This window comes from Pongo abelii, chromosome 20 (assembly GCF_028885655.2).
Source record: "Pongo abelii isolate AG06213 chromosome 20, NHGRI_mPonAbe1-v2.0_pri, whole genome shotgun sequence".
Classification (NCBI taxonomy): domain Eukaryota; kingdom Metazoa; phylum Chordata; class Mammalia; order Primates; family Hominidae; genus Pongo; species Pongo abelii.
This window is the reverse complement of record NC_072005.2, coordinates 57,896,122-58,039,796: the sequence shown is the minus strand read 5'-3', so window position 1 is coordinate 58,039,796 and position 143,675 is coordinate 57,896,122. Positions and strand designations below refer to the sequence as shown.

Here is a 143,675-nt window from a genome sequence, read left to right as displayed (position 1 = left end):
GCCCGGCTAGTTTTTTGTATTTTTAGTAGAGATGGGGTTTCACCATGTTGGCCAGGCTGTCTCAAACTCCTCGGCCTCCCAAAGTGCTGGGATTACAGGTGTGAGCCACCGTGCCCAGCCAAGCTACAGCAATTTTCTATGATCATGAAAACCTGAGACTCTTCCCACCCTGGGTTATTTAGCCTCTTTAAGAATGATAGCAATTATCTAGCACTTGTTTACATCTAATACTCATGATAACACTGTGAGGCAGCCATCATCATCCCTTTTTTACTAGGGAGAATCCATGGCCCAGGGACTCCTGTAGTTTTTTCAGCATCATGCCTAGCCAATCAGTGGAGACAGCAAGATTTGTAAACCAGACCGAACAAAGCCACTACCTTTGCACGCTCAGGTGCTGCCATTGAAAGGCGTTCTCCCAAAATTACCCAAAATTACCAGGATAGGGTCCTGCCCTCATATAATAAATTTTTTCTCCTATTTCTTTTACTCATTTCCTCCTTTTTTCCTGTCATTACCAGTCACTTTCACTGAGGTCTTCCCAGGGACATTGTTTAGTGTAGCTCAGGGTTTCTCAACCTTGACACCAATGGCATTTAGGGCTGGTTAATTCTTTGTTGTGGGGGACTGTTCTGTACACAGTAGTATGTTTAGCGGCACCCCTGGCCTCTATCCACAGACGCCAGTAGCAACTCCCCATTCAGGAGTGACAACCAAAAGACATTGTCAAAGATCCCCTGGGAGGCAAAATACCTCCCCACCCCCTCCCCCTGCCAGTTGAGTATCACTGTGACGGTGTAAAGAGTACCAGGCTCTGGAGTCAGTTAGATCTCTACTCTAATCTTATCTCTGACACCTCAACAGTGTAAATTCTTGATCAGTGACATCTCTTTGAGCCCCCATTTTCCCCTCTGCAGAACTGAAATGGTTTTTTGATGAAGACTGATTTTCAGGGGAGGATTAAATAGAATAGACATGAATGGGAGGCTGAGGCGGGGGAATCGCTTGAACCCGGGAGGCGGAGGTTGCAGTGAGCTGAGATTGCACCACGGCACTCCAGCTTGGCAACAGAGCGAGACTCCGTCTCAAAAAAAAAAGAATAGACATGGAAATCATCTAGCATAGGTGGGTAAATCTGTAACAAATTAGAACTCTTAGCCCTCACCAGTCTGTGTGCTGTGTTGTGGGGTACAATCACAAACCCTGCACTATGAAGCTCAGGGTCAGGACAAGAACGATGCTTATAGCAATGGTAGCTTCTACTTATGAACATTATCCACACACCAAGAGCTTCTCCCTTAACCCTCACAACTCCTCTCATAGGCTCTGCAGATGGGATGTGTTAATATGTGTAAGCACTGAACACACCCTGAGACATGGTGAATATTGATTAATGTTAGTTTTAATTCGTATAACCATTGTACAGATGAAAAAGTTAAGACTTAGATTGAGGTGGGATGTGGTGAGGGGTAAAAGACAATTTTTTATACCAAAAAAAATTGAAAATTGTATTTCTACTAGATCATTCTATCACATAATCACACCCCCTCTCTTTCAAGAGAAACCTCCTTTGAACCATATTTCTTTCCAGCTTCAACCCTATCTAGCCAAATGACCTCTCTGTAAGGGGAATTTCCAGCCAAACATCCAAAGAGAATGTCTCTAATTCCTCCTTTTCCTTCCTCGCCTCAGCTGTTCTCCCTAATCCGCTCCACATTGACTTCTGTCCTTAGCACTCCACCTAATGCATTTTCCCAAGGATGCTTATGACCCCCCAGGCTGCCAACTCCAGTGAGTCCTTCTCAGTTTTTAAGATCTGATATCCCAATGACACAGGACCCATTGGATCACTTTCTACCTTTTCAAACACGTTTTTCCTATGCCATGAGATATATCCAAGAGATATGTACACACAATATACTCTTGGTCGTCTCTACAGCTCAATTCTCTTCCTCTTTTTAGTCCAATTTACGGTGTTTTCTATTCTAAATTTGACTCTAAATGTTGGGGTATCTCACATTCTATAAATGGTATCATCCAGTCTCTGGGATTAAACCATTATGCTGTCTTTTCATCTAAATTATCAGCCGTGGCCTCTCCCTGGCACTCAAGTCTGATAAAACCTCTCCCCATGGGAGTCCCATAGACTCCAAACCTCACACAGTTTTACCAAACTGTTGATGTTCTCTGCCTCCCAAACCTGCCACTCTTCCAATATTCTGCATCTATTTGGAGATTAAATATTCAGTTGTTAAAGCTCCAGATCTAGAACTCACCTTTTATTTCTCTTTTCCTCACCACCCAACGCCATCCATGTCTTATTCATTCTATCTACAGAACATACTGAATGCACAGCCAGAACCATTGCCATCTCCACGACCGGTGTCCATGGCCCTGTCAGCCTTGGATATTTGCACAAGCCTTGCAAATAGCTTTTTCCTGGTCCTGCTGCCCCCTCCCCTAAGATCCATTCTCCAGACAGAAACCAAATGAGCTTTAAAAAGGTCCAATAAGATGGTGATGTTATTCTCAATACCTTCCGATGGCTTCCAGACTTCTAAGTTACCCTTATCTTAGGTTCCCTTATCCACGGCCACATGTGCCCTGTGCATCCCTCAGACCTCATCTCTGCACTCTCGTCAGACACACTGGGCTTCACCCCTGGGCTCTAATTCCTTGAACTTGCAGCTCATTATCATCTCAGGGCTTCTGCTTTCTCTATTCCTTCTGCCTACCGTGCTCTTCATCTTGAGCTTCCTGCACCTGGCTCATTCTGAATATTCATATTTCAGGTCAAATATTATTTCAGAGAGATCCCACCTGACCCACTCTGCAAAGCAGAATGCCCAGGTACAGCCTATCTCACCAGATACTTTTCTCCTTTATTTGTTTGTTCATTTATCTTCTCTCTTAAATATCCTCCACGCTAGTACGTAAGCTCCACAGGACTATCAAGATCCTTCAATGCTACATCTCTACAATGCTACATGTCCAGTAGAAATATAATGTGTTAACTTTAGCTACATATGGGACTTAAATTTTTTTTTGTAGCCACTGTTTTTAAAAAAGTAAAACAACTTTGGGGAAATTATTTTAGTAATAAATTTTATTTAATTACATATATGATAAAGAATTGGCCAGTCACATTGACTCACGCCTATAATCCCAGCACTTTGGGAGGCTGAGGCGGGCGGATCACAAGGTCAGGAGTTGAAGACCAGCCTGGCCAACATATTGAAAACCCGTCTCTACTAAAAATACAAAAAATTAGCCGGGCGTGGTGGCAGGTACCTGTAATCCCAGCTACTCGGGAGGCTGAGGCAGGAGAATCGCTTGAACCTGGGAGGCAGAGGTTGCAGTGGGCTGAGAGTGTGCCACTGCACTCCAGCCTGGGCGACAGTGCAAGACTCCATCAAAAAAAAAAAAAATGTTACCGGAACATGTAACCAAATTAAACATTGTTAATGAAATAGTTAACATTGTTTTCATACTAACGAAGTGGGTTCTTCACTGGACTACACTTCTGCAGAGTTAGAAGGGCTCTGTCATATAGCAGGCATTTCAAAAATAACTTAAATTTTCAGACCCCAACTTACCACCAGCTGAGATCCTTTTCCTGTGCCCAGTTCCTGGATTCCTGTGGAGCAACTCAGGCTCTAAGTACTTGTCAAAAGATGAAGTTATATGTTTAGCTTTAAGATCCTAATTGGCTTTGGTTATAAAGATGGAATCAGACAGCCTTTCATGCTATAAAATAAAATGAATGTTTTGATAGTTAGAGCCAAGGAAGTTGGTTTTACAGGGATAGGAGGGCTAAAGAAAGCAGAAACAGAGAACAAAAACCTGATTAGTCATTTGGACGTTGCATTTTTTTGTGCAGCAGGAATAGAGAGACAGCAATAAGGAACAACTGATTGATTGAAGTCAAGTTACCACAGATTGCTTTTTTTTTTTTTTTTTTGTAAAGATGAAAGCAGAGAGAACTTCATTTTCATGCCCACTGAAACTGGTCTGTTTTAGGAATTTGTCCATTTTCTCTCTCTCCTGATTTCTGAAAAGTTCAGATAAATTAGTTTTGGTTTGGTGATGTGGAGTTTTAGTACGACTGACTCCATTTGGTTTGCTTTGTTGAACCTAGTACAATAGGTCAGTCCAAACCACTTACTTCCTGTTTTTATAGAACAGGCTTCAGCAGAGACTTAGTTGAAGAACCTGGGGACAATGGAGCTGGAATCAACCCTGACACAAACTCAGGGTTTCTTACCATTCCCAGAAGACACCTTGGAGATGTTCTCAGATGATTTATCTTAGAAACTTATGTGTCTGAATGTTCCTTCATCTCTAGCCTTCTGTGGGAGACTGGAGTTCATCCTTCCAAATATCAAAGGCCAAGAAATCTGAGATCCAGGCCCTTTCTTTTCAGAGATTCAGGAAAATGAAAGAAACAATTACCAAGGTGAGAAGAATGAGAGGAAAACAATAAAAAACAAGATGCATGGTGAAACAAAAACTCGATTCTCTACTTTCACAATCCTTCTGACCAAATGTAGTTTTTCTCCACACCAAGAAATTCTCCAATTCTCTGGGGACACCACCTGGGCCATCTGCAATTAAAAATTCAGTTATGATGCTGTCTACCTGGATTTAGCATCAGATCCCAAAAGTTAAAGGGCTCACTCCCACAAACTGTTCTCAGATCAGATCAGACATCTGTTGCAATTCCCAGGTGGCTACTTGTACTTCTGACTGACAGGCTATAAGTTGTGTGTTCCAATGACACCCATAAATTGCTAGAATGGCACACAGAACTCAGGAAAGCACTTTGTTTACATTTGTTGCTTTATATAAGGAATATACCTCAGGAATAGTCCATTGGAAAGAGGCATATGACAGGTATGTGGCAGGGAAGGGGTTGGGTGGTGCATGGAGCTTCCATGCTCTCTTCAGGCAGCTACTCTCCCAGCACTCCTGAGTGTTCACCAGTGTGGAAGCTCATCAAATTTCATTGTTCAAGAGTTTTTATGGAACTCAATCTCCAGTCCCTGCCTCCCCTTCCTGGAGATCAGTAGGTGGGGCTGACACCTCCAACCCTCTAATCCCTTGGTCTTTCTGGTGATCAGTCCCATCCTAAGGCCATGATCTCCTTAGCATAAACTCAGCTGTGATCAAAAGGGGCTGTTTATGAATAACAAATAATACTCCTATCACTCAGGACATTCCAAGGGTTTTAAGAGCCCTGTGCCAGAAATCTGTGACAAAATCAAATATGCTTTGAGGTGTTTCATACCTCAGAGTTATAGAAAGAAGCAGTAACTAGGAGCATGGAGAGACGTAAAGAAGGTGAATGAGAGACACTTTTCACTCCACATCATTGCCGAGATTAACCCCCTAACCTTCTGCTCCTAGGGAGATGCTCTATGGACTACTGATGTGAGGAGATGGGCTCTTTCTTTTAAACACCATCAGAATGTTGTTCTCAAGCCCAAGGAATAGAACCATGAAAAACAGTGGAGAGCCACAAAGCAGGAGTCAACTATTTTCTATTTTCTCTCTGATTCACTGGATGTTTTCAGTGATAAGGGAGAGTAAACCAATGAAGAACATAAGCCATGGAGAAATTTATTATTAAAAAAAGTTTTGGAAGGGGATAGATCTGGAGTCTGAACAAAAATTGAGTTTAATGTCACCCTTCCACTCCATCATCATATTGGTTTTCTTCTAGGGCCTTCTTGAAAGTGACCACAGAATGGCTGCCACTGTTGTGGACATCACATCAACAGGCCTTCCTGAGCCAGAATCATGAGACAGGCAGAAAATGTGACTCACTCACATGCCTCTTTCATTTTATCACAGAGGGAAACCTTGTCCAGAGTCTCTTTAGGACCTCTCCTTGTCTTTCATTGCCAGAGCATGCCATCTCTAGACCAATAAATGGCCAAGAAATAACAAAAATACCAATGCATAAAAATAAAGGTCAGGGACAGTGGCTCACACCCGTAATCCCAGCATTTTGGGAGGCCGAGGCAGGAGGATTGCTTGAGCTCAGGAGTTCAAGACCAGCCTGGGCAACATAGTGAGACTCCATCTCTAAAAAAAAATATTAGCTGGGTGTGGTGGTGTGGACCTGTAGTTCCAGCTACTCAGGAGGTGAAGTGGGAGGACTGCTTTGTCAGGGAGGTTGAGGCTGCAGTGAGCCATGATGATGCCACTGCCCTCGAGCCTGGGCAATGAGCAATACCTTATCTCAAAAAAAAAAAAAAAAAAAAAAAAGACAAGTTGCTCATATTGGCTTAGGCCAATCATGATTGATTTCCTAGGACAGTGGCACATTGCTACCTGCCACCTGATTAAAATGGAATTTACTTATCAGTATAATAAAGGGTGGTGGGCATTGCATGAGGCCTCTGAAGAGGTGCTCCCTTGCTGGTTCCTGCAGACATAGAGCTTAAACAGACATGTGCTGTACCCTGGAGATGCCGACTACCCAGGTAAAGACGTGACAGAGTCACTCTACTGTGACTAAGCATAGTCTTATGCACCCTTTGTGCACAATGGTGTCCTCTGCCATTTCCCTAAGCAGTCACAGTAGAGTGGGGGTATATAGTGACAGACAGATGCCTGGTTCATTATGAGATTTCCCAAAAGGAACAACTAACTGAGACTGACAGGGTCCAGGGTCACTTCCAAGTGCAATGCAGGTAACATCTGGGATGAATCTTAAAGACTCAGATAAAGAAGAAAAAAAAATACATTCCAGGCAGAGGAGAGTGAAAGCACACAGGAAAGGGTCAAAAAATAGCAGGTTACCTGTGGTTATTGGAGCATAGATGGTGAGGCAGACAGCAATAAACACTGAGTGTTAGGAAGTGGCAGAAGCCATCTGTTGGAGGGTCTTGAATGCTATAAGAAGGACTTGGAATTTCTTCATAATAACATGAATAACCATTTAAGCAGGACAGTGACTTGTCAGGTGTGTGCTTCTGAAAAATGTTGTTCTGTAGTCCTGCAAAGGGATGACTTTGAGAATGTTTCTAATTGGAGACAGAGATATTAGAATGGAGAATGTTGCCAGAAATCAGGGTAAGGTTCTTGAAGAGCTACCCAGGGCAGGAATAGTGTGATCAAGAAGAGGCATAGCTTAGAGACAGATTGTCCAGGCTGAGTAGACCAGCCTTGGAGACTGGATGGCTATGGGGAATGGGGAAGAATGAGTGCTCTTTAAAAATTCCACATTCCTAAAGTTACTATTGCTGCATCTGCTACAGTCTGAATGTTTGTTTCTCCCCTCGCCAGATTTGTATGGGAAATCCTAACCCCCCAGGTTATGGTATTAAAAGGTGGGACCATAGGGAGGAGATTAGAGCGTGATGGTTGCACCCTCATAAATAGGATTAGTGCCTTTATAAGAAAGCCTTGAGGGAGCTTGTCTGTCTTCCACCATGTGAGGACATATGGAAGGCGCTGTCTATGAGTAATGGGCCCTCATCGGACATGGAATCTGTTGGCGCCCTAACCTTGGTTTTTCTTTTTTTATTATTTCCTTTTTTTTTTTTTTTTTTTTTTTGAGAGAGAGAGTCTTGCTTTGTCACCCAGGCTGGAGTGCAGCGGTGCAATCTCATCTCACTGCAACCTCCGCCTCCTGAGTTCAAGCGATTCTCGTGCCTCAGCCTCTCAAGTAGCTGGGATAACAGGAATGTGCCACCATGCCCGGGTAATTTTTTTTTTTTTCTGGTAAAGATGGGATTTTGCCATGTTGCCCAGGCTGTTCTCAAACTCCTGGCCTCAAGCAGTCCCAAAGTGCTGAGATTATGGTGGCATGAGCCACTGTGCCCAGCCTTAATGTTGGTTTTTCTATCCTCCAGTACTGTGAGTAGTAAATTTATGTTGATCATAACTTACCCTAATAGATTTTGTTATAGCAGCTCAAATGGGCTAAAAGACTAATTTGTACCAAGAAGTAGAGGTATTATAATTAGAAATACCTAAAAATGTGGAAATGGCTTTGGAACTGGGTAATGTGAGAGGCTGGAAGAGTTTGTATGTGAGTGCTAGAAAAAACTCTACGTTTCCATGAATGTAACGTTGAGGGTGATTCTGCTACAGGCTCAGAAGAAGATTGCAATAATGATCAGAGTATTGGTAGAAATGTAGAGGTAGATCATTCTGATGAGATAGCAGAGGAAAACGAGAAATATTATTGGAAACTGTAGGAAAGGACAGCCTCGTTATAAAGTGGCAAAGAACTTGGCTGAATTGTGTCTGTGTCCTTGTGCTTTGTGGAAGGTAGAACTTCTGAGTGATGGAATAAGATGTTTGGTGGAAGATACATCTAAGCAAAGCATTGAGGGTGTGGCATGGCTTCTCTTGATTGCTTATAGTAAAATGCAGGAAAATAGTTACATAAAAAATGGCAATTATAGGCCAGGCACGGTGGCTCACTCCTGAAATCCCAGCACTTTGGGAGGCCGAGGCAGGTGGATCATGAGGTCAGGAGATCGAGACCAGCCTGGCCAACATAGTGAAACTCTGTCTCTACTAAAAATACAAAGATGAGCCGGGTGTGGTGGCGAACACCTGTAATCCCAGCTACTCAGAGGCTGAGGCAAGAGAATTGCTTGAACCTGGGAGGCATAGGTTGCAGTGGGCCGAGATCGCGCCACTGCGCACCCCAGCCTGGGCGATAGAGTGAGACTGCATCTCAAAAAAAAAAAAAAAAAAAAAAAATGGCAATTATAATCAAAAAGGAAGTAGAACCTAAAGATTTGGAAAATTCTCAGCCTGTAAAAAGTGCAAAAGTATGTTCAGGGGAGAACAGCAATGGTGTGGGTAAGTGAACATTTGATACGGAGATTAGTATGGATAGAAGCCAGATAGTATTCATCAAGACAATGGAAGAATGACTCTGAAGGCATCTCACAGATCTTCACATCTTCCCTGCCCATCACAGGCACAGGATGCAAACAATTTAAAGGTTTTGGCAGCAAACAATTTCAAGATTGTATTCCCCATATTCCAGTATAGCACTCCTTGGCCTTCCAAGCTTTGGCTCAAGCACGCCAGACTATGGCTCAGGCCACTTCTCTGGATGGCACAGGCTGTAAGCCAAGGCTACATCTGTGTGGTATCATCTCCACCAGGGCACAGAGTGCATGAGCTGCGGGGTCGTGGCTGCCTCCCCTTAGATTTTGAAGGAAGGCGCTACCTGGAGTCACAGGCATGCAACTCAGGGACAGGGCTGTCTCCAGGGCGGAGACCCAGAGAGGGTCTCCAGAGACTCTCTGTCTCTCCACAGAGTCCCTCCCCCAATATGATGGCATTAAGAGAATGCCCAGTACAGCAGTGGGGATGGGGCCACCACAGATTGCCTCCGCTAGGGCAATGTCCAGTAGAACCCTGGGGGTGAGGCTGCCCCTGAGACCTCAGAACTGTGTAGCCACCTGTGTGCAATACTACCCTTGGGGAGCTGCAGCACCTGACGTCAACCCCTGAGAGCTGCTGCATCAGCTACACCCAGCAAAGCCACGATGGTGGTTCTGCCCAGAGCTGTGGTGGCCCAACCCCAGCTCCAATGTGTCCAAAAAGCAGAACATGGAGTCAAAGAACATTATACTGAGGCCTTAAAATGTATTTGCCACTTTGTTTTGGACTTCCTCAGGATCTGGTTCCCCTTTCTTCCTTCCTATTTCTCCTTTTTGATATGGGAATGTCAATCCTAGACTGTCCCACCACTGTATTTTTGAAAGCACGTAATTGTCTAATTTAACAGGCTTACAGCTGAAGAGGAATTAGCCTCAGGATGAATCATGTCTGATTGAGACGATCCTTAGATGATTTTTGCCCCATTGGAGTGAAAGTTCATTTTAAGACTCTTATTCTGTTTACTTGCCTCTAGGCATTTTTGTTAATCATGGGCCATTTCATAGCAAGAAAGAAAACCTACTTATGTTTTGTTTTTTTGTTGGTTTTTTTTTTTTTTAGATGGAGTCTTAATCTGTCAACCAGGTTGGAATACAGTGGCATGATCTCAGCTCACTGCAACCTCCACTTCCCAGGTTCAAGTGATTCTCCTGCTTCAGCCTCCTGAGTACCTGGGATTATAGGCATGCGCCACCACACTTGGCTCATTTTTGTACCTTTAGTACAGATGGGGTTTCGCTGTGTTGACCAGGCTGGTCTGGAACTCCTGATCTCAGGTGATCCGTCCACCTCGACCTCCCAAAGTGCTGGGATTACAGGTGTGAGCCACCATACCCAGCCGCTTATGTTTTAATAACGAGAGTTTATGAGAAACATGCAGAGGCATCCAGGAGCCCAGTTTTAGGAAGAACAATCGGACTTCAAAAGACTTGCAAATGTGTTTGGCAATTAGTCTCTGTGGGGTCATTTGTCTTTTTTTTCTCTTGACATCTGGGTCCTTCTCCTTTACGCATAATGGTGTCCTCTGCCATTTCCCTTATTTTAATTCCCCCCTCCCAACCATCACACACACACACAGAGTATCTTGGTTTCCTTGTGCCTCTTAGACACATCTATACTTCTTACCCTTCCTTCCTTGAGAATCTTCTAAAATGCTTCTGGTTATTATGACCCAAAAATAAATTTTTATAAAATAAATCTGAACATATCTCGCCTCAGATCTAAAATCTTCAGTATTTTTTCATTTCATCCCTATCTTCCTGGCATGAGATGCTGTATTATGAGATCAGGAGCTATGGCAGCTATCTTGGGGCCGTGAGGTGGCAATTTCCAGGAAAAAAAAAACGCCAAAATAGTGATGAAAAAGTGAAAAGATCAAAATAAACTTTTTAAATGATATAATTCAGACAGAAAGTAACTGAGTACTACTCACTTACAAAATTCTTGGAAAGCAAATAAACCATAAATGTTGTCTTTGGTTTAAGCCATTGTTAGGTATAATTTTAAATTATAAACTACTTAAAATTGTAAACAGCCTTAATGACACAAAGCCTTGGGAATAATGCTTTTAGGAGGACTACCTTATTTCTGTCTCTGCTTCCCATTTCTCTCCATACCACTCTGACACCCTTGGATAGAACCTAATATTTCAGAAAGCCCACCACCTCTTTGCACTAGAAACCTACAAATGAGCTTCCACTGGAGCCAAAAATTATGGGGTTAATCTTGGCAACCTGCCTGGGTGTGGGTGCTCTGTCCTGTCAACTTCTCTGCTTCCTTTCAGTCTCCCTGTGGTTTTGGTCTCCATCCTTCTCATCTTCATTCTGCCTTTCATTGCTTCCCTCTAATTCTTCTGTTACCGGAAGGGTGTCCTGAACCAGACCCCAAGGGAGGGTTCTTGATCTCACACAAGGAAGAATTCAGCGTGACTCCATAGAATAAAGTGAAAACAAGTTTATTAAGAAAGTAAGGAAATAAAGTATGGCTATTCCATAGACAAAGTAGCCCTGAATGCTGCTAGTTGGCCATTTTTATGGTTATTTCTTTATGATACGCTAACAAGGGGTGGATTATTCCTGCCTCCTCTTTTTAGACCATATAGGGTAACTTCCTGATGTTGCCATGGCATCTGTAACCTGTCATGGCGCTGGTGGGGGTGTAGCAGTGAGGACGACCAGAGGTCACTCTCGTGGCCATCTTGGTTTTGGTGGCTTTTGGCCGGCTTCTTTACTGCAACCTGTTTTATCAGCAAGGTCTTTATGACCTGTATTTTGTGCTGAACTCCTATCTCATCCTGTGACTTAGAATGCCTTCACCGTCTGGGAATGCCACCCGGTAGGTCTCAGCCTCATTTTACCCAGCCACTATTCAACATGGAGTTGCTCTGCTTCCAATGCCTCTGACATCATTACAGTACTTGCTCCTCTCTTTACCTTGACCCTTGGAGAGAAAAGGGTCCTGGACACCCAGATTCCTTGGCCCTATATGTTGAGAGGGTTGAACCTCTGCATCCCACAAAGACTGAGGTTGAGAAACACAGTCAGGTACTTTAGTTTCTAAATGGGCCCACCCTAATCCACAAGTGCTATCAAAACAAGTAGTATATTGGTGTGTTCTTGGGGCCATTAAAAATCAGAAGGAGCTCTGGTTTCTGTTTCCTGTTGCCCAACTGGTTTCAGTTCTCTTACTCCTCCTCCTGTCCCTTGGGCTAACTTCTGCTGTGAAAATTACATGACAGTGACTCTCTCCAGGAGATCAGGACCTAGAACTTCCCAGAGCAAGGACCCAGCTGGTGGGAAATAAAATTCAGATGAAGAACATATCTCTGGGGATGGGGAGCTTGTTAAGGGCATACTTAATAGATCCTTTGGAGTACAATAGACTCTTTGGAGTGAGTAGAAGAATGTGAAGTTGAAGAACAGTTTCTTTTCTTTTCTTTTCTTTTTTACTTTAAGTTCTGGGGTACATGTGCAGAACGTGCAGGTTTGTTTCATAGGTATACATGTGCCATTGTGGTTTGCTGCACCCATCAACCTGTCATCTGCATTAGGTATTCCTCCTAATGTTATCCCTCCCCTAGCCCCCCAGCCCCCGACAGGCCCCAGTGCATGATATTCCCCTCCCTATATCCATGTGTTCTCATTGTTCAACTCCCACTTAGGAGTGAGAACATGTAAGAGATTCTAGGCAGGGCGCAGTCGCTCATGCCTGTAATCCCAGAACTTTAGGAGGCCGAGGCAGGTGGATCACGAGGTCAGGATATCGAGACCATCCTGGCTAACATGGTGAAACCCTGTCTCTACTAAAAATACAAAAAATTAGCCTGGCGTGGTGGTGGGTGCCTGTAGTCCCAGCTACTCAGGAGGCTGAGGCAGGAGAATGGCGTGAACCCGGGGAGGGTGGAGCTTGCAGTGAGCTGAGGTTGTGCCACAACACTTCAGCCTGGGTGACAGAGCGAGACTCCATCTCAAAAAATTAAAATAAAATAAAACAAAATAATAAAAAAAGAGATTCTAGAGAGTATCAGAGTGCCAATAGAAATGATAGAATATAGAGAAAGTATTGATACTGCAGGAGACACAGGGAGTAAGTAAAGAAGGGAAGTTCTTAAGTTAACAAGGGTGTGAGTTTTGCAGGACCAGTAGAGGAACACTTGGGAAGGAACACTTGTTTCTCAACATTGAAATGAAGGCAGAGAATAGTGGTGCAGGAACCGGCAGGAGGGAAATCTAGTAGAGTAGGAGGCAGAGGTGTCAGCTTGAGAGCATGAGTGGGTGTCAGTGAGGAGTTTCACAACTTTGAAAAGAAAAACAGAAGGGCCCCAATGATTACTTATGGGAATGGGAAAATGAGTGTAATGTGGAAGCAGTCAACTTTCAGAGCAGTGATGAGTCTCCACATGAAGAGAGAGGTCCTCCATGGTGCATGGGACCCTTCACTAGAATTCAGCTCCACCTTCTCAGAACTGCAGACTTAAGGCTGGTCCCCTCCCCTCTCAAAGCCCTAGTGTCCTCTCCAGTCCCACAATGAGGATGAGGTAGAGTCAACACTGAGCTTGTCGAGATCAGAGGCGAGAACGATGAGAGTGTGATCCAGTGATTGCCACAAAGAAGGGGTTCAAAAAAGCGGTATCTGCTGTGTTTATTGTTCATTGTAAATCACGGGTTTTCTCCCTCAAACCATGGTGGAGTCATCATGGCTCAGCTTTTTCTCGCTGGCAGGAATCCTCCTGTCATTGCAGAATCCCCCTTATCAATTGCGTTTTTTAAAAAACCCTCAACCTGGTGGCTCACGCCTGTAATCCCAGCACTTTGGGAGGCCAAGGAGGGCAGATCACCTGAGGTTGGGAGTTCGAGACCAGCCTGACCAGCATGGAGAAACACCGTCTCTACAAAAAATACAAAAAAATTAGCCGGGTGTGGTGATGGGTGCCTGTAATCCCAGCTACTTGGGAGGCTGAGGCAGGAGAATCACTTGAACTTGGGAGGTGGAGGTTGCGGTGAGCTAAGATTGCGCCATTGTACTCCAGCCTGGGCAACAAGAGCAAAACTCCATCTCAAAATAAATAAATAAATAAATAAAAACAAGCAAAAAACCCTCAATCTAAGTTTTACCTCCTTTATAAAAACTAACCCAAAATGGATTACACATTTAAATATTAAATGCAAAACTACTAACTTTTTAGAAGAAAACATAGAAGAGGCTGGGTGCGGTGGCTCACGCCTGTAATCCCAGCACTTTGGGAGGCGGAGGCAGGCGGATCGTGAGGTGAGGAGATCGAGACCATCCTGGCTAACATGGTGAAACCCCGTCTCTACTAAAAATACAAAAAATTAGCTTGGCGTGGTGGCGGGTGCCTATAGTCCCAGCTATTCAGGAGGCTGAGACAGGAGAATGGTGTGAACCCGGGAGGCGGAGCTTGCAGTGAGCTGAGATTGCGCCACTGCACTCCAGCCTGGGCGACAGAGCGAGACTCCATCTAAAAAAAAAAAAAAAAAACCATAGAAGAAATAATGAAGACTTAAGGCTAAGCAGAGAGTTCATAGACATGACACCAAAAGCACAATCCATAGAAGAAAAAAGTATAAATTGGATTTAATTAAAATGGAAAATGTTTACTCTTTTGAAAGTTGCTATTTGGCTTCAGAGTCAATATAAAAATTTAAAAAACATATCAAATCATGACATTACCCTGCTCTTCATTCTCCAGTGGTTTCCAAATTTCTAACTCATGCTTACCAAGCTCTATCAGAACTGGCACAGACATCATTTGGTGGAAATCTACTCTCCCTTTCACAGAATAGCAGTTGAATGCAGAGGCTGTTTCAATAGATGAAGAGACAGAGAGTGGGAGATGCAAAGGCACTCAGAGCAGTGATTATAAAGATTGAGGGAAAAGGGTAATTTTGTGATTGACAGAAGGCAGCAATGAAGGTTATCAAGAGAATAAGTACAGTTTCATGGACTAGAATGGAGAGTGACTGAGAGGCTACTTTATCTTAGAGGCTCAGAAAACAATATCTTGAGGAGGTTACATGTGAGCTGAAATCAGAATTCCATGAACTGCTAATGTGAAGTGTAACCACCCAATGGGTTCGCCTTGCCTGCTGCCTAGACAGAGTCAATTTATCAAGGCGGGGAGATTGCAATAGAGAAAGAGTAAGTCACGCAGAGCCAGCTATGCAGGAGACTGGAGTTTCATTATTACTCAAATCAGCCTCCCCAACCATTCAGAGAGCAGAGTTTTTAAGAAGAACTTGGTGGGTGGGGGGAAGCCGGGGAGCCAAGAGTGTTGATTGGTTGGGTCAGAGATGAAATCACAGGGAATTGAAGCTGTCTTCTTGCAGTGAGTCAGTTCCTGGGTGGAGGCCACAAGATCAGATGAGCTAGTTTATCCGTCTGGGTGGTGCCAGCTGATCCATCAAGTGTAGGGTCTGCAAAATATCTCAAACACTGATCTTAGGAGCAGTTTAGGGAGGGTCAGAATCTTGTAGTCTCCAGCTGCATGACTCCTAAACCAAAATTTCTAATCTTGTGGCTAATGTTAGTCCTACAAGGCATCTAGTCCCCAGGCAAGAAGGAGGTCTGCTTTGGGAAAGGGCTGTTATCATCTTTGTTTTAAACTACAGCCTACACCCAGAAATGAACAAGGACAGCTCGGAGGTTAGAAGCAAGATGGAGTTGATTAAATTAGATCTCTTTCACTGTCTCAGTCATAGTTTTGCAAAAGTGGTTTCAGAAGTTCCAGGGAAGAAATATTCCAGGCAGAGGAGTGGTTAGTACAAAGACTGTGAGACAAGAGTAAGCATGGTGTGTTTGAGAAATAAAAATATTACTAGTGTAGTTACATCATAATAAGTGAGAAGAAACATGACATAAGAGAATACGCAAGAACCAGATAATATGAGGCTTTCCTAGAGAAAGGCTTTAAATGTTTGTTTTGTTAGTGCAATAGAAAGCTATTATAGGGTGTTAATCAGGGGAGGAGCATGATGATGCTTACACTGTGAAAAAGGTTTGTAAAGATGGATTGCTACAAAGCAAGAGTGGAAGCAGAAAGAAGAATTAGGAGACTATTACACTCATCCAGATGGAGGTGGATTGGAGTCATGTGATAGCAGTGCATAGAAAAGAAACACACAGATTTGGTCGAAGTTTCTGACATAGAGTCAATGTGATTTGGTAATGGATGACAGTAAAAGAATCAGGAATAACTCATATTTGGTACTTAAGATATTAGGTAGAGGGTGGTGACTTTTTCTAAAATTAGAAATGATTTGGAAAACATGGCAATCAGTTTTTTGGGAAGAATCAAATTGATAGTTCTGTTTTGGTCATGCCACATAAAATACTTCAGTTAGATTTTCAAGTGGAGATGCAGAGGAGGGAGGTAGATACCAGTCAAGACTTCTTTTGAGAAGACGTTGTGGATTAGATGGAGATTTGGGAGGGGTCATCAATGGACAGGTGGGATTTCAAGTTATAGGAACACATTACCTAGGATGACTGCATTGACACAAACAGATGAGGGGGTCTAGAATTGAGCCCTCGGGTACACCAATATTTAAAAGTCAGAAAAGGGCCAATCAAGGAAACTGAGAAAGAGAAGTCACTGAGGTGGCAGGAAAACCAAACACGTGTGATGTCACCAGGAACATTATGTATTTAAAGATGAAAGGACTGGTCAACTGAGTCATATACGCTTAGGAGCATAAGATTCCACTGATACCTGAGAGATGGTAGATTTCCCCCCATTGGATTCTTAGCCAAGCACCAAATGTCTGAACCTGCAGTGCGGTAAAATGGCAACAAATGTCGCTGTTGTCCGTAATTAGAGTAGTCCCGGTGCAGTAATCAGGAAAGGAACCCATATAGACTGGGTTGTTGTGAAAATGTGAAATGAGGAAGTAGAGAACTGAAGTAGAAGTGGCCCTTGTATTTGCTGTCAAGGAGAACAGAGATTAGTTGTAACGTTCAGAAGGAGGTGTGTGCTACAAAGAGTTTTTTTTTTTTCAGTTAGATTAGAGAACATATTATATATATAATATATAATATATAATATATTATTACATAATATATAATATATTATTATATATAATATATAATATATAATATATTATTATATATAATATATAATATATTATATAATATATAATATATAATATATTATTATATAATATATAATATATAATATATTATATATTATTATATAATATATAATATATTATATATAATATAATATATATAATGCAATATATAATATATTATATAATATATAATATATTATATTATATAATATATTATATAATATATTATGTATATGGAAGATAGGTGTATATATATATACATACATATATGTATATATATACACATATATACGTCAGTATATATATACGTATATATACATCAGTATATATATATACTTATATATACATCAGTACATATATACACGTATATATATACTGATGGCAATAAAAAAAACTTAATGATACAGTAGAGAGAGAGAGAAAAAGAGAGACCACCTCTATCTCTTCCTCTCAATACCTACTCATTTATATTAATATTTTATCATTCCTCTGTTTTTTCTCAGAATATGTGATTTTTAATAGAAAGTACAGAAGTGATAAAAGTAATATGACAGTTTTTAAATAGAGCAGAATATAAAGCCTTATTTCAATGAGAAATTAAGTAGACATTATTGGTGTTTCAAAACACAGTTCATAATTACAGAGTTTCCATAGATAAATAAAAACAATTAGTGTAAGTACCTGGGATGTCAGATGATAAAGAATCAAATGAGGAATTTTAAAGCAATAATAATTATGTTCAGTTTTTTACAGAGCAGTAGACCTTTTTTTCCCCCCTCTCTGGGGGGAAAACATGGAAAACATATTATATATTAGTCAGGGTTCTATCAGGTAAATAGAACTTATATATATATATATGAGATTTATTGGTTTATGAGACTTTGGAAGTTGGCTCAGTAAGTCTGAAATACACAGGGCAGACAATCAGGAAGGGAAGGCTGGAAACTCCCAGGTTGGAGTTGATGCTTCAGTCCACAGAGAGTTTCTTCTTCTTCATGGAAACCTTGGTTCTGCTCTTAAAACCTCTCAACTTTTTGTTTCAGGCTCATTCAGATTATAAAGGTTAGTCTGCTTTACTTAAAGTCAACTGGTTATAAATGTTCATCATATCTGAAAAGAAATTCACTGCAACATCTATAATAATTTTTGATGAGGAGGACACTATAGCCTAGCCTCATTGACACACAAAGCTAACCCTCACAGTCCATTCTTGTCATCTGGTCACCCATACACGTTTCCTTAAATCATGTTTATTTTCCAAAGAAAGGGAAGAACAAAGTCCCCCTTCCTCCTAACATGTTACACCTATCTTCCTTATAACCAAAAATGCACTGACTCTTTCTCCAGGAGAAGAGGATGCAGAGTCCTTGGGTGATGTTTCTTCTTCTTCTTCTCCTTCTCCTTCCTCTTCCTCTTCCCCTTCCCCTCCTCTTCCTCCTCCTCTCCTTCTCCTCCTCCTCCTCCTCCTCCTCCTCCTCCTCTTCCTCTTCCTCTTCTTCTTCTTTTTCTTTGCCCAGGCTGCAGTGCAGTGGTGCATTCTCACCTCACTGCAACCTCCACATCCTGAGTTCAAGGGATTGTCCTGCCTCTGCCTCCCAAGTAGCTGGGATTATAGGTGCACACCACCACACCAGGCTACTTTTTGTATTTTTAGTGGAGACAGGGTTTTATCACACTGGCCAGGCTGGTCTCAAACTACTGACCTCAAGTGACCTACCCACCTTGGCCTCCCAAAGTGCTGGGATTACAGGTGTGAACCACCACACCCAGCCTTCTCTCTGCTTTTTGATCTTCTCTAACATAAACACCATGATTTAAAATTACCTATTATTAATACATTTTATGTTAGGTGATAATGAGATAAAAGAGGAAAGAAAACAACAATTTCTGATACACACAAATTTATTCATGACAAAATAAGAAATATTCATTAAAATTATAGTCTTCACTTCTGTAACTGGTTCTGTGATCATGGTGGTATTTGTAACTACCATCTTTCACTCCTCAGTCCATATTCCATTTTCCCTCAACTAATACCTCAGTTGGTCATCATCTGTGCCTAGTGGGGAAACCCAGATCTTCATTCCTGAAAGATCTGGGGCATTAGCAGTCCTGCTTGATATAATTGTAGTTTTACATGGACTTTAATGACAGAACAAGGTGGTACTAAGAGATGCCCTGATGGGTCTCTCGTATTCCAGACATGCTCTTCATTATCTCTATTTAATATGGTAGCATACCAATTTCCTTCTTAGTAGCAAGGATCAATCACCTCATCCACACAGTAACTCCCTTCTTTGCCTGCTGATTCAGAGCAAGAGGAGCCCAAAGTAGTGATGGGCAGTGGTACCCTCCAGTTCAGTAGAAACATTGTTGTGTCCCTGGGTGGATAAATTTCTTCCTTTGGAACCAAGACCTCTGAGCCAACACAACATAAGGTCGTGAGGATGGGAAGCAGAAATTTTTCTAGTGGATCACTAAGGGTAATAATGAGTGGTACAATTCTCATTTCTACCCCTTCATTCCTGGATCCTTGGATTCTAGTTATGGGAGAGAGAGCACCATATACTGAGTGCTGATTTAGAGTAATATAGCTTACTAAAGGATATTGCTCCAGGCCTGCAAGGTATTGCCTGCTAGCTGGTACTTGGGTAAGTCTTCAAAAGGTCATCCTACCATTCCTCCAAGCCGGCTACTCAAAATGGACAATATGGTAGGACCAGTGAGTTCCAGAGTGTGGACCCATTGCCACAGTTTATTTGCTGTGAATTTAATCCTGCAATCAAACCATGCTGTATGGAATGCCATGATGATGGACAAGGCATTCTGTAAGTCCACAGATGATAGTTTTGGCAGAAGCATTATGTACAGAGAAAGCACATTCATGTTCAGAGTTAACATCTATCCCGATAAAAACAAGGCTCTGCTTCTCCCACGAGGGAAGTGGTCCAATGTGTTCAACCTGCCATTGGGGAGCTGGGAGATTACCCAGGGAATGGTGCCATATCAGGGACTCAGTGTCCATCTCTGCTGTGGGCAGATTGGGCACTCAGCAGTGAGTGTAACCAGATTGGCCTTGGCAAGTGAAAGTCTATGTTGCTGATCCCAGGAACAGCTTCCATTCCTGCCACTGAAACTGTAGAAGCAGGAAACGTGTTAGAATGATCAAGGGTAGAAACTAGATTTCTCTGAATGTATCTACTTCTTCTTATGGTTTTTTGACTGTAACAAGAACGGGATAGGAGGTGCCAACTGGGAAGAAATTGTACTTGATGTACAACAGCATAACCTATATAAACTTTTAAAATCTTTCCCTTCCCTAAAACTGGGCTTGAAATTACATTCCTATTCCCATAGTCTAGATACCCATCGTGAGTCGTAAAATGTTTACTGTGATTTGACTATCTAGAATGATCTCTAGAGACAGTGGCAGACTATATTTTCCACTGATATCTTTGTTACTTATTTATCTCATCCCACATGATGTCTGTACAGGTAATTCACACTCCTCTCACTCCTCCCATGGATGGGTGAGGGTTTTTTCCCCCTTCTCTTCAATCTGGACTAGGACTTGTGACTGCCCTGACCAATGGAGTATGGCAGAAGTAATGCTATATCCCTTCCAAGTGTAGTTCATAAAAAGAATGAAACTTCCATTTAACACTTTCCCCCTTAGATCACTCATCCTGGGAGATACCATCAGCCATGTTATGGGAATGCTCCAGCAGTTCTGTGGTGAGGAAACAACTTTCCAGCAACAACTCATTATCTATGGGATTATGTCACCTGGAAGTGAATTTTCTAGCCTCAGTCAAGCCTTCAGATGACTGCAGCCTCAGCTCACATCTGACTACAAACTCATGAGAGATTTTGATCCAGCAACACTCAAGCCAGAAACTCCCAAATTCCTGACCCAGAGAAATTGTAACAGATAATAAATTAGATTACTGTTGTTTTAAGCCACTGTTTTGAGAGTGATTTGCTCTGCAGCAATAGATAACTAACACAGGGACAACTTGATATAATATTAGCTCAACTGTGACTTAGAATAGGTGAAACATTATGAATTGCCAGGAGTTTTATCAACCAGCAAGCTTCCCAACTCTGTGTGGGTCTCACAAAATCTCAATCATTAGTAGTTAATTCTTTGACTCTATCTTCCAAACTTTATGCCTAGATTGCCATTTCAACTGGAAGAGAACACACTGGGCAAGAGGAACCATTGAGCACCTACTTCCCTACAAATTGGGACAGGAAGTTAGTGTTAGGACCTGAGGGAGTGAGAGTAAAAGATATAGTTTTTGGAGGTGATATTGGCTGTTTTTGTATCAGAGGTTGTCCTTCCTCTTTCACTGTGTTTCTCAGTAACTGTTATGTGCTTTGCGTATACATATAAAAATCAGATCCAGATTTAGTTGCTTTGTGATTTGTGGTAAGAATTGAGGTGTAAAGGACATGAGGACTTTTTCTGATGAATTATTAATTCTGTTCACTGTTGCTGAGAACCTCTTCTTTCAGAAGAACAGAGTATTGACAGCTTAGCTTGCCCACACCTGTGATTTCAAGACCACAGCCTCACTCTCCAAATTTGCTTTCTTAACTAGGACTTCTCCCCATGTTTCCCTCCCAATGGCTGTGTTACCACCGCATATAAAAAAGACCATTTGTTCTATGGTGTGGACCATAAAGATATATCCGTGTTTCCAAGAGGTAATATTAGTTCTAATTCTCATGGTCTAATATTAGTTCTTATTATGTCCTCTAGTTAAGAAAGTATTTATTCAACCGCTAGAAAGCAGGGGAATCATTGCTGGGCGCAGTGGCTCACACCTGTAATCCCAGCCCTTTGGGAGGCTGAGGCAGCCTTGACCATAGAGCAAGACCCTGACTCAAAAACAAAACAAAACAAAACAGGGGAATCTGATTGCACATTACAATTTACCAGGGAATACATAAAGGGAACAAAGTTAATCTGTGATGAAATACAGATTACTGCACTCTACTCCAAACTTTATAAATCAAGATGCTTTGATGTTGCAGTGACCTAACCCATATTAAAACAAACAAACAAACAAACAAGCACCTCCCCAATTGATTCTGATGAAACAGCATCAGTGGAGGTCAACATTTGGGAAGCAGTTAACTAGATGGTGTTTGGAGCTGGAGAAAGCATGAGATGGAAAGATAGAATGGAATCACAGTTGAACAGTTGCCAGCATCCTAAGATCATGAAGCATTTACGTGGATTTTCTTTCGTCTAATGGCACTGGTAACTCATAGTGGGATGAGATACAGGAGAGATCTCTAGCCTCCACCGTCTCTGGAATGTACATTTTGGAATGAAGGGGACTTCCTGCATTGAAAGAAGAAAGTTACTTGTACAGATGTGCTTAGAAATGTATTCTGGGCGAGCTAGCCCACAAATAATCAAGCTTTCCAAGAGTTATCTCCCAATGTGGTCACAGAACTGAGTGAAGCAAGACTTGCATTTCCTTGTGATCTCTTTTAACTGCCACAAGATGGAGCTCGATGTGTAATGAATTCGTTTTCATGAGCCCAGGAGACCAGAGCCAGTCATGCCGGGGATGGCTTCCTCCTGCTGCTTTTGACCTTGAGTCCTCCCTGTCCTAGCAAGTATGAATTTAGAGAATTGCAGCACCTATATGAAAGGTGTCCTGCTTCAAGCAGCCTAATTTCAGGAGCTATGAAGCTTTACTGGTATAAAGAAAAGGGGACCCGAATTCGGTTGACTTATTTTTCATTTTTTCCTTTTTTTTTTTTTTTTTTTTTTTGAGACAAGGTCTCGCTGTGTCACCCAGGCTGTAGTGCAGTGGCACACTCAGCTCGCTGCAGCCTTCGCCTCCCGGGCTCAAGCGATCCTCCCACCTCAGCCCCAGTCCTTCAGCTGGGACTACAGGCACGCACCACCATGCCCAGGTAATTTTTGTATTTTCAGTAGAGACAAGGTCTCACTATGTTTCCCAGGCTGGTCTCGAACTCCTTGGCTCAAGCAGTTCGCCCACCTCGGCCTCCCAAAGTGGTAGGATTACAGGCATGAGCCGCTACATCCAGCTGACTTATTTCTCTTAGCTTTTAAAATGTGGACTATAACAACCGCCCCTGCCCCCACCACACACACACAATGAGAAAAAGATAAACGTGAAGATTAATATATTTGTGTAAAACAAAATGCTCATGTACTCCAACTCATGTCAAGAAATAGATCACTATTCGTTTTTCAGAAAAGTTGTCTTCCTAAGATGTGGCAATGGGCTTTATAGCTCTGATAGTAGATAAGAGCAGACAAATCAACTAAATTACAAACTATCTTTTTTAGTATTACTTTTTTTAATTTTTAATTTTTTGGGGTACATAGTACATAGTAGTTGTATATATTTATGGGGCACATGAGACACTTTGATATCAGGCATGCAATGTGTAATAATCATATCATGGAAAATGGAGTATCCATTCCCTCAAATATTCATCCTTTGGATTATAAAGAATCCAGTTATACTCTTTTAGTTTTTTAAAAATATACAATTAAATTATTATTGACTGTATTCACTCTATTGTGCCATTGAATAGTAGGTCTCATTCATTCTTTCTATTCTTTTTGTACCCATTAACCATCCCCACTTCTCCCCTGAGCCCTGCTACCCTTCCCAATTTCTGGTAACTATCCTTCTATTCTCTATCTCCATGAGTTCAATTGTTTTGATTTTTAGCTCCCACAAATAAGTGAGAACATGCAGTTTGTCTTTCTGTGCCTGATCCATTTCACTTAACATAATGACCTCCAGTTCCATCCATGTTGTTGCAAATAACAGAGTCTCATTATTTTTCATGGCAGAATAGTACTCCATTATGTATATGAACCATATTTTTTTTATTCATTCATCTGTTGATAGACGTGTAGGTTACAAACTATTTTAATTTTTTTCTACAGACAAAGCCACAGTCATGCAAAGGAATGTGTGTGTGCACAGGTATTCATTGTAGCACTTTTTTTTTGTAATGAGCAAAAGATCAAAAGCAATTTTAATGTTCATTCATATGTGACTGGTCAGATGAAATTTTGTTACATTCATCCAATAAAATACAATGTAAAAATTAAAAAGAATGAGGAACTTTGAGAATATAGAGACAGAAGGAACCTTTCTAACTCATGATAAATCCATAATCACCTGAATAACCAAATCCATTTAAAGACATTATAAGAAAACAAAACTACAGACCAATAACTCTCATGAACATAGATGCAAAAATTCTCAAAAACATATTAGCAAATCAAACCCAAAAATGTCTAAACTATTATAATCTAAGTATAAAGCATACTGTAAAAATTATTCATGCCAGGTGTGCAAGTCTAGTTCAAATTTCATAAATTAATTAATGTAATCAATTACATCAACAGATTAATGAAAAAAACCACAGTTATATCAGTAGAGGAAGAAAAAGTACTTGACAAAATTCAACATCCATTCATAATTTTAAAAAATGCTCAGTAACCCGGGAATAAAGAGGAACTTCCTCAATTTGATAAACAATGCCTACAAAAAATCCTACAGCTAACATTATACTTAACCGTGGGAAACTTGAAGCTTTCCCACTAAGGCCAGGAACAAGGCAAGGTCGTCTTCACTCATATTGGTTTTCAGCATTGCTGAAGTCTTAGCTAATTCAATTAGAAACAAATTGAAAAGGTGTGCATATTGGAAAGGAATAAAAAAACTTTTGTTCAGAACTGACATGATCATCTATGCAGAAAATCCAAAAGAATGGACAACAAACACTCTGCAAGTAATAAGTTACTATAGCAGGGTTGCAGGGTACAAAAAAAATCAATCACTTTCCTAGATACCAACAGTGAGCAAATGGAATTTGAAATTAAAAACACAATACTATTTACATTATGTCCCTCAGAAATGAAACACTGAGTACAAATCTAACAAAATATGTACAAGATCTATATAAGAAAACTATAACACTCTGATGAAAGAAATTATAGAAGAACTGAAGAAATTGAGAGATATTCCATGTACTGGGCTAGGAAGATTCAAGATTGTCAAGATGTCAATTTTCCTCAATTTGATCTTTGGATTCGGTACAATCCCAGTCAAAATTCCAGCAGTTTATTTTGTGGATATAACAAACTGATTCTAAAGTTTACATGGAGAGGGAAAAGACTCAGTATAGCCAACATAATATTGAACAAGAAGAGCAAAGTTGGAGGACTGGCACCATCTGATTTCAAGACATACTGTAAAGCTACAGTAATCAAGACAGTGTACTACAGGCAAAAGGACAGACAAATAGATCAATGGAACTGAATAAGAGAGCCAGAAATAGACTCACATTAATATTGTCAAGTGATCTTTATCAAAGGAGCAAAGGCAATTCAATGGAGAAAGGATAGTTTTTGCAACAAATGGTTCTGGAATGACTAGATATCCATGTGCAGAAAAGTAAATTTAGAAACAGACCTTACGTGCTTTGCTAAAATTAACTTAAAATGGATCACAGACCTAAATGTAAAAGACAAAACTATAAAACACCTAGAAGATAACATAGGAGAAAATCTAGATGACATTTGGTTTGATAATGACTTTGTAATTACAAAACAAAAGGCATAATCCGTGAAAGAAAGAATCAAGAAGGCAATTCTTACTAAAATTGAAAATTTCTGGCTGGGCATGGTGGCTCACACCTGTAATCCCAGCACTTTGGGAGGCTGAGGTGGGAGGATCGCTTGAGCCCAGGAATTTGAGACCAGCCTGGGCAACAAAGTGAGACAAACCCATCTCTACAGAAAATACATGATTAACTGGGCATAGTGGTGCATACCTGTAGTCCTAGCTTCTTGGGAGGATGAAGTGGGGGGATCACTTGATTCCATGAGGTTGAGGCTGCTGTGAGCTGTGATGGTGCCACTGCACTCCAGTGTGGGTGACAGAGTGAGACTCTGTCTGAAAAAAAAAAAAAAAAAAAAAATCTAAAAAAAAAACTGCTCTGTGGGAGAATGTTGCGAAAGACATATCAGATAAAGGACTGTTATCCAAAATATGCAAAGAACTCCTAAAAATCAGCAACAAGGACACGGAAATCCCATTTTAAAAATGGGCCAAGCTCTTAACAGGCACCTCAAGAAAGAAGATATACAGATGCCAGGTTAACATATGAGAGGGTGATCCACATCATATATCATCAGGGAAATGCAAGTTAAAACAATGAGATACCACCCTACACCTATTAGAAATGGCCAAAATCCAGAACACTGACAAAACCAAATGCTGGCAAAGACATGGAACATCCTCATTCATTATTGGTGGGAATGCAAAATGATACAGCCACCTTGGAAGAGAGTTTGGCAGTTTCCCATGCAACTAAACATATGCTTACCATACAATCCAGCAATCATGTTCTTCAGTATTTATCCAAACAAGTTATAAACTTCTGTCCACACAAAAACCTGCACATGGATGTTTATAACAGCTTTATTTATAATTGCCCAATTAGGAAGCAACCAAGATGTTTTTCAGTAGGTGAATGGATAAATAAATGATGGTACATCCAGACAGTGGACATTATTAAATGCTAAAAGGCAATGAGCTATCAGTCTATGAAAAGACATAGAGGAAACTTTAAATGCATCCTACTAAATGAGAGATGCCAATCGTAAAAGGCTACATACTTCATGATTTCTACTATATGACATCCTGGAACAGGAAAAAACTATAAAGACAATGAAAATATCAGTGGTTTCCAGGGGATAGGGAGGAGGGAGGCGTGAATAGGCAGAGCACAGAGGATTTTTAGGGCAATGAAACGAGTCTGTATGATACTGTAATGGTGAATACAGGTCATTATACTTTTGTCCAAACCCACTGTATTAGTCTGTTTTCATACTGCTATAAAGAACTCCCTGAGACTGGGTAATTTAGAAAGGAAAGAGGTTTAATTGACTCACAGTTCAGCATGGCTGGGGAGGCCTTACAATCATGGCAGAAGGGGAAGGGGAAACAGGCCACCTTCTTCACAAGACAGCAGGAAGAAGTGCCCAGTGAAGGGGGAAGAGCCGCTTATGAAACCATCAAGATCTCATGAGAACTCACTCACTACAATTACCTCCACCTGGTGCCTCCCTTGACACGTGGGGATTACGGGGATTACAATTCAAGATGAGATCTGGGTGGGGACACAAAGCCTAACCATATCACCCGCTGAAAGTAAAACACCAAGAATGAACCCTAAAGTAAACTGTGGGCTTTGGATTAATGATGTATCTATGTAGGTCTATCAACTGTAAGAAATATATTACTCTGGTCGGGGATGTTGATAATGAGAGGGGTTGTGCATGTGTAGGGGCAGTGGGTTTATGGGAAATCTCTGAATTTTCTTCCCAATTTGCTGTGAATCTAAAATTGCCCTAAAAAATGAACTCTAGGCCACGTACAGTGGCTCATGCCTATAATCCCAGCACTTTAGGAGGGCAAGGCAGGAGGATTGCTTGAGCTCAGGAGTTCAAGACCAGCCTGGACAACTTGGTGAAACCCTGTCTTTACAAAAAATACAAAAATTAGCTGGGCATGGTGGCACAAGCCTGCAGTTTCAGCTACTCAAGAGGCTGAGGTGGGAGAACCATCTAAGCCTGGGAAGTCAAGGCTGCAATGAGCCGTGATTAGTGCCACTGCACTCCAGCCTGGGTGACAGAGTGAAACCCTGTCTCAATCAATCAATCAACACTCTGTTAATAAAATAATGAGGCAGCCCCTTATGTACTAATGTGATAGTATTTTTGTCTTACTGCCTAGAATTTACCCACACCTAGCTGGGAAGGATGACTGAAAAAAGGATTATTTTAGCTGAATGAATTGCTGCCCACATTTGTTAATAAAGTAGGGGGAAGAATATTGGGTAGGCAGCTGGCAGTCTCCAGGGGAGCTTACGCCTTTGGGTACTCAACAGTCTCTACACTCTTCTCCCCAAACAGAAAAAGTGGTCCTGTTCTTCCCGTGGGCACTATCCCGAGAGTTTTATTTTGGACTTCCGGATTCAAGCAAGTCTAGAAATGTTTATTGGTGGTGAATGTCCCATAGACACCAAGAATCCTGTTTCTGAAGACCCCAATACACAAGGGTGCAGCTGGAACTGAGAATCCACAATGGCAACTTCCAATGAAGAAAAGAAAAATGGGGAGGATGCAGCAGGCACTGTTCCACTGCAATTAACCAAGGCCAATGGGAAGGAAAGTAAGACTCCTCTGTCCTGGCAGTGGAGGAAGGCTGTTAATTAGCCAGTCTAGAAGCCCTGGTTTTCCTGTTTCAAGGTCATATGCTGTTCTTGGCTCCAGGTTTTTCCTTCTTGCATTTTCTCTTTGTTCCTTATTTTCTATGGCCACAACTTAGTTGGGCATTAAAGGGTATACTTTTCTTAGGAACTGGAAAGCATTTATAGGAGTCAAGAATGCAAATGAACTAAGTAAACTTCTCTGTTTTGGAAATGTTGGAAATGCAAATAACTTTAGGGGAAACAGGAGGGAAAGGGAGAAGCGGTGGAGTGAGTGAGGACGCTGATAACAGGACTGCCTCATATTCGTGTAGAGTTCTGTCTTTTGCCAGTGCATCCGGAAAGTATGTTCTGCACCGAAGGACCATTTCTGAGTGGTTATTTCCTGAAAGCAAAGTAAAGGGCTGAGTACCTTTGTGGGTTGATTTATTTCAAAACAAAGGTGTGAGGCAACAGTTAGCCATGGTACTTTCCTTAAAGCAGAAGTTCAAAACCAGAAACTGATGAAAAAGTAAGCCACATGAGAATCTCTAAATATTGTGTGCTTGAGGATGGGTGTTTATTGGACATGGTCTAGTTCATGTAATGAGGGTTGGAGATAATTTTGATTTGACATTAAAACTTCTCACTTGACACCTAGGTGATACTATTGTTTATTGATTCATTTATTCAATGAGTATTTAATGAATGTCTATTACATATCAGACAGTGTTTTACACATAGAGGATGGGGTTCAATCAGTGAACCATACAGACCAAAATCCCTGACTTCAGAGAGCTTACATTTTCATTGTTTAAAAGAAACCATATCTCCAAAGGCTGTGCTCTAGAATAATAACAACAACAAGAAGAACAAAAATCAGAAATAAATAAATAAATAAATAAAAGAAAGCATTTCAAGTTTCATACTTTTTTTTTTTCAGACAAAGTCTCACTCTTGTCCCCCAGGTTGGAGTGCAATGGCGCAGTCTTGGCTCACTGCAACCTCCACCTCCCGGGTTCAAGCAATTCTCCTGCCTCAGCTTCCCAAGTAGCTGGGATTACAGGTTCGCACCACCATGCCCAGCTAATTTTTGTATTTTAAGTAGAGATGGGGTTTTACCATGTTGGCCAGGCTGGTCTCGAACTCCTGACCTCAGGTGATCCACCCGTCTTGGCCTCCCAAAGTGCTTGGATTACAGGCATGAGCCACTGCACCCAGCCAAGTTTCATACTCTTTTATAACTTTTAAACAGTTATTATACTCTTTCATGCCGATGAGTTTGACAGTTTGAATTCAATGGCCAAATTCCTAGAAATTCAGTTTACCAAAACTGACAGGAAAAAACAAAAAAACAAAAAACAGAAGAGTCTAATGACTGTTAAAGAAAACAAACCTGTTATTAAAAATCTTCCCAGAAAGAAAACACAAGACCAAGTTGGCTTCACTGGTGAATTTTTCTGAATATTTAATAAAGATATAACAGCAGAAAAAAGAATCAGGGGAATTACTTCTCAATTCCTTTTCAGAGACCATTACAAGTTTGATGTAAAACTTAGCAAGGATACTAGAAAAAGTGAAATAACAGAGCCATTTTTATATAAACATAAACACAGGAATTCTAACCAACTCTTGTGAGATATAAATATTTAAAGTACATCAGGACTAAGTGTGGTTTATTCCAGGAATTCAAGAGTAGTTTAACAGTCAGAACTTAATGAACATTATTTATAATGATTTACATAAAAGAAGAAGAATAATATAACCATCTTAATACATGTAGAAAATGCATTTGATAAAATGCAAAGTCCATTCATGATGTAAGAAAAAGAAACAGAAAACTCTTAGCAAACTAAAAATAGAAGAAAACTTCCATAGTCTGATTTTTTTTAATAGCTATAAAAAACCTACAGCAAACATTTTACTTTATACTTTAAAGTCTTCCCCTTATTATGCGCTACCTCATCTAAGTCTTACAAATCCCCACCAGTCTTTCTCTTCTTGTATTTCCCAACTCCACTTACCCCAGGGTATAGGCAGAAGTCAAAAAACAAAAAATAACACTAATATTATAGTAGCCTGACTGTCTATTTCTTAGCCCCAAATCAGGGACACAAAAGCATTTTTCCTGAATAAATATTTGAGCTGCGCATCCTTGAATGCCTCAATATGACTCAAGGGTAGATGAAGCTGGAACTGGCATTAGGGTAGAATGAACAGAACTCAAAATATCCCTGACCCCATCCTCACATTGCCCGTAACTCAGTCTCTGCGGGAGGTGAAGCAGAGTTGGCAGCCGTGTCATTAGTTGGGGCTGAGTCCTCAGACAGGGCCCTCTCCAGACTGGTGGGCAGGGAGTGGATCAGTCTCTCTCGAAGTCCTGGCCCACAAAGACGTAAAGCATGGGGTTGAGGCAGCTGTTGAAGAAGGCCAGGGAGCTCGTTGGGTTAACCAGGATGTCAATGATTTTGTACTTGCCATCGAACAACATCTCTTTGAGCCAGACGGTGCTCAGAAGGGCAACCAGTTGAAAGGGGAACCAACAGATGAAGAAAGAAGCCACCACAGCAGTGAGGACCCGTAAGGGACGGCTGGATTTAATCATGCCCTTTTTGTGGATCTTGGCTGCAATGAGCCCATAGCAGATGGCAACAATGGACATCGGCATGCTAAAGCCAATGACAAACCGGATAATCCCTCTGGCTGTCAGCATGGTAATGGCCACCTTCTTCCTCTCCTCAGGGGTGTCACCCCAGGATGCAAAGCTGAAAGTACAGTATGTGTCCCCATTTGGAATAGTCACTGTAGTCAAAAAGAGGAAAACTGGCAAGGTAAGGACTAGGGCAAGAATCCAAGGTCCGATGATCACCTTCATGGCCAGACTCACAGTGCGGTGGTTCTGGGCCCAGACTGGATGCAGGACACAAATACAGCGGTCCAGTGCAATGAAACCAATCAAGAAAACACTTCCAAAGAGGTTGATGTCCACCACGATGTGAATTAACTTACACAGGAACCAGCCAAAAGGCCATTTTTCTCCCATGGCCATGGAGACAATGAGGAATGGTAACGTGGCCGTGAAAGAAAAGTCAGCCAGGGCCAGGTTCAGGTAACAGATGGTGGTGACTGTGCGTGTCATCTGGAATCCAGCCACCCAGATCACAAGCCCATTGCCCAGGACCCCGAGGACAAAGGTGACCCCAAGCACCACCAATGGGAGGATCCGCAGAATAGTGTAGCCAGCAGACTCATAGGGCACTTCTTCATATTCATTCAGAGGAGTGGAGAAGTTGGTTTCCATCTTGCCAGCACCTGAAACATTCCAACAATGGCCATTTCTCAGCTGTGGAACCATCTTACAGCATCTGTATTTATAGCTTACATCAACTTCCACTAAAGCTCCCACTCCTACCAGGAGACCCTCTCTATCTACTCAGCCTTGTTAACAATGGTGCTATAGAATTGGCATTCTCTTGGATGCTCCTTTGGGAAGGGATAGTCCTCCATATTCCCATCATTATCAACATGTATTTCACTTATCGGGCTAATCACTTCACCAAGAGGATTACAAGGCTCTGTCCACCAGCAAAAATACTGAACTTATGTTGTATGGATAATGGAAAATTGAGCATAGGCAGCCTCAGCATTGTGAGGAAGGCACAAGACTCAGAATCAGAAGGCTCACATCTGTGTCTCCCATCACTCAATGCAAACATGCTGGCAAGCTCTGCAACCTCTTTCAGCCCCAGGTTCTTCCAGTCTCCCAACTCCTGTCCCTCGAACTGTGAGAACCCTTGACCTATTGCTTGGCTAGTACTCAAGATAAAGTTTGAGGGTTTGGCTTGAGGTTATTGTGAAGAGAATTTTGAGCAGTCACTGGTAACATGTAGTAGTAGTATGTTATATCCTGAGGATTCTGCACTAGAGGAAGTCAGCAAAGAGACTTCCATCTCTGCTTTCTACCCTCTGCTTTTCCCTGTCCCTGCTTGATGTGGAGCTCTTCTCTGTTTGGAATGCAAATAATCAATGCCAATTTGTATAGCTTTGGTGTCTGTGGGATAAAGACTATGAGAATAATAAGTCGTATTAATACTTGTGAAGTTCTTATTAGAGACTATGCGTTGTGTTAATTACTACATATGGGATCCGGTTTGGCCTATGTAATAGCTGTGTAATATTCATTACTTCTAGTTTTCATTAGAATAAATTAAAGCTCAGGGTAATTGTGAAATGTGTTGAAGGTCACTTAGGTAGTAGATAATAGATTAAGGACTTCAGTTTGGCTTGGTCTGACCTCTAAACCCTTACACTTGACAGATATTGCTGGTTGCCCACCCAGCAACTGTTCCCCATTCTTCTCTGCTCAAAAAACCACAATTGTGTTTAGTTACTCACCCTGCAGAGAAGGTGTCTTTTCTCCATGTTGGGAGTAGATCTTGACTAGTCTAATTAGCACTAACTAGAATTCCTTTTACTTTGCAAGGGATTGCTTTAGTAGTGGACACGTGACTAAATTGTGGACAATAACATTGTAAGAATATAACCCTTGAGCGCACTGTCCGCCAGCCGAAGCAGGGGCGAGGCATTGCCTCACTCGGGAAGCGCAAGGGGTCAGGGAGTTCCCTTTCCAGGGGTGACAGACGGCACCTGGAAAATCGGGCCACTCCCACCCGAATACTGTGCTTTTCCGACGGGCTTAGGAACCGGTGCCCCAGGAGAGTATAGCCCGCACCTGGCTCAGAGGGTCCTACGCCCACGGAGTCTCGCTGATTGCTAGCACAGCAGTCTGAGATCAAACAGCAAGTCGGCAGCGAGGCTGGGGGAGGGGCGCCCGCCATTGCCCAGGCTCGCTTAGGTAAACAAAGCAGCCTGGAAGCTTGAACTGGGTGGAGCCCACCACAGCTCAAGGAGGCCTGCCTGCCTCTGTAGGCTCCACCTCTGGGGGCAGGGCACAGACAAACAAAAAGACAGCAGTAACCTTTGCAGACTTAAATGTCCCTGTCTGACAGCTGTGAGGAGAGCAGTGGTTCTCCCAGCACGCAGCTGGAGATCTGAGAACCGGCTGACTGCCTCCTCAAGTGGGTTCCTGACCCCTGACCCCCGAGCAGCCTAACTGGGAGGCACCCCCCAGCAGGGGCAGACTGACACCTCACACGGCCGGCCAGGTACTCCAACAGACCTGCAGCTGAGGGTTCTGTCTGTTAGAAGGAAAACTAACAGAAAGGACATCCACACCAAAAACCCATCTGTACATCACCATCATCAAAGACCAAAAGTAGATAAAACCACAAAGATGGGGAAAAAACAGAGCAGAAAAACTGGAAACTCTAAAAACCAGAGTACCTCTCCTCCTCCAAAGGAACGCAGTTCCTCACCAGCAACGGAACAAAGCTGGACGGAGAATGACTTTGACGAGCTGAGAGAAGAAGGCTTCAGACGATCAAATTACTCCGAGCTACGGGAGGATATTCAAACCAAAGGCAAAGAAGTTGAAAACTTTGAAAAAAATTTAGAAGAATGTATAACTAGAATAACCAATACAGAGAAGTGCTTAAAGGAGCTGATGGAGCTGAAAACCAAGGCTCGAGAACTACGTGAAGAATGCAGAAGCCTCAGGAGCCGATGCGATCAAATGGAAGAAAGGGTATCAGCCCTGGAAGACGAAATGAATGAAATGAAGCGAGAAGGGAAGTTTAGAGAAAAAAGAATAAAAAGAAACGAGCAAAGCCTCCAAGAAATGTGGGACTATGTGAAAAGACCAAATCTACGTCTGATTGGTGTACCTGAAAGTGACGGGGAGAATGGAAACAAGTTGGAAAACACTCTGCAGGATATTATCCAGGAGAATTTCCCCAATCTAGCAAGGCAGGCCAACATTCAGATTCAGGAAATACAGAGAACGCCACAAAGATACTCCTCAAGAAGAGCAACTCCAAGACACATAATTGTCAGATTCACCAAAGTTGAAATGAAGGAAAAAATGTTAAGGGCAGCCAGAGAGAAAGGTCGGGTTACCATCAAAGGGAAGCCCATCAGACTAACAGCGGATCTCTCGGCAGAAACCCTACAAGCCAGAAGAGAGTGGGGGCCAATATTCAACATTCTTAAAGAAAAGAATTTTCAACCCAGAATTTCATATCCTGCCAAACTAAGCTTCATAAGTGAAGGAGAAATAAAATACTTTACAGACAAGCAAATGCTGAGAGATTTTGTCACCACCAGGCCTGCCCTAAAAGAGCTCCTGAAGGAAGCGCTAAACATGGAAAGGCACAACCGGTACCAGCCACTGCAAAATCATACCGAAATGTAAAGACCATCGAGACTAGGAAGAGACTGCATCAACTAATGAGAAAAATATCCAGCTAACATCATAATGACAGGATCAGATTCACACATAACAATATTAACTTTAAATGTAAATGGACTAAATGCTCCAATTAAAAGACACAGACTGGCAAATTGGATAAAGACTCAAGACCCATCAGTGTGCTGTATTCAGGAAACCCATCTCACGTGCAGAGACACACATAGGCTCAAAATAAAAGGATGGAGGAAGATCTACCAAGCAAATGGAAAACAAAAAAAGGCAGGGGTTGCAATCCTAGTCTCTGATAAAACAGACTTTAAACCAACAAAGATCAAAAGAGACAAAGAAGGCCATTACATAATGGTAAAGGGATTAATTCAACAAGAAGAGCTAACTATCCTAAATATATATGCACCCAATACAGGAGCACCCAGATTCATAAAGCAAGTCCTGAGTGACATACAAAGAGACTTAGACTCCCACACATTAATAATGGGAGACTTTAACACCCCACTGTCAACATTAGACAGATCAACGAGACAGAAAGTCAACAAGGATACCCAGGAATTGAACTCAGCTCTGCACCAAGCGGACCTAATAGACATCTACAGAACTCTCCACCCCAAATCAACAGAATATACATTTTTTTCAGCACCACACCACACCTATTCCAAAATTGACCATATACTTGGAAGTAAAGCTCTCCTCAATAAATGTAAAAGAACAGAAATTGTAACAAACTGTCTCTCAGATCACAGTGCAATCAAGCTAGAACTCAGGATTAAGAATCTCACTCAAAACCGCTCAACTACGTGGAAACTGAACAACCTGCTCCTGAATGACTACTGGGTACATAACGAAATGAAGGCAGAAATAAAGATGTTCTTTGAAACCAACGAGAACCAAGACACAACATACCAGAATCTCTGGGATGCATTCAAAGCAGTGTGTAGAGGGAAATTTATAGCACTAAATGCCCGCAAGAGAAAGCAGGAAAGATCCAAAATTGACACCCTAACATCACAATTAAAAGAACTAGAAAAGCAAGAGCAAACACATTCAAAAGCTAGCAGAAGGCAAGAAATAACTAAAATCAGAGCAGAACTGAAGGAAATAGAGACACAAAAAACCCTTCAAAAAATAAATGAATCCAGGAGCTGGTTTTTTGAAAGGATCAACAAAATTGATAGACCGCTAGCAAGATTAATAAAGAAAAAAAGAGAGAAGAATCAAATAGATGCAATAAAAAATGATAAAGGGGATATCACCACCGATCCCACAGAAATACAAACTACCATCAGAGAATATTACAAACACCTCTACGCAAATAAACTAGAAAATCTAGAAGAAATGGATAAATTCCTCAACACATACACCCTCCCAAGACTAAACCAGGAAGAAGTTGAATCTCTGAATAGACCAATAACAGGAGCTGAAATTGTGGCAATAATCAATAGCTTACCAACCAAAAAAAGTCCAGGACCAGATGGGTTCACAGCCGAATTCTACCAGAGGTACAAGGAGGAGCTGGTACCATTCCTTCTGAAACTATTCCAATCAATAGAAAAAGAGGGAATCCTCCCTAACTCATTTTATGAGGCCAGCATCATCCTGATACCAAAGCCTGGCAGAGACACAACAAAAAAAGAGAATTTTAGACCAATATCCTTGATGAACATTGATGCAAAAATCCTCAATAAGATACTGGCAAACAGAATCCAGCAGCACATCAAAAAGCTTATCCACCATGATCAAGTGGGCTTCATCCCTGGGATGCAAGGCTGGTTCAATATACGCAAATCAATAAATGTAATCCAGCATATAAACAGAACCAAAGACAAAAACCACATGATTATCTCAATAGATGCAGAAAAGGCCTTTGACAAAATTCAACAACCCTTCATGCTAAAAACTCTCAATAAATTAGGAATTGATGGGACGTATCTCAAAATAATAAGAGCTATTTATGACAAACCCACAGCCAATATCGTACTGAATGGGCAAAAACTGGAAGCATTCCCTTTGAAAACTGGCACAAGACAGGGATGCCCTCTCTCGCCACTTCTATTCAACATAGTGTTGGAAGTTCTGGCCAGGGCAATTAGGCAGGAGAAGGAAATCAAGGGTATTCAGTTAGGAAAAGAGGAAGTCAAATTGTCCTTGTTTGCAGATGACATGATAGTATATCTAGAAAACCCCATTGTCTCAGCCCAAAATCTCCTTAAGCTGATAAGCAACTTCAGCAAAGTCTCAGGATACAAAATCAATGTGCAAAAATCACAAGCATTCTTATACATCAATAACAGACAAACAGAGAGCCAAATCATGAGTGAACTCCCATTCACAATTGCTTCAAAGAGAATAAAATACCTAGGAATCCAACTTACAAGGGATGTGAAAGACCTCTTCAAGGAGAACTACAAACCACTGCTCAAGGAAATAAAAGAGGATACAAACAAATGGAAGAACATTCCATGCTCATGGGTAGGAAGAATCAATATCATGAAAATGGCCATCCTTCCCAAGGTAATTTACAGATTCAATGCCATCCCCATCAAGCTACCAATGACTTTCTTCACAGAATTGGAAAAAACTACTTTAAAGTTCATATGGAACCAAAAAAGAGCCCGCATCGCCAAGTCAATCCTAAGCCAAAAGAACAAAGCTGGAGGCATCACACTACCTGACTTCAAACTATACTACAAGGCTACAGTAACCAAAACAGCATGGTACTGGTACCAAAACAGAGATATAGATCAATGGAACAGAACAGAGCCGTCAGAAATAATGCCACATATCTACAAGTATCTGATCTTTGACAAACCTGACAAAAACAAGAAATGGGGAAAGGATTCCCTATTTAATAAATGGTGTTGGGAAAACTGGCTAGCCATATGTAGAAAGCTGAAACTGGATCCCTTCCTTACACCTTATACAAAAATCAATTCAATATGGATTAAAGACTTAAATGTTAGACCTAAAACCATAAAAACCCTAGAAGAAAACCTAGGCATTACCATTCAGGACATAGGCATGGGCAAGGACTTCATGTCTAAAACACCAAAAGCAATGGCAACAAAAGCCAAACTTGACAAATGGGATCTAATTAAACTAAAGAGCTTCTGCACAGCAAAGGAAACTACCATCAGAGTGAACAGGCAACCTACAAAATGGGAGAAAATTTTCGCAACCTACTCATCTGACAAAGGGCTAATATCCAGAATCTACAATGAACTCCAACAAATTTACAAGAAAAAAACAAACAACCCCATCAAAAAGTGGGCGAAGGACATGAACAGACACTTCTCAAAAGAAGACATTTATGCAGCCAAAAACCACATGAAAAAATGCTCACCATCACTGGCCATCAGAGAAATGCAAATCAAAACCACAATGAGATACCATCTCACACCAGTTAGAATGGCAATCATTAAAAAGTCAGGAAACAACAGGTGCTGGAGAGGATGTGGAGAAATAGGAACACTTTTACACTGTTGGTGGGACTGTAAACTAGTTCAACCCTTGTGGAAGTCAGTGTGGCGATTCCTCAGGGATCTAGAACTAGAAATTCCATTTGACCCAGCCATCCCATTACTGGGTATATACCCAAAGGACTATAAATCATGCTGCTATAAAGACACATGCACACGTATGTTTATTGCGGCATTATTCACAATAGCAAAGACTTGGAACCAACCCAAATGTCCAACAATGATAGACTGGATTAAGAAAATGTGGCACATATACACCATGGAATACTATGCAGCCATAAAAAATGATGAGTTCACGTCCTTTGTAGGGACATGGATGAAATTGGAAATCATCATTCTCAGTAAACTATCGCAAGAACAAAAAACCAAACACCGCATATTCTCACTCATAGGTGGGAATTGAACAATGAGAACACATGGACACAGGAAGGGGAACATCACACTTCGGGGACTGTTGTGGGGTGGGGGGAGGGGGGAGGGATAGCATTGGGAGATATACCTAATGCTAGATGACAAGTTGGTGGGTGCAGCGCACCAGCATGGCACATGTATACATATGTAACTTACCTGCACATTGCGCACATGTACCATAAAACCTAAAGTATAATAATGATAATAATAATAATAATAAAAGAAAAAAAAAAGAAAAAAAAAAATAGCAGGGAAGCAAAAAAAAAAAAAAAAAAGAATATAACCCTCAGAGCTTCTCAGATCAAGTTTTTTTGTTTGTTTGTTTTTTTCTTTTAAGAACAAAAACCCAAAACATGTAGTCCCTGCCTCTGGTCCGGGTCACATCTGTAATGTTTGTATCCAATTCAACACAAAATCCCATGTCACTTGAGCACATTTTCTTATGCTGTGGTCTGTGGACTTTATCAGAAACATCCAGGCTGCCTGTTAAAATTGTATTCATTATCCTTAGCAAACTAATGCAGGAACAGAAAACCAAATACCGCATGTTCTCATTTACAAATGGGAGGTAAATGATGAGAACACATGGACACAAAGAGGGGAACACTGGGGCCTACCGGAAGGTGGAGGGTGGGGGGAGGGACAGGATCAGGAAAAATAAGTAGTGGGTATTAGGCTTAATACCTCAGTGATGAAATAATCTGTACAAGAAAACACCAGGATACAAGTTTACCTATATAACAAACCTGCGCATATACCCCTGAACTTATAATAAAAATGAAAAACAATTATATCCATAAATCTCATTCTAGAATCTGTTTGTGTAAAAGCCAGGATCATTTGTTATGGCCATGAGAATTTGAGAATCATCTCAGACTGGGCTATTCAGCGTCTTTAAGAGAAATAGCAATTCCCTAGCGCTTGTTCACATCTAATGCTCATAATAACATTGGGAAACAGCCATCACATCTGGGGGAATTCATGGCCCGGGGACTTCTGTAGTTTTTTCAACATCATACCCAGCCAGTCAGTGGAGGCAGCAAGATATGGAAACCAAAATGAACAACTCCAGAGCCACTGCCTTTGCATACGGAAGTCCTGCCTTTGAAAGGGATTCCCCCAAGATTACTAGGATAGGGCTATGCCCCAGTCTGATGATTTTTAGCCTTCTTCCTTTTCCTTATTTCCTCCTTTTCTTCCTGCTATCACCAGTGAGTTTCACTGAGGTATTCCATGGGACATTATTTAATGTAGCTCAGGGTTTCTCAACCTTGGCACCATCGACATCTGGGTCTGGGTAATTCTTTGTTGTGGCAGATTGTTCTGGACACAGTAGGATGTTTAGCAGCACCCCTGGCCTCTATCCACAGATACCAGTAGCAACTCCTTCTCCAGAAATGACAATCAACAGGTTCCATAAACATTGTCAAAGGTCCCCTCGGAGGCAAAGTCACCCCTAATTGAGAGTCACTGTTATAAAGAATACTGGGCTCAGCTGGAAACGGTGGCTCACGCCTGTAATCCCAACACTTTGGGAGGCCAAGGGGGGTAGATTGCCTGAGGTCAGGAGTTCCAGACCACCCTGGGCAATACGGTGAAGCCCCGTCTCTACCGAAAATACAAAAAATTAGCCGGGCCTGGTGGCACACGCTTGCAGTCCCAGCTACTCGGGAGGCTGAGGCAGGAGAATCACTTGAACCCGGGAGGTGGAGGTTGCAGTGAGCCGTGCCACTGCACTCCAGCCTGGGGGACAGAGCAAGACTCTGTCTAAAAAAATAAAAATATATACTGGGCTCTGAAGTCAGCTAGATCTCTCTTCTAATCTCATCTGTGATGTCTCCTCACTATGAGTTTTTAGTCAGTGATATCTCTTTGAGCCTCAGTTTTCTGCTCTGCAGAACGAGGACAATTTTATGGTGAAGTCTAACTTTCAGATGAGGATTAAGTGAGAACAGACATGGAAATCTTTTAGGCTAGACTGAGTACATCTATGACAATGGGAACTCTTGGCCCTCACCAGGCTGTGTGCTCTGTCATGGGGTTCAATCCATTAGGAAGTTCAAGGTGAGGACAAGAACGATGCTCACAGCAATAGTTGTTTCTACTTATGAACATTACCCACATGCCAAGAGCTTCTCCTTTAACCCTAACGATGCCTCTCACAGGATCTGTGGATGGGCTGTGTTAATATGTGTAAGCACTGAGCGCTCCTGAGACACAGTGAATATTGATTAATCTTAGTGATATCAGGTTGGTGCAAAAGTAACTGCCTTTTTTGCCATTGAAAATAATAGCAAAAACCACAAGTACTTTTGCAGCAACCTGATAATTAGTATAACCATTGTACAGACGAGGAAGTTAAGACTTAGATGGGCTACGTTAATTGTTCAACGTTCCCAGGTAGAAAGAGTAGAGACAGAATTGGAGCTCAGCCAGATTGATTACAACAGAATTGTGCTGTTAACCCTTTTCCACCCCATAGTTCCTCAACAGACTCAGATTTTCTCTATCCACCCTCCAAACATTCTACAAGGCACTTAGAAGACATGATCTATCCATAATCTCAAATTCATTTTAAAATATTGATACAGGCTGGGTGTGGTGGCTCACGCCTGTAATCCTAACACTTTGGGAGGCCAAGACAGGTGGATCACTTGAGGCCAGGAATTCGAAACCAGCCTGGCCAACATGGTGAAACCCTGTTTCTACTAAAAATACAAAAATTAGCTGGGCATGGTGGCGGGTGCCTGTAATCCCAGTTACTTGGGAGGCTGAGGCAGGAGAATCACTTGAGTTTGGGAGGCAGAGGTTGCAGTGAGCCAAGATCGTGCCACAGCACTCCAGCCTGGGTGAAAGAGCGAGACTCTGTCTCAAAAAAAAAAAAAAAAAAAAAATGTTGATACAACAAGGAAGGATGATTGTGCAATGACAGGTGAGGATTAACAAAACAAAAATTGCAATTTTGGGTCCACCCTAGTTGTAATGTAAGGAGGAGAACTGCGAACCACAGATGATACCTGTACTGATTATGAGGGCTGCTGTTTGGTGAGTCCTTAATATGTGCCAGTCACTATATATTTTATCATCTCTGATTACAATATCCTTGCTTTGGGACAAGTGCTATTCTTGCGTAACGGGTAGGAAAGTACGGCTCAGAGAGCGGAAGTGACTTTCACAATTATTGAGGGTTGCAATTGAATTTATGACCACAGATTTCAAATCAAAACTCAGCAGTTCCCCATTAGGTTACTCTACTTCTCCAGTGCACTTGCTATCCCACACCTTAATTATTTCAGTCCTGCTTTCTCCAAAAATTACCTCATTTACTCTGTTTTTCCCACTCTCAGCAGATGCCCTTGACTGACATTATAATGAGAAAATGGTAATAACTAGATGTGAAATTTTCAGCCGTTCCTCCCCTGACCCTCAGTCTACCTGCCCCTGTCACTGTGAATAAAGACTTCTTGTTCTTTCCAATAATTTCGCTTCCTACGTTGGCCCAGGATGGCTCTCATCTTCCCACAAACTCTCCCCCTGCATTTGTCCTTCCATTTTCTGCCAAAAACAAACCCTCAAGATTTTATTTCTACTAGATCATTCTCACTATTACATAAACATTGCATAAATCATATCCCCGCCCTTTAAAAAGAAACCATCCTTGGCCAGGTGCGGTGGCTCACGTCTGTAATCCCAACATTTAGGGAAGCTGAGGCAAGTGGATCACTTGAGGCCAGGAGTTTGAGACCAGACTGGCCAACATGGTGAAACCCCATCTCTGCTAAAAATACAAAAATTAGCTGGACGTGATGGCGCGCGCTTGCAATCCCAGCTACTTGGGAAGCTGAGGCAGGAAGATCTCTTGAACCCTGGAAGGCGGAGGTTGCAGTGAGCTGAGATCACACCACTGCACTCCAGCCTGGGCGACAGTGACTCCAACTCAAAAACAAACAAACAACAACAAAACTAAACAAAAACAAAATAAAAACCACCCCAAAAAACAAAACAAAAATCAACCAAAAAGATCCTTGGCCTATATTCCTTTCTGGTGTTAACCCTATTTCTCCTAAGAGAATTCTTTCCATGAAAAGATTTTGCAACCAGATTTTGGAAGGAGTTTTCTGTGTTTGCTCCCTTTGATTCCCTGCCTCACTTTTTCTCCTGAATCCAGTCTGTATTGACTCCAGTCCTTAGCACTGACCTGGTGCATTTTCCTGACCATGCTTATGACCTCAAGGCTGTAAATGCAGTGGGCGCAAATCCATATTGGTTCTTATCTCAATATCTTCGTGATATAGGACCCATTGGATCTCTTCTTCCCATTGGATCGCTTCCTTCTCCTTAAATCACGTTTTTCCTGTGCCATGAGATGATAAATGTACACACAACACACTTTCACTTGCCTTTAAAGCTCAATTGGCCACCTCTTTTCAGTCCCCTTTGCTAGTATTTTCTGCTCTAAATTTGACTCTAAATTTAGGAGTGTCCCGCAGCTTTTACTTGTTCCCCACCTCTCTTATCTCTATATAGTCTTTCTATAGGTGATATTATCCAGTCTCAGGGCTTAAAATATCATGCTCTCTTTTCATCTAAACTATCAGCCTTGGCCTCTCTCTGGTGCTCCAGTCTGATATAACCTCTCCCCACGGGAGTCCCATAGACACTCCAAACCTAATGTGGCTCAACCAAACAGTTGATTATCTCATCCTCCCAAACCTGCCACTATTCCAATATTTTGTGTCTATTTGAGTTTAAACATTCAGTTGTTAAAGCTTCCAAACTAGAACTTATCTTTCATTTCCCTTTCTCTCACCACAATCTCATCCAAGTCCTATTAATTCTATCTACAGAATCTGCTGAATGCACAGCCAGAGCCATCTCTATCTCCACAACCCGTGTCCATGGTCCTGTCAGGCAGGAATGTTTGCACCAACTTTGCAAATAGGTTGTTCCTGGTCCTGCTTTCCCCTGCCCTACAATCTAATTTCCAGAAGGAAACCAAATGAGCTTTTAAAAAGTTCAGTAAGGGCCAGGGGCAGTGGCTCACACCCGTAATCCCAGCACTTTGGGAGGCCGAGGCAGGTGGGTCACCAGAGGTCAGGAGTTGGAGACCAACCCGGCCAACATGAAGAAACACCATCTCTACTAAAAATACAAAATTAGCTGGGCGTGGTGGCACGTGCCTGTAATTCCAGCTGCTCGGGAGGCTGACGCAGGAGAATCGCTTGAACCAGGGAGGCGGAAGTTGCAGTGAGCTGAGATCATGCCATTGCACTCCAGCCTGGGCAACAAGAGCAAAACTCTGTCTCAAAAACAAAAACAAACAAACAAACAAAAAAAGTCCAATAAGGACCGGGAGTGGCTCATGCCTGTAATCCCAGCACTTTGGGAGGCCGAGGTGGGTGGATCACCTGAGGTCAGGAGTTCGAGACCAACCTGCCCAACATGATGAAACCCCGTCTCTACTAAAAAAACACAAAAATTAGCTGGGCGTGATGGTGGGCGCCTGTAATCCCAGCTACTCAGGAGGCTGAGGCAGGAGAATCGCTTGACCCTGAGAGGCAGAGTTTGCAGAGAGCCAAGACTGTGCCACTGCACTTCAGCCTGGGTGACAGAGCAAGATTCCGTCTCAAAAAAAAAAAAAAAAAAGGTCCAATAAAATGGTGATGTTATTTTCAACACCTTCTAATGGCTTCCAAACTTCTAACTTATCCTTATCTTAAGTTCCCTCAAGTATCCCTGGACCTGCCCTGTGCATTCCTCAGACCTCATCTCTGCACTTTCGTGGGACACACTGTGCTCCACCCACAGCGGGCTCTGATTCCTTGAACATGCAGCTCATTGTCATCTCAGGGCTTCTGCCTTCTCTGTTCCTTCTGCCTACCATGCTCTTCCTCTTAAGCTCCTCACACCTGGTTCCTTCGCATGTTTATTTATTTATCTTTGAGGTAGAGTTTCACTCTTCTCGCCCAGGCTGGAGTGCAATGGCATGATCTCGGCTCACTGAAACCTCAGCCTCCTGGGTTCAAGCAATTCTCCTGCCTCAGCCTCCTGAGTAGCTGGGATTACAGGCTCCCACCACTACGCCTGGCTATTTTGTTGTTGTTGTTGTTTGTATTTTTAGTAGAGACGAGGTAATGCAAGCCCTAAATGCCAGCCACACACGTGACTTACAACTTTCTAGTAGCCATGTTAAAAAAGTAAAATCATTGGGGGAAATTAATTATAATAATATGTTTCATTTAACCCCGCAAATAAAAAAAAATCACTGGAACACGTAACCAAAATAAAAGTTATTAATGAGATAAGTTGTATTATTTTGATCATACTAATGATTAAACTACACTAAGTATATTTTACACTTAAGCACATTTCAGATCAAGATAGAAACATAAGTGCTCAAAAGCCGCCTGTGGCAAGTGGATACTCCATTACAGCACTGCTCTAGAATTTAGGAGGTGTTTGTCAGAAAGCAGGAGTTCCAACGATAAATTTTAAATTGTCAGTCCCCAACTTACCAGCAGCTAAGCTCCTTTTCCTGTGTGCTTCTTGGCTTCCTGTGGAGCAACACGGGCTCTAAGGGCTTTTGCAGAGACTGTTGAATGATGGGGGAGGGACAATGGAGCTGGAGCCAATTCCCTAACCGAAACTCAGAATTTCTTATAATTTTCAGAAGACACCTTGGGTATGTTGCCAGCGGACTCTTCTTAGAAACCAATGTGTCTGAATGTTCCTTCACCTCTAGCCTTCTGTGAGAGACTGGAGTTCATGCTTCCAAATGTCAAGGGTCAAGGAATCTGAATGTCCAGTCCTTCCTTCTTCAGAGTTTCATGAAAATGAAAGAAACAATTACTGAAGTGAGAAGAGTTTCAGCCATGCAATAATGCCCAAATATGATGATTCAGTCAAACTCAATTCTCGACTTATGCAGTCCTTCTGGCATCAAATGTGTGGGTCTTTTCCATATCAAGCAATTCTCCAATTCTCTGGGGACACCACTGGGTATCTCACAATTCAATTCAGCTCCAACGCTGTCTACCTGGAGTTAGTGTCAGATCTCACAAGTTAAAGGGCTCACTCTCCCAAGACTGTCCTGACTTCAGACACCAATCCAAGTCTCAGGTGGCCACCTGTACTTCTGACTGACTGGCTATAAATCGGGGGTGGGGGGATGTTTATAACCCTAACCCCTTCCTCTGTTTTGATAATTTGTTAGAATGGCTCACAGAACTTAAGAAGGCACATTACTGGCCGGGCGCTGTGGCTCACATCTGTAATCCTAGCACTCTGGGAGGCCGAGGTGGTTGGAACACTTGAGGTCAGGAGTTCAAAACCATCCTGGCCAACATGGTGAAACCCCGCCTCTACTAAAAATACAAAAAAAATTAGCTGGGCTTGGTGGTGGGCACCTGTAATCCCAACTACTTGGTAGGCTGAGGCGGCAGAATCGCTTGAACCCAGGAGGCCGAGGTTACAGTGAGCCGAGATTGTGCCACTAAACTCCAGCCTGGGCAACAGAGCGAGACTCCATCTGAAAAAAAAAGAAAAGGAAAGAAGAAGGCACATTACCTACATTTACTCGTTTGTTCTCAATGGAGTTCACATATCAAGAAATAAAAGGTGGTAGGTATTGTATAGGTGCACGTCTCTAAAGAGGTGCTTCCTTGCTAGCTGCTGGAGACATAGAGATCAATCAGACATGGGCTCTGCAGACCACCTGAATAGAGAGGTGAGAATGCAGTGCTTAGTTACAATAGGGTGGGGGCATGTAGTGATAGACAGATGCCTGGCTCCTTGTGGGTTCCCCTAAAAGGAATGACTAACTCAGATTCACAGATCTAGAGTCAATATCCGGAGGAGGGAACATGTAGGCTGAGTCTTAAAGACTCAGATAAAGGAGAAAAAATAATGCATTCTAGTCAGAGGGGAGTAAAAACAGCCAGGAAAGGGGTCACAAAAAAGCAGGTTACTTTTGGTTACTGGAGCATAGATGATGAGGCAGAGAGCAATAAGCATTAAGTATGTAGAGGGTGGTAGAGGCAATTTCTTGGATGGTCTTGAATGCTATAAAAAGAAGTTGGAATTTCTCCTTAAGAACACGAAAAGCTATTTAAGCAGGAGAGTGACTTGTCAGGTGTGTGCTTCCAAAAAACATTGTTCTAGAGTCCTCCTACAAAGGGATGACTCTGAGAATGTTCCCAGTTGGAGGCAGAGATCTTAAAGGGTAAGAAGATGCCAGAGATCAAGGTGAACTTGTCGAATAGTTGCCTGTGCTGGAGTAGTGTGCTAGAAAGGAGGTGTAGTTTAGGGAGAGATTTCCAGGCTTGGTAGACTGGGCTTGGAGACCAAATGGCTCTGGAGAATGAGGAAGCATGAAGGGTCTTTATGAAGCCCACATTCATAATTCATGATTGCTATATAACCACCTAAATCATAGCATGTAGAACAACCATTTCATTATGTTTGTGGATTATGTGGGTTGGGAATTAGGATAAGGCACAGAGGAGATGCTTGTCTCTGCCACCCAAAACTCAAAGGTTTGGGGGTGACTAGAAGACTGGGTACTGGAGTCATCTAGAGCTCCTTCATTCACATGTCAGATGCCTGGATTGGAATGACTCAAATGCTGAACTAGGCTGGTATTGCACCAAGTGCCTACGGGCAGCCTTTCCAGCATGGTGGTCTCAGAGGAATCAGAGTCCCAGGACAATGGCTGCCTTCCTCCAGAACGTGTGTCCCAGGAGAACCAGAAGATGCTTCCTAGCCTTTTTTGACCTAGCCTTGAAAGCTATATGGAGTCATTTCTAACACATTCTTTGGTCAGAGTAATCCCAACTCTACCCAGGTTCCAGGGGAGAGGGGATAGAATATGCCTGCCTTCCTCTCAGAGGAAGGAGATCCAAGAATATTGTGGCCATTTTCTTCAGAACCGTTGCACCAAGGTAACTGCTTGGATTTGGGGGCTGTCATTGAGATGAGAGTCAATGAAAAGAAGCAGAGTGTTTAGTTTGTTAGAGCTGCCATAACAAAATACCATTGACTGGGTGGCTACAACAATAGAAATATATTTCTCACAGTTTTATCAGCTGGAAGTTTAAGATCAAGGTGTCGGCAGGGTTGATTCCTTCTGAGTCCTCTCTCCTTGGCTTGCAGATACCTCCTCCTCCTCATGTTTTCACATAGTTTTCCCTCTATGCCTGTCTGTGTCTGGATCTCCTCTTTTCATAAGGATATCAGTCATATTGAGTTGAGGCACACCCTACTGACCTCAGTTTCAGCTAATTACCTCTTTAAAGGTTGTATCCCCAAATACAGTCACATTCTGACATGCTGGGGTGTATTGGTCAGTTCTCATGCTGCTAATAATGACATACCCAAGACTGGGTAATTTATAAAGGGAAGAGGTTTAATGGACTCACAGTTCCACATGGCTGGGGAGGCCTCGCAATTATGGCGGAAGGCGAAGGAAGAATAAAGGGACATCTTACCTGGCAGCAGGCAAAAGAGAATGAGAACCAAGTGAAAGGGGAATCCCTTTATAAAATTGTCAGATCTCGTGAGACATATTCACTACCATGAGAACATTATGGGGGAAACCGCCCCCATGAAACAACTATCTCCCACCTGGTTCCTCCCACAACACGTGGAAATTATGGGAGCTACAATTCAAGATGAGATCAGGGTTGGGACACAGCCAAACCACATCATGGGGTGAGGGCTTCAACCTAAGAATTTGAAGGGGAATGTGACACAATTTAGTCCTTAACAGAGTTGTGGGAGAAGGTGAGGAGAGCAAAGGCTGCAGATGAGTTTGAAAGGAAACAGGAACCCAAAATGATGTGTCTGGACATCAAGGGCAGGTCTGAGCTAGAGACAGGGGTCTGGTGAATGTTAGCTGAGGTGTGGTTCAAGTTTTAAGCATGGATGGGTTCACCGCAGAGAATGTGAAACAGCAGATAGGTTTATGTAATTACTAAGATATTGATAATACTTATTGCACTGGAAATCATGCCAAGTGCTTTGTATCACTGATCTTATTTGTTCTGCTCCAGAAAACACCTCTGTAAGTATCATTGCTCTCAATTCACAGGTGAAGTGACTGGGACCCAGTGCAGTTAAATTAGGGGTCAAATCTAGCCCACCACTTGTTTTTGTATGGCCCGAGAGCCAAAAATGGCTTTAATATTTCTTACCGGCTAAAGAAAACCAAAAGAAGGGTATTTTGTGCCATGTAAAACTTATATGAAGTCTAATTGTCGTGTTTTAAATAAAGTTTTATTGACACAGTCATGCTTCTCATTTACAACTTCGCTTGTGGCTGTTTTCAGGCTACAACAGCAGAGTCAAGGACTTGTGATGGAGACTCTATGGCCTGCCAAATGAACTATATTGACCATCTGGCCCTTCATAGGAAATGTTTGTGGCCCAGTGCAGTGGTTCCATCCTGTAATCCCAGCACTTTGGGAGGCCAAGGCAGGTGATTGTTTGAGGTCAGGAGTTCAAGACCAGCCTGGTCAACATGGCAAAACCACATCTCTACTTAAAAAATACAAAAATTAGCCCGGTGTGGTGGTGGGCACCTGTAATCCCAGCTACTGGAGACACTGAGGCAGGGGAATCACTTGAACCTAGGAGGCAAAACTGCAGTAAGCCAAGATCACACCACTGTACTCCAGCCTGGGTGACACAGTGAGACTCTGTCTCAAAAAAAAAAAAAGTTGGGGGAAATGTTTGAGACCCCTGGATTAGCTGGCTTGTCCGGAGCTAGTGAACAGTAGTCCTGGGATTCTAGTCCAGGCAATCTGGCTTCACCTCAGTCCAGTGCTTTACTGGGAGGCTGTGCTGCTCGCAGAGGCCATTTCTGGTGTTTCAGTTACCAGAAGAGTCAGGGACTTTTGCAGCATAGGCAGGAATACCCCCATTCCGGTCAACCCTAAGACATCTTCCCTTTTAGCCTTACGCAAACACAGAAGTGGAAGTCCATTTTAAGACTTTCCCTTTTTTCTTCACCATAGTCACTTTGGAACACACACTTGGCTCTATTTTTGCCCAACCTAGTGTGCTAATCACGTGCCATTTGGTAGCAAGGAAGAAAACCTACTTATGTTTTAGAAAAGAGGGCTCATGGGAAACAGGTAGGGGTATCCCAGGACCCCCGTTTTAAGAAGAACAGTCAGAGTTCAAAAGACCTACAAATTTTTCTGGCAATTACTCTCTGTGGAGTCCCTTGTCTCTTGTTTTCTCTTGACATTTGGGCCCTTCTCCTCTGTGCATAATGATGTCCTCTGCCATTCCCTTTATTTTAATCCCGTTACACAGTGTTGGCTTCCATGTGACTCCTAGGCACGTCTTCATTTGTTACCCTTCGTACCTTGGGAACCTTCTAAAATGCATCTGTTGTTATGATCCCAAGAAAATGTTTATAAAATACACAAATGTTTATAAAGTACAAATGAACATATCACCCTTCTGATTAAAGATCTTCCGTGATTCTCCGTCTAATCCGCATCCTCCCGGTGTGGGATGCTGGAGTGTAGCAGTCCCCAACCTTTTTGGCACCAGGGACCAGTTTCATAAAAAACAATTTCTCCATGGGGTGGTGGGGTAGATGGTTTCAGGATGATTTAAGCACATTGCATTTATTGTAGACTTTATCTCTATTATTATTATTACATTGTAATATACAATGAAATAATTATACAACTCACAATGATGTAGAATCCGTGGGAGCCCTGAGCTTGCTTTCCTGCAACTAGACGGTCGCATCTGGGAGTGATGGGAGACAGTGACAGCTCATCAGGCATTAGATTCTCATAAGGAGCACACAACCCAGATCCCTGGCATGCACAGTTCACAGTAGGGTTCACACTGTTATGAGAATCTAATGCCGCCACTAATCTGACAGGAGGCAGAGCTCAGGTAGTAATGCCAGCAATGGGGAGTGGCTGTAAATACAGATGAAGCTTCTCTTGCTCGCCTGCCAGTCACCCGCTGTGCAGCCCACTTCCTAACAGGCCACAGACCAGTATCGGTCTGTGTATTGGTCTATGGCCCAGAGGTTGGGGACCCCTGCTGTAGTGTGAAGTCAGGAGCTATGGTAGCTTTCTTGGAGCCATGAAGTGGCAATCCCCAGGAAAAAAAAGTCACCATATTAGGGATAATAAAGAGAAAAGATTAAAACGAATGTAGTTCTTGATGATATTTTCCAGATATAACCTAACCTAGTATTACCCTCTTGCAAAATTCTTGTAAAGTAAACCATAAATTTCGCCTTGGTTCTAAGCTAAGTTTGTCCAACCCATGGCCTAAGATGGCTTTGAATGCAGCCCAACACAAATTCATAAACTTTCTTAAAACATTATGAGATTTTTTGGGGATTTTTTTTTTTTTTTTTTTAGCTCATCAGGTATCGTTAGTGTTAGTGTATTTTATGTGTGGCCCAAGACAATTCTTCTTCTTCTTCCAGTATGGCCCAGGGAAGGCAAAAGATTGGACACCCCTGGTTTAAGCCATTGTTAGGTGTAATTGTAAATTATAAATTACTTAGAATTAAAAACAGCCTGGCTCACGCCTGTAATCCCAGCATTTGGGGAGGCTGAGGCAGGAGGATCACTAAACCCATGGGTCTGAGACATGCCTGGGCAATGTAGCAGGATACTATCTCTAAAAGAAAAAAAAAAAAACAGCCTTAATGCAACAAGGCCTTGGTAATAATGCTTTTAGAATCAGTGTCGTTATCTCTGATTCTGTAACTGTCTTACCATATTTCTCCATATCACTCTGATACCCTTGGAATGATGCTTAACATTTCAGAAAAGCAGTTATTTCTTTGGGCTAGAAGACTACAAATGAGCTTCCACAAGATCAGAGGATTATGGGGTTAATCTTTGTGGTGTGCATGGGTGTGGACGCGCTGTCCTGCCAAATGTCTCAACTTCCCCGCCTCCCTTACCTCTCTCTGTGTTTCTGGTCTCCATCCCTCACGACTTCTTCTCTGCCTTTCATTGCTTCTCTCTGATTCTTCTCACCACAGTACTTGCTGCTTTCTTTACCTTGACCCTTGGAGGGAGCAGGGGCCCTGACACTTGGATTTCTTGGCCCTTGACGTTGAGAGCATTGAACCTCTGCATTCCACAGAGACTGAGGCTGAGAAATACAGTCAGGTACATGAGTTTCTAAACAGGCCCAGCCCACTGTCCTAATGCCATTAAAACAGACAGTATATTGGTGTATTCTTGGGGCCATCAAAAATCAGAAGCAGCTCTGACTTCCTATTTCCTGCTACCCAGCTGGTTACAGTTCCTTTACCCCTCCTCCTGTTCCTTGGTGTATGTTTTGCTGTGATCATTAGAGCCTGAGTCACTCTCCCCAGGAGACCCAGACCTAGAACTACCCAGAGCAAGACCACAGCTGGTGGACAGTCCAGGTAAGAAACATATTCTGGGGGACTGGGTAGCTTGACATAGACACACTTAATACACTGGTGAACACAGTAGACTCTTTGGTTGAAGAAGGATGTGGAGTCGAATAATAATTTTTTTAAAGGGGTCCTAGACAGGCCGGGCACAGTGACTCATACTTGTAATCCCAGCACTTTGGGAGGCCAAGGCACGTGGATAACGGGGTCAGGAGTTCGAGACCAGCCTAGCCAACATGTTGAAACCTCACCTCTATTAAAAATACAAAAATTAGCCAGGCATGGTGGTGGGCGTCTGTAATTCAAGCTACTTGGGAGGCTGAGGCAGGAGAATTGCTTGAATCTGGGAGGTGTAGGTTGCAGTTAGCTCAGATTGCACCACTGCACTCCACCCTGGGTGAGAGAGTGAGACTCCATCTCAAATAAATAAATAAATAAATAAATAAACAAATAGGCTCTAGACTTTATTGGGGTCCTGATGGGAATGATGGAATATAGAGACACTATGATGCTGCAGGAGAAAGAAGGGATAAGTGAAGGAGGGAAGTTCTTGAGTAAATAGGGGAATGAGTTTTATGAGACCAGTAGAGGGTAATTCTTGGAGGGAAACACTTGTTTTCTGGTCATTGAGTTGAGGGCAGAGAACAGTGATGCAGGAGCCAGCGTGAGGAGAATCTGGTGGAGCAAGAGGCAAGGGCATCAGCTTGAGGGCTTGAGTCGGGGTGGGAAAGGCTGTTCGGTTTGAAGCTTTCAGGAGAAAGCAAAAGAGCCCTAATGATTATGATGGGTCATGGGGAAATGAGTGTAATACAGAAGCAGTCACCTTTCAGATCAGTGTTGAGTCTCCACATGAAGAGACTGGTTCTGCATGGTGCATGGGACCCAGCAGTGGAATACAGCCCTGCCCTCTCATGAATCTGCAGACATTGGCTGTCATTTCTCATCAAGCTCCTAGTTTCCTCTTCTGTCACACAGTGATGATGATGTATAATCAGTGCTGAGTTTGTTGAGATCAGAGGCAAGAAAGTTGAGGATGTGGTACAATGATTGCCAAACATAAAGTGCTTCATCGATGGCAGCCACCAAGGTCTGTGTTCACTGCAAATCACAGAATTTTTCCCTTGAACCATAATTGGACAAAATTGCACAGGTTTTCCTCCCTGGTATGTTCCTGCTCATTATTGCAGAATCTTCCTCATTCATTGCAACAATCTTCTGAACTGGTTACCTTAGAGATTCTTGAGGACAAAGAGTCCTCAGGGTATTTTGGTGGTTGGATGGGTGGTAGGGGAGGGAGACATCTCTGAGTTGTTTCTGAGATTGTAGACTATCAAAGTTCATTAGAAATGTGAGCCACATATGTAATTTCAAAGTGTCAAGTAGGTACTTTAAAAAGGTGAAGAGAAACATGTGAACTTAATTTTAATAAAATATCTAACCTAAACTTAAATAGCAAAATTATAATCATTTTAACATGTAGTCAATATAAAAACTATTAATGAGATGGTCACAATATTTTTTTCATACTAAGTCTTTGAAATCTGATGGGTATTTTACTCCTACAGCCTATCTCCAATTGGACTAGCCACAATTCAAGTGCTTAAAAACCACATGTGGTGAGTGACTAGTGTATTAGACAGCTCTTCTGTGCCAGTAGCATGGCAAGGCAGAGGCAGAAAGAGACTTTTGCTGGAATTTGACAGCCTCGGCTATTGGGTGACTTTAAGGAATTAACTGAAATGCTCTAAGTCTCACTTTCCTTATCTGCAAAATGGGTACCATAAAGACAGTGACCCTCATAGTAACAATTTTGAGGAAGGCTGCTGCAAGCATTAGAAGAGAAGACCAGGCCGGGCACAGTGGCTCATGCCTGTAATCCTAGCACTTCGGGAGGCTGAGGCAGGTGGATTGCCTGAGCTCAGGAGTTCGAGACCAGCCTGGGCAACATGGTGAAACCCCATGTCTACTAAAATACAATAAAAAAAAAATTAGCCAGGCATGGCGGCATGCACCTGAAATCCCAGCTACTCAGGAGGCTGAGACAGGAGGATCGCTTGAACCTGGGAGGCGGAGGTTGCAGTGAGCTCAGATCACGCCACTGCACTCCAGCCTGGGTGATAGAGAGAGACTCCATCTCAAAAAAAATAAATAAATAAAATAAATAAAAAAAAGAGAGAGAAGTCCAGCTCTTGGCAAGAACCTGATATGCACTTTGCATACCTGATCTAATGAAATGTCATATCCAATACATATTTGGACTATTATTTCTATCACGGTCTTCTACATCCCCAAGAGTGCTGAGCCCATTCAATGGATGGAGAAGCACCTCCCATCCCTCTGGCCAAGGTAACCGCAGAGACGAGAGTGGAAACGGAGTCTGTTGTTCTGACTTCTTCTAGCACAGAATCCATTGGATATAATACTTCATTATACATCATTTAGTATCACTCACAGATCCATTTGACCTATGTTGGAAAACTAACCAAGTGCTGTGCCGTGCTTCCCACGATGAGAGAGGAAAGGGAGATTTCATGACCTTAAAGAGAGAGAGGGAGCAGAATTTGGAGTGGAGAAGTTGCATATCTTTTTTTTTTTTTGAAACGGAGTCTCGCTCTGTCGCCCAGCCTGGAGTGCAATGGCGCAGTCTCCGCTTACTGCAACCTCCACCTCCCACGTTCAAGTGATTCTCCTGCCTCAGCCTCTGGAGTAGCTGGGACTACAAGCACCCACTGCCATGCCTGGCTAATTTTTGTATTTTTAGTAGAGATGGGGCTTCACCATGTTGGCCAGGCTGGTCTCGAACTGCTAACCTTGTGATCCACCCACCTCGGCCTCCCAAAGTACTGGGATTACAGGCGTGAGCCACTGTGCCCGACTGAGAAGTTGCATATCTTATAGTTGTTATGCAGTGTCATGGGTGAGAGAAAGTCTTAGTCCACGTTTGTGTGACACTAGGTCACTGAAGCTGTTGCCCACTGATTTTCTGATATCTTACACTGTTATTTTTTCTTTATTAAATTGATGGTAAAATACACATAACAAAAAGTTAACCATTTTAGGCTGGGCACAGTGGCTCACGCCTATAATCTCAGCACTTTGGGACGCCGAGGTGGGCAGATCACCTGAGGTCAAGGAGTTTGAGACCAGGCTGGCCAACAAACCCCATCTCTACAAAAATATAAAAATTAGCCGGGCATGGTGGCAAGCGCCTGTAATTCCAGCTACTCAGGAGGCTGAGGCAGGAGAATCACTTAAACCTGGGAGGCGGAGGTTGCAGTGAGCCAAGATCGCACCACTGCACTCCAGCCTGGGTGACAGAACAAGACTGCATCTCAAACAACAATAAAAAAGTTACCCATTTAAATGTACAATTCAATGGCATTAAGTACATCTACAGTGTGTTGCAACTATAACCATTATCTAGTTCCAGAACTTTTTTATCACACTAAACAAAAACTGCATATGTATTAAGCAACAGTTCCCCACTTCCTCGTTTCCCCAGTCCCTGGCAATCACTAATCTGCATTCGGTCTCTGTGAGTTTGGCTACTCTGGATATTTCATACAAGTGGAATCATACAAAATGTGACTTGTGGTGTCTTCCTTCTCTCCTTCCTTCCTTCCTTCTTTCCTTCCTTCCTTCCTTCTTTCCTTCCTTTCTTTTTTCTTTCTTTTTAGAGACAGGATTTCGCTTTGTTGCCCAGGCTGGAGTGCAGTGGCTCAATCATAGCACACTATTAACCTTGAATTCCTGGTCTCAAGTGAGCCTCCCATCTCACCTTCCTGAGTAGCTAGGACTACAGGTGTGTGCCACCACATCCAGCTAATTTAATTTAATTTTTTTGTTGTTGTTGTTAGAGATGAGGATCTTGCTATGTGGCTCAGGCTGATCATGAACTCCTGAGCTCAAGCAATCCTCCTACCTCAGCTTCCCAAAGCTCTGGGATGACAGGCGTGAGCCACCGCATCCAGCCCTCTTTTGTTTAGCGTAATGTTTTCAAGGTTCAGCCACATTGTAGCATATATCAGTGCTTCATTGTTTTTTATGGTTGAATAATATTCCATTGGGTGGATAAACCACATTTTGTTTATCCATTCATCTGTTGATGGACATCTGGGTTGTTTCTACCTTTTGGCTATAGTGAGGAGTGTCTCTATGAACATTTTTGTTTGAATACATGTTTTCTCTATACATCTTTGGCCCCATATTCTCCTCTTGGAGGTCAAGGACCCTATCTTCCTTAGCCATTTAATCTCCCTGGTAGGTGCTTGCATGTTAGCAATTATGAGGATGTGTTATAAGATGCAATCTTGGCCACGTGCGGTAGCTCACATCTGTAGTCCCAGCACTTTGGGAAGCTGAGGTGGGTGGATCACCTGGGGTTGGCAGTTCAAGACCAGCCTGGCCAACATGGCAAAACCGCACCTCTACTAAATATACAAAAATTAGCCAGGAGTAGGGTGGTGCATACCTGTAGTCCCAGCTACTCAGGACGCTGAGGCAGGAGAATCGCTTGAACCCGGGAGGTGGAGGTTGCAGTGAGAGATCACGCCACTGCACTCCAGCCTGGGTGACAGAGCAATATTCCATCTCAAAAAAAAAAGATGTAATCTTGCCCAACAGGTACAATAAAAGATTGCCAATGTATAGATGTGGGCATGTGTAAGGGACAGTGGTGAGGATGTTCCAGCTGTTGTGGGAGCTCTAGGGGAAGGTGAAAAAGCTAGGAGTGGGAAAACTGGCAGGGGCAGAAATGAGGGGGTGGGGAAATGGTGCGGAGGTTCATAACTGAGGAATGACTACGACTGCACTATTTCAGGAGCAGACAAGATGGAGACAAATTCCTCTCTCCCCACGAACATCTCTGGAGGGACACCTGCTGTATCCGCTGGCTATCTCTTCCTGGATATCATCACTTATCTGGTATATGCAGTCACCTTTGTCCTCGGGGTCCTGGGCAACGGGCTTGTGATCTGGGTGGCTGGATTCCGGATGACACACACAGTCACCACCATCAGTTACCTGAACCTGGCCGTGGCTGACTTCTGTTTCACCTCCACTTTGCCATTCTTCATGGTCAGGAAGGCCATGGGAGGACATTGGCCTTTCGGTTGGTTCCTGTGCAAATTCATCTTTACCATAGTGGATATCAACTTGTTTGGAAGTGTCTTCCTGATCGCCCTCATTGCTTTGGACCGCTGTGTTTGTGTCCTGCATCCAGTCTGGACCCAGAACCACCGCACCGTGAGCCTGGCCAAGAAGGTGATCATCGGGCCCTGGGTGATGGCTCTGCTCCTCACATTGCCAGTTATCATTCGTGTGACTACAGTACCTGGTAAAATGGGGCCAGGGACAGTATCCTGCACTTTTAACTTTTCACCCTGGACCAACGACCCTAAAGAGAGGATGAAGGTGGCCATTGCCATGTTGACGGTGAGAGGCATCATCCGGTTCATCATTGGCTTCAGCGCACCCATGTCCATCGTCGCTGTCAGTTATGGGCTTATTGCCACCAAGATCCACAAGCAAGGCTTGATTAAGTCCAGTCGTCCCTTACGGGTCCTCTCCTTTGTCGCAGCTGCCTTTTTTCTCTGCTGGTCCCCATATCAGGTGGTGGCCTTTATAGCCACAGTCAGAATCCGTGAGTTATTGCAAGGCATGTACAAAGAAATTAGCATTGCAGTGGATGTGACAAGTGCCCTGGCCTTCTTCAACAGCTGCCTCAACCCGATGCTCTATGTCTTCATGGGCCAGGACTTCCGGGAGAGGCTGATCCACTCCCTTCCCGCCAGTCTGGAGAGGGCCCTGACCGAGGACTCAACCCAAACCAGTGACACAGCTACCAATTCTACTTTACCTTCTGCAGAGGTGGAGTTACAGGCGAAGTGAAGGGGGAGCTGGGGGACACTTTCGAGCTCCCAGCTCCAGCTTCGTCTCACCTTGAGTTAGGCTGAGCCACAGGCATTTCCTGCTTATTTTAGGATTACCCACTCATCAGAAAAAAAAAAGCCTCTATGTCCCCTGATTTGAGGAGAATAAACAGATATGAGTTTATTATTGACTTCTTTTTTGATTTTGGACCTCAGCCTCAGGTGGTCAGGGTGGGAAATGATAGGAAGAAGCTGTCATCTGCATCCTAGTTTGCCTGAAATGAACCCGAATGATACCCATTATTATTAGTCCTGAATTATGAGTAGTGAATGATACCCGTTGTTCTGGCATCATGATGAGTAGTGTCCACTTCCATTCTGAAAAGTGCCCTGCTGTGAAAAATAAATTATATAGTCATCCTAGGTAAATGAAGGAGGAGGGAGAAGTGTGAAAGAGTATGGCTTAAATCAGACAAGATATACAAGAAGATACTTTATATAGGCCAGGAGCAGTGGCTCACGCCTGTAATCCCAGCACTTTGGGACGCTGAGGCAGGCTGATCACCAGAGGTCAGGAGTTCGAGAACAGCCTGGCCAACATGGTGAAACCTTGTCTCTACTAAAAATACAAAAATTAGCTGGGCGTAGTGGCGGGCTCCTGTAATCCCAGCTACTCAGGAGACTGAGGCAGGAGAATCGCTTGAACCTGGAAGGCGGAGGTTGTAGTGAGCCAAGAAAACGCCACTGCACTCTAGCCTGGGTGACAGAGTGAGACTCCGGCTCAGAAAAAAAAAAAAAAAAAAAAAGATACTTTATATAAAGTCCTCAGCCTTTATTGGTCAACAACTCAGTAAAAATATAAAGTTATCGAGATGTCAGCTGAAGACCCCTCATCCCCTTGAGATCTACCTGATTATCTAATCTTTTATATAATAAATTTTGGGAAACAGATTGTCCTCCCTACAAGGGAGGGCCCCCAGGGCCCGTGTTTTTACCTGTGGCTCTAAGTCTTGCTTCAACTGAATTAGTCCAGTTCATACAATGTCTGGTGGTTGCTGCCCTGAATGAAATTAACCCAGAGAGGAACTCAGACATTTCCCTCAATTTACTGAAAAGCTACCTGCACATGGTATTTAAATATGAAACACACTTTACAGAAAGAAGCTTGGCAATGTGAGAGTATGCAACTGGCCAGCAACGGACAAACATGAAAGCTTCCAATTGAACTTAAGACATCCTTTTAAAAGTCCACCCTCCTTCCTATCTCCTCACCTCCAGATTCCTGCCTTTTTTTTTTTTTTTTTTTTTTTTTTTTACAATGCAGAGGAATTTAGCCATCCTACCTTTGACTCTGACTCTTTATGCCTCAGGTCTCCTTTCCTAACTCAAGTCATTTATCAATAATAGCATCCTCCTTAAGAAGATTTCTGGTGCCAGCCCTTTTTTTTTGAGACAGAGTCTCACTCTGTCACCCAGGCTGGAGTGCAGTGGTGTGATCTCGGCTCACTGCAACCTCCACCTCCCGGGTTCAAGCAATTCTCCTGCCTCAGCCTCCAGGGTAGCTGGGACTACAGGTACCAGCCAAAGGGAACAGCTAAATTTTTTTGTATTTTTAGTAGAGACGGGGTTTTGCCATATTGGCCAGGCTGGTTTTGAACTCCTGACCTTGTGATCCACCCACCTCAGCCTCCCAAAGTGCTGGGATTACAGGTGTGAGCCACCACACCCCATCAAGAAGATTTCTGTTGTCGGCTCTTGAAGCAATCATTTAATTACCATTACAGACATCATCATTTTATTTCATTTTATTTTATTTTATTTATTTATTTTTGAGACAGAGTTTCACTCTTGTTGCCCAGGCTAGAGTGCAATGGCACGATCTCGGCTCACTGCAACCTCCACCTACTGGGTTCAAGCGATTCTCCTGCCTCATCCTCCAGAGTAGCTGGGATTACAGGCATGCATCACACCTGGCTCACTTTGTATTTTTAGTAGAGACGGAATTTTTCCATGTTGGTCAGGCTGGTCTCGAACTCCTTACCTCAGGTGATCTGCCCGCCTCGGCCTCCCAGAGTGCTGGGATTACAGGAGTGAGCCACTGCGCCCGGCCATCATTTTATTATAAACAAGAAACAGAAGAGAAATGGAGAGAGAATGAATGGAAAGAAGAGAGATGAAGGAGAAGCTTGGAGCATCCAGAGTTAACTTATAGCAGAACCTGTCTTTGGGTGAGGGGCTGGGTGATGAGGGCTAATTTCATTTCAGTGCAAGAGGAGATTCCTGAGTTTTGATGACATGATGTGGTCCTTGGGAATCTAGCTCTTCTCTAGACTCCCATGATGATTTTTTCTGCACACCCCCCATGAAGATCTGCAAGCCTTACTCATCAGCATCCAATGCATTTATTTAATCTATGCCACTGACCCCAGAGCTTCTGGAGGGCATCGTGTCATCCTTGCCTTTTCCCTGCATACAAAAGGCTTCAATGAATGATGGTTTAACTAAATCTTTTGCTTCTGTACCTCTTTTATAATTACCCAGGATACTGGCAAATCCAGGAACCCCTTAGGTCACCAACTCCATGAAGTCAGAGAGTTCTTCCTATGTTGACACATGGAGAAATTGAGGCCCAGAAGGAGAGTGTAGTAAAATAGGACCCTGCTACAAAGTTAGAGGGCAGAGCCTTCATACAAGACCACCCTCGCTTCTGACACCAGATGCCAATTTGCAGAATCTCCAGAACACCCTCCGGCTGGATCATTTGCTAGAAAGAGTCACAGAGAGAGAACTGAGCAGAGGATTTGAACAGGGAAGAAGTGAGAGATGATGAAGCCCCAGATTGCAAGGGGTAGGGAGAAGCTACCAGATAATGTTCCAGTTCCTCTAGGGTCTAGACGTACTGTCTGCAATTGGCTTCCTTTAAATTCCCTTGTGTTCTTCCAGCAAGCAGGTTTAACTTAAGCCAGCTTGACTGAGTTTCCACAACTCACAACTCAACCATCCATTCCTAAGCTACCCATAATAATCGTCAGAATGAATCAACCACAGGGTGGTTCCTGTGACTGAGGCTGAGCAAGAGAATGGGGAGAGACTTGGCTTGAGGAGGATGGGTATTACCCTTCCGGCCACATACTGGGGGAGCTCCTGGTCTTGCATGAACCAGCAAACAGAGAAAAGGCAATGGCCTATGATGTGGTCAAAGAACGAGAATAAATGATAGCCCCTGTCGGCTCCCAAATCCTAACAATATCCAGCTCACCCTGAATGGTGCCTCTATGGGGAAAAAAATCCCTCTTGTAGAATTTAGACGTTAAGAAGACAGACCATCCTAACGAGTTGACTGGATTGGAATCTGGACCTCATCTCTTATAAGCTCTGTGATCTGGAGAAAATCAATTACTTTTTCTCTTTTTTTTTTTTTTTTGAGATAGAGTTTCACTCTTGTTGCCCAGGCTGGAGTGCAATGGCACAATCTTGGCTCACTGTAACCTCCACCTCCCAGGTTCAAACAATTCTCCTGCCTCAGCCTCCCGAGTAGCTGGGATTACAGGCGTGCATCAACACGCCTGGCTAATTTTTGTATTTTTAATAGAGACAGGGTTTCTCCATGTTGACCAGGCTGGTCTCGAACTCCTGACCTCTGGTGATCCGTCTGCCTTGGCCTCCCAAAGTGCTGGGATTACAGGCATGAGCCACTGCACCTGGCCTCAATTACTTTTTCTGTATCAGTAATGGTCCCCTCAAGAAAAAGGCAGCACACTAAAATGATTTCGTTGAAGAGAGCTGGAGACCCAGGAATGCTGGTGGTGCAGTCCCAGTCCTAGTCTGAAGGCCTGAGAACCAGGAGAGACAATGGTGTAGTTCCAGTCCAAAGGCTGGCAGGCTTGAGACCCAGAAAGAGTTAATGTTTTTATTTTATGTCCAAAAGCAAGAAAAAAACTCATGTCTCAGCTTAAAGGTTGACAGGCAAGGAGTTCCTTTTATTCATAGGAGGGCCAGCCTTTTTGTTTTATTCAGGCCTTCAAAAGATTGGATGCGGCCCGCCCACAATAGAGAGGGTAAGCTGTGTTACTAAGCCCACCCTTTTAAAAGTTAATCTTGGGTCGGTCATGGTGGCTCACACCTGTAATCCCAGCACTTTGGGAGGCTGAGGTGAGCGGATAACCTGAGGTCAGGAGTTCGAGAACAGTCTGGCGAACATGGCAAAACTCTGTCTCTACTGGAAATACAAAAAGTACCCGGGTGTGGTGGTAGGCACCTGTAGTCCCAGCTACACTGGAGGCTGAGGCAGGAGAATCACTTGAACCAGGGAGGTGGAGGTTGCAGTGAGCTGAGATTGGGCGACACAGAGACTTTGTCTCAAAAATAATAATAATAATAAAATTAAATAAATAAATAAATGTTAATCTTATTAAGTTTAGCCTAAAGCTGTATTCTTACTTTTTTTTTTTTTTTTTTTTTTTTGAGACAAGGCCTCGTTCTGTCACCTAGGCTGGAGTGCAGTGGTATGATCATAGCTCACCGCGGCTTCAAACTCCCACCTCAGCCTCCCAGGTAGTTAGGACTACAGGTGCATGCCACCATGCCCAACTAATTTATTTATTTATTTATTTTTTATTTTTATTTTTTTGCAGAGATGAGATCTCACGATGTTGCCCAGCCTGGGTGACAGAGTGAGACCCTGCCTCAAAACAAACAAACAAAAACAAAAAACAAAAAACAAAATTATTGCAATGGTTTGGATACAGAAGATAAGAGAGTTCATCTGTCCTTTATTAAACCAGACATTTAAAAAATTTGCAAACAGGCTGGGCACAGTGGCTCATGCTTGTAATCCCAGCACTTTGGGAGGTTGAGGCAGCTAGGTTACCTGAGGTCAGGAGTTTGAGACCAGCCTGGCCAACATGTGAAACCCCATCTCTACTAAAAATACAAAAATTAGCTGGGCATGGTGGCACGTGCCTGTAATCCCAGCTACTCAGGAGGCTGAGGCACGAGAATCACTTAAACTTGGGAGGCAGAGGTTGCAGTGAGCCAAGATTGCACCATTGCACTCCAGCCTGGGCGACACGGTGAGACTCCAGCTCAAAAAAATAAAAACAAAAAATAAAATAAAAAATAGTACTGGATTTTGCAAGAAATAGCAAGTCACCCTGAAGTTATAATTGTATGGCATTTACAATAAAGAGAATTTTAGATTATATTATTATTATTTGTAAAGTGTGTGGTACATATCCTTTATAATCAGTAAAATTACAAAATTTATTATAAACATATGTGTTTATACACAGACATACATTTTTCCCCTTGGAGAGCCAGTTGTTAAACATTTACCAGCACATCACAGTGTAGAAAGCACATGTATTTTGGATCCTGTAACAGTCATGTTCAGATCCCGGCTGTCACTGCTTGTGTGACCTCAGACAAGTCATTTCCCTCTTTGAATGTCAATTTTCTCTTCTTTAACATGGGAGCAGTAACAGCTGCCTGAGGGAATCTTTTGGTTGGAGCTCATGAAGATGAGATGGGAAGCACGGAGCTGAGCATCTGTATCACGGCTGGCCAGGCACAGTGGCTCACACCTGTAACCCCAACATTTGAGGCCAAAGCAGGCGGATCACTTGAGCCCAGGAGTTCCAGACCAGCCTGGGCAACATGGCAAAGCTGAGTCTCTACAAAAATAAAAAAATAAAAAAATAAAAAATATCAGCCAGGATTGGTGGCACACACCTGTAGTCCCAGCTACTCAGGAGGCTGAGGCAGGGGAATCGAGGCTGGGCCTGGAAGGTCGAGGCTGCAGTGAGTCATGATCGTGCCAATGAACTCTAGCCTGGGCAGTAAGAGCAAGACCCTGTCTCAAAATAAAATAAAATAAAAACATACATATCATGGCCACCATCAACATTATGACCATTTCCATCTGCTGGAGACAGGGTTGTTTTCTCTGTCCTCTGCAACCAGAGTGACGTGACACTTCCTGTATGATCGGCCTTCTCCCATTCTCATAGTCTTTTTTCCCCCTTGCACCTCCCTTTGTCAAGCAACAGAGGTAGGGGTCATTTAGTAGGCATTACTCTGAAGTCCCTGCACCTGGGGTTAGGGGAGAGGAAACACTCCCCTAGTGATCTGCTCTGATCACGTGCACCTTAGAAGACCATGCATGGTCCCTGTGAGCCTCCCCAGGGCACAGAGAGGAGCTTGTTCATCATACACTCCACATGTGCCCTGCACTGGGCTGGCATGTTAGTTTGCTAGGGTGCTGTAACTCATTACCACAAACCAAGTGGCTTCAAACCACAGAAATGGATTATCTCACAGTACTGGAGGCCAGAAATCTGAAATTAAAGTGTCGGCAGGGTTGGCTCCTTTTGGAGGCTCTGGAGGAAAATCTCTTCCACACCTCTCTCCTAGCTCCCGGTGGCGGCCGCCATCCTTAGCATTCCTTGGTGTTAGGGATGTAATTTTGTCCTCTCCACACCCTCCATTCCTACGTTGAAGTCCTAACCCCCAGCCCCTCAGAACGTGTCCTTATTTGGATACTGGATCATGGCAGATGTAATTGTTTAAGTTAAGGTGAGGTCATACTGGACGAGGGTGGACCCGTAGTCCAATATGACTGGTGTCCTTACGAAAAAGGGAAATTTGGATGCAGACACGCACACGCACATGGGATGAGGAAGGCAGAGGTTGCAGTGATGCTTCCACAAGCCAAGGAACACCACAGACTGTCAGCAAATCACCAAAGATTGTCAGTGTCGGGCACCAGAAGCAGCCAAGTGCAGTGGCTCATGCCTGTAATCTCAGCACTTTGGGAGGCTGAAGTAGGAGGATTGCTTGAGCCCAGGAGTTTGAGGCCAACCTGGGCAACATAGCAAGACCCTGTTCTTACAGAATATTAAAAAGTGAGCAGGGTGTGGTGGTGCACACCTATGGTCCTAGCTACTTGGGAGGCTGAGGCAGGAGGATCACTTGAACCCAGGAGTTCCAAGTTGTGGTGAGCTACGATCACATCACTGTACTCCAGCCCAGGTGACAGACCAAGACCCTGTCTAAAAAATAAAAATAGGCAGGGCGCTGTGGCTCATGCCTGTAATCCCAGCACTTTGGGACACTGAGACAGGCGGATCAACAGAGGTCAGGAGTTCGAGAACAGCCTGATCAACATGGCGAAATCCCGTCTCTAGTAAAAATACAAAAATTAGCCGGGTGTGGTGGCGCGTGCCTATAATCTCAGCTACTCAGGAGGCTGAGGCAGGAGAACTGCTTGAATCCAGGAGGAGGAGGTTGCAGTGAGCCGAGATTGCGCCACTGTACTCCAGCCTGGGCGACAGAGGGAAACTTCCTCTCAAAAATAAATAAATAAATAAAAATAAAAAACAAGCTAACCAGGTGAGGTGTCTCCCACCTATATAGTCCCAGCTACTTAGGATGCTGATGAGGGAGGATTGCTTGAGTTCAGAAGTTCAAGGCTAGCCTGGAAATGTAATGAGACCTCATCTCTACAAAAAAATTTTTTTAATTAGCTCAGCATAGTGGCCTGCGCCTGTAGTCCCAGCTATTTGGGAGGCTGAGATGGGAGGTTGGCTAAAGCCTGAGAGGCAGAAGTTGCAAAGAGCTGATTGTGGCTGGGTCAGCTCACTGGCTCAGAGGCCAGTGGACAGTGAGCTGACTCTACTCCATCTTGGGCAGCAGAGAAAGAGCCTGTCTCAAAGAAAGAAAAAAAATCACCAGAATCTAGGCAAGAGGCATAGAATAGATTCTGCCTCACAACCCTCAGAAGAAACCAAGCCTGCTGGAACATCCTGATTCTGGACTTCTAGCTGGCAAAACTTTGAGACAGTAAATTTCTGTTGTTTAATCCCCTGAGTTTGTGTCACAGCCGGCTCTTCATATTTGTGGCTTCTACATGTAAGGATTCAACCAATCATGAATAGAAAATATTTGAAAAAAGTAATAAAAAATAATACAAATTTTAAAAATACAGTAGAACAACTGTCTATCATTTACATTGTATTAGGTATCATAAGTAAGCTAGAGATGGTTTAAAGTATATGGGAGCAGTTTGGGAGGCCGAGGCAGGTAGATCACTTGAGGTCAGGAGTTCGAGACAAGCCTGGCCAACAAGGCAAAACCCCATCTCTACTAAAAATACAAAAAATAGCCGGGCATGGTGGAGGGTGCCTGTAATCCCAGCCTCTCAGGAGACTGAGGCAGGAGAATTGCTTGAACCCAGGGGGCAGAGCTGAGATTGCACCACTGCACTGCAGCCTGGGTGACAGAGCAAGACTCCAACTCAAACAAATAATAATAAATAAATAAATAAAAATAAAGTATATGGGAGGATGTGCGTAGGTTATGTGCAAATACTACACCATTTTATGTAAGTGTCTTGAACTCATCGGTGCATTTTAGTATCCACAGGGTCTTGGAAGCAATCTTCAGAGAATACTGAGGGACAGCTGTACTTTTTTATTACAGAAGTCTTAAAAAACTAGTACACTTAGTTTGTGATACATCACTCCAATCTCCGCCTATGTCTCTGCATCACTTTCTTTTTCTTTTTGATACAGGGTGTCCCTCTGTTGCCCAGGCTGGAGTGCGGTGGTACAATCATAGCTCACTGCAGCCTCGATCTCCTGGGCTCAAGTGATCCTCCCACCTCAGCCCCTCAAGTAACTGGAACTATAAGCGTATGCCATCACATCCAGCTAATTTTTAAATTTTTTGTAGTGACAAGGTCTCACTGTGTTGCCAGGCTGCTCTCGAACCCCCTGAGGCTCCCACCTCGGCCTCCCAAAGTGCTGGGATTACAGGCACTCAGTCTTCTTATTTCACTTTGGGAGGCATTTTTTTTTTTCGTAATCAGATGATTCTCAAACTGTATGTAAGAATTACCTGGGGCATTTGTTTCAATCATTTCCATAGCCCTGAGCTCACAAAATCTGAATAAATGACAGTGAAGACCAGTAGTTGTCATGTTTAGCAAATGCACACAGATGATATGGATGCTTTGGGGTCCACGGACCAGTTTTGCAGAACACTTGAACATACGATGACAAGAACTGATAGCGGAGGCCGTGTCTCATGTGCTTTGGGGCAGCTTCCTTCATCTTTGTGTTATCTCTCAGCATTTGGAAAATGGAAATTATCACAAGGACCAGAAGGGTGTTGACCAGGATGGTATCAGGGTTGAAAAGCCAGATCTCATCTCAAAATCCTTAACTTCATGACAACTGCAAAAGCTCTTAAAACCCTTTATCCAAATAAGGTCACATCCATAGGTTCTGCAGGTTAGGACTTAGATGTATCTTTTGGGGGCCACCCGTCATCCCCACTACATGTGGAACCAAGGATACTGAGGGACAGATGTACTTTGTTATTACAGAATCCTTAGAAAACTAATACACTTGGCTTGTGGGTGCATCACTGCAATCTCTGCCACTGTCTTTACATCACCTTCTTCTCTTCGTTTAGTATCTACCTCCCTCTGCCTCACTCTTATAAGGACATCTGCCATGGCGTTTGGGGCCGACCTTAAAGCTAGGATATGCTCAACTTGAAATTCTTAATTTTATGACATTTGCAAAACCCCTCTTTCCCAATAAGGTTGCAGTCAGAGCTTCTGGGGGTTAGGACATCCTCTTAAGTAATCCCTTCATGGGAAACCACGGCAGCGTTATTTCTTTTCATCTTACTGCATTCACTGGGAATGACAGCATTGTGGTTTTGAGCCTCCGGACTGCGGGTGCCTGTAGCCCAGGTCACAGAGAGGGGCCGCTGGACTTCTGCAGCTCTGTGTCCTCTATCTGGAGCCCACAGGCGTGCCCCTTTGATGACACACTCTGTGTGCTGCACAGTTTGGCTGTTCACCAAACTGTTTGGAGCTTGCTGCTATGTCCCGGGTAAGAGGGTCTATTCACTCCATGCTTGAGAGACTAGGAACCAAACAGAATTCCACTCACCTGCATCAACATGGGGAAGGGTTCTCCTTGTCTGCAGGTGGCTAAGGTGGAGGGGGAGGCTCAGAGCCAGGAGTTGGCTCGCGCGAGGCTGCCTGCCTTGGAACCCAGGGGTGTCTGATGACAGAGTGTGGACTCCTCCCAGCTCCAACCTGGCTTACTCCTCAGAGGAGAGCTGGGGTATCCAGGGATGGTGAAGGGGTGGGGTATCCAGGGAAGCATTGCCCTGTTGCCACCTGAGTTAGTCTTGGAGACCTTCAGCCTCTGCTCTTTCAGGAATGGCTAAACTCACCTCATATTCCAATGTGCCAGACAGACTCTCTCTCTTAATCTTAAGGGCTATCCTATGAAGGACAAATTGAGACAGTTCCATTTTACAGATAAAAAAAGAGAGGCTCAGAGGAATGAAATGGCTCCATGCCAAGAACAGGCAACTAACAGTGAGGGAATAAGTGTTCGGGTCCCCCTAAACTTCATTGTTGAAATCCTAATCCCCAAGGAGATGATATTAGAAGTGGGCATGTTTAGGAGGTGATGAGGTTATGAGGGTGGAGCCCTTATGCGTGCAATTGGTGCTTTTGCAAAAGGAGCCTGAGAGAGAGGACCCTGCCCACACCACCATGTGAGGACACAGCAAGAAGACCCCATTTATGAATCAGAAAATCTACTCTCACCAGACACCAAATCTGTCAGTACCCAGGTCCTGGACTTGCCAGCCTCAGAACTGTGAGAAATAAAATTTCTGTTGTTTATAAGCCACCCAGCTTAGGGTATTTTGATAGAGCAGCCAGAAGGGACTAAGACAATAAGAAATATATATGTGGGGCCAGGCGCAGTGGTTCATGCCTTTAATCCCAGCACTTTGGGAGGCTAAGACGGGCAGATCACTTGAGGCCAGGAGTTCGAGACCAGCCTGGCCAACATGGTGAAACCCTGTCTCTACTAAAAATACAAAAATTAGCTAGGTGTGGTGACACACGCCTGTAATCCCGGCTACTCGGGAGGCTGAGGCAGGAGAATTGCTTGAACCTGGGAGGTGGAGGTTGCAGTGAGCAGAGATTGCGCCACTGTACTCCAGCCGAGATGACACAGCAAGACTCTGTCTCAAAAAATAAAAAATAAAAAGAAAGAAATATATATTTGGGCTGGGTGAGGTGGTTTACAACTGTAATTCCAGTACTTTGGGAGGTTGAGGTGGGAGAATCGCTTGAGGCTAGGAGTTTGGGACCAGCCTGGGCAATATAGTGAGCTCCTGTCTCTACAAAAAATAATAAAATTAGCTGAGCACAGTGGCACAGCCTTTATTTCCAGCTACTCAGGAGGCTAAGGTGGGAGGATCGCTTGAGCCTGGGAGGTTGAGGCTGCAGTGAACAGTGACTGCACCACTGCATTCCAGCCTGGGCCACAGAGTGAAAACTTGTCTAAAAATAAATAAATATATATTTGTTTTCTGCCCATAATTTCTAGCACAGAGCTCCTAAAATTCTTGTAACTTCCTGAGTGAGGAGGTGAGAAGAGCATATTTTGTTATTCATAATTAGCCCCTATCAGCCATACCTGAGTTTATGCTAATGAGGAGGATCTGGGCGGATCCGGGATGGTTGCCAGAGAGACGAACCCTGTGATCCCAGTGGAATTTTTAGCCTCATGCCCTAAATTCCAAGAGGGGAGAGGGGCTGGAGATTGACTAATCACCAGTGGCCGATGATTTAATCAATCATGCTATAAAATAAAAATAAAATCCTAAGGCCCTTCCTCCACCCTGCTCACCATCACCACCACCACTGACTCAACAAGACCCTTTCTTAGCCAAAGGGATCCCAGAGAAACCTAAAAACTGAGTTCCTGGCCATGACTTCAAGGGAGGTGGGACACGCCTTCTTATGCCCCTTCCCTTTTGGAGTTTAGGAACACAAGAAGACCAGCATTATACTTAAAATAGATGTCCTAAGATTGACAAAACAGACTCTTTGTGATGATAAGATACCAAATTACATACAAGACCTAAGGCAAGTGTTAAGTCACTTCTAAGGGCCATCAATCTTGCTACACCCCGCATCCTTATCTTAAAACATTCTTTTTTGCAGACTCCAGGTTTTGCAGACTCCAGGTTTTAAGCAGACCTTACTCCTTTAACCAAGTGCAAATGAAAGAATCCCTGAATCCATCTGTAACCTGTAAGCCCGCCCCTCTTCAAGATATTCTGCCTTTTCAGGACGAACCAATGTATGTCTTCCATGTATTGGTTTACGACTTTGCCTGTAACTCCTTTCTCCCTAAAATGCATCAAATCAATTTTTACTTTAAGTTCAGGGATACATGGGCAGAATGTGCAGGTTTATTACATAGGTATACGTGTGCCATGGTGGTTTGCTGCATCATCATCTAGGTTTTAAGCCCTGCATGCATTAGGTATTTGTCCTAATGCTCTCCCTCCCTTAACTCCCACCCCCCCTCCCTCAACAGGCTCTGGTGTGCGATGTTCCCCTCCCTGTGTCCATGTGTTCTCATTGTTCAACTCATGATTGCATGAGTGAGAACATGCGGTATTTGGTTTTCTGTTCCTGTGTTACTTTGCTGAAAATGATAGCTTCCAGCTTCATCCATGTCCCTGCAAAGGATATGAACTCTTCTTTTTTATGGCTGCAACATCAAACCAAACCTAATCTGGCCAACCTTGGGCACACCACAGTCACTGAAATTGTCCCAGAATAAACTTCTTTAAAATATTTTACAGAGTCCAGGTGTGGTGGCTCATGCCAAAAATCCTAGTACTTTGGGAAGCTGAGGCAGGAGGATCACTTGAGCCCAGAAGTTTGAGACCAGCTTGGATAATCTAGGGAGACCCCATCTCTACAAAAAATTAAAAAAGTAGCTAGGTGTGGTGGCACATGCCTATAGCCCCAACTACTCAAGAAACTGAGGTGGGAGGATCACCTGAGCCCAGAAGGTCGAGGCTGCAGTGAGCCATGATTGTGACACTGCACTCCAGAGTGAGATCTTGACTCCAAAAATCAATAAATAAATAAAAATAAATAAAATAAAATACTTTATAGAGTTTGGTTTTTCTGTTAACAATGCTCAGGTAAAGGAACATCCACAAAAACCCTAAACAATGGGGTTCGGAGAAGTTCCAGGTTGATGAAGATGTCCACATGGCACCATTGCAGACAGAAGCTCTCACACTCGGAACCCTTCTGGACCTCACCTTATGTTCCCCCTCATCTGGCCACTCACCTGTAACCTTTATAATACTCTTTATAATAAACTGGTACATGGAAGTAAAGTGCCCCCCTAAGTTCTGTGAGCTGTGATAGCAAATTATGGAATGTCACAAAGGGGTTGTGGGACCCCTGATTTGTAGCCAAGTCAGATAGAAGTGTGGGTACCCTGTGGTCCCAGTGCCTGTGACTGGCATGTGAAGTCAGGGGCACTCCCGTGGGACTGGGCCCTCAACCTGTGGGGGCTGCGCTAACTCCAGGGAGTTAGTGTCAGAACTCATGCAGTTGGTATCCAGAGAGTTGGAGAATTGTTTGTTGGTGGCAATGCAGCCTGGCCTCTTTGGTGTCAGAAGTGTGGAGTGGAGAAACAGGGTCTTCTTTTCATTTATTCATGTTTTTTGAGACACAGTTTCACTCTGTCCCCCAGGCTGGAGTGCAGTGGCGCGATCTTGGCTCACTCCAACCACCACCTCCTGGGTTAAAGCGATTCTCCTGCCTCAGCCTCCCTAGTAGCTGGGATTACAGGCGCCCACCACCACGCCCAGCTAATTTTTGTAGTTTTGGTAGAGGCGGGATTTCATCATGTTAGCCAGGCTGGCCTCCAACTCCTGACCTCACATGATCCGTCTGCTTCGGCTTTGAAAAGTGCTGGGATTACAGGCGTGAGCCACCACGCCCGGCCCAGGGTTTTCTTTCAAACCCACTCCTCCCTGGAGGCCTCAGAGGTCCAGGCCACCAGCCCTGGGCCCTGGATCCCCACCTTTGGATCTATTTTCTGAATCTGATTGCTGTGTTTGTCCTACAGAGACTCTTCTGCCCTGACTGTGGTGGAGGCCGATGCAGGAGGCAGGGTGGACAATGGGAACTTGCAGAGAGGAGGGGGTAACCTGCAGAGCTAAACCACATGTGCAAGAGGAACCTGGGCTTGGGAAGTTTTCTGTCAGGGCTCGCTGTTGCAGGAAGTCAGGGACCCCAAATGGAGGGACCGACTGAAGCCACGGCAGAAGAACACAGACTGTGAGGATTTCATGGTCATTTATTAGTTCCCCAAATTAATACTTTTGTAATTTCTTATGCCTGTCTTTACTGCAATCTCTAAACATAAATTGTAAAGATTTCATAGACACTCATCACTTCCCCAATCAATACCCTTGTGATTTCCTATGCCTGTCTTTACTTTAATCTCTTAATCCTGTCAGCTGAGGAGGATGTATATCGCCTCAGGACCCTGTAATAATTGCATTAACTGCACAAATTGTACAGCATGTGTGTTTGAGCAATATGAAACCTGGGCACCTTGAAAAAAGAACAGGATAACAGCAATTGTTCAGGGAATAAGAGAGATAACCTTAAACTCTGACCACTGGTGAGCGGGGCGGAACAGAGCCATATTTCTCTTCTTTCAAAAGCAAATGGGAGAAATATCGCTGAATTCTTTTTCTCAGCATGGAACATCCCTGGGAAAGAGAATATGCACCTGGAGGTATAGGCTTATAAACAGCTCCCCCAGGCGCTCCTGTCTCTTATGGTCGAGACTGCAGGGGTGAAATAGACCCCAGTCTCCCATAGCGCTCCCAGGCTTATTAGGAAGAGGAAATTCCCTCCTAATAAATTTTGGTCAGACCGGTTGATCTCAAAACCCTGTCTCCTGAAAAGATGTTATCAATGACAATGGTGCCTGAAACTTCATTAGCAATTTTAATTTCACCTCGGTCCTGTGGTCCTGTGATCTCGCCCTGCCTCCACTTATGTTGTGATATTACATTACCTTGTAAAGTACTTGATGTCTGTGACCAACACCTATTCACACACTCCCTCCCCTTTTGAAAATCCCTAATAAAAATTTGCTGGTTTTTGTGGCTTGTGGGGCATCACAGAACCTACTGACATGTGATGTCTCCCCTAGACGCCCAGCTTTAAAATTTCTCTCTTTTGTACTCTGTCCCTTTATTTCTCAAGCTGGCCAACGCTTAAGGAAAATAGAAAAGAACCTACGTGAATATTGGGGCAGGTTCTCCGATAGCTCGGAAGGCAGTAGAGCTGAGAATCTAGGGGTCCAGGCCTCATCTTGAGCCCACTGGATGCCAGCCCCCCACCCCCTCCTCCCTCAGACCCAGGAGTCCAGGTCCAGCCCCTTCTCCCTCAGACTCCAGAGTCTAGGCCCCCAGCCCCTCCTCCTTCAGACCCAGAAGTCCAGGTCCCAGGCCCTCCTCCCTCAGATCCAGGAGTCCAGGTCCAGCCCCTCCTCCCTTAGTCCCAGGAGTCCAGGTCCAGCCCCTTCTTCCTCAGACCAGGGAGTTCAGACCCCAGCCGCTCCTCCCTCAGACCCAGGAATCCAGGTTCTCAGATCTTAGTCTAAGCCCCCAGCTCCTCCTTCCTCTGTGACTGGTAGGGTATAGTCTAGTGACTTAATGCCTACCACCTGATTTCTGTTACCCAGCCATGCTGCCTGTGTGCTGTATCACTTGTCCCAGGAAACTGCTCTTCTTGTGCCTCAGTTTCCCTCTCTGGAAAATGGGTCTCCTCCTCTCTTGCTTCCCTGGAGAGGATAAACAGCTTTTGCAAAAGGAAGTCCTTCCCTCCCTCTCCCTCTGGCTCTTACTGTCTCTGTTTCTCTCCAGGGAAAGTGGCAGGAGAGATGGTGGGTGCTGGGGTAGAAAGCGCCTTCAACTGGATACAGGCAGGGCTCTCCCCCTCCAGGCCTTTCTCTCCCTCCTCCCAGCTCTGGAAGTCCTACAGTTTCTCCCAGAGGCACTGGCTGGAGGCAGAAGGTGGATGTACAGTCATCATTGCTGGCTAGGCTCCCTCCCTCCCTCCCTGGATTTCGGCAGAATCATGGAAGCCTAGGGGTTTCCCAGAATATGCGTGTGGGGGAGAAAAGCTCCCGTCTAACTCCAGCCCATCCAAGGTTCTGAGTTCCTGGAAGTCCAGAGGCAGTCTCTTTACAGACTTGGGGACTTTGCTGATCCTGGAGTCTTTTTTGTCTAAGGTCTCACCTCCCCAGAGCTCCTCAACCCATCCTCCCAGGACTGGCCACTCTGAGTGGTGTCCCTAGAACTATTATGTAGGAGTGGGATGGGGGTCCCAGCTGCTAGGCCTCTCTCCCCAACTTCTCTCCTCCCCCTCTTCCCTATCCTTCCCTCTCTCTCTCCTTCCTCCATTCTCCTCCTACTCTTCTGACCTTCCTCACCCTCCTTCTCTCTTTCCCTACCTCCTCTCCTTCCTCCTTCTTCCCTCATCTTTCCTTCCCCTCCTTCCTTCCTCTCCTTTTTTTTTTTTTCCCCAGACAGTCTTTTTGTCACCTAGGCTGGAGTGCAGTGGCGTGATCTCGGCTTACTGCAAACTCCACCTCCCGGGTTCAAGCTATTCTCCTGCCTCAGCCTCCTGAGTAGCTGGGACTACAGGTATGCACCACCACGCCCACCTAATTTTTGTATTTTTAGTAGAGACGGGGTTTCACCATGTCAGCTAGGCTAGTCTTGAACTCCTGACCTCAAGTGCTCCACCTGCCTTGGCCTCCCAAAGTGCTGGGATTACAAGCGTGAGCCACCGCACCCGGCCGCTCTCCTTTTTCTTTCCCCTCTCCATCTACCAATGTGACTTTCTATCCTGACCTCATACATTTGTTCAACACATATTTGTTGAGCACCTACCAGGTACTAGACACAGGTTCAGGCTCTGAGGAATGAGCCATGAACAAACCAGATAAAGACAGCTGCCTGTCTAGAGCTTGCATTCGAACCAGGAAGACACACATTATACAAAAAAGATACTAAATGTACCTTATGCAAGTTATACGTTATATAGGAAGGGGACCAATGCTATGGGGAAAAAGAAAAAGCAGAGGAGAGTAAAGGGAGTCAGGAATCCAGGGGTAGGGCAGGTTTTGCTGTTGAATAGATGGTCGCGGAAGCCAGCTTCTGTCTTTCATTCCTCTCCCTCCCTCCTTTTCTCCTCTGTCTCTCGGTATCTTGATCCCCGAAGTGTGCATTTCCCTTCCCAACCCAGAACACCTGGCAAAGAAACCATCTACCTGGATTCAAGCATTTAATAAAACAAGGATCTCTTCAGGTTACTGCCCAGGGGCCCCTTGCCCTCACTGGTTCCCCAGTAGGTACCTGCCTGAGATGGAACAAAGCGAGGAGCAACTGTAACCAGAACTAGCTGAGGTTAGGGGCTTGGCAAGTTAGCCCGCCATGTCTGTGTCCATCTCCCAGTCTTCTTGGTCATGGCTCCTCGGGATCCTGCACCTCTGCCCAACCTCACTCACACTTCTTCTCTAGCCTGGAAAAGCCCCAGGGATCTCTGATGCAACCCCATCCCCCAGCAACTCATCCTGGCCCAGAGCCCCTTGTCTCTCCCTCCAGTTTGTCCCTTACTCAGACAAAGAGCTGATCCTGCCCCTCCCTTGCTCACAGCCCTTCCACGGCTCCCCATTGCCACCAGAGCAAAGTCCTAGCCTCTGATTCCTGCATTGAAAACCCGACACGTTGCATGTGTTAAATAGCTTGATTTAGCCATTTTACAATGAATATATATATGTATATAGCAAACGTCATGTTGTATACCATAAATATGTATAATTGTTACTTAGTTAAAAAAAATTTTTTTTTTTTTTTGAGACGAGAGGCTGGAGTGCAGTGGCACAATCTTCGTTCACTGCAACCTCCGCCTCCCGTTCAAGTGACTCTCCCACCTCAGTCTCCTGAGTAGCTGGGATTACAGGTGCACGCCACCACACCCGGCTAACTTTTGCATTTTTAGTATAGATGGGGTTTCACCATTTTGGACAGGCTGGTCTCAAACTCCTGACCTCAAGTGATCTGCCCGCCTTGGCCTCCCAAAGTGCTGGGATTACAGGCATGAGCCACTGTACCCGGCCAAAAATTTTTTTTAAACCCAAATGGGTGGACCTCACTAGGGACCCTACACCCCCCAGCCCCTTGTTTCACCCTTTGTGCTTCACAGCATCAATCCGCCCTTACTTTTTTGACTGGCCACATCATTTCTTGCCTCGGATGCCCCTTTCTTGCCCCACCTTCCACCCCCACCCTGACCATGGCTAACGCCTCATCAGCCAGCATCACCTCCTCCAGGAAGCCCTCCCTGACTCTTGGGCTGGGTTGGTGCATCCTTGCACTGTTTTGTGGCCCTCTGTTTACACAGCTGTCTTCTCTACCAGATTGGCATCTCCCCAAGGGCAGGGCCCAGGGCTGAGTCATCTCTGTGTGCCCGGCATCGCCCAGCCCAGCCCTGTCCACCAGGGCTCAGGAGATGTCCCCAAAATGAATGAATGCTCTCTCCTCTGCCTTTGCTCCATTTTTGCCTTACCTCTCCCACCCTGCGCTCCTTCTGTCCAGGTATTCTGTAAGCTGTACCCTGAGGTTTCCTGATGATGGCTGAAATGCTGGGAAGGCCACTGTGGACCCAGGGCAGGGACTGGAGAGCAGCCACCACAGGAGCGGGGGTTTCCAGGAGCCATGGGTGTTAGTGAAGGGTGCAGGGTCCCTACCTGTCCCTCCACCACCAGCCCCGGCATCCTGTGGGAGTGTCCAGCTTCACTGCTCCCTGTCTTTCAGTACTTGTCTGGGCTGCTTCCAGCCTTGGTCATCTCTTCCTGCAAGAAATTCTGGGGGCTGGACATGTAGGTCTAAGGGAGAAGGAAGCTAGGAGTTGAGACTCCTGGGCCTGAGGGAGGAGGGGCTGGGGGTCTGCACTCCTGGGTCTGAGGGAGGAGGGGCTGGGGGTCTCCACTCCTGGGTCTGAGGGAGGAGGGGCTGGGGGCCTGGACTCTGGGTCTGAGGGAGGAGGGGATGGGGCCTGGACTCCTGGGTCTGAGGGAGGGGGTGCTGGGGACCTGGGCTTCTGGGTCTCAGGGAGGCGGGGCTGGGTGCCTGAACTCCTGGGTCTCAGGGAGGGGGGACTGGGGGCCTGGACCCTGGGTCTGAGGGAGAAGGAACTCTGAACCTGTACTCCTGGGTCTGAAGGAGGAGGGGCTGGGTGTCTGGGATCCTGGGTCTGAGGGAGAAGGGACTAGGTGTCTGGGATCCTGGGTCTGAGAGAGGAGGGTCTGGGGGCCTGGGCTCCTGGGTCTGAGGAAGGAGGGGCTGGGGGCCAGGGCTCCTGGGTCTGAGTTGGAGGGGACAGGGAACTCTGATGTCTGGGTCTGTGGGAGGAGGGTTGGGGGCCTGGGGCTCCTGGGTCTGCGGAAGGAGGGTTGGGGGCCTGGGGCTCCTGGGTCTGCGGGAGGAGGGTTGGGGGCCTGGGGCTCCTGGGTCTGCAGGAGGAGGGTTGGGGGCCTGGGGCTCCTGGGTCTGAGGGAGGAGGGGCTGGGGGCCAGGGCTCCTGGGTCTGAGTTGGAGGGGACATGGAACTCTGATGTCTGGGTCTGCGGGAGGAGGGTTGGGGGCCAGGGCTCCTGGGTCTGAGTTGGAGGGGACAGGGAACTCTGATGTCTGGGTCTGCGGGAGGAGGGTTGGGGGCCTGGGGCTCCTGGGTCTGAGGGAGAAGGGGCATGGGAACCTGGACTCCTGGGCCTGAGGAAGGGCTGGGGTCTGGACTCTCGGGTCTGAAGGAGGAGGGGGCTGGGAACCTGGACTCCTGGGTCTTATAGGAGGGAAACTTTAAGGATTAAAGCCCTGGTTATCCTTCTTCATCCGCACTCTGGTTTTAGAAACATCTGGTTTTATACAGCTGCTCCACCCGAGCAGGGCGGGGAGGGGGCTGGGCAGCCAAATGCCCCACTTCTGGGGAGGAGCCTGCGCTGCCCCCTCCCACTGGGCGGAGGACTCACCCTCCCCTTCTGCTCTGGGCTGGCCTCAGATCATCTGAGGACCCATCATCCTGACACAGCCAGACACCAGGCGGCCCGGCTCCCGGCAACAGCGTCAGACACAGCCCGGCCCGCCCTGGTGGGTGGGCGGGGCGTTGGGGCTCCTTGGGAATGCACCTTCTCCCTGACAGGCCCAGGCAGAGGCTTGGCCTGGCGCAGCCTCCTTGGGAAAACCCCAGGGTGTGAGGACTTGGTGTGAGGACTTGGTGTCTGGCAGGGGAGCGCTCCGGGACAGGCTGGAAGAGATGAAACTGCAGGGAGAGACGAAGATATAGAAACAGAGAAATGGAGAGAAGCTGAATGAGAGAGAGAGAGAGAAACACATACAGAGATAGAGCCTTACAAAGAGATAGGTGTGGTGGCTCACGCCTGTAATCCCAACACTTTGGGAGGCCAAGGCAGATGGATCACTTGAGGTCAGGAGTTGGAGACCAGCCTGGCCAACATAGCGAAACCCCATCTCTGCTAAAAATACAAAAAAGTAGCTGGGTGTGGTGGTGCGTGCTTGTAGTTCCAGCTACTCAGGAGGCTGAGGCAGGAGAATCGCTTGAACCCAGGAGGCGGAGGTTGCAGTGAGCCGAGATCATGCCACTGCACTCCAGCCTGGGTGACAGAGTGAGACTCCATCTCAAAAAAAAAAAAAAAAAGAGAGAGATGGGGATGCAGAGAGACGGAGGGAGGATAGAGACAGAGCTAGAGACAGAGGGAGATAGAGGGAAAAAGAGACAGAGAGAAAGACACACACACACGGACACACAGTGAGAAAGTCAGGGAGAGGAACTCAGAAAGAGAGAGAGCCACACAAGAAGGAAGTCAGGGAGACTTCAGAAATGCAAAGGGACAGACACTCCCGGGTAAAAACAGAGAGAGAATGGCTGTGAGGGGGGATGAGGAGGAGAAACAGACAGGAATACACAGAGGCGGAGACCCAGATAGATGGACCGGGAAACAGAGATGGGGAGACAGATACAAAATGACAGAGATCTGGGGAGAGAGAGACGAGGAGAGAGAAGGACGGGGGAATTTCTCTCTGCTGCTCCATGTCTTTCAGCCTGTCCTGGAGCTGGCCCATGCCAGACACCAAAGGTCGTTGGATTCACAGGCAGGGAGAAAAGAACAAGGCAGCTACCAAGGCAGAAAGTGAGACATCAATAGTCCACAGTAAGAGGAGCAGAGAGAAGAACAGAATTAGATACAGATAGTCTTTTTTTTTAAATTCATGGAAAGAAGGGCATGTAAACAGACATTTATCACAGATCTGGTCCTGAGGGGCTGGGGTCCGGGCACCCCAGGTCCCGCATCTCTTTTCCACCCTTCCTCTGACTCAGTTTCCCTGATGGGTGAGAGCACTGACAGACCCCGGCTGGCTCCCCAGGGGCAGCTGACCAACAACTCTCTGTGTTCATCCCTGAGTCCCTGGGGATACAAATCCCAGCGCCCCAGCTCTCCACCCCAGACCCTGGTGCACACACGCAGACCCACGTCAGTTAGGCGCTGAATGGACAGACGTTCACTCACAGCTCTGGTTCCAGGCAGTTGTGCCTCGGGCCAGCGTACACACAGGCACACCCACAGCACGCACGTGTGTGTGTTTCGTTCCATCTACCAGTTGCTGAGACATGTCCCTGGGGGGCCCAACCCAGAGATGGATTCTGGGGACAGGAGAGGCGGCTGTGGGGAGAGGCAGGGCAGGGGTGACTGGGGAAGGTGAGAAGGGGGAGGTGGGGAGAGCTTTAAAGCAAGAAGAGAAAGAAATGAGGGTGAGAGGAGGCAAGAGAAGTGGAGAGGAAGAAAGGGATGGAGAGAAAGACAGAAACTTGGAGAAATGTGGTAATGGGGAGAGAGATGAGGGTACCAATAAAGAGATGAGGAGAAATAGTGGGTTGGGGAGAAAGAAAGGGATGGAGGGAAATACAGGGATAGGGGATGAGGGGGATGAGGGGAACCCCCAAAATGCAAGTGAGGTGGAAGAGAAAAATCAGGGGAGACAAGGGACAAGAGGGGGGAGGAAGAGAGAAGAAGACATAGAGGAGAGAGGGAGAGGAGGGGGGTGACGGCAGAGAGGACTAGAGGAGGGGAGCGGGTGGACATAGGGGCCTGGGAAGGGAGGCCCATCTGGCTGAGGGGGGTGGGAGTAATAGCGGGAAGCGGGTGGAGCTGCCCGGCTGGGCCATGACCTCAGAGCCCCTGGCCCAGCTTAGCCTGACTGACGTCAGCGCTTGCTCCCGCCCCCGCCTGTGCTGGTCTTCAAATGACCCCCTCCAGCTCTCTGGCCACAGACAGGCTGGGAGAGCAAGCCGGAGAGAAGAGAGAGCCCGGCCAGACCCACTGCGATGAGACAGGTTGTGTGTGTGTGTGTGTGTGTGTGTGTGTATACAGCCATGTGGGGAAAACTACTGCCATATGTGTGACCACGTGTGTTGGGGAACTGTGTGTGCATGATTTCATGTGTGTATCCATGTGTGTGACAGTGACCATATGTGTGTAGGGGACAGTGAGCATGTGAGGCTGAGTGTGCAGGTCTGTGTATACATTGCCCTGTGTGAGCGGCCATCCCAAGTACATGTAGGTGAGATATGCCATGTCTGTATTTCTGTATCTGTGTATCTTGCTATAAACTTGTGTATGTCTGTGTTCCCTGGGAGGCAGAGAGAAAGAGGGAGTGAGACAGTGAGCGAATGAAAGAGACTGAGTGAGAAAGAGAGTTGGATTTGCCTGTGGCACGTGGGAATGGATTTCTGTTTCATGCGTTCAATAGCTATTAAGTTGAACCAAATGAAATCGCCGATACTGAGCCACTCTAAACTTGGAAGAATAGCAATTTCATCTGATTCAGTATCAGCTTGACAGTCACCTACTATTTCTCTTGAAATCTTCCCTGTGCGTCCCATTGCCCCAGACTCTCAGTTGGGGCTCTGTGTGTTTGTGGCCACGTGGGCGTCCCTTGCTGGTGTTGCTTTTTCCTGCCGAGGGGCATGTGTTTGCAGGTTCACCTGTGTGGCCGTCGGTGGGGGTCACGGGATCACTGTGTTTGGCCTGAGTGAGTGTCTCAGGTCATCCTGTAGAACACGAGTAATTTCATTCTGTGTGTCACTCATCGTGTGTGAGTTCACGTGTAGGGGAGTGTGTCTACACGTGTGTTCATCTGTGTTTCTGGAATCAACTCTCCGGATCCCCAGCATGAACTGGGCCATCCTTAGGAACTCTGGCAAGGCCAGGTTTGAAGCAAAGGAAGAGAGAAGGGGGATTCGAGAAGAAAGAATAATGTTTAATGTTGAGAGTTTAAAAGCTGTACCTCAGCTTTGTCCTCTAGAAATGTAACGAAAACCACAATATCTAATTTAAAATTTTCTTGCGGCCACATTTGAAAAAGTAAAAACAAACAGGTGAAATTAATTTTAATAATATATTTTTATTTAACCCAGTGTGTCAGGGGCCAGCATATTTTTTTAATAAAGGGCCCAATATTAAATATTTGAGGCTTTTGGGGGCCATCTGGTCTCTTTTGAAAGTACTCAACTTCGATGTTGTAAATGTAGAATCAGCCACAGATGATGTATAAACAAATGAATGTGGTTGTATGCAAATAAAACTTCCTTTAAGGACACTGAAATTTGAACTTCATATTTTTCATGCTCCACAAACTATTATTCTTCTTTTGGCTTTCAAAAACCATCTAAAAACACACCCCCAAAATTCTTAGCCTGCAGGCTGTAGCAGGTCTTAGCATACTGACTCCTGCTACGTATAAGATATGATCATTTCAATATGTAATCAATACATAAATGTTAATGAGCTATTTTACTTTCTTTTCCCCAGACTTGGGCTTTAAAATCCAGTGTGTTCATAGCACTTCTCACTTAGATGCTATCTTTTCATTGGAAATACCTAATCTGTGTTTAGATTTTATAAAATTTACAGTTATAAAAGGGGCATCGTAGATGCAACTTGTTCCAGACATATTTAAAAGCTTTCCAATACTGAATCAAGTAAGAGTTTTTAAATTTAAATGAATTAAAATTAAATAAAATTTAAAACTCAGTTCCTCGGGATACTGGCTGCATTTCAAGTACTTGGTAGATACATGTGGCTGGTGACACCTGTGTTGGACACAAAGATCTACATCTTAATGACACACTTAAATAACCCATAGTAAGCCTATGAGGCACGAACGGGTGGCATAGGAGGCAGTTTAGCGTAGAGGGGACGCCAGAGCCAGACTGCCTGAGTTTTACTTCTAACTCTGCTTATTACCTGAGTGACCTTGGGTAAAAGTATTTGCCTCTCAGTGTCTCAGTTTCCTCATCTGTAACAGAAGACAGTAAAGGTACCTGCCTTATAAGGTTGTTGTAGAGACCGGGTGCAGTAGCTCACGCCTGTAATCCCAGCACTTTAGGGGGCCAAGGTAGGAGGATCGCTGGAGCCTGGGAGTTCGAGACCAGCCTGAGCAACACAGCAAGACCCTGTCTCAATTATTATTATTATTATTTCGAGATGGAGTCTCACACTGTCACCCAGGCTGAAGTGTAGTGGTGCCATCTTGGCTCACTGCAACCTCCACCTCAGGGGTTCTAGCAATTCTCCTGCCTTAGCCTTCTGAGGAGCTGAGACTACAGTCATGCGCCACCAAGCCTGGCTAATTTTTGTATTTTGGTTTCACCATGTTAGCCAGGCTAATCTTGAACTCCTGACCTCAGGTGATCCACCCGCCTTGGCCTCCCAAAGTGCTGGGACTACAGGCGTGAGCCACAGTGTCTGGCCCCCACCTCAATTTAAAAAAATTATACATATATATATATATTAAGGTTGTTGTACAATAGTGTCTGGCACACAGAAAGTACTTTTTCCTCTGATTCTGGGCTCTTCCAGCAACATTTACTGGGGCACCTGGTTCTGCTGGGGAGTTGGGCAGTGGAAAAGGAGAACCAGGCTATGCCTCTGGAAAGTCAGAGAGAAGAGTCCTCCACCGTGGGCTGCTGATCTTGTGCAAGCCACTCCTTCTGGCCAATCAGTCCTCAGTTTGGCCACCTGTATGGTGGCAGCGAGCACTATCTGTCCCCCAGGGCTCTCCCGAGGGCTAGAGGTTTAGCGATTCGATTCCTAGGGTTCAAATCCAGGCTCCTCTGCTTTCCAGGGATGACCTTGGGCAAATTGCTGAACCTCTGTGTGACTCAGTTGCCTCATCTGTAGAATGGGGATAATAATAACAGTACCTACCTTACAGCGCTGTTGTAAAGATTAAAATAAATTCCTTCATCTTAAAGGCTTAGCGCAGGGACTGGTACACAGCATTACCCTAAGAAACCTTTGATTGGGAGATAAATCCTCATTGTATGTGCCACTAACAAAGAGGAGGGAAACGCCCTAGTAATTAAATTGTGACACTCCATCGCATGCAATCATCCTCACGGATTTAAGAGATTTCAAAACGTGGAAAAAAGTTGTATTGGAAGGAACAAAATCAGGCTGGGCTTGGTGGCTCATGCCTGTATTCATAGAACTTTGGGAGACTGGGGCCTAGGTGACATAGTGAGACCCCTCCTCTAATTTTTTTTTTTTTTTTTAATTAGCAAGGCATTGTGACTCCAGCCTTGTGGTCCTAGCTTCTTGGGAGACTGGGGTGAGGGGATCGCCAGAGCCTAGGAGTTAGAAGCTACAGTGAGCTATGATGGTGCCACTGCACCCCAGCCTGGGCGACAGAGCAAGACCCTGTCTATAAAAATAAATAAATAATAATGAAAAGAAGGAATCTAATCAGCATGAAGCCTAGATAGCTATTTGCTCCAATTATTTTCGTTAATGAAAATAATTTTGGGCCCGGCGAGGTAGCTCATGCCTGTAATCCCAGCACTTAGGGAGGTCGGGGCAGCCATGTCACTTGAGCCCAGGGGTTCCAGACCAGCCTAGGTAACGTAGGGAGACCCCCGGCTCTACCAAAAATTTAAAAATTAGCCAGGAGTTGTGGCACACGCTTTGTAGTCCCAGCTACTCGGGAGGCTGAGGTGGGAGGCTGAGCTTGAGCTCGGGAAGCTGAGGCTGCAGTGAGCCGAGATGGCGACACTAGGCTGAAGTGAGACCCTGTCTCAAAAGAAAAAAAAAAAAAACGAAAGGAGAGAGAGAGAAAAGGAGAGCGAGAGCGCGAGAGAGAGACAGCGAGACAGACACAGAGAGAGAGAGAAAGATAAAGAAAGAGAAGGAAGGACAGAGGGAGGGAGGGAGAGAGGGAGAGAGGGAGGGAGGGGAGGGGAAGGGAAGGAGGGAAAGAAGGAAGGGATTTTTAATCTTCTCCCGGAGGAGGCTCATGCCCCCGGGACTCATGCCCCTTCCTTTCCCCTCTCGCTCCCAGCAGGACGCGCCCAAGCCCACTCCTGCAGCCCGCCGCTGCTCCGGCCTGGCCCGGAGGGTGCTGACCATCGCCTTCGCCCTGCTCATCCTGGGCCTCATGACCTGGGCCTACGCCGCCGGGGTGCCGCTGGCCTCCGATCGCTACGGCCTCCTGGCCTTCGGCCTCTACGGGGCCTTCCTTTCAGCGCACCTGATGGCGCAGAGCCTCTTCGCGTACCTGGAGCACCGGCGGGTGGCGGCGGCGGCGCGGCGCGCGACGGCGCGGGGGCCCCTGGATGCAGCCACCGCACGCAGCGTGGCGCTGACCATCTCCGCCTACCAGGAGGACCCCGCGTACCTGCGCCAGTGCCTGGCATCCGCCCGCGCCCTGCTGTACCCGCGCGCGCGGCTGCGCGTCCTCATGGTGGTGGATGGCAACCGCGCCGAGGACCTCTACATGGTCGACATGTTCCGCGAGGTCTTCGCTGACGAGGACCCCGCCACGTACGTGTGGGACGGCAACTACCACCAGCCCTGGGAACCCGCGGCGGCGGGCGCGGTGGGCGCTGGAGCCTACCGGGAGGTGGAGGCGGAGGATCCCGGGCGGCTGGCGGTGGAGGCGCTGGTGAGGACTCGCAGGTGCGTGTGCGTGGCGCAGCGCTGGGGCGGCAAGCGCGAGGTCATGTACACAGCCTTCAAGGCGCTCGGAGACTCGGTGGACTACGTGCAGGTGAGTACAGGCGCCTTCAGCCCACTCGTGACCCGAACACCCAAATCCCACTTTCCTGGGGTCTTTCCTTCAATGTACAGATTTGAATGACTCTCCCTTTCTTTATTCATTCATCCATGCAGTGGAGAGATTCTTTCCCTCACTCGTTCTTTCATGCATCCATCTATCCCTTTAGCCAATATGGAGATCATTCGTTCATTTATTCATTCATTTACCCATTCAATGTAGAGGCATTCTTTCCTTTCTTCATTCACCTGCATTCCAGGAAGAGACAATTTCACACATTCTTGACTCATCCATTCGTCTATCCATCCATTCAATATAGAGATTCATTTGTTCATTCATCCGTTCATCCACTGATTCAGTTATCCATACATTCAATGTAAAATTAAGTCCTTCCAGCCGGGCACTTTGGGAGGCTGAGGTGGGGGGATCACCTGAGGTCAGGGGTTCTAGACTAGCCTGGCCAACATGGTGAAACCCTGTCTCTACTAAAAATACAAAAATTAGCCGAGCGTGGTGGCGAGTGCTTGTAATTAATCCCAGCTACTCAGAAGGCTGAGGCAGAAGAATCTTTTGAACCCGGGAGGCGGAGGTTGCGGTGAGCCGAGATCGCACCACTGCACTTCAGCCTGGGCAACAAGAGCAAAACTCCCTCTCAAATAAATAAATAAATAAATAAATAATAAATAAATAAATAAATAAATAAAAGTTCTTCCTTACTTCATTCAGTGTAGAAATTCTTTTTCTTCACTCACTCATGGATATACCCATCTATTCATCCCATATGGAGATCATTTACTCATTTATTCATTCATTTATCTATTAAATGTGGAGATTTGTTCCCTTTCTTCTTTCCTTCTTCCCTCCTTCCTTTCCCCTCCTTCAGTGTTGAGATTCTTTCGTTCATCCATTCAGCCATCTATCTATGTATTCAATATACAGATTAATTTCATTTATTTACTCATTCATCCATCCCATTTGGTGTAGCAGTCTTTTTTTTTTTTTTTTTTTTTTTGAGATGGAATCTCACTCTGTTGCCCAGGCTGGAGTGCAATGCTTCAATCTCGGCTCACTGCAACCTCCACCTCCTGGGTTCAAGTGATTCTCCCACCTCAGCCGCCCCAGTAGCTGGTATTACAGGCACTTGCCATCATGCCCAGCTAATTTTTGTATTTTTGTAGAGACAGGGTTTCACCATGTTGGCTAGGCTGGTCTCAAACTCCTGACCTCAGGTGATCTGCCCACTTCAGCCTCCCAAAGTGCTGGGATTACGGGTGTGAGCCACCACACCCGGCCTGGTGTAGCAATTCTAATGCATTATATTAGTTTTCCATTGCTGCATAGCAAGTTACCATATGCTTGGCAGCTTGAACAAAACACATTTATTATCTCATAGTTTCTATGAGCCAAGAGTCAGCACAGCTCAACTGGGTCCTTTTTTCAGGATATCACCAGGTTGCAATCAAGGTGTCAGCTGGAGCTGGGTCTTTTTTAAGGCTTGGGGTTATCTTTTAAGCTTATGTATTCGTTGGTTGGCAGAATTGACTTTCTTGCAGCCACAGAACTCATAGTAGCAGTAGCTGGCCTCTTCAAGGCCAGCAAGGAGACTCTCTGACTTCTAGATCTGCTTTTAAAGGTTCTCCTGATTAGGTCAGGCCCACCCAGGATAATCTCCTTTTGATTAACTTATAGTCAAGAGATTTGGGGACTTAATTACATTGCAAAACCTATTCACCATTTCCATATTAGGTAATATAATCATGGCAGTTACATCCCATAACTTCTGCCATATTCTATTGCTTAGTAGCAAGTTAGGGGTCTCACTCACACACCAGAGGAGATGGTATATGTCTTATTGTTCATGTTCATACAAGGATGTGCATCTTGGAGTACATGTTAAACTGTGATTACACATTGAAAATGACTAAAAAAAAATCTCAAAATTACGTTCAGATGGGTTGCAGAGTGCCCCAGCTGCATCGCACCCCTTGGTACCCTCCTCTCAAGCATCAGCCTGATGCAGGGGTCTGTGCTGATCCTGGCCCCTTCCACCTCACAGGTCTGTGACTCAGACACAAGGTTGGACCCCATGGCACTGCTGGAGCTCGTGCGGGTACTGGACGAGGACCCCTGGGTAGGGGCTGTTGGTGGGGACGTGCGCATCCTTAACCCTCTGGACTCCTGGGTCAGCTTCCTAAGCAGCCTGAGATACTGGGTAGCCTTCAATGTGGAGCGGGCTTGTCAGAGCTACTTCCACTGTGTGTCCTGCATCAGCGGTCCTCTAGGTAAGCAGGGGCAGAGATTGGGAGGGCCATGGATGGGGTGGAAAGGGAGAAGAGAAGCCGGATGGGGCTGAGGATGTGACTGGGGTTGGGAACAAAGATGCAGCAGGGCAGGAATTGGGGATGGAATAAAACTGGAAGCTGGCGGTGAGGATGCTGCTTGGGGTCGAGCTGAGTTTGGTGTGGGGAGTGAGGTTGGAGAAAGGATATGGATGACGATTGGGGCTGGGGCTGGGGAAGAAGATGGGATAGGCTTGGAGTCAAAGACAGAGTTGGAGCCAGGTTTGAGGTTGCAGTGGGTTTTGGATGGGGCTGAGAATGGATATGGGATTGGTGATGAGACTGGGGTGGGCAGGTTTGCAGTCACAGTGGGTATAGCTCAATGACAGGCAAGTTGGAGTGGGTATGAGGTTGAGGACAGGATTGGGGCTGGAGATGGGATTGGAGATAGTGCTGAGATTGAGATTATGATGACTGAGGATGGGGTTGGAACTGGAGATGGGGTTGGGGCTGGAAACAGCATTGGAGTTGGTGTTGGTGACAGCAGAGGCTTACACTCTTTCACACCTCCCTTCCACCCAGGCCTATATAGGAACAACCTCTTGCAGCAGTTTCTTGAGGCCTGGTACAACCAGAAGTTCCTGGGCACCCACTGTACTTTTGGGGATGACCGGCACCTCACCAACCGCATGCTCAGCATGGGTTACGCTACCAAGTAAGCTGAGGGGACCAGGTGGTTGGGTATGTGTGGAGGCCAATGAATATCCTAGCGTGTGTGCATGCTGAGAGTTCTCCAAATCCGAAGTAACTCACCAGACAATGGGCTCTATCAAGTGAGACTTTAGAGGAGAGAGAAGGATACCATAATGGGCAGAGGGGCCATTTGCATTGAGCCAATGGACTCTACCAAGTGAGATATTAGGGGAGAGGGGAAGACACTATAAGGGAAAAGGCTGGCATTTGCATTGAATCATGGAATGCAGTGAACTCTACCAAGAGAGGCAAGGTGAGGGTAGAGAATTCCACCTAGAACTGAGATAGGGTGAGTTGGTTCTGCCATGGAGACCAAGGTAGCACAGTGGGGAGTGAAGTAGGAAGGGCAAGAGACAAATGGATAGAGTGGGGTCTAACTAGTGAGAGAGCCGTGGAGAAAGAATCAAGTGAGAGAAGGGGAGCACCTGAACTCTAGTGAGTTCTTCAAGAGAAGACAAGTAATTCCATGAGACTCAGGGGAGGATGATCTAGACCACGTGAAGTTCGGGGGAGAGTGATTTCTGCAAAGCCAGGTCCACTGAGAGACCCAGAGGGGACTTGGGATAATCCAAGGGAATCCATGCATGAATTCACTCAACAAATATTCACTAGGTCTCTAGAATGTTTAAGCTGCAGGGATACAGCAATAGGCAGACAGGACACCAATTGATTACATCAGCTGGGGAGACACACAAGAAATAAATAAGTAGAACATACAGTATGTTCATGATATGTGTTATGGAGATAAATAATGCCGGGCAGGGGGGTGGATAGGAAGTTTTGGGGTGGGGAGTGAAGTGTTAAGTGGAGTGCCCGAGGTAGGATGGGGCTCAAGGCTGAGAATAGTGTGGCTGGAGCACTGAACTGGGGGAGTATTAGGAGAGCAGGATGGAGAGTTAAGGAGGGGTCCACTCATGAAAGGCTTGTAGGTCTAAGGACTCTGACTAACATGAGGGAGCCATGAGAGGGTTTTAAGCAGAGAAGTGACACGTTGTAATGGGATCCCTCTGGCAGCTGTTTTGGGTACAGACTACAAAAGGCAAGGTCGGAAGCAGGGAGGCCACTGAGGATGCCAAGTGACACAGGGGAAGGAGACTAGACACTGTCAAGTAATGCCCAGGATTCTAGTCTTGTGTGGGCTTGGCTGGAAACCATGCAGGGATTGATTAATGATGTCTGCCACAAAACAGGAAGGAGGCCTGATGGTTCCCTTGAGAAGTTCTAATACATAGACTACCCTGGGTAGCAACCACGCCCATCCTGCTCCTCACTATAGGGCCTGCCAGTAATAGTAAGCATGGCAGTATTAGTAATATGTTAGTGATAGTAATAGTGTCAGTAACCAACATGATATTAGTAACAGCAATAGTAATGGTATTAGTCATAGTAAAAACAGAAGTAGCTAACATTTATTGAGCAAATACTATCTACTGGTCCTAAGCACTTGGTGTTTAATTTCATTCAATCCTTACAGTATCCTTGTCTTATGAGAGCCTTTTTTTAAATTTTTTTTTTATTTTTTATTTTTTTAGATAGAGTCTTGCTGTGTTGCCCAGGCTCAGGCTGGAGTGCAGGGGCACGATCATGGCTCACTGCAGCCTCAAACTCCTGAGCTCAAGAAATTCTCCCATCTCAGCCTCCCAAATAGCTGGGACTACAGGCCACCACACCTGGCTAATTTTTTTTTTTTTTTTTTTTAAGAGATGGGGTCTCACTATGTTGCCTAGGCTGATCTCAAACTCTTAGCCTCAAGTGATCCCCCTACCTCGGCCTCCTAAAGTGCTGGGAATACAGGCATGAGCCATTGCATCCCACCCATTGGTGCTTATTTATTTATTTATTTATTTAGTAGAGATGGGGTCTTGCTATGTTGCCCAGGCTGGTCTTGAACTCCTTATCCCTCAGCCTCTCAAAGTGCTGGGATTACAGGAGTGAGCCACTGCGTCCAGGCCTAGGAACCATTATCCACCCTATTCTACACATGAGAACACTGAGGCCTAGAGAGGTTAAGAAACTCGCCCCCAGTGGCCATCCACAGTGGTCATTTCTGCCTCCAGAATCCTGCCCAGGCCCCAAGGAGCACGCGATGATGCTCTCATTTCTCGCCCCCGTGCAGGTACACCTCCAGGTCCCGCTGCTACTCAGAGACGCCCTCGTCCTTCCTGCGGTGGCTGAGCCAGCAGACACGCTGGTCCAAGTCGTACTTCCGTGAGTGGCTGTACAACGCGCTGTGGTGGCACCGGCACCATGCGTGGATGACCTACGAGGCGGTGGTCTCCGGCCTATTCCCCTTCTTCGTGGCGGCCACTGTGCTGCGTCTGTTCTACGCGGGCCGCCCGTGGGCGCTGCTGTGGGTGCTGCTATGCGTGCAGGGCGTGGCACTGGCCAAGGCGGCCTTCGCGGCCTGGCTGCGGGGCTGCCTGCGCATGGTGCTGCTGTCGCTCTACGCACCCCTCTACATGTGTGGCCTCCTGCCTGCCAAGTTCCTGGCGCTAGTCACCATGAACCAGAGTGGCTGGGGCACCTCGGGCCGGCGGAAGCTGGCTGCTAACTACGTCCCTCTGCTGCCCCTGGCGCTCTGGGCGCTGCTGCTGCTTGGGGGCCTGGTCCGCAGCGTGGCACACGAGGTCAGGGCCGACTGGAGCGGCCCTTCCCGCGCAGCCGAGGCCTACCACTTGGCCGCGGGGGCCGGCGCCTACGTGGGCTACTGGGTAGTCATGTTGACTCTGTACTGGGTGGGCGTGCGGAGGCTTTGCCGGCGGCGGACCGGGGGCTACCGCGTCCAGGTGTGAATCCAGCCACGCGGATGCCGCCTCAAGGGTCTTCAGGGGAGGCCAGAGGAGACCTGCAGGGCCCCGAGCCACGAACTTGCTTGGTGGTTCTCTGGGCCTCAGTTTCCCTCCTCTGCAAAACGAGGGGGTCAGCCCAAGATTCTTCAGTCTGGACTATATTGGGACTAGGACTTCTGGGTCTCTAGGGAGGGTATTTATTGGTCAGGGTGTGGGATTTGAGGAGTGGAGGGGAAAGGGTCCTGCTTTCTCCTCGTTCTTATTTAATCTCCATTTCTACTGTGTGATCAGGATGTAATAAAGAATTTTATTTATTTTCCCCCAGCCTCCTCCTTTTTGAGAACTAAGGGGACTGGATGATTGAGAATTGGGGACGCTGGGCTCAGTGCTGGGTGCTAGCCGTTTGAACCTGGACAAGACACTCTCCTTCCTTGGAACCTGGGGTTCCCTCTTTTGAAAACAGGGATTATTAATCCCATGAGGCAGGGTTGGTGTGAGGGTTAAATTACTCAACTCACTCACTCACGGGTACTTACAAAGCACCTGCCACCTGCCGCGCACTGTCAGGTATTGCAGATGGTGCTTTTATCTCTGGTCCGCCTGCTTAGAAAGGTAACACATCCCTTTTCTCCTCAAACCTCCAGCACCTCCTCCCCCGGCCTCTTAGCTGGCTTCCTATCTCACTGAGAAAATAGGGGCTAAAAAAGAAAACTTTTGCTGGAGTCCCCATCTCCACGTCTTCCCACTCATTTGCCCCTGTGTCCATACACTCCACCTTCTTCCTGTTGCTGAGGGTGACCTGTCTGTGCTCCAAGCCAATGCCAACCTCTTCCATCAGGGCACCAGACCCTATGTCCTCTTTGTCTGCTCAAAGACTTCACTCCAGCAGTTCTTTCCACCTGATCCTCCGTCAATTCTCCTTTCCCTTCGGAGCCTTTCCCATCAGCATCTGAACATATTGTTACTCTCCCATTTTTAGGACTCCCACTCTTGACCTCAGTTTCCCTGTAACAAATGTTCCATTTCTATTTCTGTTAATAGCAAATTTCCTTGGGAGAGTTGTCCATATTTGTCTCCAATTTATCTCGCACAGAGTTCACTCAGTCAAACTGTACAATTTGACTGGGCACGGTGGCTCACACCTGTAATCCCAGCACTTTGGGAGGCCGAGGCTGGGAAACCACTTGAGGTCACGAGTTTGAGACCAGTGTGGCCAACATGGCGAAACCCCATCTCTAGTAAAAATACAAAAAAATTAGCCAGGCATGGTGGCATGTGCCTGTAATCCCAGCTACTCAGGAGGCTGAGGCAGGACAATCACTAGAACCTGGGAGGCAGAGGTTGCAGTGGGCTGAGATCATGCCACTGCACTCCAGCCTGGGTGACAGAATGAGACTCTATCTAAAAAAAAGAAGTGTACAAGTCAATGGTTTTTAGTAAGTTTACAGGTTTGCACAGCCACCACCATAATCTAATTTTAGAACATTTTCATCACCCCACAAAAGGAACCCCATACCCACTGGCAGCTCACTTCTCCTTTCTCACCCCTTATCCCCCTAAGACCTGGGCAGCTGTTCATCTGCTTTCTCTTTATAGATTTACCTATTCTGGCTATTTCATATCAATGCAATCCTGCAGTATGTGCTTTTTTTGTGACTTCTTTCATTTAGTATATCAAGATTCATCCATGTTGTTGCATGTATCACTGATTCATTCCTTTTTATGGCCAAATAATATTCCACAGTATGGCTATATTGCATTGTGTTTATGTATTTATCAGTTGATGGACATTTGGGATGTCTCCACCTCTTGGCTGTATGAATGATGCTACTATGAACATTCATGTACAAGTTTTGGTGTGGGCACAGCTTTTTAATTTTCTGGGGTATATACTTAGAAATTGAATTGCTGGGTCCTATGTTAATTCTATGTTTAATTTTTTTGAGGAACTGCTAGACTGTTTTGCACAGGGACTGTACCATTTTACATTCCCACCAGCAATGTATGAGGGTTCTAATTTCTCTACACCCTTGCTACATTTTGTATTACCCGACTTTTTGATTACAGCCTTCCTCGAAGGTGTGAAGTGGCATTTCATTGTGGTTTTGATTTGCCCTTCCCTAATGACTAATGATGTTGACTTCCATTAACTCTTAAACCGAAGCCAATCAGATGGTCATGCTTTCCCCTAGTTCTCCATAGAAACTGCTCTTGTCAAGTTCATCAATGATATCCACATTGCTAAAACCAATAGCCAATTCTCAGCCCTATTTCATGATTTGGCTGTATCTGACACAGTTGATCACTCCTCCTTGAAATGCTTTCTTTACTTGACTTCCTTTTTTCCTTTTTTGAGACGGGATCTTGCTCTGTTGCCCAGGCTGCAGTTCAGTGGTGTGAACTCAGCTCACTGCAACCTCTGCCTCCCAGGTTCAAGCAATTCTCCTGCCTCAGCCTTCCAAGTAGCTGGGATTACAGGCATGTGCCACCACACCCAGCTGATTTTTGTATTTTTAGTAGAGACGGGGTTTCACCATGTTGGCCAGGCTGGTCTCAAACTCGTGACCTCAAGTGATCCACCAGCCTCGGCTTCCCAAAGTGCTGGGATTACAGGTGTGAGCCACCAAGCATAGCTACTTGGCTTTCAGAAAGCCACAGTTACCTTGCTTTCCTCCACCTTGTTTTCTTTCCTTGATCCTCTAATCCTCGTCTCTTACCCATCTATACTCATTTCCCTTGTGCCTCCAGTGTTACGGCTCTGAATACTTCATTCATGCTCCATGTATGGAGACGGGACTCCCAAACAGATCTTCAGACCAGATCTCACCCTTAAATTCCAGGCTTGTATATCCAACTGCCTCCAAGACATTTCCACTTGGATGCCTAATAGGCATCTCAAACCAGACTCCTAATATCTTCTCGCCTTCCTCCCTGCTAATCCCCGTGAAACCTGCTCCTCCATCAGCCTATCTCAGTAAACAGAACTTCATCCTCCCAGCTGCTCAGGCCAAAAAATGCTAGAGCTGTTAACTGTCCATCACTAGCCACTACCACATGGAAGTCTAAAACATTTTTTTCCCATTCATGCATTCTTTGATTCATCAGTCACCAAAACATTCACCAAGTACCTACTGAATGCCACACACTCTGCCAAGTCTGCAAGTATAGAAACAATTAAGAAGCTTGCCTTCGAGGAGCTCTTAGTCAAGTAAACAAAGAGTTAAGAGTGATCCACAGGTAAGAATACTCACATAGGCCTCTATGATTCTGTTGTCATAGAGCAGGAACTATGTAATGTTAAAGTAATTAAAGCTACCTGAGTTGATTTTTTTCTTATTTTTATTTTTTTTTTGACATCCTTTATTGCCTGAAGAGCTACCTAAGATTATGGATTCAGTTCCTCAGTTGCACAGGTCACCTTTCACGTGCTTCACGGCCACATGTGGCTGGTGCTGTGCTACTGGACGGTGCAGATCTAGAATATTTCCAACGTGGCAGAGGGTTCGACTGGACAGTGCCACTGTGATTACTCTTGGCCTCTCTCCTTCTCTCATCCAACATTCTGAACCATCAGCAAATCCCACTGATTCTACCTTCAAGACATATCTAGAGCCACTGCTCCTCACGACCTTGTTCCCCAGGGCTGCATCTCGTCCCTGGATTACTGCAGCACCTCACAGCAATGCCTGCTTCCACCTTGCCCCAGTCTCTTAGCCATACAGTAGCCACGGAAATCAAATCATGACCTGCCCTTACTTGGCTCAAAAGCCACCCGTGACGCTCATCTTTTATTTCTTTTTTCTTTTTTTTTTGTGACAGAGTCTCACTCTGTAGCCCAGGCTGGACTGCAGTGGTGCAGTCACGACTCACGTCATCTTTTTTTTTTTTTTTTTGCCTTTTTTTTTTTTGAGATGCAGTTTCACTCTTTTTGCCCAGGCTGGAGTGCAATGGCGCAATCTCAGCTCACTGCAACCTCTGCGTCCCGGGTTCAAGCGATTCTCCTGCCTCAGCCTCCAAAGTAGCTGGGATTATAGGCACCTGCTACCACACCTGGCTAATTTTTTATTTTTAGGAGAGATGGGGTTTCACCATGTTGGCCAGGCTGGTCTTGAACTCCTGACCTCAGGTGATCCGCCTGCCTCGGCTTCCCAAAGTGCTGGAATTACAGACACGAGCCACTGCATCTTGCCCTTTTTTTTTTTTTTTCTGAGTCAGGGTCTCACTCTGTAGCCCAGGTTGGACTGCAGTGATGTAATCATGGCTCACTGCAGCCTTGACCTCTCAAGCTCAAGCCTCAGTCCCCCAAAGTGCTGGGATTACAGGTGTGAGCCACCACGCCCAGCCGACCCTCATCTCTTACAAAGGTTAAGTCTAGACTTTACAGCAGCCAGTGGCACCATCTGGTCCCCATGGTCTCTGACTTCAGTGTGTATTCACTTCCTAAGGCCCTGTTCCAGCTTCACTGGCCTCCTGGATGTCCTCCCGGCTGTCCTCCCATGTGCCTGGCACTCCTGCCTCAGGGCTTTTCCCTTTTTAAATTTTTGCCTGGAACAGTTTTATTTATTATTATTTTTTTTTGACAGAGTCTCACTCTGTTGCCCAGGCCAGAGTGCAATGGCACAATCTCAGCTCACCGCAACTTCCGCCTCCCGAGCTCAAGCGATTCTCGTGCTTCAGCCTCCTGACTAGCTGGGATTACAGGCATGTGCTACCACACCAGGCTAATTTTTGTATTTTTAGTAGAGACACGGTTTCACCATGTTGGCCAGGCTGGTCTCGAACTCCTGACCTCAGGTAATCCACCCGTCTCAGCCTCCCAAAGTGTTGGGATTACAGGCATGAGTCACCTCGCCTGGCCACCTGGAAGACTCTTCACACAAATATCCATAATGGCTCATACCGTCATCCCCTTCAAGTTTTTATTCAAATGTCACTTTCTCAGTGAGGGTTTCTCCAAAGATCCTATGCTGCTTCCCCCGGCCCCATATTCCATTTCTCTGCTTATCTTCTCCATCACACATATTACCATATTTCGTATTTTACTTTGTTTTCTTATTGTCTGTGACATAGTAAGAAATACATACTTGGTGTCTGTTCCTGGTTTCTGACAGTCTTAAACCCTTGTACTTTCTGCAGTGATGTGGGCAACAGAAGCGTCTTACATAGAGCTCCTTATCTCTTCAATTTCCTGGGTGATAACAGCATCATTTGTCCTACTCAAGTGACTCTTGGTGGTCTCCTGGATGAGCGCTGCTCACCAGTGAGACTAGGCTATGATTAGGAGCTTGGAGCTTTCGGCCTCACCCGCCCCCCTCTCCAGTCCTTGGGGAGGGAATAAGGGGTGAAGACTGAGTTAATAAGCGATCACGCCTACATGATGCAGCCTCCAGAACAGTCCCTAAACTATGGGGTTTGCAGAGCTTCCAGGCTGGTGAATGCATCCACGCACTGATACGCTGCTGCATCCCAACTCCCATGGAGACAGAAACTTCTTCACTTGGGACCCTTCTGGACCTCACCCTATCTACCTCTTCATCTGGCTATTAACCTATTTCCTTCATACTCTCCTTTATAATAAACCAGTAAATATGTTTCCCTGAGTCATTCAAGCTATTCTAGCAAACTACTGAGCTGGGAGGCTGCAGGTTGCAGGAGCCCCTGACTTGCGACTGGTGTCTGAAGTGGGGGCAGTCTTGTGGGCCTGAGCTCTGAAAACCTGTGTAGCACGACGCTAACTCTGGGTTGTTGATTTTAGAACTGAATGAATTATAGGACACTCAACTGGTGTCCCAGAGAGCTGGAGGACTGGTTGGTATGGGGGCAGGAGGTAGAATCCCATACATTTAGTGTCAGAAATGTTGTAAGTGGAGAAACCGTTTTCTGGCCGGGCGTGGTGACTCACACCTATCATCTCAGCACTCTGGGAGGCTGAGGCAAGCAATCACTTGAGGTCAGGGGTTTGAGACCAGCCTGGCCAACATGGCGAAACCCCGTCTCTATTAAAAATACAAAAATTAGCCGGGCATGGTGGCACACACCTTTGTAGTCCCAGCTACTTGGGAGGCTGAGGCATGAGAATCGCTTGAACCCAGGAGGCGAAGGCTGCAGTGAGCCAAGATTGTGCCACTGCACTCCAGGACTCCACCTCAAACAAAAAAAAAAAAAAAAGAGAGAAACAGTTTTCTTTTACTGTCCACTAGAATGTAAGTTCCATGTGAGTACTATACAAACTTTTCATCTCTTCTGATTTCTTCATTGGGATCTCTACAATGCCTTGACAATACATGACAAAATAGTAAGCACTCAATAAATATTTGCTGAACGAACAAATCAATAAAGGGAAATAGAACAGTGAACAAGAATGAGTACATGCTCAGAAGGAGCTTCCCTTTCAGGTAGGAAAGGCAAAACCATATTAAAAAATGAGTTAACGGCCGGGCGCGGTGGCTCAAGCCTGTAATCCTAGCACTTTGGGAGGCTGAGGCAGGTGGATCACCTGAGGTCAGGAGTTCGAGATCAGCCTGGCCAAAATGGCGAAACCCTGTCTCATCTAAAAATACAAATTTAGCCAGGTGTGGTGGTGCATGCCTGTGATCCCAGCTACTCGGGAGGCTGAGGCAGCAGAATCGCTTGAACCCGGGAGGCGGAGGTTGCAGTGAGCCGACATTGCGCCATTGCACTCCAGCCTGGGCAACAAGAGTGAAACTCAAAAAAAAGAAAAAAAAAAGAGTTAACATTGGTCCAGATGAGCTCAGTGAACAAGGTGAAATTGGGCAATGTCAAACAGGGAGAGAGAGGTAGTTAGAGAAGAGGACATTTGATCTGGGATCTGTGCAATGAGAGAGAGGTGGGTTTGTGACGTTCAGAGGAAAGTCATTTCAAGTATGAAGCACAGCAAAAGCCTGGAAATGGGACTGAGACTTGCATGTTCCAGGGACCAAATAAGGAGGCCACTGGGGCTGGAAAGCAGCAAGGGGCCTGAGGGAGAGGTAGAGTCAGTAAAGTCAATACAGTGCCAGCCTTGCAGACTTGTCAAGGGGATTAACGGGGTTAATGGATGTAATGGCTACTCAGGGGAAATCATAATAGAGTTAACTAGACAAAGAAAAGGAGAAAATATTATTCTAGGCAGGAAACAGTGTGAACCAAGACCCTAGAGAGGGCAAGAAGTATCAAGATGAATGCGAGCAAGAAGTATCATGATGAATGCAAGCAAGAAGTATCATGATGAATGCGAGCAAGAAGTATCATGATGAATGCGAGCAAGAAGTATCATGATGAATGCGAGCAAGAAGTATCATGATGAATGCGAGCAAGAAGTATCATGATGAATGCGAGGAAGGAGGACAGGCCAGAGAAAACCCGCAGGATGGCAAGATCAAGGAGGAAAGGGGTACGGGACAAGGCTGCTGGTGAGGTCAGCAAAGGCCAGACCTGGGGTACGGGACAAGGCTGCTGGTGAGGTCAGCAAAGGCCAGACCTGTGGAACCTCTGAGGCTTTGACAAGGAATTGGATTTTGTCTCAATGGCAACAGGGAGCCACTAAAGGATTCTGGGCAGAGGAGTAACCCAATCTGACACACTTTAAAACCTAAGTCCTTGGCCGGGCTCAGTGGCTCACACTTGTAATCCCAGCACTTTGGGAGGCCAAGGCAGGTGGATCACTTGAGGTCAGGAGTTCAAGAACAGCCTGGCCACATGGTGAAACCCCGTCTCTACTAAAAATACAAAAATTAGCCGGGTGTGGTGGTGCATGCCTGTAATCCCAGCTACTTGGGAGGCTGAGGCAGAAGAATCGCTTGAACCCGGGAGGCGGAGGTTGCAGTGAGCTGACATCACATCACTGCACTCCAGCCTGGGCCTTGGAGTTGAGATCCTGTCTCCAAAAAAAATAAAATAAAATAAAACAAGTCCTGCTGGTATGTAGAGAATGGGCTACAGTGGAGAGTGGCCAAGGAGAGGCGGGGGGCTGCTCCAGTGATCCAGACATGAGGTGGGGGTGACTAGGACCACAGAGAAGGCAGCTTCATGAGATATTTAGGAGTTAAAAAGTGTGAGGGTTGGAAATGAAAATGAATTGGAAGTGGAGGAGAAGTTAGATTCCAGGGTTTCTGGTTTGAACTGCTAGGTGGATGGTGTTGCTCTTTCTGGTAGGAGGAAAGCCTTGGGGAGGAACAGCCTCTGAGGGCAACAAGGAGGACTCTATTTGAGGGTGCCTTCTGCAGGTGGAAATGTCAAGGAGACAGCCAGTAACCTGAGGGGGTATCTGGGTTCCCACCTAACTTGCACTGGGATAGCTATGCCTATCACTGTCATTATGCGGGCCATATTCATCTGGGCATGTGTGGGCTTGCTGCACCTCCTCCTACCTGAGTTAGTAGTGACCACCTTCAGAGATGAAACAATCTACAGTCGAAATATATTCTTTATTTTCAGGATGGAAATAGGATAGGGAAGGAGGAAAGAGATATCTTTGTTAGTTGCCACTGCAGTACCATCGAAAGAACATCCTGGGGAAACAAAGAGGTATGTGTGTTACAGGAGGGGTTGGTGACTAGAAACCTAGGTCACGGAGGCCTGGACACCAGGGTCGAAAAGGTGGACAGGGCCCGGACTCCTGGTTCTGAGGGAGGAGGGGATGGGGGCCCCGACTCCTGGTTCTGAGGGAGGAGGGGGCTGCTGGGAGCCCAGACTCCTAGGTCTGAGGGAGGAGGGGGCAGGGGGCCTGGACTCTTGGGTCTGAGGGAGGAGGGGCTGAGGCCTGGGCTTCTGGGTCTGAAGGAAGAGAAACTTGGGGGTCTGGACTCTTGGATCTGAGGGAGGAGGGGCTGGGGACCTGGACTCCTGGGTCTGAGGGAGGAAGGGGCCTAGGGGCCTGAACTCCTGGGTCTGAGGGAGGAAGGGGCCTGGGGGCCTGAACTCCTGGGTTTGAGGGAGGAGGGGCCAGGGGCCTGGATGGAAACCTGGGTCTGAGGGAGGAGAGGCTGGGGCCTGGACTCCCGGGTCTGAGGGAGGAGGGTCCGGGGCCTGGATGGAAACCTGGGTCTGAGGGAGGAGGGGGCTGGAGGCCTGGACTCCTGGGTCTTAGGGAGGAGGGGCTGGGGGCTTGGATTTCTGGGTCTGCGGGTGGAAGGACTGGGGGCCTTGATTCCTGGGTCTGAGGGAGGAGGGGCCAGAGGCCTGGATGGAAACCTGGGTCTGAGGGAGGAGGGGGCTGGGGTCCTGGACACCTGGGTCTGAGGGAGGAAGGGGCTGGGGTCCTGGACCCCTGGGTCTGAGGGATGAGGGGCTAGGATCATGGATTTCTGGGTCTGCGGGTGGAAGGACTGGGGGCCTGGACTCCTGGATCTGAGGGAGGAGGGGCTGGGGCCTGGGCTTCTGGGTCTCAGGGAGGAGGAACCTGGGGGCCTGGACTCTTGGATCTGAGGGAGGAGGGGCTGAGGCCCTGGACTCCTGGGTCTGCAGGAGGAGGGGCTGGGGGCCTGGACTCCTGGGTTTGAGGGAGGAGGGGGTCCGGGGGCTTGGACTCTTGGATCTGCAGGAGGAGGGGACTGGGGACTTGGACTCCTGGGTCTGAAGGAGTAGGGGCTGGGGGCCTGGAATCCTGGGTCTGAGGGAGGAGGGGCTGCGGACCTGGACTCCTGGGTCTGAGAGAGGAGGGGCTGGGGGCCTGGACTCTTAGATCTAAGGGAGGAGGGGACTGGGGACTTGGATTCCTGGGCTAATAAAGAAGGACTGGGACCTGGACTCGTGGGTCTGAGAGAGGAGGAACTGAAAGCCTGACCTCCTGGGCTGGAGGCTGCTGGGAACCCAGACTTCTCGCTGGGATCTGAGACAGCGGGGAGGTAGATGCTGGGGCTCCGGGGTCTCCAGAACTCACCACGCCAACACTGTCGCACTCGCTGATGCGAGGGCCCCGAGGACTGCAAGCAGGAATAGGTTGCTGGGCGTCAGAGCCTCGGGCCTGGCCAGCAGCTCGCCCAGGCTGGGCCTCCAGGGCTCGACCAGCTCGGCATCCCGCGGCGCCCAGCGCAGCACCTCCCGGAACGAGGCCTGCAACTCTGTCTCCGCCCGCGGGGGCGGACCCGTCACTGCGGGGGCGCGCACGTCAGCCAGGCACGAGCCCCACCCCTCTCCCCACCCCACTCACTCACTCCGCCGCGCCCCGCCCCACCGTTAAGAAAGAAGTAGAGCCGGGCCAGGGGGCGCTGGTCTTGCTTGATCACGCAGGAGAACGTCCCGCGGTGCGTGAGCTGAGCCGGCCGGATCCGCGCCAGGTATCCTTCGGCCCGCGGCATATCTCGGAAATAGGACAAGTCCTGAGTCCGGAGCTGCGGGACACGCGGGTTTAAACTCAACTCCGGCTTGCCACTGAGTAACCCACAAGCCCCGCCCCCCGAGCCAGACCACGCCCCCTGGAGTCCTGGCCCTGAGCCTTGAACCCGCCCCCGAGCCTTCTCGCTCCCCTGCCCTAAACGCACCCCTTCCCCTCACTCCTTAAACCCTTACGCATAACCTACCCCTAGAAACTGCTTTTATTTATGTATTTTTTTTTTTCTTCCAGACAGGGTCTCGTTCTGGCGCCCAGGCTGCAGTGCAGTGGCGCGATCATAGCTCACTGCAGCCTCGAACTCCTGGACTTAAGCAGTCTTCCCGCTCAGCCTCCCCAGTGGCTGGGACTATAGGCGTGCACCACCACGCCCGGCTGTTTTTAAAATTTTTTGGTAGAGGAGGGGTCTTAGTATGTTGCCGAGGCCGGTCTCAAAACTCCTGGGCTCAAGCCATCCTCCCGCCTTGGTCTCCAAAAGCGCTGGGATTACAGGCGTGAGCCATCGCACCAGGTCCTTGGTCCTGCATTCTGATCTTCGAGCTCTCCCCTAAATCCCGCGACCCTCCTCTTGCTGATGCTTGTGTCTGGACGGAGCTTCCCAGAGTCCCGTCCCCGCAAGCTGACTCCCCAACCTCTAGTGAAGGCTAACTCGCCCGTCTAAACTCTTCGCGCCGGCCCCGCCCCGACTCACACCTCCTCCTGCGAACTTCCAGGAATAGGTGATCTCCTCCTTTGGCAGCTGGAAGTTCACGATGCAAGAAAACATAGCCTGGTCGCCCCGAGTCACTGTCACATCCTGAACTGAAGACGGAGCAGGGTTCACTCGCTGGGCCCCGACCACGTCTGGCCTCGCCACCAGCTCATGCCCCTCGGTGCTCTGGTCCCGTTTCTCAGGTTGGCCTCCTGCACCCCGAGGCCCCGCCCCCTCACCTGGGCAGTCCAGCGGGAGGTCGCAGACCCTAGAGTAGCACCCGCTGCAGAGGAAACGCCGGGCGAACTCCTGGAGACCTGTGGAGCGGGAACGCTGGGTCTAGGCGCCACCTGCCCTCCCAAGCCCGGGGCCCTTGGCCCACTTGAGATCCATGCAGCTTCCCGGGGTCCATCGGCCAGGTGGCATCTTGACCCCGCCCTCCCTGCTGTCTTTGGTCGACTCTCACTCCTCTCCGCCCTCTAGGATTCCTATTGGTTTGCTTCGGCTCTCACACACACCTTCTGAGGATTTAGAGCAATACTTGGTTTACTTCCTTTTCTCCAGGGATCTTATTGGCCTCCTAAGGATGTGAAGCCCACCCGATTTCCCACACTTGATGTCGTACGTTTCGGCCCCGACCGCCTCCCTTACCCCGCAATTCCAAGTTTTAGATGAAGTCCTTACCGCAGGGAGGGATGCAAGCCTGGGCTGTGGAGGAAGAGGAAACATCACTACCTTAAAGTCGTGGGAAGAACCCTGCCTGATGCTCCCCTAGCTGATGTTACAAGGCCCGACGCATTGCTCCGAGGGGGCGGGGCCAAGCTTTCGTCATAACCTGGGGGCGGGGCCAAGCCTGAGCATTCCACTAGGAGGTCAGGCCCAGGCCTGCTGCCAGCCTTCTACTTGGGGTTTAGAGGGAAACACACTGGTTTGCTGTAGGCCCTGACGGGGATGGGCAATCCGGATGTATTCCACCGAGGAGGCGGGGCTAGATCCTGGGCGATCCTTGCAGGAGACCAGGGCTAAGGTGGTGGCCCAGTTAGAGAAGAGGCGTGGCCAGGCTAGTAGTAGTCCCGGAAAGGGGCTTAGTTGGAGACGAAACCTTTCATCGAAGGGGCGGGACCAGATCAAAAATGGTCCACGCGGGGAAACAGTCGTTCCTCAAGGTCTGATGCTCAGAGATGGGGCCAGGGGATTGTACGGGGAGTGGATGGGGGGGGGTTTCAGGAGTGGGTTTTGTTTTGAGATGGAGTCTTGCTCTGTCACCCAGGCTGGAGTGCAGTGGCACGATCTCCGGTCACTGCAACCCCGCCTCCAGGGTTCAAGCAATTTTCCTGCCTCAGCCTCCTGAGTAGATGAGATTACAAGCATGCGTTACCACGCCCAGCTAATTTTAGTATCTTTAGTAGATATGGGTATCACCATGTTGGTCAGACTGCTTTTGAACTCCTGATCTCAAGTGATCTGCCCGCCTCAGCCTTCCAAAGTGCTGGGATTACAGGCGTGAGCCACCGTCCCCGGCCAAAAGTGGGGTTTTCTAATTGTGTGCGTGTGTCTGGGGAAGGAGAGATGGAGTGTATTTTACCTTCTTTAAGCTGTGTAATGACCTTCTTCATTTTCTCCGCAGCATCAGGGAAGGCAGTCTCAAAGGATCCTGGAGAGTGGAGGGGAGGACGGCCTGTGTAGTAAAGCCCTTCCCCCTAGGGCTTGGTCCTTGGTCCTGCATTCTGATCTAGCCTGGCTAGGGCTAGGCTGGCCCTAGCTCACAGGACGTGCTGTCATGGTATCTGCCCTTCCCTGGCCCCTCTTCACCCCTCTCATTACCATATTCTCTGCTCCTCTTCTCATCACCCGCCCTCTGTAGTTGAAGGCTAACAAGTCCCTACCTAAGTCTCCTTTCTTCTGCCTCCTGAATCTCTCCAGGATGGAAGCCCTCCCGGACATCACCTGCATGTAGCTTGTTGCGGGGAGAAGGGGAGGATAAAGATCAAATTCCTCACCGAGGCCTATTAGGTCTTACATGGTTTGGCCTAGTTCCCCCTCCCTCCCTGTCCCATTCCCAATGGCCACCTTTCATTTCCTTTATTCTATTTTATTGAGACAGTGTCTCACTGTCACCCAGGCTGGAGTGCAGTGGCGTGATCTCGGCTCACCGCAACCTCTGCCTCCTGGGTTCAAGTGATTCTCCTGCCCTAGCCTCCTGAGTAGCAGGGACTGCAGGTGTGCACCACCACGCCTGGCTAATTTTTGTGTTTTTAGTAGAGACAGGGTTTCACCATGTTGGCCAGGCTGGTCTCAAACTCCTGACCTCAAGTGATCCACCCACCTCAGCCTCCCAAAGTGTTGGGGTTACAGGCATGAGCCACCGTACCTGGCCTCATTTCCTTTAATATGAAAACAACCACATTCCCTAGCACCTCAGGGCCTTTGCACATGCTGGCTTGTTTTTAGCACATTTTTCCTTCTCCTAATCATCCTTCCATCACCACAAATCTAATCAAGTTCCCTGTTTTTGTCTCTCATCGCAATCATTTCATTCCTAGCTCTCATCCGCCTGCAATTACATATATTTATATATAGATGATCATTTATGTCTGTCTCATAAGTAAATAAACATGCTCTTCTGTAGCGCTGTGTCCTCTGAATCCTGGAGAGGGCCCTCAGTCTTAGAAGTGCTCAGTAAGTATTTGTACAATGAATTCCAGGATCCAACTTGAACTGGAGACCCCAGCTGGTGGCCTATGACCCAAATCCATCCCTGGGATGTGTTATATTTGGCCTGGAAAGTGTTTAAAAGAAAATGAACCAGTTGCCAACATATAAAATTTGGAATGTCACATAAAACGTTTGGCATCTCTTTTTTACAAAGTTGGAAGAGCTGTAACACAGAGATTGCATTTCCATAAGGCAGCGATTAGCTGGAGATAAGTAGCAGTCACTCCCTTGAAATGGGGCACACACCGGCCACTTCTCCATAGTCCCCAGCCTCTATTCACTTCTATATTTACCCATCTTTTACTCTTTTATGTTCCTTGTCTTTGTAGGTGTTTGTTTTGTTTTGAGATAGAGTCTTGCTCTGTTGCCCAGGCTGGAGTACAGTTGTGTGATCTTGGCTCACTGCAACTTCCACCTCCCAGGTTCAAGCGATTCTCCTGCCTCAGCCTCCCCAGTAGCTAGGATTACAGGCACCCACCACCATGCCCGGCGAATTTTTGTATTTTTAGTAGAGATGGGGTTTCACCATGTTGGCCAGGCTGGTCTCAAACTCCTGACCTCAGGTGATCCGCCTGCCTCGGCCTCCCAAAGTGCTGGGATTACAGGTGTGGGCCACCATGCCTTGCCTTGTGTTTTGACCACTGCAATGGCCTCCAAACTGTATAGGTTTGTGGCTTGTTCCAGTGGAATAAGAATAGACAGCTGACTTGATCTCGTGGTGGTTTGTGGAAATCAGAAATGTGGCAGGGTTTTATGGGCTAAATCGTGCCGCCCACCTCCCACCCCCGCAACCAAATTCGTATGTTGAAGTCCTAACTCCCAGTACCTCAGAATGTGACTGTACTTGGTTTTTAAAGAGGTGATTAAGTTAAAATGAGGTCATTAGGGTGGGCCGTAATGCAGTATGATTGGTGTCCTTATGAGAAGAGGAAATTAGGACACAGAGATGCACACAGGGACATATGAAGAAAGCATCTACAAGCCAAAGAGAGAGGTGTGAGAAACTAAACCTGCTGACACCAAAACCTTGATCTCAGAATTCTAGAAAGCAGAAACTTCTGTTGTTCAAGTCACCCAGTCTACGGTACTTTGTTACAATGGTCCTAGCAAGCCAATACACAGGAATTGTCCACTGCCTCCAAATACCTATATATCTATAATCTATATCCACAGAACACAGATAAAAAGCTTCATCTCCCAGCCTTCCTTGCAGTTGTGGTCACGTGACCAAGTTGTAGCCATAGGATGTAAATGGCTGTGTTATGTGAGTCACAGGAGGTGGCCTTAAAAGGGAGGTGGTACCACACCTGGAATCACAGCTTCTCGGGAGGTTGAGGTGATAGGATCACTTGAGGCCAGGAGTTCGAGACAAGCCTGGGCAACATATCCAGACACCATCTCTAAACAAATTTTTATAAATTAGCCAGGTGTGATGGCGTGCCTGTAGTCTTAGCTACTCAGGAAGCTGAAGTGGGAGGATGGTTGAGCCCAGGAGTTCGAGGCTATAGTGAGCTATGATTGCACCACTGCCCTCCATCCAGCCTGGGCAATAGAGCAAGACCCTGTCTCTAAAAAACAGAGAGAAGGTGGTGCCATCTTATTGTTCCCCTCATCCATCCTGCTGCCTGAAAATTTGTATCCTGCTACCTGAAAATTTGTTTTGATGGTTGGAGCTCTAGCAGCCACACAGGACCGTGAGGACAAGGGCTACTCCCTGGGATATTAAGTCTTGAAGGAGCTTGGATCCCCAAGAAATGGAGGTGCCATACTAGCCTTAAGTGCCTACCTCAGGACTTACTTTATATAGGAGAAATAAACTTCCTACGGGCTTAAGCCATTGCAGGGACAGGGTAAAGCGTCCTCTGTGATTAAAGCCATACAAAAAGGGAGGGAACTGAGGATATTGGCAAGAGAGTGCCTGAAACAATGATCATTGGATATACACTTGGAGAGAGGAAGCACTGATGCCGAGAAGTGGGTTCCAAATGAGGACCCAGTGGTCTCTCCTTGGCCACAGAGCAGGAGTGTGGTCTCAAGACGGCAAGATGATCAGGAGCATGTGGTCAGACTGGGGTGCACAAATGAGAGGCCAGGATGTTGGAGGAGTCATCCAAAGAATTTTTATGGGCCAAATCAAATGACTCATGAGCAGGGTAAGCGTGGGATATACCAAGTAAGCCATGGCGGCGAGGTGGGCTTATAACCCACCAAGGGAGTATAAGTGGAGTGAAATGTTCCAAACAGGCCAAGCGGCCTGGGTTATAGCAAGCAGGCCATAAAGCAGCATGGGTGGGTGTTGTAAAGTCTCCCCCAGAGGAGGTGCATATCATCAGGAGCTCTGACCCTGGTTCAGATCATCTGGGTCTGAGTCCTGGTGCTTCCATCTTGAGCACACCTGTCTCAGATCTGAGTGTCAATCACAAGCCCTCCTCCCCATGCGACCTTGGCCAAGTGACTTCACCTTCCTGATCCTCAGTTTCCTCATTCATCAAATGAGAATGATAGCAGTGTCTGTATCACAGGATTAGCAGGAGGATGAGACGCCATACAACCATGAAAGCATCCTCATCCCCACTCTTTCATGTCATCGTTTAATGATTGTATGAGATGGTGTCACTAAGTGTGTAGAACGGCTCCTGGCACGTAGTGAGTGTTAGAGAAGGCTGGCAAACTTAGGATTGCCATCTCCAAGTTTGAGATGGGGAAACGGAGGCATGGGGAGATTAGAGAAGTGGTCCAAAGTCACATGGCTACATTTGACCCTGGTGGTCAGGCTCCAGAGCCTCCACACCTAATCATTGCATACATAATCTCCACACCTAATACTGCATCCAGTCTGCACCAGGTCATCGACTCCATGATTTATATATACATATATACAAATAAGATCACCTGGGATCACCAAGAGGCAGTCAGCCTACGTCAGCTCCTCCATCTCCCTGCTCCTCCCTCTGGAGGAGACACAAAAGTCATCCTTGATTCTTCCTGTTGCCCTCACCCACCTACATCTGGTCCAGTCTATCTCCAAATATATCCTGGGCCTACTGTTCTTGTCTAGAAGAGCCCAGCGTTCCCATCTGATAAGCGGGGCTATAAAACCCAGCCTCACAGGGCCGGTAGAGGATATCCTTTAGGAAGATACTTAATATGAACGACTCTGTGTATGGAAAACACAGCCTTTCACATGGGCAGGCCTGGCACACGGTCAAATCCTCATGCCCACCCCACTCTGCTCAGACCTCACCTGGGCCCCCCCGGACCACTGTGACTGGTCCAAGCCACCACGGGCTGGCTTCTCACTGGAAGTCTTCCTGCCTTTGTCCAGGCCCCACACAGCTGCTAGAGAGATCTTGTCAAATCCTAGGTCAGATCCCGTCTCTCTGTGTAAAGTCCTCCAATAGCTCCCCCATTTCAAGAGCAAAAAACAAAAGTCATTCCAAGGGCCTATGACAGTGATTCTCAAAGAGTGTTCCCGGAGCAGCAGCATCAGCATTGCCTGGGATCTTGACAGAAACGTCCATTTCTGGCCCCTACCTTGGACCTCCTGATCAGAGGCAGTGAAGCCCGGAAATCTGCATTTTAAATAAGCTCCCAGGGGATTCTGATGTATGCTGGGGCTTGAGAACCCCGTGTCTATGAGGATCTACAGGAGGTGGCCCCTTGCTATCTCTCTGATTTCACCTTCACTCCAGCTCCACGGGCCCCTGGGTCTTGCACTGGCTATTCCCTGTGGCCTGAAAATCTCTTTCCCCAGATTATCTGCATGGCTGTCACTGTCACCGTCACCTTGTTCAGGTCTTTGCTCAACTGGACCCTGTCATTTCCACCTGCCCTGACCAACCTATTTAAAATTATCACCCAGCCAGGCACGGTAGTTCATGCCTGTAATCCCAGCACTTTGGGAGGCTGAGGTGGGAAGATCACTTGAGCCCAGGAGTTCAAGACCAACCCATGCAACATAGCAAGACACCATCGTTACAAACTATTTAAAAAATCAGCCAAAGATGGTGGCGCACACCTATAGTCCCAGCTACTTGGGAGGCTGAGGCAGGAAGATCGCTTGAGCCCAGGAGTTTGAAGCTGTAGTGAGCTATAATCACGTCATTGCAATCCAGCCTGGGTGACAAAGTGAGACCCTATCTCAAAAAAACAAAAAAACAAAAAAACTATCACCCCTTTCTCTTCCCCTTCTCTGTTTTCCTCCACGGAGGGATCACCAACTGACATGCTAAGATACTAAGATATTTTATCGATTATGTTTATTGTCTGTCTCCCCAGACTCCACCCCAATATAAGCAACCCGAGGACAGGTGGTTTGCAGTTTTGGTCGCAGCTGTGTTACCAGGGTTGTTCCCAGCACAATCAGTAAATATCATTGAACGTATTGCACCAGCTTCTCCCGGCCTCCAGACTCTCCCTCTGGTCCATCTTTGACACGACCCCAGAGGGTTCTTTCTACACCCAGAGCTGCCCCTACTTCTTCACTGCTCACACTCCTGCTGCGGCTCCCCAGTGCCCTGAGGAAAGAGACTCAAAACTCTCTGACTTTTCTGCTGAACTCTGCACCTGGGTATCTAGTTGCCTCCTAAACGTCCCTGGGACCCCTCAAAGTCACTGCCTTCTAACCCAGCTTATCATCTGCCCCCGGCTCTTTCTCTCAGGCTCCTTATTTCAGTGATGACCCACCGCCCAACAGGCATATGGAGCAGGACCTGTCTCAGATGCTGTTCTCTATGCTTCCTGAAACAGCCCAGCAGACCTAACTCTCTGGCCCTGGACCTTCTTCTCCACCTTCACAGCCCCAGCCCCCACTTGGGCGTCCACTCTGGCCTGGACCCTCACCCAGCCTCTTCTCTCTCCCCTCCAAGTTTGTCCCCCATGCGGCCCCAAAGAAGGCTTCCACTCCCAGATTCAAAGGTTCCTGATCTTTTCAAAAGCTTCTGTGACAAGGCAGCCTAAGTGGGGAGAAAGGGCATTTCTTGGAATCCTGCACATGGAGAGCTTTAGGGCCTCAGGTCTCCCTTTAGGGTGGAGATGGGGGGAGCCACAGCTGAGGCCTTCTCCAGGCTGGCCCTGGATGCCCCCTGGGTGGATGGGAACCTTCCCTCTTCTGGGATTGTTGACAAGACGCTTGGAAGGCAAAGCAGGAAGCAAAAGGAGCGACTATGGGTGTGGGAATAAGCCCTGAGCTCCTGGACCTAAGAGGAAGCCGGTTTATTCTACAGCGCAGCGCTCTGTAACTCCTGCAACTCCGAGCCTCCACAGTTCCAGGGTCTGGCACCTCGTGGGGATCATGGCCATGGTGATCAGGCATGATTACTGCCCATGCTGCCCATTGGCCATGCATGGCCCCCAGCCCTGAGGTCTCTTCGCACAGCCACACACCTCAAGGCTGTCACATGTGCCTGTCTCACCAGGACAGTCACACCTCATCTCTTTTCACTGCTGTCACCTGAGCGATCCACTCTGCTGTTCCTGTTTTCCCGCCCTCTAATTGCCTCACACCTCAAAAATGTGGAATCACTTTATAAGAAATCTGTGTGTGTGTGAGTGTGAGTGTGTGTCTCTGAGTGTGTCTGTGTGCGAGTGTGTGTGTGTGTTCTATCCTAGAGGAAGATGCCTTCCCTAAGATCAGGCTCATCAGGCAGCCCCAACCCCTGCACTGAGCTCCATAGCCATCCTAGGAGGCAAGAAGATTGTCCCACTTTACAGATGGGTAAGTTGAGGCCAGGAGAGGGGCGGTGATCCACCCAGAACTTCATAGCCAGTAAGAGTGTGAGCCATGCAGCCATGGCAGAACCTATGCCTACCTGACCCCAACTGGACTTCCAGCTCTAGGCAATGTCTGCAGCATCCCTTCCCTCTCACCATCTTCAGCCCCCGGCTCTTAGAGCTGCCTTCAACCTTCGTTCGGACAAGTAGCTGAGCTCAATGGCTTCCCAGCTTTCCCCTCCCAGATCACTGCCCAACTCTGGGGGCCTCCTTCCTCTGCCCTGGGCCCTCCCACATCCCCATCTCTTGGGGGCTCCAAGTCCACATCTCCCATCTCCTCATCCCCACACACTCACCCTGGGCAGCAGCCAGCTCCTGCAGGGCATGGGCCATCTGGGTGAAGGTGTCATGCAGGTGGCTTCTCTCATCATAGTCTGGCGGTAAGGGAGGGAGCAGGGGCTGGGGGAGGCAGCTCCCCGCAACACCATGTCCCTAATGGGAACATTCTGTTTCTGAGTCTCTGCCCTCCCAAGTCTGTATCCTCCCCTCTCTGACTCTGCCCCACAGTCGCTATGCTTCCTGAGTCCCTCCCAAGTCTCTATCCTCACCTCTCTGTGAGTCTCTATCCTCCCTGAGTCTCTGCCCCCCGACCGGTTGCTATCCTGCTTCCCCTAGTCTCTGCCTCATCTCTATCCTCACCTCTCTGGGTTTCCACCCTCTTTGAGTCTCTGTCTTCCCCCCTCTGAGTCTCCATCCTCCCCTCACTGGGTCTCTATTCCCTCTCCAGTCTCCATCCTCTCCTGACTCTCCATCCTCCGCTCTCTATGAGTCTCCATCCTCCTGACTCTCCATCCTCCTGAGTCTCCACCTTCCCCTTGAGTCTCCATCTTCCCCTCTCTCTGAGTCTCCACCTCCCCTCTCTGACTCACCATCCTCCCGAGTCTCCATCCTCCCCTCTGAGTCTCCATCTTCCCCTCTCTGAGTCTCCATCCTCCCAAGTCTCCATCCTCCCCTCTGAGTCTCCATCTTCCCTTCTCTGAGTCTCCATCTTCCCCTCTCTGAGTCTCCGTCCTCCCCTCTGAGTCTCCATCTTCCCCTCTCTGACTCTCCATCCTCCCGAGTCTCCATCCTCCCCTCTCTGACTCACCATCCTCCCGAGTCTCCATCTTCTCCTCTCTGAGTCTCCATCCTCCCCTGAGTCTCCATCCTCCCCTCTGAGTCTCCATTTTCCCCTCTCTGAGTCTCCATCCTCCCAAGTCTCCATCCTCCCCTCTGAGTCTCCATCTTCCCCCTTCTCTGAGTCTCCATCTTCCCCTCTCTGAGTCTCCATCCTCCTGAGTCTCCGTCCTCCCCTCTGAGTCTCCATCTTCCCCTCTCTGAGTCTCCATCCTCCCCTCTCTGACTCTCCATCCTCCCGAGTCTCCATCTTCCCCTCTCTGAGTCTCCATCCTCCCGAGTCTCCATCCTCCCCTCTGAGTCTCCATCCTCCCCTCTCTGACTCTCCATCCTCCCCTCTCTGAGTCTTTGCCCTGCTGTCTTCCCCTGTCTGTGTCTCTCTGTCCCTAAGTCTCTGTTGTTCTCATGGTCTTTGAGCCTTTCTCCTCTGACTGTTTCTCTCTGTCTGTCCCTCAGCCTGACCCTCTGGGCCTCTCCGGCCCTCCCTCTGCACCTTCCCCAGGACACTGATGAAGTGTGGATGGTCTCCTCACTGATTTCGGTGTCAGAGAGGCCCTGGAAGGCGGCCGTGAAGGCCTCCTCACACTCTTCAAGCTTGGGGCTCCGCATCCCAACAAACATCTGGCAGATGCGGAGGCGCTCAGAGTAGGTTGTGAAGCAGAGGAGACAGGCCCAGGCGGGCACCCTGAAGACAGCAACGGCCAGCAGGGCAAACGGGACGGCACTGGCCAGGGCCAGCAGGGCCATCGTGTGGGTCTCAAGGCCAGGGGAGAAGCTAGTAACCTTTATGAAGTCACCACAGGGTGGGGGAAGGGCCAGTGGTCTGGGGTCAGAGGTCAGGTTTCAGTTGGTGGTCAAATGTCATGCTCTGGAGGAAGGGTATGAGGAGTCAGGGGTCAGAGGTCAGGCCAGCAATTCCCCAGGTGTGTGGTTGGGCCAGACGCCAGGCTCCCAAGAACCTCACCTGTGACCCTGGATGTCCTCACAGGTTAAAGGGTCTCAGGGACCTAGAGACTGGCAACATGGTGTGCGGTGGCCCGGTAGGCCCTGGGGTGGAGGTCAGAGATGGAGATGGGTACAGAGACATTCTGAGAGCCAGAGACAGAAAGACCAAAAACGACAGAAATAGAGACACAGAGAGATATCGGGAGGGGCAGAGACCTAGAAAGCCAGAATAAGAGGGAGTCAGAGGATCCACTGTGAAAGAGACGCACAAGCCACAGACACACAGCAGAGACGGAGAGACAGACAGGGAAGGAAAACAGATCTCAGGGGAAGGAGAGGATGCAGGGACAAGGACAGAAAAGAGCCCGGCTCCTCCTCCCAGGGTCCCTGGGGCAGCCCAGTGGGGCTAAGGGTCCCCGAGTGGGGCTGGGGGTCCCCGCCGGGCCCCGTCCCGTGCAGGGCGCAGCCTGGGGAAAGCTAGGAGGCCGTATAGTGATCTCCTTGGGTGTCCTCCTCAACTATACAACCTCCTACCTCAGCCCGGGGGGCGCGGCAGGTGGACAGACCCGACAGACAGACAGACAGGGACCAGGAGGACCAGGGATGGGGGGGAGGGCCGGGGAGGCCCCAGCCGCGATGGTGAGCCCCCGACACGGACCCACAGACACGAGCTTGTGTGCGGCGAAGGCCCCGCAAGGTCGGTTCTACGGGTGGGTGCCAGGACCCAGGAGTCCGGGCCCCCGGCCCCTCCTCCCCAAGGAACCCAGGAGTCCAGGCCCTCAGCCCCTTCCTCATCAGGGACCCTGGAGTCAAGGCCCTCATCCCCCTCCTCCCTAAAGAACCCAGAAGTCTAGGCCCTTCCTCACCAGAGACCCAGGAATCCAGGCCCCTGGCCCTTTTCTCCCCAAATGTTCCTGGAATCCAAGGACTCAGCCCCTTCCTCCCTCAGACTCAGGAGTCCAGATCCAAAGCCCCCTTCTCCCCAGAGACCCAGGAGTCCCCGCCCCCAGCCCCTCCTCCCTCCCGCCAGGCAGGCCTCCTGGAGAAGGCATGGCCCGATAGAAAACCTGGCTTCCTGGGTGCCGGCTGGGAGGGAACCTCATTTGTCTTGTAATTTGGCCCTTTGGGCACACCTGCTTCCTACCTACCCTCCTGTCAGTCTGCAGAGACTCCATGCCCAGGGCTAAGGAGGCCAGGGGCTAGTCAACCATCAAAGCCTCCCTAGGTGCCTTCTTTCCTCTCTCCTCCCTTCTTTGGGTCATTTACAACTATGACAGCCACAATCCCCCAGCGCTGACCCCATGCCAGGCCCTGAGCACCAGTCCTCTCTCTGACACTTCCCAGTCCAGACAGCGAGGTGCCCTCAGCATCCCCATTTGGCAGGTGAGGGGGCTGAGCCTCAGAGAGGGGAAGAGGCTCCCAAAGTCGGCCCAGCCCCCATCTCTGTCCTCCCTCTTGAATCCAGGAGGTGTCCCCAGCCTTCACCAGCTTCTGGACCCCGGGACCCAGCACCCACCCTCCCCAGCCCTGGGCTCAGAGCCCCTCCAGCTGGGGTCTCTCCCGTGCCCAGCCCCTCCTCCTGGACTGTCTGGTTCTCGCTGCCCCTTCTCCAGGCGCACTTTCCCGTTCCTTTCTCGCAGTCCAGTTCTCTCTGGCCCTGCCTTTTTCTCTCTCTCCCTCTTTCTTTCCACCTTCCCTGGTTCCCAGCCTCCTCCTGCATCAGGACATCCCTCCGTGGCTCTGCGCTGGCTTCTCTCTCTCCCCATCGCCTCTCTCCTCTGCCTGCTCCTGTTTCCTTCCCTCTCTCCCCCTCTTTCTCCTTCTTTTCCTCTACCTTCTGTCTTTCATCCTCCCCTTCTCCCCCTTCCCCCTCTTTGTCTCTCTCATTCTCTCTGGCCCTCTCTCAGTCTCTTTCTCACCCTTCTCCACCCCCTTTTTTCGGATGTCTTTCCTCACTTCCTCTCCCTCCGCCCCTTCCCTCTCTCCATCCCTCAGCTCCGTCTCCTGCTCTCTCTCTGTCTCTGTCTCTTTCCCTTTCTCTCCCTCTCTCTCTCCTTCCCTCCCTCTTAGGTCTCTCTCTTTCCTCCCCTCCCCCTTCTCTCTTTGGGTCTCCCTCCCTTCTCTCTCTCTCTTTTCTCCTTCCCTCTCTCCCTCCCCCTCGCAGCTCCAGCCAGGTCTGGAGCTGGGGGTGGGGTGGGGGTGGTTTGAGAAGGGGCCCAGGGCTGGGGTAGCGACCTGCTGAGGAGGGGGAGGAGAGGCGGGAAAGGGGCGGAGAAGGAAAGGGGGAGGCGGGGGCCGGAGACGGGTCTACGGTCCCAGCTCTCTTCCCCCTTCCCTCCTTCCCAACCTCCCAGACCCTCAGGCGGGGGCGAGAGTCAGGCCAAGGTGGGGAGGAAGGGGAAGGGAGGAGGCTGCCCCCGCCCCCACCCCCCCCACACCAACCTGGCCCGGAGCCCAGGCCTGGGTTCCCAGCATGCCCCGGGGCTGCCTGGGGCCTGAGGAGGAGGGTGAGGGGAGAGGGGAAGCCGAGAATCTCAAAGATTCCCGGGACCTAAGCATCTCCCCCACCCGCCAACCAGTGTCTCCTTGGGGAAACTGAGGCGGAGAGAGAAGGGTCAGGACTTGTTCAAGGTCACTGGACAAGGCGTTGGTGGAAACGCGAACTCCCTGGGCCCATAGGCCGGCTTTGGGGAAGGGGTAGGCTCTGGACTTCCCCCAGGCCTAGGTCCCCCTCCTCCTCTCTGCGGACCCTGGGGAGCCCCCAAGGGTCAGAGAGCAGACCCAAACAGTCTGGCACCATGGCAACCAGCTGGTCCCGCCCCCTTAACCCCTGGAGGGCTGGACTCCAGCTGGGGCTAAAGAGGAGGTGGGGACTCCTGGGTTCCGGAGGAGGAGGGGCCTGGGGATCCCCAGAACTGCAGGCTTCAAAGGGAGAAAGATGCCGGAGCCTGGACGCTTGGGTTCTAGAGGAACAGAGGGTTGGGGGCCGCGCTCCTTGGGAAGAGGGGCTGAGGTTCTGAACTCTGGGGTTTTGAAGGGGTTAGGGGCTGGAGTGTGGATTCCCTGGTCTGAGAGGAACAGACTGGGGGCTCAGACTCCTGGATCCTGGAAAAAAGGGGGCTGGGCGCTCGGATTTTGGAATGGGTGGGGGACTGGGTGGTGTACTCCCAGATCTGAGGGAGGAGGGGGCTGGGACCTGGAATCCCGGGTCCCCGAGGGAGCATGGATGCTGGGCCTCTCCTCCTCCAGACATCTCCTGCCCCCGCCGCTGACCCTGGCCTGTCTGGCAGCCCAGACAACCTCCCCCTCCTCCTCGGCCCCCTCCCACTGGCACGGCTCACCCTTGACCCCGCAAAGCCCCGCAGCCCCATCCCTGCCCCTCCCCCTCCCCTCCAGCCAGACGTTAACCCTTCCGCTGCCGCAGGCACTCCAAAGCCAGTCTTCCTCCACCTCCCCCGAGGGCTCGGGCAGCTCGCCCCTAGTCTCCTCCAGCCACGATCCTACCAGCCCCAGCCCCCATCTCTGTCCTCCCTCTTGAATCCAGGAAGTGTCCCCAGCCTTCTCCAGCTTCTGGACCCCGGGATCCAGGTCCCAGCCCCCTCCTTCAAGGATTCAGGAGTCCGGGTTCCCAGCCACCCCACCCCCCCCACCCCCAACTCCTCCTCCAAGAACCCAGAAATCCAGGCCCCCGGGTGCTCCTCCCTCAGGGACCCAGGAGTCCGGGCCCCAGCCCCCCACCCTCCCTTTCCGCAGACTCACGGCTCCCGCGGCTCCCGCGTCGCAGGGAAGGGGTCTCCTCCGCCGCCCCGGGCCCGCAGGCCGGGCCCCACCGCCGCCGAACGCTCTCCATCCTCTCCCCGCCTTCGCCGCACGGCGGCCTCTCCCCTTCCTCCCGCCGTCCCCGCCATCCTCCTTCCCTTCTCCCCGACTCCCTGCGGCCGTCGCCTCCTCCCCGGCTCTGCGGCCCGGGGCTCCCCCTCCCCGGACCCCGCCGGCGGCGCGGCCGTCGGACCAGCCCCCTCCCCAGGGGGCCCCCCGCCCCGGCCCCTCCCCACCGCCCAGCCCAGTCCGGCCTGGCTTCCCCCCTGCCCCGGAGCTGGCCCAGGTCCAGGGGAAAAAATTCCATCCAGCCCCGGGGAGGAGGAGGGAGCGGGAGGGGGAGGCCGGGCCAGGGGAGCCTGACGCAGAGGAGGGAAGGGACAAAAGAGGCCGGGAGGCGGCGGCGGCCGGCGCTCCCGCCTCGCCCGCCCTCCTCCCTCGGCCAGTCTCGCTCCTCCCCGGCTTTCCCTAGCTCCCCTCCGCCTCTCCGCCCTGTCCTGTCCCTCGCTGGCCTCCCTCCCTCTTCTCTCCTGCGCCTCCTCCTCGCTCTGTGCGTGCTCTCTCGCTCTCTCGCTCCCTCTCTCCCTCTCTCCCTCCCTCCCTTCTCTCTCTTTCTCTCTGTCTCTCTCTCTCTCCCTCTTTCCCTCCTCCTCTCTGCTCCTGTCATTCTTGGTTGCTTTTGCTGCCTCTCTGTGTCTCTTTCCGTCTGTCCTCCCTTCTGTCTCTGCACATCTGTCCTTCCTTTCGCCCTCTCCCTATCTCCATCCTCTTTCTCTGCCTGTGGGGCTTCTGTGTCTCCCATTTATTCTTCCCTTTTCTCTGTTTCTCTCCCTCCCTCCCTGTCTCTGTGTCTCTGTTCTTCCTCTCTCTCGCTTTCTCCTCCCTTCTCTCCCCGAACCAGTCAGGGTCTGCCCGTCTCTCTCTCCCCCTTCCTGCTCTCCCAGCTTCGCCCCCACCAGCTTTGGTATCTCCACCCCCCCACCCCCACCCACTGGGGACTCAAAGGTGAATCAGACCCGAATCTGCCCTTGCAGATGGAGCTCACAGTGTAATGGAAGAGACAGAGCCAGCCGCAGACAGTCCCAATCCCTGGTGATCTGGGTATGACACAGGGAGAGGCCAGAGGCTGTGAGAGCCCAGGGCGGGAGGAATCCTGGCAGCTGGAGACGGCAGAGAGGACCTCCAGAGAAGGCGTGGTTGTGGCATGACCTCCACTAAGGCCCTTCCAGGCAGAGGGCACAGCTGAAGCGAAGGCCCAAGGCAGGAAACCAAGGAGGTGCTGGGAGGACAACAAAGCCCTTAAGTCTGACTGGAGCCTCCGAAGCCAGGAGCCAAGGAGCACAGGAGATGAGGCTGGGGCGAGCGGGCGGGGTGATTCTTAGGGAGTTTCAGGCCAGGCTGGGAACTTAGCCTTCTGAGGGTGACAGGGAGCCCTGGAAGGCTGTGAGCAAGGGGCGGGGACACGGTTATAGCTGAATGTCAGACCCCGCTGAGGCTGTGTGGACTGGCGAGAGAGACTGGTGGAGGCTGGGGAGGAGGCCCCCTCCCTGCAGTTTGCGGGCTAGGACCTGGGGAGAGGAAGGGGTGGGGCAGGAATGTGAGGAGCTGGAGATGGCTGGAGACTGCTGGGCACTGGGGGCAGAGAACAGGAACCTGTGGGCGGGAAACAGGTAGGAAAGCTACAACTCCCTGAGTCTGGCCCAGGAACGGATGGGGCAGGAGTTGTTTTCAATGGGGAACCACGAGGAAGAAGAGGGTAGAGGAGAGAGATGCTGTGGGCATCTGAGAACTTAGTGGACGTTAAGAGCCAGGGAGAACGTTCAGGGAAACGTTTTAGGGAAACGTTTTAGGGAAAACGTTCAGGATGCATGGTGCTGGGCTTTCAACAGTGCATCTCCCTCCCTTCCTATCCTCCAGCCACCCAGTTCTCTCTGGGGAGAGCATATATTCACTAATTTCTTATGTATCTTTCCAGAGGAATTTTATACGTTCTATGCACATATATACCACCCTCCTCTTTTCTGTCCCCTGATAGGATCACATTATTCTGCACCTTGTTTTTTTTTTTTTTACATGATATCCAAAGATCCTCCCATATCTAGGTGTATAGAACCTCCTCATTCATTTTAATAGCGATATAATATTCCATTGTATTCATCGATTTATTCCTAGTGTATTCAGTTAATTGGGAGATTGGGAGGTTTTTTTATGTCAAGAAACTAATGCCTATTGCATATTCAGATTTACTGATTTATTTATTTATTTATTTATTTATTTATTTATTTATTTTTGAGGTGGATTGCCCAGGCTGGAGTGCAGTGGCATTACCTCAGATCACTGCAACCTCTGCCTCCCAGGTTCAAGCCATTCTCCCACCTCAGCCTCCCACGTGGCTGGAACTACAGGCATGCGCCACCAGGCCCGGTTAATTTTTGTATACTTTGTAGAGATGGGGTTTTGCCACGTTTGCTGGACTGGTCTTGAACTTCTGACCTCAAGTGATCCTCTCACCTTGGCTGAGCCACCACACCTGGCCCAAATTTGCTGATTTTTAAAGTGATTTTGTCCAATGCTTTTAAGCCTCTAAACCCAGATATTCGATAAATGCTTACTTCTAGATCCTTTAAAATTTGTTGATAATTACTAACAATGGGATAATAATAATGACAACAGATACCCTTTATTGAACGACTACTTGGAGCCAGTTCCTGGAATGAGTATTTGTTATACATTGTATCATTGATTACACAGAAACCTTATTATTAGAAACTATTATTATCCCAATTGTAAGGATGGAATATTGAATAGGATGCGGTTCTGAATAGGGAGTTGCCCAAGCTCACAAAGTATGTGATAGAGCTAGAGATTCAAACCCAGGCCTCTCTGGCTCCTTCTTTGGGGTGGGCTGGCTCTAGGAAAATTTGCTATTTCTAAGGATTGACACTGGGTACATTTAAACTTGTCATGCACACAAATTCATGTATGATTAAGAAGGACCCTTTGTCAGACCCCTCACTTTCACTTACAATCTGGAGTTACTGTCATTCTACATTCACCTTGGATGCCCTGTAGACAGATCAGGACAGGCACCACATCACAGTCCTTGTCCTGGCCCTGATCCTGTTGTGTTGTGATTTTCTACGTCTGGGTCTGTCTTTGGGAACTTACTGAGGGCATGGTCTGGGTCTGAGTCATCTCTGTGTCCTCAATATCACTCCACCCAGGCATGGCTCAGAAAAGGGGCTCAGGAAAATGTTTGCTAAGTGAATGAATGAAGAGATGAGTGAATAACAAATGGCTTGTGGATTAGGCTGGGACTTGCTTAAGCCCCCAGGAACAGTGACCATAATTCCCATTAGTTTCTGAAACATAAGGCCTCTGTTCTGTTCTCATCAGTTAGCAAGTCACAGAGACCACTGGTTCCTTCATTCTCTGAAATACAGGGCTCCAAATCTCTCAGCACATAAGACTCAGCTACTGCAATTCCTACAAATATCCAGAACTCAGGATCCATCATTCCCTTCACTCCCTGAGACAGGGGGCCACCATTCCCACCAGACATTGGCACACAAGTACAGGTTGTGCATCCCTAATCCAAAAATCTTGAATCTGAATCAAAAACTTTTTGAGCACTGACATGACGCCAGAAGTGAAAAATTTCATTCCATCACTTGATCTCATGTGATAGATTACAGTCAAAACTTTGTTTCACAGGGCTGGGCACAGTGGCTTATGTCTGTAATCCAGCCCTTTGGGAGGCTAAGGCAGGAGGATCACTTGAGTCCAGGAATTTGAGACCAGCCTGGGCAACATAGTGGGATTCCCATCTCTACAATAAAAAATTTAAAACTTAGCAGGGCATGGTGATGCATGCCTCTTCTCCCAGCTACTAGGGAGGTTGAGGTGGGAGGATTGCTTGAGCCCAGGAAGTTGAGGCTGCAGTGAGCTGTGACGGTGCCACTGCACTCCAGCCTGGTTGATAGAGTGAGACCCTGTCTTAAAACAAACAAACAAAAAACCTTGTTTCATGCACAAAGATATTGTATAAAATTATCTTCAGGCTATGCGTAGAAGGCATATATAAATGAAATGAAAACAAATGAATTTTGTGTTTGGACTTGGGTCTCATCCCCAAATATCTGATTTTATATATATGAAAATAGTCCAAAATACAAAATAAAAAAATCAAACCTGAAACACTTTCTGTCTCAAGTATTTTGGATAAGGGATGCTCAACCTATGTCACCATCCTTATCAGTCTCTGCTACCCAATATTGTAATTCTCATACTTCTTAGACACAGGGGCCACCATTCTCATCAACTGCTGAAACTCGAGTTCCACTATTATTACCTCTTGGAACAGCACTTCAAAGGAAAATAGAAACTTCCTACCCTTCACAAGGTCATCCCAAGTTCCTGAAACAGGAACTGGTAGACAGGAAGACACCTTAACCTACCTTGAATTAGGTCTGAGTCAAGGACTTACACGTTGATACTATAGAACAGGCGGCACTGGGTCATGAGGAACATCAAAGTAGCAGAGAATCCTTCCATGTGAGGGATCAACCCTAAAACCAAGATAATCCGATAGCACCACCAAACAATCCTTCCATGTGGGGGGATCAACCCCAAACCCAAGATAATCCTAGAGCACCACATAATCCCTACAGGTGGGATAATCCCCACACTGGCAGAGCCTAAAATCACGAGATGATCTAAATCAAGCTTGTCCAACCCACAGCCCATGGGCCTCATGTGGCCCAGGATGGCTTTGAATGTGGCCCAACACACATTCATAAACTTTCTTAAAACATTGAGGTTTTTTTTCTTTTGCAATTTTTTTAAAGCTCATCAGCTATCATTAGTGTTAATGTATTTTGTGTGCAGCCCAAGACAATTCTTCCAATTTGGCCTAGGGAAGCTGAAAGATTGGACACCCCTGAACTAAAAGCAGCAGATTCTCCTATTACACTATTAAATAACCCCAAATGGTAACTTGCCCCTGGTAGACTTGTAGGAAGTAGAGACAGGGTCCCCATTTTTGTCGGGTCTGGGCCGGGGGAAGTGGGGAGGCAACAGATCTCATTTCCACAATTAATTATTTTCTGAACAAAGGGCATGGGAAAATGGGTGTGATGTTTTGGGGAGGGTTTCCCTATAGCCTTTCTCTTCACCTTGGGCCATACCTTGTTTTTGTTTGATGAGTGAAGGACCTTCAGCTGCTCTGCTGTTTACATCTAAGAAAAAGGTAGGGAAGGTTACACTGAGGTTCAAGGAGACAGGACTAGTTATAGTTTTTGCAAGTCCATCAGCTGCTATCTCCTCCTACCTCTGGTAATAGATCATCTCTTTCCTTTAAGTAACCCACTCCACATGACTCTGACAAGAATGTCCAAGCACTAATGCCCCTCCTTCTCCCCCCAAAAAAACCTAGTCTGGGCATCTGAGTATATGACACAAAATAGGCCAACCAGAATATCATTCATTCGTCTGTGAGCCCTGACAGAGCTGGTTAGAATCCAAGATTTTATTTTTGATCTCGATACTTTATTTTATGTCTTCTAAAATATAAATGTATACATATGCATTTGTACACACATATATTGTTTTAGTTTCTGAAGAACAGAGTCATACTATATATACCAAGGTGATTAAAAGCACAGATTCTGAAGCCTGATGGCCCAGGTTTGAATCCTGGCTCAGCCATTTTACTAGTTATGTCTCTCTATGTCTCAGTTTCATCATCAGTAAAATGGGTGTAATAATAATAGTACCTGTATCATGGGTTGAGACATAAGGATTAAAGGAGTTAATGTATGGAAAGTGCTTAAAACAGTGCCTGGCACACAATAAGCCATATAAAAGAATAATCGAATGTTATGCCTACAAATTAATACAGAGCTAGCTCTTTATTCTAATTTATTCATACACATGCACGTAATTTTATATTAACAGGGCAATTTATTCTTATGAAGATATTTTTACTATATTCTTTCCCATCCTCATTTATTTTTTTCTTTGGTTACCTTGATTGACCCCTCCCTTCCTACCCATTCACCAGGTGCTTCTCCTCCCAAAGTTATATGTCATACCTGTTGTGAGTTAAATTGTGTCCCCACCCCACCAAATATATATGTTAAAGTTTGAATCCCCTGTACCTGTGAATGTGACCTTCTTTGAGAGCTTTTACAGATGTAATCAAGTTAAAATGAAGGCATACTGGATTAGAGTGGGCCCTAAATCCAATGACTGGTAATCTGATAAGGAGAGAGATATTTGAAGATGCAGAGAAAATACTTGGGAAGAAGGCCATGTGATGATGGAGGCAGAGAGATTCAAGTGCTGCATCTACAAGCCAAAAAACACCAAGGATGACTGGCAACCACCAGAAGCTAGAACAAGAAACCAAGGGGCCTACAGAGGAAGCTGGTCCTGCTGATACCTTCATTTCCAACTTCTAGCCTCCACATCTGTGAGAGAATACATTTCTGTTTTTGCTTGTTTGTTTGTTTTGAGATGGAGTCTCCCTCTGTCACCCAGGCTGGAGTGCAGTGGCATGATCTTGGCTCACTGCAGTCTCCATCTCCTGGGCTCAAGCGATTCTCCTGCCTCAGCCTCCCAAGTAGCTGGGACTACAGTCACCTGCCACCACACCTGGCTAATTTGTGTATTTTTAGTAGAGACAGGATCTTACCATGTCGGCTAGGCTGGTCTCAAACGCCTGACCTCAAGTGATCTGCCCGCCCTCAGTCTCCCAAAGTGCTGGGATTACAGGCATGATACACCACGCCTGGACAATTTCTGTTGTTTTAAGCTGCTCAGTTTATAATACTTTATTACAACAGCCCTAGAAAAACAATATAGTATCCATGTTTATCTGTGTGTCTTGTCATTCTTTACTTCATGCTTAAGTAAACATACATACACACACAAACAGGCACATAGTTGGGTTGCATTAAAATTCAGCTTCAGCCTCAGTATTTGTTTAATTTTTTCTATTTGACTTTGATCTCACCTCAGTCTTTTGGAGGTGGAACCATTGAGTGCCAATTTGAAGTTCATTTCTGGCATCCCTGAACTTGTGTGGTCATGATGAATACATGATAGATTGGGTTACCAGCCTATCTAACTAGCGCAATAACATTAGAAATATGAACAAATCATGTTCCTAACTTTAAAATCTTAATAGTCACTTTCAAATTTAAGCATTCTAATGTAGCTTGGAGTGAAAATCGTGTGTGTGTTCAAAGTTAAATTTTTATCAAAGTATAAATGTGTGTGTAATTATATAATTACAGGAGTAAGAGGCTGAAATAAATAATGGTGATTGTGAAAGCCTTTAAGTTACAGATGATTCTTCAGGAAACCGACTCTGAAGCAGAGGTTAGAGCTCCCCTACAAGTGTGAATCCTGAGAACACCCCTATTAATTTCCTGCTCTCAGGATTCACACTTGTAGGGGAGTGAAGGAAGTAGCATTAGGCAGTGGGAGAAGGTGAACTACTATGCAGTCATAACAGAAGCCCCAGCCAATCCTACAGGAAACTCTATAGCTAGATGGCTCCACAGAGATGTCCTGAATCAGGGAAAGGGGACTGGGCCTTTATACCACTCACTGACCTATTAAAAGAAAAACTTCAGACAAATTGAATTGAACACAGTTTATTTGAGTAGACAACAATTCATGAGTAGGGCAACACTCAGAAGAGCAGTGAGCTTGTATAAGCTGAACACAGAAGCAAAGTAGAGAAATCATCTGGTTGGCTACAGCTAGGCATTTGCCTTATTTGGGCACGGATATGATCAGTTAGCTGCCTGTGATTGGTTGAAGCTTGGCTGTTTGTGATTGGCTGGAACCTTGCCATTTGTTACAAAAAGTATACTACTAAGTTACATTTCGGTTTGTTTACATACTGAGTTAGGTTGCTATTTATTAGGTAGGAACTCAAAGTATGGAGAAAACCTCAGGCTCATGGCCTCCAGCATAAACAGGCTCATGGCCTCCAGCATAAACACCGCTGATTTAATAGAGCAGTCGTTGGATGTGAGCTGACCCAGGAAGGGTCTGTGACTGGGTGAGGCAGCTCCCTTGCTCTGAGGCAATCCTTACAAGGGAGTGCTGCCAGCTGTCAGCAATCAACACTCACAGCAGCTGGGATGAACCAGTGGTTCAGTCCTGGGGGCACTCTATCCATTACACCATGCCTTTCAGGTCCAAAAAGAATTACTGAGAACTTCCGCATAATTATACAACTCGGGAAATAGACTGAGTGTTGGTATGAAGATTAAGAGTGCTTTAGTTAAATGCCATTAGAAAGAATATTGTCTCCTCTTGGAACTGGCAAGTGATTGTAAAAATATCAATAATAACATGAGTCAGAACAGCAAAGATTAGATTCCATGGAAATCCAGAGATCATTTTTGTGACAGGCAGCCTCCCTTGTAGAATTTTTTGGTATTCTACCATTCATATTATTAACGAAAATAATCTTTGATGACTGTATTTGATGTTTTTTAGTTATTTACATTTAGGCTGTGTATCTTTTTAGAAAAAGTGTTATCTGAAAATTGTTCACATTTGTGAGGATGAATTTCAAAAAGATTGGCAATTTTGCTTACTTAAATTTCTTGAAGTAGAACTGAAACTCTCTAAAATCATGTGTAACAACTTCTGTGCTAAATCGTCTTTGATCCAGACATCATAATGGGTGCAAAGAGCATGAAAAAAAATAGAAAAGTGTTGGAAATCAGATTCCCCAAACACATTTTGTTCTCACTAATCAAACTTCAAAACAACAGATTTTATAAACATACTTTAAAAAAATTCTTTATAGTTTTGAGTTAGTGAAGCTAAAATCTTAAAGCTGTAAAATTGATTGCACAACACTGCCAACCATTTTTTGAAGTAGAAGATGAAGGATTTTCAAAATTTGCTAAAATTATGATTCTTAAAATTCTTTCTAGAAAACATGTTTTGAAAAGTTATTCCAAATTATATTAAGCTGTGCACAAAATTATTTTATGTACTAATTCTGTATCTTATAGATTGAACATTTGGACATACAGAAACAATCAGGTGTTTTCTTCCTGATTTATGATGAATTTCACTATATTTCTACTCGGTGGTGGAGATATTTCTTGGTCTTACATGTAGTTAACAACATAGTGCATATACTTTATGGAATGTATGTCATATGAAAAAAGTCAGTTGTTGATAATGGAACAAAAATGGCAAAGGCTATGAGTGAATTAGAAATTAGAAGTATATTATTATTTCTTCACACCTTTAATTGTGTATCCAGGAATAATTAGAGCTCAGTATCAGGTAATAGAATTAATGTCCATAAGCAGAAAGATGGTTGGGCCACACTTTCATTATTCTTCAGTCAAAATCAAACTCATGACATACAAGAGACCTTGGAATTGCATTCCTATGAGGTTTTTAAACAGGATGACAAAGCAGCTCTTCCATGTTCAAAGCAATACTTAAACAAAAAGTCGATACTGTACTCTACAGATGACAATACCCACCCAGCAGGACATACTGATAACTGAGAGTTGCTTGAAAAAAAGTGGTTTATTTGATGAACCTACTGAAGAAATAGCCAAACGAAGGTGCTTTGGGAGTGGACGTATTTCACACATGATACATGCCGTAAACACTTTGCTATTGTTTTGCTCCTGCCAATGTGCTGAAACAGGTGCATAGCTATTGAATGCTGAGATACAGATGGAAATTCAGAAATTATTTTTGTGGGGTTGTCAGCCTTCTAAAATATCTCCCAATGATCTCCACTTCCTGATATTCATGTCTTTGTGTAACCTCCTCCCCAAAAGTATGGGCTGAACTTAGTGACTTACTTATAACTAATGGTATATGGCAAAAGTGATGGAATGTTATTTCCAATATTAGATTACAAAAAACTGTGTGACTTCTGTCTTGCTAGCAAACTATATTGCCTTTCTGATTTTCATGTATTAATAAAGTAAGTGGTTATATTGTGAGCTGCCATTTTTGAGAGACTCATGAGGTAAGGAACTGAGGGACGCCCCTGCCAACAGCTAGAAAGGAACTGAGGCTCTCATTCCAATACCCTGTGAGGAACTGCATGTTGCCAAAAGCCAATGAATAAACTTGGAAGTGGGTCATTCCCCAGTAGAGCCTTAAGATGAGGATGAAGACCCTGAGTCAACATCTTGATTTCAACCTAGTGAGAAACCGTAAGCCAAGGACCAAGCTAAGCTGTGCTCAGATTCCTGACCACAGAAACTGTAAGATAGTGTGTATTAAGATGCTCAGTTTTGGAATAATTCCCTAGGTAACAATAGATGGCTAATATTAATACTTCTTTTGTTTTTCTGTTATATTAATAGTATTTTGATATCTTGAAAGTGAATTGTCTTTCTCTATTGTCATATTTCTCATCCAAGATTTAAGGAGAGATTCTTCCCAACAGCCTACGTGAAATAGCAAGCAAATGCAAAAATCTTAGGGGAAAACAAAAAAACGTAAGAGAGGGCAGAACTTTCTCATTTTTGAGAATGGCAGTCCAGGCTATATGGATCAAATCCTCTGCTGAAAGTCATTAAAAGTGGCGGATAAAATACTCAAAACAATTTTTATAAAATAATGGAAAGACAATCTAGTGAGGAATTTCCTAGCTAAAATTTAGAAAGTGAGAACTCCAAGAAGTAAGCAGAGCATTCAAATCTGCTTTTGACTGATGAGCATAGGCTTATTCTGATTATAAATATGAGCTGTAGTTTTCAACAGTTTCCTGAGATGAGAGGAACAAAAGTAAAAGTGGCACCAAACTGGTACTATGGCATATAGTAAAAGCAAACTGAAACCCTCCTTCACAGGTGGTACTTTGATCATAGAATGAAAATGATCCCAGGTAGAAGGTCTGAGGTACGAGGAGGAAGCAGGTGGTAAATAAACGGATGTATCTATCAGGATTCAAATAGGAAGCTGATGGCTCATTCAATACCTTAATTAAACATAGACTTGGCCGGACACGGTGGCTCACGTCTGTAATCCTAGCACTTTGGGAGGCCAAGGCAGGCGGATCACTTGAGATCAGGAGTTCCAGACCAGCCTGGCCAACATGGTGAAACTCTGTCTCTACTAAAAATACAAAAAGTAGCCAGGAGTGGTGGCTTACGCCTGTAGTCCCAGCTACTCAGGAGGCTGAGGCAGGAGAATTGCTTGAACCCGAGAGATGGAGGTTGCAGTGAGTCGAGATCACGTCACTGCACTCCAGCCTGGGTGACAGAGCAAGACTCCGTCTCAAAATAAATAAATAAATGAATAAATAAATAATAAACATAGGCCAATGAAGGGACTAAATAGAGATGTAGGCAGGATTAAGAGGTCCAAAAAGAGATGGTGCAGCATCCAAGGACAAGCAGCAGTGGGAAATGGGTACCAGCCTAGACCTGATGGGGCAAGGGCAGTAGCCTTGGAGCATGGGCTGCCTTATAGGACTTGTAGCACAGAGGAATGCAGCCACTGCCAGAACTGTGGGGAGAGAACAGGAGGAATAAAAACCCTGACTTCTTTCCTCCCACCCTTCAATCTCTGGACAGTGCCTCCCACTGGCAAGGGGAAGCTGATGATGCGGTCCTGAGAGGTCAGCCTCTCAGTGCACAGAAATGAGCAGAGACAAGTGAATGATGAATCTGAAGAGGCACAGGTCATCCCTGTTGTCACTGAGCACCCATTATGTTCTTTTGTTTGGATAAACAAGCTCACATCCTTAACACACAGATGCCCACTATTAGTTCTACTATTACTGCAGAGGGAAGTCACTCCTGCTATACTTCTGAAACTGAAATTATAACAACAGCCATGAAAAGTGCTCTTCATGTAAGATATCAGGGTGAAATTGAGGTGGGAAAGAAACAATTAGTTACCATAAAACATAATAGCTGCAGTTCCTGCTTCTATAGCTGGTCATAAAGCCTAAATTGATAACCATTTTGTGTCTCTCTTACCTTCTTCTAGCACTTTGTTTCCTTGGAATTTTTTACCTGGTAGAGTGACCCAAAGGATCCAAGTCATTAATGCTTCCTCTTTATTGCATTGCTGCAGTTATCCATTGACCATTATTCTGGACATAGAGTATAAAAAGCCTCCCCCCTGAATAGTCTCGTTTCCATTCCTAATTCTCCTTCATTGCACTGTATAGCAACAACATATTTTTCTCCTAATAATTGGATCAATTGGTACCTTTACTAGCTTAGTAAAGGTACCTCCTTCTCTGCCTGATGGTTTAGCATCATGACTTGCCCAAAATGGCCAAGAGGCAGCCTCTGCTTCCGCTTGAAACCATAACTGGGTCCTTTAGTGGAAGTGTTTCTCCTTGAGACACTAGGACTCTCAAACCCACCCACTCCAAAGTTGCAAGTTTAGGAGGCAAAAATTGCATAAGTGTGTGATTAGGTGGAATAAGGAAGAGGGACCGGTCCTACTGTGTCCGGAATTGGTTCCTTCCGGTGGGTTCTTGGTCTCGCTGACTTCAACAATGAAGCCGTGGACCCTCTCAGTGAGTGTTAGTCACAGTTCTTAAAAATGGCGTGTCTGGAGTTTGTTCCTTCAGAGGTTCAGATGTGTCCGGAGTTTCTTCCTTCTGGTGGATTTGTGGTCTCAGTTGACTTCAGGAGTGAAGCCACAAACCTTCGCAGTGAGTGTTACAGCTCTTAAAAGTGGTGCGTCTGGAGTTGTTTTGTTCCTCCCGGTGGGTTCGTGGTCTCACTGACTTCAGGAGTGAAGCCCCAGACCTTCATACTGAGTGTTACAGCTCATAAAGGTAGTGTGGACCCAAAGAGAGAGCAGCAGCAAGATTTATTGTGAAAGATAAAAGAACACAGCTTCCACTGCCTGCAATGGTACCCCAGCGGGTTGACCCTGCTGCCTCGGGTGGCCAGCTTTTATTCCCTCATTTGGCTCCGCCCACATGCTGCTGATTGGTCCATTTTACAGAGCACTGATTGGTCCATTTTACAGAGTGCTTATTGGTACATTTTTACAGAGTGCTGATTGTGCATTTACAAACCTTTAGCTAGACACAGAGCACTGATTGGTGCATTTTTACAGAGTGCTGATTGGTGCATTTACAAACCTTTAGCTAGACACAGAATGCTGATTGGTTCGTTTTTACAGAGTGCCGATTGGTGTGTTTACAATCCTCTAGCTAGACAGAAAAGTTCTCCAAGTCCCCACCCTACCCAGAAGCCCAGCTGGCTTCACCTCTCACTGCTTCCACTTCTTGGTTTTCACACTGTGTATTCTGGCTCTGGGAGAAATGGCACTGTATATTGGTGCTGGTTTAAGGCAAATACTGTTCGATAGCACCTCACCCAACCTCACCAAATATTCACCTCCAGATGGCATTATAACTTGCCTTCAGTAGGTAATTTCATCAATACATCAAGTCACCTGCTTCTGGGTAATGAGGCCCATTACACAGTTGTACTTTATTGGCCTTAAAATTATTTTCTTGTTTAATGTGTGGGACCTGGAGGGGTTGTGCATTTAGCTGGCATGGTAAAAAAGATAAGGGATTCTTTTAAGGCAGCCAAAAATGCTTTCTGATGTTTCTAACATATGTCTTAAGTTGGGCATGCAAGGACTCATTTATCTTTTTTTTTTTTTTTTTTTTGAGAAGGAGTCTCACTCTGTTGCCCAGGCTGGAGTGCAGTGGTGCCATCTTGGCTCACTGCAACCTCCACCTCCTGGTTCATAAGCAATTCTCCTGCCTCAGCCTCCTGAGTAGCTGGGATTACAGGCGTGTGCCACCACACCTGGCTGAATTTTGTAGTTTTAGTAGAGATGGGGTTTCACCATGTAGGTCAGGCTGGTCTTGAACTCCTGACCTCGTGATCCACCTGCCTCAGCCTCCCAGTGTTGGGATTACAGGCGTGAGCCACTGTGCCCAGCTATCTTTTCCTTTTTGTTTGGTCTTCAAGTTGGTCAGAGGCAGCCTGTCTGCCACACAGTCTTCATAATAACCTTTATCACCAAGGTGACTGAGTGCAACTTAATCTCCCAATGCTTTGCCCTCCACCTGCACTCTCTGTTATTTCACCATTGGTAATAATTTGAGTAACCATAACAATAAAAATGAGTAAGAGGCTTAAATATAAGACACATGTAAAATAAGAAAATAGTAATATATTGGAATGTGCAAATTGAGTAAAGGGTTCTAATGTCCTATCTTATATTGGAGAAGCTTTAAAAGGTCACTAACTTTAGACTTTATTAACTGTGTATTATATATTTTTTAAAGAATAACTAATAAACTTAGCAAAGAGTGCAAAACTTCTAAACTTGTGGAAAAGAAATGAACTAAGAAGAATAGAAATTATTCCAGCAGTCCAAATGTAGGCCAGAAAGAGGAAAAAAGGAATCATTGAAAGGGCAAAAAAAAAAAAAACCAAAACAGAAAACAAACAAACAAAAAAACGCAGAACACAAAGCAGGTACGAAAATAGTAGATTTAGATTCAAATATATTAGTAATTGCATTAAATGTAATGTAAGGCTTCAGTTAAAATCAGTTTGCTAGACTGGGCCAAAAGAAATCCACCTGTATGCCATTTACAAGAGACACATCTAAAACATAGTGATACAGGAATGTCAAAGAAAAAAGATGAAAGTTTATATATAATGCAGCAAATACTAACCAAAAGAAACCTGGGTAGATATATTGACATCAGCTAAAGTAAAATTTATTTAGGCAAAGTGTTTAGGCAAAATACTTACCAGTAATGATGATCATATCACAATGATAATAGTTTCATCAGAACATTTAAAAACCTAATTAGTATACACTAAGTAATGCAGCCTCAAAATATATAAATCCAAAGTTGTCAGAACTACAGAAAATGTCCAAGTTCATAATCATAGTGGGAAATTTTTTAACGTATCTCTTTCATTAATGAGTAAATTAAACAGATGAAAAAAGTCAGTGAGGATGTAGAAAATCTACACAACATCATTAACAAATTGACTTAAACAAAAGACAAAACAGTACACTCACAACAGCAACAATACATGCATTATTAAAGCATGCACAGAATATTTGCACAATTTGATCAGAGACTGAGCCATTAAGAAAATCTCAACACAGTTTAAAGGATTTCTATCACAAAAAGTATATTTTCTGATCACTTTGTTGTTAAGATGGAGATCTGAAACAAAAATATTATTGAACTCTTGAAAGGTTGAAAATTAAGAAGTCACTTCCAAGTAGTCCATGGGTCAAATAAACAGTCAAGTTGGAAATTAGAAAATATTTAGAGAGCTGTTTGGATATTTGACCCCTCCAAACCTTAAGTTGAAATTTTATCCCCAGTATTAGAGATGTAATCTAATGGGAGATGTTTGGGTTATGGGAGTGGGTGCCTCATGAATGGCTTGGTGCTGTCCTCCTGTTAATGAGTGAGTTCTTGCTCTATTAATTCTTACAAGAGCTGTCGTTGAAAAGAACCTGCCACCTCTACTGTCCCTATCTCTTGCTTTCTCTCTCCTCATGTGATCTCTGCACGTGGTGGCTCCCCTTTACCTTCTGCCATGAGTAGAAGCAGCCTGAGGCCTCACCAGAAGCAGATGCTGGTTCCATGCTTTTTATACAGCCTGCGGAACAGTGACCCAAATAAACCTCTTTTCTGTATAAATTACCCAGCATCAGGTATTGCTTTTTTAGCAAGACTAAATGGACTAAGACAGATATGAATAGCTTAAAATCATATTACTGGAATTGAAATAAGATAAACTGAATTCGATCTTTCTTCTCAAGAGATAAAAAAACTCAAGAAAGTAGTCATAAGAAAATAATAAAATAAGTACTAAATAATACATGTTTTAAAATGCATGCAATAGAATCAACAAAGCCATAACTTGTTTGGTGAAAAAGTAATAAAATTGATAAACCTCTGGTGAGTCTAAACACAATGAAAAGAGAGAAGGCACATGTAGCTAATGTCAGAAATAAAATAAAGGACATAACCACTGATGTTGCAGACATTGAGAATATACGATAATATTTTGAACAATTTCACATGCTTTGACATTTAGATTAATGGATAAATTAATAAAAATATGTAATTTAGTATAATAGCCTCAGAAAACAAGTAGAAAACCTGAATAGTTCTAAAACTATTCAGAAGAATCAGTAGTAAAAATCATCCCACAAAGCAAACTTTAGGTCAAGATGGCTAAACTTTAGGTATACCAGCAAATTGTACCAAAACTTAAGGAAGAAATTACTCTATTCCTATTCAAACTCTTGCTCATTTTCTGTGGCTAATTATAAAATTAATACCCAAACTCAACAATATGAAAAAAATAAAAGTATAGGCAAATCTTAATTAGGTATATAGTGGCACAAATATTAAGCCAAAGTTTGCAAATTAAAAGAGCTAGATATAAAAATGATAATGCATCATAGCCAAGATGTGTTTGTCAGGAATGCAAGGGTGGTTTAACATTAGAAACTCATTTAGTGTATTTATCACAAGCACAAACACAAGAAAAAACATAATGTGACTATCCCATTGAAGGCGGAAATGAGTCTGATGAAATTCTATCTTTATCCATAACAATTCTCATCAACTGAGGAATATACAAATCCAATTAGAAAAAAAAATCAGCCAATCCAATAGCAAAATTGGTCAATCACTTCAAAAGTGACTTTACAAGAAGAAAATCCAATGAACTCCAATTGTATAAGAAAAGGCCCTCGACCTCTTTAGAGGTAGAAACCAATCAGTACCATAGTGGATACCATTACATACTCATCAGATTGCTAAAAATGGAAAGTACCAAGGGTTGGCAAGGATGTAGGGCAATGGTAACTCTCATATTGTACACTTTTGGGAGTGTAAATTCATGCAATTGTTTGGGAAAATTTTTTAGCATTATCTACTGAAGTAGGAGATATATACACACACTTACATACAGACCATCCCTGACTTACGATGATTCAACTTATAATTTTTCATCTTTATGATAGTGCAAAAGCCATACACATTCAGTACTCAGTATACTGAGTACACATTCAGTATAATCCCATCATACATGGAAAATATTAAGCAGAAAATTACTTCTGACTTACTATATTTTCAATTTATGATACATTTATCAGGATGAAACTCCACCATAAGTTAAGGAGCATCTATACACAGGCATACAGACATATATACAGAAATTCCTCTAAGATGCATCCTCTAGAGACAGGGTTCTACTAGGAGATACCAAGATTCTTTCAGGGGGCATCTTCAAGGTCAAAACTATTTTAGTAATAGTACACAGATGTTATTTGCTTTTTTCTCTGTGTTGACATTACATTGCTGGTGCAAAAGCAATGGTACATAAAAGGGCTGTAACCTTAGCAGGAAGCAAGGTAATAGCACTAAATTGTGCTGGAAGTTGTATCCTTTATCACTTCACACTCACTGTTAAGAAAAATTCCATCTTCATTTAAGATTGCACTTGATGAAACAGTAAAAGCCATTAATTGTGCTAAATCTCAACTCTTGAATACACTTTTTTTAAACTTTTATTTTAAGTTTGGGGTACATGTGCAGGCTTGTTGCATAGGTAAACTTGTGTCCTGGTGGTTTGTTGTACAGATTACTTCATCACCCAAGTATTAAACCTAGTATTTATTAGGTATGTTTCCTGATCCTCTCCCTCCTCCCACCCTCCACCCTCCAATAGGCCCCAGTGTGTGTTGTTCCCCTCTATGTGTTCTCATCATTTAGTTCCCACTTATAAGGCAAGTGGATCGATGAAGTGTGGTATATCCACATAATGGAATACTATTCAGCAATGAAAAAAATGAAATATAGCTACATGAGTACATAGAATATTGTCATCAATGTGATATTATAAAAATTTGCAAAATCAAATGAACACATAGAATCTTGTTCCATACATGTAAATATGTAATCTTAAAAATAGCTAAAAGAAAACTATTATGCTGGGCACAGTGGCTCACTCTTGTAATCCCAGAACTTTGGGAGGCACAAGGCAGGCAGATCAGCTGAGGTCAGGAGTTCAAGACCAGCCTGACCAACATGGAGAAACCCCTTCTCTACTAAAAATACAAAATTAGCTGGTCATGGTGGTGCATGCCTGTAATCCCAGCTACTCAGGAGGCTGAGGCACGAGAATCATTTGAACCCAAGAGGTGGAGTTGGGTTCAGATTGCGGTGAGCTGAGATCACACCATTGCACTCCAGCCTGGGCAACAAAAGTGAAACTCCATCTCAAAAAAAAAAAAAAAAAAAGAAAAAGGAAAACTATGTAAATAATAGCAATAAAAAGAAAAGTGAGTGCAAAATTATCAAAAAGTTAGAATTAGAATGTTACTGACTTCAGGAGGGAGGCATGGATTATTACTGGGGTAGCCACATGTGGGGGATTCTGAAATACTGCATATGTTTCATTTCTTGACCTATATGACTACTTTAAGATGAATCTTAACATCTACTTCTGAAACTATTCAGAAACTGTTTTTTCCATTCAGATGAGTAATATGCCAATGTTGTAACAAGGAATGAGGGAGGCACATCTTATACACAAGCCTGAAAACCCAATCCTCACACTTATGAACTACAAAAGGATCTAGAAAGTAGCTTTTCAAGCAGTAAACAAAGATTCAATTTGTGGGATTGTTTTAATTAAATTGGATCATCAGCTTGACCAGATTTCCCAAAGAGGAAGTAATCCTTTCCTTGTATTAGTTTCTATTAGTGAGGAAGGAAGCTTAATAACTTGGCAACATCACTAAAACTAGGACCTTTTTTTTTTTTTTTTTTTTGAGACAGAGTCTTGCTCTGTCGCCCAGGCTGGCGTATAGTGTGGCATGATCTCAGCTCACTGCAACCTCCGCCTTCTGGGTTCAAGCGATTCTTCTGCCTCAGCCTACTGAGTAGCTGGGACTACAGGCACACGCCACCACACCTGGCTAATTTTTGTATTTTTAATAGAGACAGGGTTTCACCATATTGGCCAGGCTGGTCTCAAACTCCTGACCTCGTGATCTGCCTGCCTCAGCCTCCCAAAGTGCTGGGATCACAGGCGTGAGCCATCGCACCCAGCCAACACCAGGACCTTTTGCTGGCAAAGTGAGCATCTATTTAGTACCAGAACTGTGCAGTAAGGTGAACAGAGAAAAAAGTAACAGCTAAAAGTACTGAGAAATCATTGTTCCCATACTCTAATGTAAAATGTTAAAATTTGACTCCTCCACATTTTTAACTGTTTATGCCGAGCTAATTTTAGTGTTTTGAAAAGTTGTAAAAATGATACAGTGAATTCCTGCAAACCCTTCACTGAACTTCCTTAAAGTTACTCTCTTATATAACCATAGCATAATGTTCAAAACCAGGAGATGTATATTGGTGCAATACTGCTAATTTCACCATATGTTTTAAAAATAATAAATTATTCAGAATCCTTTTATATAATTCGTGGTCATTCGGATTTTCTTTTTGTGAAGTTTGCTGCTATGAATGTGTGTGTCCCTCTCTACTCATATGTTGAGATTGAATCACCAATGTGATGATATTAGGAGATGAGGCCTTTCAGAGGTGATGAAGCAATGAGAGTAAAGCCCTCATGAATGGGACTGGGACCTTTAAGAAAAAGGCCCCAGAGTTCCCCTTCAACATGTGAGGACACAGCCAAAAGTCCTCATTTCTACAAACAAGGAAGTGGGCCCTTACCAGACACCTAATCTGCCAGTGACTTGATCTTGGACTTCCCAGCTTCCAGAATAGTGAGAAATAAATTTCTCTTGTTTCGAACTGGTATGTTGTTTATTTGTGCTACATTCTTAACAGCAGCCTGAATGGACTAAGATATAAACTCAGATCATTAGTGAATTTTTCAATTGAATTGTCTAATATTTTTCTAGTTACATTTATAGTTCCCTTATAATCTTCATTCAATGAGAATTATTTTCAAAATATTTATATATTTATTTTAAATAACAATGATAAATCCCTCCCCCACCTTTTTTTTTTGAGACAGAGTCTCACCCTGTCGCCTAGGCTGGAGTACAGTGGCGAGATCTTGGCTCATTGCAGCCTCCATATCCTGGGCTCAAGCGATTCTCCTACCTCAGACTCCCTAGTAGCTGGGACTACAGGTGTGCGCCACCACACCTGGCTACTTTTTAAATTTTTCGTGGAGACGGAGTTTCACCATGTGCCCAGGCCAGTCTCCAACTCCTGAGCTCAAGCAATCTGCCCATCTCAGTCTCCCAAAGTGCTGGGATTATAGGTGTGAGCCACCACATCCGGCCCCAATGCATGTTATATGTTAATTGTTAACACAATTAATATATTTAAAGAAAAATGCCTACATTTTCAAAAACGAAAATCAATGTAAAGACTGACATTGTTTTACATTTTTTGCAAATCTCTTTCATATCTGGCTTAAGGGAAATTGATTTTACCTAGCTGCTTCTTTGTTCAATTTGTTGTGATTTTTAAACATTTGTCCTGTACTCAGTGGTGTTGGCAAACCAAAGTTACTCAGCCATTATCAGATTGATGAGCATTAACTTTATTTCCAGTTTTGCTGCCATGAATAATGCAACAATTAACCTCCTTGTATATTTACCTTCTGTAGTGCTGCTTTTGTTTCAATGGGGTAGATTCTTAGGAGGTGGATTTTGAGATAAAGTGAATGTGTGGGAGTATTGCTAATGGATGATCCCAAATGGTTTCTACATGTAAGGGTACTCTTTTCGTCACCCCCATGCCAACTTAAAGGTGCTCACATTTCCTCAGATCCATGCCAGCTTAAGGGTGTTATAATTTTTCCAGTTCATATGTGTAAGATGACATTTTATTTTGACTCAAATAAGCACTTTTCAAACCACTGGTTAATTTGAGCAGTTGTTTCATGTTTAGCCTTTTGGATTTGCTTTTCTGTGAATTCTCTAATCACATTCTTTGCTTGTTTTCTATTGGAATGTTTGTCTTTTTTAAAACAAATTTAATTTGTATGAGTTCTTGCTGGAATATAGATCTTGACTTTTATCTGCCATGTATATTGAAAAATTTACCATCCCTGACCCCTTAGTGCACTGATTTTGTTTTTGGTACATTTTACCATACAAAAATTTTTTATATTCACATAGTCATTTATGACCACTTTTTCTCCACAGCTTTTGGGTTTCTTCTCTTGGCTAAGAAAGTTACCATCACAGCCACATCGTCTCCCTTCCTTCCTTCCTTCTTTCCTTACTTCCTTCCTTCCCTCCTTCCTTTCCTCCTTGTCTTCCTTCCTTCCTTTCCTTTCTCTTTCTTTCTCTTTCCCTTCCCTTCCCTTCCCCTTCCTTCCTTCCTTCCTCCCTCCCTTCCTTCCTTCCTTCCCTCCTTCCTTCCTCTCTCTCTTTCTCCCTCCCTCCCTCTCTCTCTCTCCCTCCCTCCCTTCCTTCCTACCTTCCTTCCTTTCTTTCTTCTTTCTTTCTTTTTCTTTCTTTCTTTTCTTTCTTTCTTTCTTTCTTTCTTTCTTTCTTTCTTTCTTTCTTTCTTTCTTTCTTTCTTTCTTTCTTTCTTTCTTTCTTTCTCTCTTTCCTTCTTCTCTCTTCTTTTCTGTGTAGAGACAGGGTCTCCCTATATTGCCCAGGCTGCTTTTGAACTTCTGGGATCAGGTAGTCCTCCCACCTTAGGCTCCCAAATTGCTAGGATTACAGACATAAGCCACCACACCTGGCCTCTTTCCTACATTTTCTTCAAATTCTTTCATGTCTTTTCTTTTTGTATGTTTAAGCCTGTCATGTATTTTTGCATATAGTCTGAGATGAGATAGAAGTTCAATTTTATTTATTTTTAGATGGGCCAGGTTTGCCAAGTCCATTTAAGTTTAAATTAATTACAGTGAAACAACACTGAAAATTAAGTTACTTGGTCACACTAGCCGTATTCAGGTACTCATTGGTCATAATGATGAAATTCTAAAGCTAGGAATGAGGCAGAGTCCCACTATTACCACAATTATCATTGCATTTGTGGTGTTAGGAAAGATAGCCAGAAAGAAAGTTGAAATAAGGTATAAATATGAGAAATGAAAAGACAAGATTGTCATTTTTGTAGACAACGTGAACATCTACCTAAAAAAACACATGAGAATTTACAGAAAAACCTTAGAACTAATAATCAAGTTCTCAGAAATACCATTTGACTCAGCAATCCCATTACTGGGTATATACCAAAAAATATAAATCATTCTATTATAAAGATACATACATGTGTATGTTCATTGCAGCACTAATCACAATAGCAAAGACATGGAGTCAACCAAAATTTCCATCAATGATAGACTGGATAAAGAAAATGTGGTAAATATACACTGTGGAATTCTATGCAGCCATACAAAGGAATGAGATCGTGTCCTTTGCAGACACATGGATGGTGCTGGGAGCTATTATCCTCAGCAAATTAACACAGGAACAGAAAACCAAGCACCACATGTTCTCACTTAGAAGTGGAAACTGAACAATGAGAACATATGGACAGAGGCAGGGGAACAACACACACTGGGGCCTGTCAGAGGTGCCAGGGGAGGGAGAGCATCAGGATAAATAGCTAATGTATGCAGGGCTTATACCTAGGTGATGGGTTGATAGGTGCAGCAAACCACCATGGCACATGTTTAGCTATGTAACAAACCTGCATGTCCTGCACATGTATCCTGGAACTTAAAACAAAATTAAATTTAGAAAAATAATCAAGTTATTTGATTCGGCAAGATATAACATAAATACACTAATCAGGATCTTGTAAAGAATCAACAAGTAAAGTTAGATCCCTACCTCATACCATACACAAAGCCATTTCAGATGGATTTAATCTGATTTTGAGGTGATTTAAATATGAACAAGAATGATTTTTTCATTATAATTTTTTTTTGAGACAGAGTCTCGCTCTGTTGCCCCTGCTGGAGTGCAGTGGCATAATCTTGGCTTACTGCAACCTCTGCCTCCCAGGCTCAAACACTCCTCCTGCCTCCCAAAGTGCTGGGACTACAGGCATGAGTCACCTTGCCTGGCCTCATTATAACTTTTTTTTAATTATTATACTTTAAGTTTTAGGGTACATGTGCACAATGTGCAGGTTAGTTACATATGTATACATGTGCCATGCTGGTGTGCTGCACCCATTAACTCGTCATTTAGCATTAGGTATATCTCCTAAAGCTATCCCTCCCCTCTCCCCCCACCCCACAACCGTCCCCAGAGTGTGATGGTCCCCTTCCTGTGTCCATGTGTTCTCATTGTTCAATTCCCACCTATGAGTGAGAATATGCAGTGTTTGGTTTTTTGTTCTTGCAATAGTTTACTGAGAATGATGATTTCCAATTTCATCCATGTCCCTACAAAGGACATGAACTCATCATTTTTTATGGCTGCATAGTATTCCATGGTGTATATGTGCCACATTTTCTTAATCCAGTCTATCATTGTTGGACATTTGGGTTGGTTCCAAGTCTTTGCTATTGTGAATAGTGCCGCAATAAACACACGTGTTGGTTAGTTTTTTAATGTAAGAAAGTTATTGATGCTTATAAATTAATTGCACAACCCAATTTAAATGGGGGTGATTTTGCCTTCCCCTCAGGGGACATTTGGCAAGGTCTGAAGACATTTTTATTGTCACAACTTGGTAGGGGAGGGAGTGCTACTGGTGTCTAGTGAATAGAAGCCAAGGATGCTGCTAAACATCCTACAATGCACTGAACATCTCTTCTGTCCCCCTACAACCAAGGCTTATCCAGTTCAGAATGTCAATAGTGACAAACTGTAAAACCCTTTTGTAACTGATACTTTAATGAGTTACTGTGTTGCCTGTAATCCTTTTCCCAGTTAATTTTGAATTTCCCAGACATATAATCATGCTAATTGCAAATAATAAAGATATATCCTTTCCAGGGTTGATACCACTTATATGGTTCTGTTTTGTAATTGCATTGGGCTAGCACTCTCGGAGCATTGTTTGCAGTGCACAGCTGAACTACATTTCTCTATTAGGGGGTTCCATCATGATAGGAAGTCCTCCTTCCCACCTCTAAGGACCTAAAAGCTAGATACACGCTTTCCTGGAAACCTAGTGGCTAGCATGCAGGTATCTGACTAAACTTACACTGAGACTTTATAAAGACATAAAGAAGGGCTCAGTACTCATTTTGATGGCACTGAACTGGGCTGTCCCTAGGGAAACTTGGAGATGGTTCTTCTTTCATTGTTTCCTTGGGTTCTGACCCACTTTCTAAACTTGGTACTTTAGCCTTTTCATCGAATCTGTCAGCTGCCCAAGGTCTTATGACTGAATTCTTTTCTGTTGCTTAAGTTAACCCAAATTGGTTTCCTTTGCAACCAAGAACCCCACTGTGAGAATGTTAAATAATCATTGTGATAGTTGGGTGCCATTGTCTTGATCCTGACTTTGTTGGAATTGGTCTTTCATTTACATTCATGTGTTATTTCATTCATGAGACAGATTGAAATCCATGAATTCACTCCTTTACCTCTAGTTGCAATCCAGTACTACATGGGTCATTGTAGTTTTCTGCCTTCCCATATGTGTAAATCCCTTCTCTGAGAATGAGAAACTCGTTTCCCATTAATCACGATATATTTACTCATTTGTTCAGTCAATCTCCTGAGTGTAACTAGTCCCTCATCTCAGCTACTGCTCCTCTCCAGCATGACTGGCTCCTCATCCTGCTTGGTTCCACTTCCCACTACTGGGATGCCCTCTGGCAAAGGACTCCACTCACCCTGTTCAAGCTCTGACACCCATAAGGGGCCATCCCTGTATGCAAACACATGTAAATGCCCTCCCTCTGCAGGTTCTGACACTCCCCTCTGACATCCCTGGGTAGATACCCTCCTCAATCTGCTTGGAGCTCCCCATTCCAGATGACCTCTGCACAGCTATCTGTCTTGCTCTGCCCCACCTGTTGGCTTCAGGGTTCTATTGATCAGAAAAGGAAAAGAAGTGATGAGGAGGAAAAAGAAAGGAAGAGGTGAGGAAAGAAGAAGAGGAGGATGGAGATGACGAAAGAGGAGAAGAAGAAGGACAAGAAGAAGGAGGAGGAGGAGGAGGGGGACAAAAGAAGAATGAGGCCGGGCGCGGTGGCTCATGCTTGCAATCCCAGCACTTTGGGAGTTCAAGGCAGGCAGATCACAAGGTCAGGAGTTCAAGACTAGCTTGGCCAACATGGTGAAACCCTGTCTCTACTAAAAATACAAAATTAGCTGGGCGTGGTGGCACATGCCACCCAGCTACTTGGGAGGCTGAGGCAGGAGAATCGCTTGAACCTGAAAGGCAGAGGTTGCAGTGAGCCGAGATCATGCCACTGCATTCCAGCTTGGGTGACAGAGTGAGACTCCATCTCAAAAAAAAAAAAAAAAAAAGAAGAAGAAGAATGAGGAGGAGGAGAAGAAGAGGAAGAAGAAGAACGAGCAGGAGGAGGAAGAGAAGTAGTTTTGAATATATATATATATATATTTGGATTATAGATATAGATGTATATAATTTTTTTTGAGATGATGTCTCACCATGTTGTCCAGGCTGGTCTTGAACTTCTGGCCTCAAGTGATCCACCCACTTTGGCTCCCCAAAACGCTGGGATTACAGGCGTGAGCCACTGTGCCCAACCTCTGGGTATATTTTGAATGTAGAACTGAGAGGATTTCTGACTGGATGCAGGGTGTAAGAGAAGGAAGAGTGATAAGGAAGACTCCAAGATCCTTGGTCTGAGCAGCTGGAAAATGGAGTTAACATTTGCTGAGATGAGAAAGAATGTAGGAGGAGCAGGCTTGGAGTGGGCGTCCAGAGTAAGGTTTGGACATGATGAATTTGAGACGCAGAGTACATATCCAAACAGGCAATTAAATGTATGGATCTAGAGCTGCAAACTGAAGACTAGAATGAAGATGTATATTTGGGACTTATCAATGTTTGATAGTATTTAACTATCATCCAGTATTTGGACTGGATGAGATTGCTTTGGGAATGAACGAAGATGCCAAAGAGAAGTGATCATAGGACTACATCCTGGGGTGGCAGGCAACATAATGTTTTATACAGAAGCATTTAACTTGCTTTTGGCTTTGTAGATTAGGTAGACAGGTAGGTAAATATAATATATATATATAAATCTAAGATTATATATATATACATCTAAGATTAAATATAATATGTATAAATCCAAGATTATAAATATGTAATCTTAGATTAAGCAAATAATCTTATGTAAGGGAATTTTGGGGGAAAAGGTACTATATTTTATGACATGCCTTTTCGACATCTAACAAAATGATATCATAGTCTCTTCTAATCTATACACAATTTATTTTAATAGATTTTCTAATATCCAATCATCTCATTATTCTTAGGTAATATCCATTTTAACATGGCTTATTTATTTGTTTGTTTATTTATTTTTAAAGAGATATGAGTTTTTGTGTGTGTGTGTGTTTTAGCCTCCAAGACCTCAGAAAGACATGTGGTCTTGCTGCGTCACCCAGGCTGGAGCGCAGTGGCCCCAGCATAGCTCACTGCAGCCTAGAGCTCCTGGGCTCAAGCAATCCTCTCGCCTTAGCCTCCCGAGTAGCTGGGACTGTAGGCTGTGCCTCCACATTCAGCTGGTATTTTTTAAAAAATTACTGGAGGTTTTTATTGCTAAATTCCAAATATTTGGAATTTTCATGTCAATATTCATAGGGAGATTTGTCTATATACTTTTCCTTTTCTGTATTACCTTGTTAGGTTTTCATGTTATGTGATGCTCACTCTGTACAAATAATTGTGAAGCTCTTTATTTTTCTCTTTCGTTTACATTGTATCAGAATTGTCTGTTGATAGTTTGAAATAATTTAATATGATTATGTCTGTGTATATCAAAATTGTCAATTGATTTAATATGTTTCTCCTTGAGAATATTTTTGTAATTTACATATTCCTGAAAAATCATCAATTTATCCCAAGTTTTCTAGTTATTAGCAAGAAGTTAAATGAAGAATTCTCCTGATAATCTGACTCCTTTGGAGAACCTTCCCTTTCATTACTTCATTCTTTGATTCTTTCCCCTTCATCCTGTGCGATTTTCCTGAACCTGGACTCTGAACCACTGGCTTTTGCTTTCTGTGTGCCAAGTATTATATTTCAAGCCTCTAATTCAATTTTATTTTTTCATCATCATCATCTTCTCCTTAATTATTTCTGCTAGATTTTCTCGTTTTATTTTTATTCTGTTCTCTTACCATTGCTTATTATAATTTTACCAGAAAGTTTAATTTCCTTATAAGCAGCAAGCTGCTAATCTACCATCTTTTTTGTTTCACACTATTAATTAAAATAATTTTTTCAATTATTTTATGCTATTTTTTTTTTACTTTATTACTTGTTGTTATTAAACTGTGTTGGCAGAGGGAGCTGGAGCATCTCAACTGGAGCTCTCCATCTCTCTGCAAGTTACCTCTGAACAAGTGAAACTTGTCCAGCAATTGGACATCGATTGGCTCCCGGACTCCGCTTGAGTGGGATCCACCATGAGAAATGAAGTTAGAGAGTAAACTCTTGGCTAGAGGAATTGTTTTTTT

At 45.7% G+C, this 143,675-nt stretch overlaps 4 protein-coding genes and 1 non-coding gene across 15 annotated transcripts; 2 read left to right on the top strand and 3 right to left on the bottom strand.

Moving 5' to 3' along the window:
- Window positions 1–29,714: 29,714 nt before the first annotated feature.
- FPR2 (formyl peptide receptor 2) lies at window positions 29,715–51,550 on the bottom strand. Its single transcript, XM_024238298.2, is given in 3 exon segments — window positions 29,715–30,645; window positions 30,648–31,583; window positions 51,430–51,550. Coding segments are annotated over 3 exon segments (1,089 nt in total). The 5' UTR covers window positions 51,455–51,550; the 3' UTR covers window positions 29,715–30,517.
- FPR1 (formyl peptide receptor 1) lies at window positions 51,482–57,948 on the top strand. The gene is made up of 3 exons (XM_002834501.5): window positions 51,482–51,640; window positions 51,767–51,903; window positions 56,714–57,948. The coding sequence occupies exon 3, from the start codon at window positions 56,725–56,727 to the stop codon at window positions 57,781–57,783; it is 1,059 nt and encodes a 352-aa protein (XP_002834547.1). The 5' UTR covers window positions 51,482–51,640; window positions 51,767–51,903; window positions 56,714–56,724; the 3' UTR covers window positions 57,784–57,948.
- A 22,103-nt stretch (window positions 57,949–80,051) lies between these two features.
- On the top strand, window positions 80,052–90,981 carry HAS1 (hyaluronan synthase 1). 2 transcript variants are annotated; one of them, XM_024237526.3, is made up of 5 exons: window positions 80,052–80,118; window positions 84,126–84,830; window positions 86,893–87,118; window positions 87,698–87,830; window positions 89,985–90,981. In XM_024237526.3, the coding sequence occupies exons 1-5, from the start codon at window positions 80,110–80,112 to the stop codon at window positions 90,658–90,660; spliced, it is 1,749 nt and encodes a 582-aa protein (XP_024093294.2). In that variant the 5' UTR covers window positions 80,052–80,109; the 3' UTR covers window positions 90,661–90,981. The 2 variants fall into 2 exon arrangements, with proteins under 2 accessions (XP_024093294.2, XP_024093293.2); XM_024237525.3 differs by having other exon boundaries at window positions 84,123–84,830.
- Window positions 90,982–99,064: 8,083 nt separating this feature from the next.
- SPACA6 (sperm acrosome associated 6) lies at window positions 99,065–116,194 on the bottom strand. Of its 10 annotated transcripts, none has more exons than XM_024238265.3 (9): window positions 115,986–116,194; window positions 110,462–110,539; window positions 103,264–103,332; window positions 102,363–102,386; window positions 101,918–101,995; window positions 101,679–101,788; window positions 100,832–100,988; window positions 100,538–100,748; window positions 99,065–99,167 (listed from the first exon to the last, which is right to left on the bottom strand). In XM_024238265.3, exons 1-9 carry the CDS (start codon window positions 116,074–116,076, stop codon window positions 99,134–99,136), a joined length of 852 nt encoding a protein of 283 aa, XP_024094033.2. In that variant the 5' UTR covers window positions 116,077–116,194; the 3' UTR covers window positions 99,065–99,133. The 10 variants fall into 10 exon arrangements, 8 of the variants coding, with proteins under 8 accessions (XP_024094033.2, XP_024094034.3, XP_054397078.2 ...); XM_024238266.3 differs by lacking the exon at window positions 115,986–116,194 and adding an exon at window positions 111,815–112,766; XM_054541103.2 differs by lacking the exon at window positions 115,986–116,194 and adding an exon at window positions 111,253–112,046.
- Window positions 116,195–134,573: 18,379 nt separating this feature from the next.
- LOC112130250 (small nucleolar RNA U13) lies at window positions 134,574–134,677 on the bottom strand. Its single transcript, XR_002912524.1, has one exon. It is a non-coding gene; the product is annotated as a small nucleolar RNA U13 (small nucleolar RNA).
- Window positions 134,678–143,675: the final 8,998 nt, after the last annotated feature.

Excerpts from the sequence above, each read along its gene's own strand:
- SPACA6 (XM_054541103.2), bottom strand. The coding sequence starts at position 111,589 with ATGGAGACTCAGAGGGGAGGATGGAGACTCGGGAGGATGGAGACTCAG. Across the intron at positions 100,749-100,831 it reads GCTCTACTTCTTTCTTAACG|TGACGGGTCCGCCCCCGCGG; the intron begins GTGGGGCGGGGC and ends GCGCCCCCGCAG. Across the intron at positions 99,168-100,537 it reads AGTGCGACAGTGTTGGCGTG|GATGTTCTTTCGATGGTACT; the intron begins GTGAGTTCTGGA and ends TTGTTTCCCCAG.
- FPR1 (XM_002834501.5), top strand. The coding sequence starts at position 56,725 with ATGGAGACAAATTCCTCTCTCCCCACGAACATCTCTGGAGGGACACCT.
- HAS1 (XM_024237525.3), top strand. Across the intron at positions 87,119-87,697 it reads CTGCATCAGCGGTCCTCTAG|GCCTATATAGGAACAACCTC; the intron begins GTAAGCAGGGGC and ends CCTTCCACCCAG. Across the intron at positions 87,831-89,984 it reads AGCATGGGTTACGCTACCAA|GTACACCTCCAGGTCCCGCT; the intron begins GTAAGCTGAGGG and ends GCCCCCGTGCAG.